The 139,765-nt window shown below is 50.8% G+C and overlaps 5 protein-coding genes across 7 annotated transcripts; 1 reads left to right on the top strand and 4 right to left on the bottom strand.

Annotated features, from left to right (window-relative positions):
- Positions 1 to 1,359: 1,359 nt before the first annotated feature.
- ERAL1 (Era like 12S mitochondrial rRNA chaperone 1) lies at positions 1,360 to 5,585 on the top strand. 2 transcript variants are annotated; one of them, XM_004385358.2, is made up of 10 exons: positions 1,360 to 1,651; positions 2,589 to 2,716; positions 2,829 to 2,906; positions 3,322 to 3,368; positions 3,537 to 3,598; positions 3,748 to 3,860; positions 3,952 to 4,203; positions 4,525 to 4,674; positions 4,796 to 4,876; positions 4,987 to 5,585. In XM_004385358.2, exons 1-10 carry the CDS (start codon positions 1,369 to 1,371, stop codon positions 5,107 to 5,109), a joined length of 1,317 nt encoding a protein of 438 aa, XP_004385415.1. In that variant the 5' UTR covers positions 1,360 to 1,368; the 3' UTR covers positions 5,110 to 5,585. The 2 variants fall into 2 exon arrangements, with proteins under 2 accessions (XP_004385415.1, XP_023595475.1); XM_023739707.1 differs by having other exon boundaries at positions 1,369 to 1,651; positions 2,829 to 2,903.
- A 14,825-nt stretch (positions 5,586 to 20,410) lies between these two features.
- On the bottom strand, positions 20,411 to 37,935 carry FLOT2 (flotillin 2). The gene is made up of 11 exons (XM_004385357.1): positions 37,785 to 37,935; positions 30,975 to 31,056; positions 25,398 to 25,488; positions 24,251 to 24,374; positions 23,685 to 23,803; positions 23,453 to 23,566; positions 23,233 to 23,352; positions 22,929 to 23,143; positions 22,327 to 22,510; positions 21,813 to 21,962; positions 20,411 to 21,701 (listed from the first exon to the last, which is right to left on the bottom strand). The coding sequence occupies exons 1-11, from the start codon at positions 37,831 to 37,833 to the stop codon at positions 21,663 to 21,665; spliced, it is 1,287 nt and encodes a 428-aa protein (XP_004385414.1). The 5' UTR covers positions 37,834 to 37,935; the 3' UTR covers positions 20,411 to 21,662.
- A 638-nt stretch (positions 37,936 to 38,573) lies between these two features.
- Positions 38,574 to 43,079, bottom strand: DHRS13 (dehydrogenase/reductase 13). Its single transcript, XM_004385440.2, has 5 exons — positions 42,953 to 43,079; positions 42,752 to 42,870; positions 41,635 to 41,758; positions 41,169 to 41,480; positions 38,574 to 39,404 (listed from the first exon to the last, which is right to left on the bottom strand). The coding sequence occupies exons 1-5, from the start codon at positions 43,077 to 43,079 to the stop codon at positions 38,953 to 38,955; spliced, it is 1,134 nt and encodes a 377-aa protein (XP_004385497.1). The 3' UTR covers positions 38,574 to 38,952.
- A 1,879-nt stretch (positions 43,080 to 44,958) lies between these two features.
- Positions 44,959 to 84,878, bottom strand: PHF12 (PHD finger protein 12). 2 transcript variants are annotated; one of them, XM_004385356.2, is made up of 15 exons: positions 84,279 to 84,878; positions 83,466 to 83,647; positions 63,914 to 63,986; positions 60,915 to 61,308; positions 59,402 to 59,522; positions 58,060 to 58,192; positions 56,120 to 56,284; positions 53,225 to 53,383; positions 51,871 to 52,666; positions 50,523 to 50,648; positions 49,635 to 49,778; positions 48,623 to 48,721; positions 47,787 to 47,869; positions 47,051 to 47,189; positions 44,959 to 46,734 (listed from the first exon to the last, which is right to left on the bottom strand). In XM_004385356.2, exons 1-15 carry the CDS (start codon positions 84,342 to 84,344, stop codon positions 46,397 to 46,399), a joined length of 3,018 nt encoding a protein of 1,005 aa, XP_004385413.1. In that variant the 5' UTR covers positions 84,345 to 84,878; the 3' UTR covers positions 44,959 to 46,396. The 2 variants fall into 2 exon arrangements, with proteins under 2 accessions (XP_004385413.1, XP_023595395.1); XM_023739627.1 differs by lacking the exon at positions 84,279 to 84,878 and having other exon boundaries at positions 83,466 to 84,079.
- A 6,072-nt stretch (positions 84,879 to 90,950) lies between these two features.
- Positions 90,951 to 137,310, bottom strand: SEZ6 (seizure related 6 homolog). Its single transcript, XM_004385354.1, has 17 exons — positions 137,080 to 137,310; positions 114,479 to 115,147; positions 113,878 to 114,011; positions 103,848 to 104,043; positions 99,834 to 100,019; positions 97,207 to 97,375; positions 96,909 to 97,075; positions 95,918 to 96,112; positions 95,545 to 95,683; positions 95,254 to 95,450; positions 94,414 to 94,608; positions 93,337 to 93,528; positions 93,033 to 93,230; positions 92,712 to 92,750; positions 92,380 to 92,497; positions 92,181 to 92,283; positions 90,951 to 92,003 (listed from the first exon to the last, which is right to left on the bottom strand). Exons 1-17 carry the CDS (start codon positions 137,132 to 137,134, stop codon positions 91,974 to 91,976), a joined length of 2,982 nt encoding a protein of 993 aa, XP_004385411.1. The 5' UTR covers positions 137,135 to 137,310; the 3' UTR covers positions 90,951 to 91,973.
- Between the last annotated feature and the right edge of the window lie 2,455 nt (positions 137,311 to 139,765).

Here is a 139,765-nt window from a genome sequence, read left to right as displayed (position 1 = left end):
TTCTCAGAGCAAAAGCCAAAGCCCCTACACTACCTGACCACATACCTAGCTTACCTCATTTCCTGCACTCTCCTCTTCACTCCGGCCACACTGGCCTCCTTGCTATACCTCAAATACATTCCCAACTCAGAGCTTTTGTACTTGTTTATTCCCTCTGCTTGAAACTTTCTTCCCCCCTAGATATGCACGTGGTTCACTCCTTCGCCTTCTTAAAGTTTTTGTTTAAATGTCTTCTTCTTAATGAGGTCTAGTTGACCACTGTATTTAAATGACAACCACATTTACCCCTACAATACCAATTCCCCTTTACCTTATTTTTTCCATAGAATTTCTAAGATATTTCATTACGTGTACTGCTTAATGTCTGTCACCCTACCCCACCCCCGCCCTCCAGGATGCAAGTTCCATGGCGAAGATTTTTGAACATCTTGTTCACTGATGTATCCCCAGCACCTAGACAAGGCCTGCACATAGTAGATGCGTAATAAATCCCCCATCCCCGTAGGATTTATCTCTGGTTTCAGCAGTTTGATTGGGAGGCTTCAAAGGGTGAGGAGGGCTCAAGGTCACAAATCGATCAAGTTAAATCAAGTTCCTCAAGCCGGTAAGACGGTCTGGGAGATGCTAGGTAGCTGGCAGCTTCTTCTCCCTTTGTAGACCCTCTATTGTTTTCTCCAGAAAGAAATGGTCTCAGAGTGAAGATAGTAGCCGAGGCTTACAGGAAGAGAATAAGGGTCTGCAGCTCATCCGTAACAGTGACTCCTACCTCGGGGTGGTTTGGAGGAGGCCACACACACCCAATCACTCCTCCTCACAGGAGGCTCACAGAAAGCAAGGGTTCAGGCTGCCCGAAGCGGACCGCTAGGCCAAGGCAAAATTGGACTGGGACAGGATCCTGCAAGCCCGAGGCAGGGCAAGACGAGAAAAACCCCTACCTACCCTGGCTAAACATTGCGTACTCTCACGCCCACGCCCACCCCTCCAACACGTGAGGTTCTCCAAGCTCCGTATGGTCAGACACGAGGAGGACGGTTTCTGCCGCTTTGCCTGGTGGGAGACGTAGTCTTTCAGGAGGAAAGACTAGAAGGGCCTTTTTACAAAACTTTGGCAGGAGAACAAGAAAACACAATGTGTATGGGAGTCCAAAACAATCGTCATGCTCAAAAAGACTCTACACTACACATTTTCCCCTTTCCTTAGCCTGTGCGAGTCTCCAGAGCTGTTCGTCCCCGCCCCACCTGCAACATCCCGTGTGTCTCCGCTCTCTGTTTGGGCCGATCTAGCTCCCTCCCGCTCTCTCGCTTTTCCGCCTTTCTGTCCAATCGTAGGTACGCTCCTGGTCGGTTCCCGGCGTGTCTTGCGGCTGTAATGGCTGCCCTCGGCCGGCGCGGCTCTGGGCTAGTTCGCGCGGTGCTAGGGGTCTGGCAGCTGGGACCCGAAGCCTCAAGGGGCTGGGTGTGCCGGCTCCCCTCATTTTTGGGCTATCACCCGAGGTGTGTGTCTTGTATCGCAGGCGCCGCTTTCGCTGGTCCACGTCTGTCTTCGGCCTCTCGCCATTATGGCCCGGGTTCGGCCCTGGACCGCTTCCTCGGACTCGCTCAGCCAGACAGTTTCCTGACTCCTTGCGTCCCCGCGGTGTCCATGCACAGAGGTAAAGAGCACAGATAAGTTTCCCGGGACTGTCAAGTTTTTCGCCTTGAAAGTCCCGCGTCGGGAACCCTGTCAAACTCTAGAAATATCATCCTTGACCCTATTTCCTAGAAAGTGATCTTGAGGACCTGAGAGAGGGGCGAGCTGTGAAGGATGTCACACGAAAGAGATCCTAGGTTCTGAGAGTGGGAGACAGGGAACCGACCCAGTCATAACCAGAGACGCTCACAAAAGAGCATGAAATTAAAAGTCCTCAAGCCAAGAAGAGTTGTGCATCTCAGCCCCTACAAGGGAAAGAAACTTGATCCATGAAATACATGTCGAGCCCTATCTACTTGTCAATACACTGAGTTACACCTGAGAAATAAAGAGAACACTTTTTTCTTAAGTAACATAGACTGTAGAGTCAAGTAGGGAAGCTGGATACATAAACTTGTCTTTACAATGCAATGTGATAAAGGGCTTGCATACATTAAAGACTGAGAAAACTTGCAGAGCTTTCACAGCACCCTTAGGGTGAGATGGTCAGCACTGGAGGAGTTTTTTACTTTATCTAGTCTAACTGTACTTTTGCACAGGTGCATACAGTTACCAAGTCCAGCTACCATCACTGAGTATCTGTTCAGTGCCAGGCATTGACTGAGTGCTTTTACACAATTGTGATGGTCAAAAGATGATTATCTGTAAGTAGGTGTAATTAATATCGTCTCCATTTTACATATGAGAAAACTAAGGGTCTCAGAAAGGTTAGAGAACCTGATAAAGCCACATAATCAAGTGGATGGCAAAACTAAGACTCACACCCAGGGTTTGACTTCAATCTGTTGCACTGGTCTTGTAGCTCTACTCCCTTCATGGGTGGATGGAACCAAGCACCTGACAGGGAATCCAGATTCTACTATCTCTCATTTCCCTTCTCCCTGCCCCTCACCCCCCAGATGAGCAGGATCTCCTCTTGGTCCATTGTCCTGACATGCCTGAGAACCCTCGGGTCCTGCGAGTGGTTCTCCTGGGAGCCCCGAATGCAGGGAAGTCGACACTCTCCAACCAGCTGCTGGGCCGAAAAGTATGCTGCACCCTTGACCCCCTCCCCTTTTTATCTCTCGCTTTTTGCTGCGCCTTCGTGGATGGTCCTAGAGGGGTCTGGGGCCTCACTTGGGACTTCTTTGTTTTGGTAGGTATTCCCTGTCTCCAAGAAGGTGCACACCACTCGCTGCCAAGCTCTGGGAGTCATCACAGAGAAGGAGGCCCAGGTGGTGGGTACCTGCAAAGGAAGTCCAGGAGACAGGCTAGAGGGTGAAGTTAAGAGGGTCTCCCTTACCATTAACCCTGAAGAAAATGATGCTTAGACTCAGTTATCTGAGGGAAGGGGGTCACCTCTTCTTTAGCCTTCGTGCAGTTTTGTCTCCCCACTCTTTCCCCTGGCATCTAGTCAGAAAGGTCTCATTCCTTCTCTACTGCTCACTAATCCTCCATATATTCACAGTCATCATCTTCCTCCTGGATCTCGCCTAGAATTAAAACAAAGGTTGGGGGGCTAAAAATATAAAGTCAGCAATAACTTAGCCAAGAAGGGAGGGCAGGTTCCTGGCATCAGGGGTGACCCCTCTCTCACTCCCTAGTCATAATCTTTCCTCCTGGGATCTAGACATCTCTCTTTCCTGATTTTAGATTCTGCTTGACACACCTGGCCTCATCAGCCCCATTAAACAGAAGAGGTAATAGCTGTGGAAACAGGTGGTGGGAGGGGGAAGCGTGTTGAGGAGGGAGTGGAGAGACTTCAGTGGTGGTGATAGGGGTTAAAAAACCCCTCTCACATACCCATCCCTCATCAGGAATGCCTTTGCCAGGGCACTCTTCCTGACTGATGTATGTCTACTCCTCAGGCACCATTTGGAGCTCTCTTTGCTGGAAGATCCGTGGAAGAGCATGGAATCTGCTGATCTGGGTTAGGCTCAGGATGGGAATCTGAAGCCCTAGCCCCTCATTCCTGGGAGTTTGGGGGCTGGGGATCAGCCAGAACCCATATTGTGGGAGATTTTTTGTGGGGGAGAGTGGTCATATCCTTTTTCTCCTCCCTACCCTGCCAACCTCCAGTTGTGGTTCTTGTGGATGTCTCGGACAAGTGGACTCGAAACCAGCTCAGCCCCCAGGTGCTCCAGTGCTTGACCCAGTACTCCCAGGTCCCTAGCGTCCTTGTCATGAACAAGGTGAGCACCACCCACCTGAGAAAGGTGTTTGCTTTTCTCCAAGGCCCTCGTCCCTCTGACCACACTCCCTCTGCCCATCCCCCATGCCCAGGTAGATTGTCTGAAGCAGAAGTCAGTTCTCCTGAACCTCACAGCAGCCCTCACTGAAGGTGTGGTCAATGGGAAGAAGCTCAAGATGAAGCAGGCCTTCCGGTCACACACCCCCAGCACTCATCGCCCCAGCCCAGAAGCTAAGGGCTCAGACACACAGCCTGTGGGAGGCTCTCAGAGGACTGGCTGGCCCCACTTCCAGGAGATCTTCATGTTATCAGCCTTAAGCCAAGAAGATGTGAAAACTCTAAAGGTCAGTTTGCCTTGGCCGTAGCCTGGTGTTTAGCTTCCACTAGGACCACTGATGGTGCAGTGGTTAAAGTGTTGGACTGCTAACCAAAAGGTCAGTGGTTCAAAACCACCAGCAGCTCTATGGGAAAAGATGTGGCAGTCTGCTTCCATAAAGATTTACAGCCTTGGAAACCCTATGGGGTCATGAGTCGGAGTCCACTTGATGGCAGTGGGTAGCTTCCACTAGGTGAAGATAGGACTCAGATTTCCCCCTGGAAACGAGAGTAAGTAGGAAAGGCCAGGTTGGGACTCAGATGTCTACCTACTCCTCTTGTGCCTACAGCAGTACCTCCTGGCACAGGCCCGGCCAGGGCCCTGGGAGTTCCACAGTGGAGTCCTCACTACCCAGACGCCTGAGGAGATCTGTGCCAACATCATCCGGGAGAAGCTCCTCCAGTACCTGCCCCAGGAGGTGCCCTACAACGTACAGCAGGTACAGCGCAGTGAGAGGGTCTGGGGGTGCTGCACCAGGCACACACCCAGAGCAGGACAGCTGGGTCCCAGAGAGGACGGTTGTGAGCCTGACTGACTAATTTTGATGGTTCCCTGTGCAGAGGACTGAGGTGTGGGAGGAAGGGCCAAGTGGCCAGCTGGTGATCGTACAGAAGCTTCTGGTGTCCAAAGAATCTCATGTGGTAAGTGGGGCTAGGCTCAGAAGAGGGAGCAAGGGTCTGTTAGATGGAGGTTCTTCCCCCATTTCTGGGGAGCCCTGAGTGTGACTGTCCCCCTTTTATCTCACACCCAGGGAATTCTGATTGGTCAGAAGGGGCAACTGATCGCCCAGATCGCACAGGAGGCGGGCCGTGACCTCATGGACATCTTTCTCTGTGACGTTCAGCTCCACCTCTCTGTGAAGCTCCTCAAGTGACCATCCTCTGCTGCCTCTCCCAGGGCATCCCAGCCGAAGCTGCTGGCAGGAGCCACTGACCAGAACTTCCCCCACCCTGGGACCTGTAGGGACTGGTGAGGAGCATGGACATTGACTGCTTGCTGGCTGACCTGGTCTTGCCAAGTCTGCACAGCATCTGCCCAGCTGTGTCTCTTGTTGGAGAAAGGAGCGTGCCTTAGCTCAGTTCCCAGGTGGCTCCTCTGCCTGGGGCTACAGCTTACTTAGGGCTCAGAAGTTGGCCGCTTGGTGGGGCAGTGCCACCCTGTCTCCAGCTGGCACTGAGCCCAGAGTTTCTCCCTGAGCTGCCAGTTAGCAGAGGAAATCTTTCTTCTCTCCTCAGTTCTCCGCCTTAAAGCCAGGTAGGGACTCGTGTTCTGAGTGAGAGAGTGCCTCTCTCCTGAGTCCCAAGTCCTTGATCCCTCCCATTCCAACCCCTCCCCAGTCTTGGATGAGAATAAAGTTAAAAGACAAGCATTCTGGTTCTCACTTTTACTTCTTTAGAACAGGAGCGAGAAAACTTACCCATTCCCTCACCCCCACCCCTATGAGCTGGAGTCTCCCTCCCTCCCTCCCTTCCAGTAGTCTGCTCCAGAGTCCTGAGCTCTCTTCTTGGCACGTTTTCTGGTGCAGCAAGAGAACCGTTACCATTACTAAACTCAGTAATGGTAACGGTTTCCTCGCCATTCCGAAGTGCCCTGGCTGTCGGCAGTCTGTGACAGGCTGAGCGGTGAGCCCCTTGGGCTCGGAGCATCTCCTCTGCCCTCCTCATCAGGCTCCAGAGCTGGGGGTACCCGGACTAGTACATCATCTATACTGTAGTGTCTCATCGCAAACTTACAGTATATGATGATATCCCAGCCAGGGCCCTGCAGGGGGCACTGTGGGCAGTGAGAGCCGGGGCTGGGGGCAGAGCAGAACAGTCAGGGCTGGGCTGGACACACACGGCTCCCTGCTCCCTTCCCACAAACCCCCTGGGCCAGCAGCTTCTTGATTCTGTGGTTAGGGGCAGCCCAAGCAGGTTAGGGGAAGAAGACTGGTCCTAGACAAAACTGGGGCTCAGGAGCAGAGGCCCCTGCGGAGCGGGGTCAGTGGCATCTCTTAGGAGTCAGTGCCAGAACTAAACAAGCCATAGGTCACGTGAGGCAGACGGCTGCCTCTGGTCAGAGCAGCAAGCGGACACACAGACCCAGAGGAGGGGTGCTTACCTGGAGCTGGAATTGCAGGCTGGGTAGGCCTGTGGATGCAGGAGGCCCTCTCCCTGCCTCTCAGCTCAAGCTACTTGTCTTTTAACCCCACCGGCCCCTCCCCTGGGTGGGGTACTTTTCCCGGGTTCCAGAGGGCCCTGCCTCTTTTTTTTTTTTTTTAAGACATTCCATTTTTAAACTTTTCTTTCTTTAAAAAAAAATAGGTTAAAATGGTAAACTTTTTGGTATATATATTTCACTACAGTAAAATTTGTTAAGAAAGGCACAAATCTGTAATATTTATAAAATCAATGAAACTTAGAGTTGTTCAAAGAAGAAAATAAAGAGAACAGTAATCTTCTTGCCCAGAATCTTTGTGGGATTTTCTTTTAATAAACATAGTGTAAATGTTTTGAAAATGCAGAGTCCAGAAAAGCACAAAATGAAAAGTGAAAGCCACCCCACTTCAGTCATTTTCTGTGTAGGTAAAACATTGATCCGTTTCTTGCAATTTCTTTTAAGAAAAAACAAAATTATGTCTCTACCAGCATATAATTTCCAAGATTTTTGATAGATTCTTTTTCATACTTAATCTTGTTTTAAACCCACCTGATCTTGTTTGATAATGTCAGTTATTTTTTATGGGTAATATTCCTAGAAGGCCCTGCTGCTTAACCTTTCTCCTGCTGGACTCCCTGGAAGAAGGGTCACTGGCCCATCTTCCTTTTAGGCCCTTTCTTAGCACTTACATACTCTTGTGTGGATTTTGCTAAGCCTAAAATCCCTTCTTCACTTAGCTCCCTATGAAGCTGTTCATTGCTGTGTTGGGGAGGAGAAAGGACAGCCTCACCTCCATGCTTCAGATCTTACTGCTGGTCAGAGCCCTGGTGGAAGGTTTTGGAGTGGGGTATGTTAGTTGAATCTCTGTGTAATCTGTCTGGACGCAGGCTTATAGGACCCTGCAGCCTAGGTTTCAGTCCCCAGGCCCCTGCCTTGTTTGTGCTGACCCCAGGGAGGCCAAGTCTATGCAGGTGGACAGACCTATAGCCCTTTGCCCACCTCGGCCCTGGCAGGGTCCCTGGGTGGAGAGCAGGAGACTTAAGTGCAGCTGAATCCCAAGCTCTTGTGGGAGCCAGTAAGTGTGGATGGAGACCCATTCTTCAGGGCTCAAGGCACTTTCAAGTGAGAGCCTAGTACTGCTGAGTTCTCTGCCTCTAGGGAAGGGGAGATCCTGGGGTAGAGGCTCCTCAAAGCAGGGCCTCTGCTATTTAGACCCTCATTCTGGAAGATGCATCTGCTTCTCTGCTCCCTCCCCTTCCCCTATCCTAGGCACACTGGTCTGTGTGCTTGGGAAGTAGTTAAACCCTGCCTCTGCAGGGGTAGACAAGGCCAGGACAGAGAGCAGGATGAGAGAGCCTACCTTCTTTCGTTCCTTGGAGGTGCTCTGTTTCCTTCCACCACAGAACTCTCGCACATGCTCTTCCTCTGCTTGGCTTGATCTTCCCTCCTTTCTTGTCCAGTGCACTCCTGTTTCTTCTTCAGGTCTCCAGGTGTCACTTCTGCAGGGAAGCCTTCCACAGCTACTTCCATCCCCCTGTTATGGGCTCATTTCTGTGTGCGATTATTCCCATTAAGCAAGTAATCCTGAGGGCCTGGTCTATTCACTGATTTATCTCTAGAACATGCTATTTAACCAAAAAACCCGCTGCTGTCAAGTCTATTCTGACTCACAGCGACCCTGTAGGACAGAGTAGACCTGCCCCACAGGGTTTCCAAGGCTGTAATCATTAAGGAAGCAGACTGCCACGTCTTTCTCCTGAGGAGCAGCTGGTGGGTTGGAAATGCCGACCCTTCGGTTAGCAGCCAAACGCTGTAACCACTGCACCACCAGGGCACCTGCACATACTGTTTAGCAATGACTAAATAAATGTTTATGTCAAATGACTTCTAGCTGAGCCTAATGTAATGTGAAAGAGGAGAAAGACCTCTTCCTGGGGAACCAGACCCAGTGAGGCTGTGGCAAGTAATTTTCTCTCTCAGGCCCCCTGTTCTCATTTGTAAATAGGAATAATAACAGTACCCAGTTCACAGAGTTGCTGTGAGGGCTAGGTGAGCTCATGCTGGTAAAGCACTTGGCACAGTGCTAGTGCTGGCCCATAGATGTGGTTCCCAGCTCACCCCTCCACACAGGGGTGAAGGCCACAGGCAAGGCTTGAACATCTGAGTGTCTGTGGAAATATTCCTGAAAGCTCAGGCCCATCGAAAGAGCCCAGGTTTAGAGGTGATAGGCCTTAAGTGACAGTCCCAGCTCCACTGCACCCAGCTCTATGACTTTGGACCAAGTGCTCTCAGCCTCAGTTTACTGAAATGTAAAATGAGAGCTATCAATACCTACCTCGTGTGGAGATTATTAGGATTATATTAGCCCTCATAGCAAACACCCAGACCTGAGCCTAGCACATGTAGAGCAAATATCAGGATCCTTCCTCCTTCTTTCCTCTGACTCTCACTCTCTAGCTGTGTGAATGGGGGCAGATCGCCACTTCCCAGAGCTTTGGTGGTAATACAAACCTCATTAAGTTCTAAGAATCAAGCGAGAAATATGGGTGAGAAACCTTTATAAACTAGGTGCTCTAACTGGGTGAGGAACTATCATCATGTCTGCTCCCGCCTCCCTGTGACCCCCTTTCCTGTCCCGTGACCCCTCCTGCCAGGCCATCTCTGCTCAGAGACCCCACAGACAGCTCAGGCTCCTTTACTAGAGTGAGTGGTTTTGTGCACCAGGGACAAACTTCATGCTACTCACTGCCTAGGCTTCTGCTTAGTCCCTGGGGAGAGGGGGCATGGACAGAACCAGGGGTCCTGGAGGTAGAGGAGGGAGACAGCTCAGCTAGCCAGAGACCCTATGCCTGTGGCCCCTGGCTTGGGTGGGGGGTACTGTGATCAGGGTGTGGACTGGAGGAGAGTCTGGGCCTGGGTGGGGTAGTCTGAGGGCCCTGATATGCCAGCATTGGGCTATCAGGGTGGGAACCCAGCACCTTCTGCTTATCAGGATGCTGCAGGAGCCAGAGCAGGACCTGAGCAGGCCACTTCCTGCCCAGGGCTGTCTTCCTAGATGGGCACTCTTCATTCCTCTGCCTCCCTACAGCCCCACAGGGAGTTCTTCTCCTTTTCTGCAAATTCCATAGACAAGAATTCTGCCCCTTGCCTGGCTTGTCTGTGGTTGGGAGGACACAGCCCGGTTCTTCAGCCCAGCCTAGCATTCTATCAGCTTTTCCTTCCGACCAGGAGCGCCATGTCTCTTCTGCAGCCAGTGAGGGCTGGCCTGTGGTCTTTATCCTGCTGAAGTCTAACTCCAGTCCCTGCCACTGCTGCAGCTTTAACCTCCTGACTCTTATTTAGACCTTCTTTGGATGAAGTCCTTAAAGCATATGTTGAGTGATGAAGTTAAGGATGGTCAGGTCTGGAAGGGTCCTTCAAAATCATGGAGTTCAAATCCCACATTTATGTAGGAGAGGAAACTGAGGCCCAGAGAGGAGGAGAGAATTATCCAAAGCCTCAGGGTTCCTTTCGCTTCTCAGCACCAGGAAACCATGACCCTAAAATGAACAGAAGTCCTCAGCAGACACCCACAGACACTCAGACACACAGAACACTCAGGACGCGCACATACACAGACGCACACAGGTAAGGTGCCCACGTATACCTACCCAGACACATAACACAGATAAACAGCATACACATTTAAAAAAAAAGAAAAAAATTCCGCTAGTAAAATTACTCTTATTTTCGTCTAGGTGTTTGCTTTGCAAAGTTTCATGAAGTTGACAGTTTCATACAAAGATAAAAGAAAGCCAAGCGATATAGTCATTCAATGCTTTGTTGCCTCGTGTCTCACTCACTCATGGCACAGTCAGCAGCAAAACTCATCCTGGAACCAAGGACTTTGAGAAGTTCTGGGAGGTTCTTGTTCTTCTGTTTTGCTTTTGTTTCAAGAGACCCAAAGAAAGAGCCTGGTAGGCTCCGGGAGCTTAACAGATGTGAAAAAGGAAATTATTCTAATCCTTATACTTCATGCAATAAATGGGGATGTGGGATTTAGGGGTCAGGGGTGACTGCTGGTGATTGCCCATTTATCCCAGCTTGGTTTCCTATTGATCAGTCTGCGAAGCTTCTCGTAACCCTTCCTGACACTTGTCCCCCTGTGTCCAGGCTTCGGACCAGCTTTGTCTTCCTCATCACATTGTGGAGAATTCATTTGATCCCTTGGTTTCCTCAACTTTTCCGTGGCCCCAGCACCCTTCATGGGCCTTGCCCTGGCAGGTGCTCAGAGAACTCCTCACAATGAACAGATGCCGTCCCCTGGAAACTGCCCGACACGAGCCCAAGTGCTCAAGGTGTTCCCTTACCCTCTACAAGTTTCTCAGCAAATGTGCATGTTGGAAAATGCACGCAGATGCTCCTGGAGCCCTTCCCTGAGGCTTTCCCAATTTCCTTCACTCTCCAAAAGATGACTACACGCCAGTTTTGCAGATAGAGAAACTGAGGTTCAGGGAGGAGGTGCTTGGCCCTGAGTCACACAGAAAATCAGTAAACGAGGCAGGACTACAACGCTGCTCTCTGGACTCCAGACCCTGGGCTCTGTGCACAAGCTTACTATGAATGGGGTTAGTTTTGTGGGGGAGGGCGCTTTTTAAGTTTCATAGGCGATGGAATTAGACCTCAGTTTTGCCACTTACCAGTCATGTGATTCTGATCATACGGCTTACTTCATCTATCTGTGCCTCAGTCTCCTCATCTGTAAAATGTGTAGGAGCCTGGCTCATACACAGCAGGAGTCCATCGAATGCCAGGCTCCTTCCCCTCTGGTTTTGCAGTGGACTCCCCCTCCTCCTTCTCCCCCTTGGGGCATGTACCCATGGTGTTCACTCAGGTGTGCTCTCTCAGACACCTGGGCAGGTGCACATGGTAGGGCACCCCGTGTACATCTGCCCCAGGCCCATATTGGAAGTTTTCCTTCAACACCTCCCGCAGTCTGTTCACTGGCTCCCAGTGTCTGTTTTCTAGGTCAGTGGGGACACCATGTCCAGACTGGGGACCAGGCCCTCTCCAGTCTCCAGGCACAACCCTGATGGTAGCTGTTGGGTGGTAAAGGATCCCCAGGGAGCCTGGGTGTCCCTCCCACTTCAAGTCCTTCCCGCCATCAGCCGAGCCCTTCCCTCCTTCTTCCCTGCCAGGAAGACCTGTCTACCTCACAGCTGCTGGGGAAGAGATAAGCAGCCTGGATTATCAGGCCAGACAAGGCTCCTTGCTGACAGTTCCCACCCACCCCAGAGCCAGAAGTTCCAGGGCCCTTAACCCCCTCTGTTATGGGCCTTCGGGCCTAGGGATGGGGAATGGTAGGGAAGGAGGGTAGGCTGGAGTCATGACCACAAGGAAGTGGGGAACAGCATCATCTGTGCCCTCTTGGAAGTGAGTCTGCCCTCTGGGCCCTCTCCTGCCCCATTCTGGGTCCAAGGCAGCCCACAGTGAGGAGAGGCAGATGGCCCTATCCTACGCACTCCCCTCTCCCCAGGCTGGTCCTAGGCTCTGGGGACAGAGGCCTGGCCTTCCTCACTCCAGGAGTCCATTAGCTTCAGTGCAGCTGTTGATGCATCTCCTCTACCCCACCACACACATCATTGCCCTTTCTCCTCTCCACTATCCTGTGAGCCTCCTTTACAGGCTGACCCTTACAGGCTGACCACGTTTTCCTGGGCCCATCTGGTCCTCTCCTTTGGATAGCCACTGGCCCTGACACTAAGGTCAGCCTGGACCATCCCCTAGTTGGCTCCCATTGCACTACCCAGGCCTCCCTTTCCTGAAGGTCAATAGGAAGTAGTGAGAAGAGCAGGAGCTTCAGAGTCTGAGAGCCTGAGTTCAAATCCTGTTCTGACTTACTGTGTGATTGAGTAAGTCCCTTCATTTCTCTGCTCCTCAATTTCCTCATTTATAAAACAGGGAGCAGTAGCTATTTTCACAAGGTTGACTCAGGGATTAAATGAACTATATATGCATATATACACACACATACATATCTATATGATATGTATAATATAAAATATATGATATAATAACAAAGATATAGGTATAGACGTGGAAAGAAATTCATGTGAGAGGACTTTATAAGCCAACTACCAATCAGATAATAAGGGCTGACATGCTATGTGCTTACAAAGTACTAACCCCATGCTGAGCATATGTTATGTCGTTTAATCCTTACAACAACCCTGACTTCAGACCTCCAAATATTAGAGGGCCCAGGCTCGGTCCTTGGACCTTTTCTCTTTTCTACCCACACTCATTCCTCTGTTGATCTCACACCAGTGACTCCCCAGTTCATGTTTCTAGCCCAAACTTCTCCCTGGAACTCCTAATGTATACCGTGGACCACCTACTCGCCAATTTCTCTAATAGACACCTCAGAGTGAACATGTCCAAAACTGAGATCCTGATCCCCCTCAAACATGCTCCTTCAACTGTTCTTCCCATTTCAGCAAAATGGCAGTTCCATTCTGCCTGTCAGATTGAAAATCTTGGAGGCATTTTTTTTAAATAAAATTTTTACTGATGTTCAACATACATTCAAAAAGTGCATGACTCATAAGTGAATTATCACAAAGTGAGCTCATCCATGTAACCACTACCCATGTCAGGAAACAGAACACTACCAGCACCCCAGGACACCCGTGTCCTGTCTCTGTCACTCTCCTTCTCCTCCTCAAAGGTGACCCTTACTCTGACTTCTATCACTATAGATGAGCTTTGCCTGATTTTTAGACATTATAATATAATATAATTATATAATATAATTTTTGAATATACCATGGACCGCCAAAAGAACAAACAAATCTGTCTTGGAAGAAGTACAAGCAGAACGCTCCTTACAAGGAAGGATGGTGAGATTACGTCTTACATACTTTGGACATGTTGTTAGGAGGGATCAGTCCCTGGAGAAGAACGTCATGCTTGGTAAAGCAGAGGGTCAGCGAAAAACAGGAAGACCCTCAACGAGATGGATTGACACAGGGGCTGCAACAATGGGCTCAAGCACAACAACGATTGTGAGCATGGCGCCAGACCGTGCAGTGTTTCGTTCTGTTGTGCATAGGGTCGCTATGAGTCGGAACCAACTTGATGGCACCTCACAACAACAACATAATGGAATTATACAGTACTGATTATTTTATATCGGGCTTCTTTCACTCAATATTGTTTGAGAGATTCATTCAAGTTTTTGCGTAGCAGTAGTGCGTTCTTTTGCATTACTGCATAGTATTCATGAGTATACTACACTTTATTCATTCTACCATTGATGGACATTTGGGTTTTTTAAGTTTGAGGGCTATGATTAGTAATACTCCTATGAGCATTCTTGGACATGCATGTCTGTGTAGTTCTGTTGGGACAGGAATTCTTGCGTCAAAGGGTATGTGTATTGCTTTAGTCATCTAGTGCTGCCATATAACATGAATACCACAAATGGGTGGATTTAAAAAACAGAAATTCATTTCTCCCAGTGCTGGAGGCCAAGAGTTCAGATCAAGGTCTCGGTTGTGTCGACTCCTTCTATGGACCTCTCTCCTAATTTCTGGTGACTGCCAGCAATCCTTGTCACTTCTTTGCTCGTAGACAATCCTCACATGGCATCTGTCTTCCTCTGTGTCTATTCTGCTCTTTTTAACTGACGTGATTAGGTTTAGGACCCACACTACACTGACATGATCTTATTAACATAGTAAAAAAAAAACTTATTTCCAAACAGGATCACATCCACAAATACAGGGGTCAGGACTTTAGTACATATTTTGGGGGACAAAATTCAATCCATAACATGTAAGTTCAGTTGAGTAGATTCTGCCAAACAGGTTTTCATAGTGGTTGTACCAATATGTATTTCCAACAGCAGTGTATGAGAGTTCCAATTGCTCCACATCCTCACCTACAATACAATTGGTATGGTCGTTCTTTTCCCTTTTAGTCATTCTGGTGGGTGCGTAGGAATATCTCCTTGTGATTTTAATTTGCATTTCCCCGATGATGGTCCAACTTATCCGTTTTCTTCTTTTATAGTTAGAGCCTCCTTTCCTTCTTTCCTCCTTCGCTCCCTCCCTTTCCTTTCTTTCTTCTTTCTTTTCCTTCCTTCCTGTCTTAAGAAATCTTTCCCTACCTCAAGGTCATAAAAACATTCTCCTCTTATCCTATAAGCTTTATAGTTTTTTACATTTAGGTCTATGATCCATCTCAAACTAATTTTGGTATATATAGTGAGGTTGTTGTTAGGTGCCTTTGAGTCAGTTCTGAATCATAGTGACCCTATGTACAACAGAATGAAACACTGCCTGGTCCTGTGCTATCCTCACTATCATTGCTGTGTTTGAGCCCATTATTGCAGCCACTGTCAATCCATCTCATTGAGGGTCTTCCTCTTTTCTGCTGTACTTAACCAAGCATGATGTTCTTCTTCAGGGACTGGTCCTTTCTGATAACATGTCCAAAGTACATGAGACGAAGTCTCACCAACCTAGCTTCTAAGGAGCATTCTTTTTTTTTTTTAATAATTTCTTTTTTTTTTTATTGTTGTGCTTTAAGTGAAAGTTTACAATTCAAGTTAGTCTCTCATACAAAAATTTATACATACATTGTTATGTGACCCTAGTTGCTCTTCTTATACTGTGACAACACACTCCTCCTTTCCACCCTGGATTTCCCGTGTCCATTGAACCAGCTCCTGACCCTCTCTGCCTTCTCATCTCTCCTCTGGACGGGAGCTGCCAATTTAGTCTCATGTATCTACTTGAGCTAAGAAGTACACTCTTCACGAGTATCATTTTATGTCCCATTGTCCAGCCTAATTTTTGTCTGAAGAGTTGGCCTCAGGAATGATTTTAGTTTTGGGCTAACAGAGAGTCTGGGAGCCATGTCTTCTGGGGACCCTCCAGTCTCAATCAAACCATTAAGCGTGGTCTTTTTACTAGAATTTGAATTCTGCACCCTACTCTTCTCCTGCTCTGTCAGGGACTCTCTGTTGTGTTCCCTGTCAGGACGTTCATTGGTGGTAGCCAGGCACCATCTAGATCTTCTGGCCTCCAGCTGGTGAAGTCTCTGGTTTATGTGGTCCTTTCTGTCTCTTGGGCTAATACTTTCCTTGTGTCTTTGGTGTTATTCATTCTCTAAGGGGAATTCTTGTTGTACTTCTTCCAAGACAGATTTGTTTGTTCTGCTGGCAGTCCATGGTCTATTCAAGGTTCTTTGCCAATGCCACAATTCAAAGGCATCAATTCTTCTTCAGTCTTCCTTATTCATTGTCCAGCTTTCACATGCATACCGTGGCTTCCGTCAGGTGCACCTTAGTCCTCAAGGTAACATCTTTGCTTTTTGACACTTTAAAGAGGTCTTTTGCAGCAGATTTGCCCAGTGCAATACATCATTTGATTTCTTGACTGCTGCTTCCATGGTCGTTGATTGTGGATCCAAGTAAAATGAAATTCTCGACAACTTCAATCTTTTCTCCATTTATCATGATGTTGCTTCTTGGTCCAGTTGTGAGGATTTTTGTTTTCTGTTGAGGTGTAATCCATATTGAAAGCTGTAGTCTTTGATGTTCATCAGTAAGTGCTTCTTCTCTTTCTGCAAGCAAGGTTGTGTCATCTTAATATCACAGGTTGTTAATGAGTCTTCCTCCAATTCTGATGCTGAGTTCTTCTTCATATGGTCCAGTTTCTCGGATTATTTGTTCTGCACACAGATTGAATAAGTACAGTGAAAGGATACAACCCCCATGCACATCTTTCCTGACTTTAAACCACAGAATATCCTCTTGTTCTGTTAGAACAACTGCCTCCTGGTCTATGTACAGGTTCCTCATGAGCACAATTAATTATTCTGGAATTCCCATTTTTTCACAAAGTTATCTATAGTTTGTTACAATCTACAGTTGAATGCCTTTGCATTCTTTCCGGTATTCTCTGCTTTCAGCCAAGATCCATCTGATATCAGCAGTGATATCCTCTGTTCCACTTCTCTTCTGAATTCAGCTTGAATTTCTGGCAGTTCCCTGTCCATGTACTGCTGCAACTGTTTTCGAATTATCTTCAGCAAAATTTTACCTGTGTGTGATACTAATGATAGTTTGATAATCTGCATTCTGTTGGATCACCTTTCTTCAGAATGGGCACAAATATAGATCTCTTCCAGTCAGTTGGCCAGGTAGCTGTTTTCCAAATTTCTTGGCGTAGACAAGTGAGTGCTTCCAGTGTTGAATCTGCTTGTTGAAACATTGTTTTTTGCCAATACTTTCAGTGCAGCTTGGACTTCTTCAATACCATTGGTTCTTGATCATTTGCTACCTCCTGAAATGGTTGAACGGTGACCAATTCTGTTTGGCACAGTGACTTTGTGTATGCCTTCAATCTTCTTTTGAGGTAGTGGTTGAGATTTAATTTTTCCCACACATATTCCCAATTTTTCTAGTATCATTTGTCAAAAATTTTTTTTTCTCCCTTGAATTGTCTTAGAGCTGAATGATCTCTTTAAATGCATCAGGTCATGTCACTTCCCTATTCAGTGGTTTCCAATCTCAGAGTAAAGGCCAAAAAAAAAAAATGATCTATTAATTCTGTCTTAGTTATCTAGTGCTGCTATAACAGAAATACCACAAGTGGATGGCTTTAACAAACAGAAATTTATTCTCTCACAGTTTAGGATGCTAGAAGTTCAAATTTAGGGCACCAGCTCTAGGGGAAAGCTTTCTCTCTGTTGGCTCTAAGGTAAGATCCTAGTCTCCTTTCAACATCTGTGGGCTCGGCGTTCCTTGGACATCTCCGTGTGTCTTGGCATCAGTCTTCCCCTGGGTCCAGGAGGTTCTCAGCACAGAGACCCTGGTTGCGAAGGATGCAGTCCTCTCCCGGCTCTTCTTTTTTGGTGGTAAGGGGTCCGTCTTCTCTGCTTGTGTCTCTCTCCTTTTATCTCTTATAAGATAAAATGTGTCTTGGAAGAAGTACAACAGAATGCTCCTTAGAAGGAAGGATGGTGAGATTACGTCTTACATACTTTGGACATGTTGTTAGGAGGGATCAGTCCCTGGAGAAGGACATCATGCTTGGTAAAGTAGAGGGTCAGTGAAACAGAGGAAGACCCTCAACGAGATGGATTGACACAGTGGCTGCAACAACGGGCTCAAGTATAACAATGATTGTGAGCATGGTGCAGGACCGGGCAGTGTTTTGTTCTGTGGTGCATACGGTCTAGGGTCGCAATGAGTCAGAACCGACTTGATGGTACCTAACAACGAGATAAAATGTGACTCAAGCAAGGGTGGTGCATTCCACCCTAATCCTCATTAACATAACTTAATCATGCCTCATTAACGTAACAGACAACTCACTCCCAAATGGCACCATAACCACAGGCATAGAGGCTAGGGGTTACAACACATAATTACATCAGATCACAAAATAGGAGGACGACCACACAATACTAGGAACCATGGCCTAGCTAAGTTGACATGCATTTTTTTGGAGGCACAGTTCAATCCATGACATTCCACCCTTCGACCCCCAAAAATTCATGTCCTTGCCACATGTAAAACACATTCACCCCATCACATCATCCAAAATGTCTTAAATTGTCTCCAAGTCCAAAGTCTCATCTTCTGAATCATCTAAATCCAATATGGGTGAGACTTTAGGCGTTGTGCATCCCGGGGCAAAACACCTCTTCATCTGGGAACCTGGGAAATTTAGACTAAAAGTTATGTTTCCAAAGTACAATGGGGGAATAGGCACAAGGTAGACATTTCCATTACAAATGGGTGAAATTGGAGGGAAAGAAGGGATAACAGGCATCAAGCAAGTCCAAAGCCCAGCAGAACAATTTACATTAGCTCTTAAGGCTTGAAAATAATCCTCTGTTCTCTGAGACCATCTAGGCAATAGCCCTACCCTCCAGACTCTGGTCCTTGGCCATGCTCGCTGGATTCTGGGTGGAGGCCCCTTGGCCCTGGACTTCAGCTCCACTTTCCAGGCCTGCTGGGATGGCAACTCTGCTCCCCTGGCTTTGGAGGCTCCATTCTCCTAGTCCTTCTGAGTGGTGACCCTACTCCCTCAGCCCCAGCAGGCCCAGTTCTTCTGTCCCCTTGGGCATGGCAGCCCCACCCCCTCAGCTTTGGGCTGAGACCCCATTTTAACAGCAGCTCCATACTCCAGGACCAAGTTGTCAAAGATTCAACTCTTTGAAACCTCGGAGGCTGTGGCCCCACCCTTCGATACCCAGCAGGCTGTGGTTCCACCCTTTGAGACTCCAGAAGCTGTAGCCCTACCTTTTTAGACCAAGGCAGCTCTGCTTCCTGTGTGCCGTCCAACATTCTACTGATCTCCAAGCTGCTCCAGGGATGGTTCTTTTCTTTTCTTGGAGGACAACAGATATAGCTCCTTTGGCCTGTTTCCTGCACAGTTCTTCAGTCAGGACAGCTTCTCGGCCGTGCTCATAGCTTCTCCCTGGCCCTCAGCCCCGGTCCCCTTGGCCTCTTGGGCCAGCCTGGCCTCTGTCCTGCTTGGGCAAGTGTTACAAAGCTCTTTTAGCTCTACTGATAAGTGCCCAGAGGCACCACACTCCACCGGTAATCCTGGCCCAAAGGCGCTCAGCTCCTCTCACTCCGTGGGTCGACTCCTGCATCGTTTTGTGCCTGTCTCCTGCTTCTGCTGCCATTGTTTCTCTGCCGCTGCTTCTCACCGTCTGCACTGTCTCTGGTTTTACAGCTCTCCTCACTTCCTTCTGGGCCCTTTGATGTTCATAATTCCACCAACAGTCTCTTCAAGGCAATCTAGACTTTTGCTATTAGGCACCTTAAAACTCTTCCAGCCTCCACCCATTACCTAATTCCAAAATCTCGTCCATAATTTACGTTATCTGTTAGAGCAGCACCCTACTCCCAAAATACAATCTATAAATAGCCCTCGTGGCACAACTGTTAAGCGCTCAGCTGCTAACTGAAAGGGTGGCAGTTTGAATGCACCCAGTGGTTCCTTGGGAGAAAGACCTGGTGATCTGCTTCCATAGATTACAGCCAAGAAAATCCTATGGGGCAGTTCTACTCCATCACATGGGATTGCTATGAGTTGGAATCAACTCAACAGCACACAACAAGGTTCTAGATGATCTGGAAATGGGTTTCCAACCTGACCTCCTCTACTACTACTCTTCCCCTCACTCATTCACTTACTGGCTTCTAGACACACTGACCTCCTTGTTGTTCTTCGATCCTGCCAGATATACCGCAGCTTGGGGCCTTTGGATGGAATGCTCTTCCCTTAGACATCTGCATGGCTCACTCCTTTACTTTCTTCAGTGCCACCTTCTCAATGATGCTTTCCTTGGATGCCCTAAAACTTTAGCACCTCCCCAACCCCCTAAACTTCCTATTCCAGCATCTAAGACAATACCTGGCACACAGCAAGCATGTAAATTTATTAAATGAATATTGGGGCCCAGAAAGATGAAGTGATTTCCCAAGATGATACAGCAGTCTGACTCCAGAGTTCATGCTTAGTCCCAAGATGTCTCTGTAGTTGAGTGCTGCTCAGGATTGGCAGAGGTGCAGTGAACCTAGCCAGGCACGCCTCCACCTTCTGCCTGCAGTGAAGCCAGGTCTTCCACAGCTCAGGTCTGGCCTTGGCACCTTGGCTAGTAACAGTGCACTGGGGTGCTGTGGAAGCCCTGGTGGCGCAGTGGTTAAAGTGCTTGGCTGCTAACTGAAAGATCGGCAGTTTGAACCCACCACCTGCTCCACAGGAAAAAGATGCAGCAGTCTGCTTGGCTGGCTTGGAAACACTATAGGGCGGTCCTACCCTGTCCTTCCTATAGGATCACTATGAGCTGGAATAGACTCAGGGCAACCAGGGCTGTTGTGCGGTATGGCCAATGTGCCAACACCACCCAGTGGCTAGGATGGGGAAGAACAGGCAAAAGGCTGGGTTGAAGCTGATGGGTGTTAAATGTGGGGGACCTGGTCGGTTCTTGGTTCCGTCTCTTCCCTCACAGAAGACACAATGCAGGGGTGGGCATAAAAGATCTTTATTATACCAGATGGGACAGGTGGTGGGGCAGTGCAGCATCCAAGCCCCAGACCAGACATGCAGCATCCACATGCAGGAACAGCTACACAGGCTGGGGCAGAACCAGGAGTGGGGGATTAGGACCAAAGGACACCCACAGCACCCCTGCCAGGACACTTGGGCCTGGGCTCTTCTGTCTCCACCGGAGCAAGGAGAGAGAGGATTGGGCAGCTTCCGCATTGCTGGAACCCTGCCACTTGGCCAGAAAGAAAGATGGCACAGGGGGTATGGGGCCTGGCCAGCCTGCAGCACTCAGTTCTGTACACAGCCTTGTCTGCTGGCAGGGCCCGATAGCCAAGGCAGCACAGCCCTAGCGGGAAAAGTCTACATACTTTCCTGTCCCCACTGGCCTGGCCCCGATCCCAGAAAGGCTTAGCAGAGTTGAGACCAAACTCTCCCCACCTAGCAGGGACATGCCCATGAAGGGGACTTGACTTCCCGGAGCACAAGCAGGGGCCTCCTAAGGCAGCAGTAAACTGAGGGAGCTGCTACAGACAGGAGGCCTTCCCTCTGTGCCCCTGGTGTGGGGGAGACAGGGCTGGAGTATGAGATCAGGCCTGGGGCTGGGGGAGGGGGAGAGAAGGGCAGTGGCCCTGGGTCCTGAGGCCACGGCTACCCAGGCCCAGAGGGAGGGGCAGCAGCAGCTAAGGCCAGGGCTTCCTTGGGGCAGGGCGTAGGGCTGGGAAGACCAGGCCAGGGGTGGGAAGGGTGGCCGTCCTACCCAGAACCCCTGCACCCATGCAGAGCTCTGGGCAAGGGCATAGGGAGGACGGACAGATGCACGGAGAACTTCAAGGCACCAGGATTCTGAGGAGCAGCAGGGCCGCACCCCACAGACAGACAGTGAATATAATAAACATCTTCAGCTTAAACTACGTGATGTATGTAGGGAGTGGGAGGGAAAAGAGAGGGAGACAGACAGAAGAAGAGACACACAGGGACGTGAGGGTGAAAGAGACCATCAGATGAACGTGGCAGTGAAAGTGAATATATGGGGCCGTGGAAAGGCAGAGGGAGACAGACAGAGACAGGAGGGAAGAAGGGAAGACAGCCAGAGATGGCCTGAACACGCAGCACTTCTGGTCCCTACAAAATAAGGCACCAGAGCCAGTAACGTTCCCGTTGTCCCTGTGGTATTACACCAGGTGCTGGAGGAAGGGGCAGGTGGCTGCTGAAGGGTGTGGGCCTGCGAGCCTCACACCTGTGCACCAGTGGCCTTCTGGATCAGGGGTATCTGCAAGGATGGGAGATCCCAGTGAGGTCATAGCTCTGGGGCCCAGGACTGCTCCACCTGGGCTAGTCCCATGGGCTGCCCAGGCCACCCCCTATCCGGCTGGGTACACACCTTAGATAGGTCCACACCTGTGAGGGCGTGCACACAGGCAGGCAGCTCGGCCAGCAGTCGGTTCACTTCTGATGCTACCTTGCTGTTGTCCCCACTGAGGACCACAATCTCATCGACTTTGGTCAGTGGGGAGGCGATTTTGGCAGCAATCTAGGAGGTGGGTGGGAAGAGAGCTTGGTTAGTGCTCTGACTCCATCTGTCAAACATCTGCTTTCTCCCTGCCTCTCTACCTCACCAGACCCCAAAGCAGCCTGGACTGGCCCTTATTTGCAAGCCAGGGCAATCAGACAGGCCCAGTGGGCCAGGGATGAGCCTATGCCTGTTGTATTGTTCCTGCTCCCGGCTGCGTATTTTCCTCGTTTAACCCTTCCAGTCAGCCTGATGCTGTGTGTTACTGACAAGTCTGAGAAGTTCTGGCACTTGCCCAGCTAGTCAAGCTAGGGGACTCGAATCCAGGCCTGACAGCCTCCATTGGTCAGGCCACTTGAGTCCCAGCCCGGTGTGGGAGCCTCACCTGGGGCAGGGCCTCCAGCACCAAGGCCATCTTGGCTGCGTCCCCGTATTTCCGGTAGGCTTCAGCTTTGAGTTTCATCCGCTCAGCCTCTCCCTTGCCCATCGCCTCAATGACTGCAGCCTCCGCCTCCCCGATTTTGCGGATCTTCTCAGCCTCTGCCTGCGCCAAAAGGACCTGCTTCACCCTGAGGGAGCCCGAGTGGGTGGGCGCAGTGAGTGTATCAGGATCTCTAGGCCTGCCTGGGAGCCGGTAAGCCCTTAAGCCCTCTGCTCTGGCAGGTGTTGGGGGTGGGGGACACTGAAAAGGGGACCTTCTGGCTCTGGCCAGAAAGAGGCCACCAGCTACCAGGTGCAGGTGGCAGAGAGCACCAACCAGGGTGCCCTGTGCCAAGCACTACGCCAAGCACTCAAATCTCTTGTATCTAGTTGAGTCTTACACAATTCTATGGGGAAGGTGGCATTGTCCCTACTTCACGGTGAGTAAACAGACTCGGGGGAGAAGTGACTTCTAAGCTGTGGTCGGGAGAGTGGAGGGAGTACCGTCGGCAGAAGAGGCTGTAGGGCCCTGCCTGACCCCTGACCCTGACATGGGGAGGCACTCACTTTTCACCCTCGGCGATCTGCTGTATGCGGTGGGCCTCAGCCTCAGCCGGACGGTGCACAGTGGCAATGAGCTCCTTGTCTGTGCGCAGGATCTCCTGTGCCTCCACCGCGATCTGCTTCTTGCGCTGCACAACCTCGATCTCGATTTCTTCCTGCCGGATCTTCTGCTGCTCACGTGCCCCTTGCAGCTCGTAGGCCAGCTGGGCCTCGGCCGTCTATGGAAGGTGTGTGGTTGGCACGTCAGAGGCTGGACACCAAGTCTTGGGCCCTGAGCCCCACCCCAGGATGCCCCATGGCCTCTCACCTTGATATTGACCTCTTCACTGAAGGCGGACTTTTGCAGCTCAAAGGCTCGCTTGGAGTCGGCGATCTTGGTGTCTGCCATGAACTTCACATCTAGCATCTCCTTCTTGCACTCGGCTTCCTGGCAGGTGGAGGAGCAGGTGCTGAGCGTCCCTGAGGGGATATGGTCCCACTGGCCCTGAACTCCCTGTCCCTGGGGGTGGGAAGAAAATCCCACATACCCTGATGCCCGCGTCCCGCTCAGCCTCAGCCACGCCAATGTCGGCATCTCTCTGCACCACGGCAGTCTGCGTCTTGCCCAGGGAGCTCAGATAGTCCACTTTGTCATACACGTCCTGGGGAGGGAGGGTGAGTCATCTCCGGGAACAGCCACAGGCACAAAGGTGCCCTTCCCGCCAAGTGTCCATCTCCCAGACAGACGCTAGGGGACGTGGCTCTCCCATCACGCCGCACCTTGATGGTGAAGCTGAGGATCTCGATGCCCATACGGCCGACGTCAGGGGCTGCCACCTCCCGCACCAGCTTGGCGAACTGGTCTCGGTCCTGATAAATCTGCTCCACAGTCAGGGTCCCTGGGGGCAGAGGGATCATGGGCTGGCTCCTCAGGGGCCTAGCCAGCAGGGAGGGAAGGAGGCATGCACGGAGAGGTGTAGGTGTGCAGACCCAGACAGGCCTTCCTGGGGTTTCTTGCTAACAGTGTTTCACACTCAGCCTCCTTCTGCAGAGTCCAGGCTGGATGAGGGAAAAGCATCCCAAACAGCTCCAGGTTCCTGAGCAGACTGGCATGTCCCCTCCCCCCACTGCCCTCACCTTCACTCAGTCGCCTGAAGTTCTGAAGTGACGCACTTGAGGGAATATGTCTCAGCTTTGCAGCTCGAAATCTTGGTAGGACTGAAAGGCCCTGCCCCGCCCCGCCCAGCATCCTCCCCACCCCAATCCTGGGTTGGCTCAGAGAGTAAGGGGCCCTGTGGGGCTCCTGGGAGGCAGTCGTGGGGCCCCTGGGCGGGGCAGGGCCTCACCAAGGATGGAGCGCAGGTGCCCCTCCAGGGTCTGCAGGACGACGTTCTTGATGTCCTGCACATTCTTGCCCAGGAACTGCTCGCAGGCCACGGCCAAGAGCTCCTTCTCCGTCATGATCTTCACCTGCCGGTGGTCAAACAAGCACCTGAGCCAGGCTGGTGGGAGGAACATGGAGGTCCCAGACCCAGAGGTGTGGGCGTGGTAACTGTGCCCGGGCCTTTTTCAGACCTGAAGGCCCCAGGGGTTGGGGACAGGAGTTGCTCTGAGCCCCCGGGGGGAGGCAGCAGCTTAAGGAATTCTCCAGCTACGGAGACACTTCACCCTCACTGGCAGTCCCAGGCCCACATGTGGCCTCTCTCCCGGGTACCTGGGGCTTGTCCCCCACCCCTCTAGCCCACTGTTTCCCCACTAACCAACCCCTCCCCAGCAGGCACCCGAGGATGCCCCACATGTGGGAGACCCTCAGGCTTGACAGGCAGGGACTGTGAAAAGGAGAATGAACAACAAGGGCACAGACAGACAGACTGGGAAAGAGTCTAGACAGGGCAGCGGACAGGCCGGAGGGAATGCCACCGAGGGTGTGTGTTCTCCCGCCTTTCCTTCCTCAGGTTCTCACCCAATGGCCCCCCTCACTGGAGGCCAGGAGCATGTTAACCCTCCTTTCCCTGTGAAGTCGAGAGGTGGAGTAGGACAGGGCAGGAGGCCCCTCACCCCTGCATCCAAGCGGGGACTATAACGCAGGCTCCGACTCCCAGAGTCCAGAGCGTCCTCTGCTTCACGTTGTCTCTCCCCTGGGCCCCACCCTGCCACCCCCCTGCCCAGGGGACAGGGAAGGCCTGGATTCTAGGGCTTGGCATTGCTGACACCTGCAAAGAATGTGGGGAAGGGTTAGTAAGACAGGAGCCCTCAGCACTGGTTCCGTCCCTCGCGGGCCCGCTGAGGAGAGAAGAGGTGTCTGTTAGTCCTGCTGGGTGGCCAAGGGGGCCGCGTGAGCATGTTCCAGTGGTGACGACCCTCTCTTGGGTCACGGGGCAGGGTGCTGGAGGGAGACTGCCCCTGGCTGCTGTCCTCTCCTCCTCCCCCCAAATCCCAGCACGGGGATGAGGCAGCTCAACGGACATGCGAGGGGCTGCTGAGTTACTATACCTGGGCGACACCCGTCACAGTTAAAGCTACCCCCTCGGCCGTCTCTACGTCCTCGCAGCGGGGCTGCAACGTCATAATCTCTAGGGAAATCCTGCCAAGAAACGCAAAACAGGGGCATAGGTCTGGGGGCCCGGGGCCTGGGGGTGTGAGGAACGAGTTCGGCACCTCACTGCTCCAGCTGGGAAGGGCCAAGGGTCCTGTTGAGGATGAGGTTGGGGAGGATTTCCCAAGGGGTTTCAGCACCAGATTAGTCTGGGAGTGTGTCAGAAGGCAGTGGGTGGGAGGGCAGGGTGGGTGCAGGTGGCCCCAGGGAAGGAGTGTGAGTGTGCTACCCATGTGCACACACTACCTTTGCTCAAATCAGCCTGGCCTGAATGGTGGGGAAGATGAAGTGGACAAGAGGTGGCTGGGGGTGGTCTGAAGGCTGGTGGGGTAGGGAAGAGCCCTGGTGTGCTGTGTGTGCATGTCCTGAGGGAGCAGATGGTGTTGGTACTCCAGGCCCTGCCGTGTAGGCTGGCCATGGGCGCCATGTGAACACCCCCAGGGGACCGTCACCCCTTCTCTGGATGCTGCAGGTGACTGCCTAGAAAGCTCTTCCTGGTAGCTTGGCATCCTGGCAGGGGATAGGAGTATGCCCACTGCTGGGCCGAGGGGGAAGTGGTCCTGCACCTGCCCCTGCCAGGGAAGCCCTGCCAGGGAAGCCCTGCCAGGTCCCTCCACTGGGCAACAGGCTCTGACTTGAAGCCCGCCCTCTGGTGTTGGGCCCAGGCAGAACATGTGGGGGACACAGGCTGGGGACACCTGAGAGTATCCTGGCCAAGAAGCGCGAACCCTCAGATGCCCAGACAACTGACTCCTCCAGGGTCCACAGTCACCCAGCCTGACAAGGACCAGGACATCTACAGATGTCTTGAGTAGTATAGTGGGCTTGGAGGGGGGTGGGGCTGCTTCACGTGGGGTGTCGAGGGGGGCTTGGGTGGTGCCCATTCCACACAAGATGCTCTGGAGCTTCTCCTCAGGCTGTGCCCTGAAACTTGCCCTCCCACAGCTCCAGGGGCTGATTAGATTTAGGGGATGGTCCCCTTCCTGATTAGAGATGGCAGGATGGGTGGGGAAGGAAGTGGTTGGGGAAGATTTTTGCCTGAGAAGTCTGAGGGGCTCTTTAGTGCAGAAGGAGGGGGCAGAGGGAGATGACGGCTAGTTCTCTTCCACTGGGATGCAGACTCTAAGGGGACAGGGATGTTTTCACGTTCACGGCTGCACCCCCAGTGCCTGGAACTGAGAAGGTGCTCAGTAAAGAGCTGGCGAATGAAGCAATGAAGATGGGAACCTGCACATCAGAGAGAAGTCACTTGGAGTTACTTAATACCCTGGCCCAAGAATGGCTTTCACCAGCCATGCTGGATGGGATTGAAGAGCAAGTCACTAGCTTCACTTGCTTTTCAAAGTGAGATGGTATTAATAATAAAGCTTGGGTATCTCTAGCACTTCTTTTCCAAAAATCCCAAATCCCTCATCATTTTATTTGCCTTTTCAATACCCTTACAAGGCAGAAAGAGGGCATGATTCTCCCCATTTCAGGGATGAGAAAACTGAGGCCCAGTCACAAACCTTTCCCCTCAAGCCTGTCATGGAGATTATACTCAGAAGCTGAGGAGGAGCCCAGGGGCTGGATGAACACAGTTCTCTGTGGGTCCCATCTCCTGGTCTTGCAGAGAGGACTGGGGCCTGACACTGGGCCTGGAAAAGGGACTAGCAAGGGGTTCATGGTGCCTGTGCCGAGAAGGATCAGAACCTCAGCAGGGTGGGTAGAACTGAGCCCGCCCCACCTGGACAGTCAGCTCTGTCGCATAAGAGCTTTGTCTTCTTATCTGTTCTGCTTCAACTCCCTCCCAAGTGAGGCATTCAGGGAGACCCACTGGTGGACTTGGCAGAGCTTCCATAATCCCTTGCTCTTTCCCCACGTGCAGCCCCAGTGGACGAGTGCGAGGGGTCTGAGTCTACAGGGATCCATCCTGGCTGTGGTCGCCTTTGCACCCAGAGCAGCAGAGGGGAGGGGCAGAGGAGAGGGAGGTGCCTGATCAGGAGGAAGTCTGTCCAGGTCCTGCCTGCCAGGCCCCAATGGGGCAGGAAGAAAACGTTAGACACAGAGGAGGAAGCAGGTGGGTTATTACCTGTGCAACCCCTGTTACGAATAGCGGGACCCCCTCCGACGTCTCAATATTCTCACAGCGACACAGGATGGTCATAACCTCCAGAGACAGTCTGAGGAGCAGCCAGGGGGTAGGGAGAGGTAGGGACAGGAAGAGGTAGGAAGGGACACAGCAAACACACACAGTGGTTACCAGACAAGCACCAATGCCTGATGCCTGGGGGCAGGCGCAGGTGCTCTCTCCATGCTTCAATCCCCCACTGCCAGCTTAGCCTAGGGCTGTGGGAGGGCAGAGGCACCCTCTCGCGGGCCTGAGGTCTCTGGGCCTCTTCTCTAGCCTAATGCCCTTCTAATGCAGAGCTGCTGGGCTCAGGGAGAGCCCTGCTGAGGCCCTGGCCCACAGCCTGAGCTCGGGAGGCCTGTCTGCAGGGTACCGGGGTTCCCCACCTCACTTTCCCAGGAGATTCCTGGCACAATCTCAGGGACGTGGCCTTGGGGTAACCCTCCACACACAGGCAAGCCTGCATTTCTAGACATTGGGAGGGGGAAAGGCCACTCTGGGGATTAACGAGTCACAGAAAATACTGAATCCTGCTCAGAGCACAAACACTTGAGGTCTGTGCTACACAGCACGGAGAAGGCAATTTAGGGCCAGAAAACGGCTCAGAGAAAATATTGAATGTGTTAATTTGGGGAGTCAAGGAAGTTAGGGGGAGAAAGTTTGCCACTGCCAGAATATTCACAGGGACAACTGAGAGGTGAGGGAGTAATGCACTTTGAAATCTCCAAAGTTAGGTCTAGGCAGAGAAGGCTATCCCGGCAAAGAGAACAAGGTGCCTGGAAGTGACCTGACTCACACTGGCTGGGCCTTCCTAGGACAGTGTGCGTGCATGTGTGCAGGGTGATGGTCCAGGCAGAGGCCAGGCTGTGAACGGCATGGAAGGTTTCCTTAAACAAGATAAAGGGAGGACAAAGCCTGAGGCTGAAGGGGCAGAAGCAGGCGGGTTGGTGGGGCAGAGGAGGTGGGGAGCAGTAGGCAACATGGAACCCCTACCTGCACTCTGGGAGGGGTCCCTCTCACAGTGCCAGCCTTGGGGGCTCTGGCCATGCAGACATGCAAAGGTTGCCTTCATTCGAGCCCCTAACACTAGCACCCCTGGGCCTAAGAGGACTCATGACCCACCTTAGACAGAAACCCATCAAGTTCTCTTCTGGGAAAGGAAGTGGAAGGGAAGTGGTAGAGAGGCAGGGAGGGAAGGGAGGAGGGGAGGAAGACAGGAGGCTGCAGCTCAGATGCCAGAGGTGGAGGAGTAGCTCAGGTAGGGGAGACAGTACTGTCCACATCAGGGCCTCGTGACAGTACAGGATGAGCAGCAAAGTGCAGTAGGAGGGACACTTCATGGAGTCTGGAGGAAGAATGGCTGACATCGGGGGTGGGTGACATATAGGCTGGCTGCAACCTCAAAAGTTTGAGTGTCCAGGCTGGGCTAGAAGCCTCTACACTGGCCTGAGAGGCTCCTGCCAGCCTGGAGATATGAAGGCTCCAGGTTGGGGACCACGGTCCAGATGTCCCCCAAGCAGGCTAGGGTGGCGGAAGGGGATGCCCCCCCAGAAAAGAGTCCAAGAGGGGGAAGGGCTGCAGGCTCAGACCACCCAGTGAGGGGGACCAGAAGGAAGATGCTGACCTTGGGTGTGAGATCGTTTCCTAGGACAAGGTACAAGGCCCTCCCCCTTCACTTCCAAACCCACTGTCAGAGAGGCCTGGAGGGCCCTCCCTCCTGTCCCGGGCTCTGCTCCCCAGAGCATGAAGAGGGTGAGCGAGGGAGATCGAGAACATGGAGAAAGGCCTGAAGGGCGTTGGCACAGGCAGTGGATGCCCATGCTGCACAGGTCTCTGGGCAAGCTGCACACTCTCTGGGCCCAGCTGTAAGTCGAGGTGCTTAGTGGGGGTGTGTGGACAAGATACTCTGTTGTTCTGGGACTGCCTGGGGGGTGGGGTAGGGTGGCAGTGTCTCCCCACAGGCTACTGGCCCACTGAGGAGTGCTCAGTTCCTCATGAGTGGATGCTGTGGCCAATATTGATTTCTCTGAGACACTTTTGGCCTTGGAACAGAAGAGTCCCTCAGGATCCCTCAACTTAGGCAGGGGAGAGTGTGGGGAGAGATGGGAGAGTGGAGGGTGTTACTGGGAAGTCAGTGAAATTAAAAAGGTGTGACATGCTTCCCAATCCCTCCAACCCAGCAGATGCCCCTAGCCTCCGGGGGCCCTAGGCACTAGCAGCTTGGTAAAGACGTGGGGCTTTTCTCTGATGACTGGAATCTCCATCGCTTCCCCTTTGGGATGAGCGCCCCCCCCCCAGCAACATGCCCACACATTCACAGCTTGCTGCCCTTGTTGCCTGAGTCCTGGCCTGGATGGATCTGGGTCCCTCAGATGCCCCATACTCAGGTGGCAAGGGGAGCTAGCAGGGAGAGTATGATGGTGGCCCTCTGGGGAGCTGAAATCTCCCCTCCTCTAGTCTTTCCAGACTGATTCAGGAGGTCCAGGGCCGATTCAACAGCAGCTAACAACAACATAAAAAACCAAAAACATTAAACCCGTTGCTGTTGAGTCGATTCCGACTCATCGCAATCCTACAGGACAGAGCAGACGTGCCCCCTAGGGTTTCCAAGGGGCGGCTGGTGGATTTGAACCGCTGATCTTTTGGTTAGCAGCCTGAGCTTTTAACCACTGCACCAGCAGGGCTCCAATAACGTTGTTGTTGTAGTGAGGTGCTGTCGAGTCGCTTCTGACTCATAGTGACCCTACAGAACAGAGCAGAACTGGCCCATAGGGTTTCCAAGGAGCAGATGGTGGATTTGAACCGCTGATCTTTTGGTTAGCAGCCAAGCTCTTAACCACTATGCCACCAGGGAGGCAGCGATCCCTTAGATCCCTGCCCCTTGTCCCTAAATTGGACTTGTTACAGAGCCACTTCAGACTGTACATCCATTCTCTGCCACCTATCTCTGCCTGCTCTCTGCCCATGGAACCTGCCTGAATGGTCCTAGGGTCTGCACAGCAAATCCTATCCAAACTGGGTGTAAAATTAAGGGTTCTTGACTAACTTTGAGCTAGAATCAGGAAATTGGGATTCTGCCTAGGTATGGCCCTGAATTCCCTGGGACAAAAGTGATGCCAGCCTCCAGTGGGAAAGAGCACCCATTAAGGGGGTGGCACCCACGGACAGACCTTCCTGATGCAGCCCTCCTGCATCCCTGTGCAGCTTATTTCACCTGCTTGTTAGGAGGCCCCCACCCCCCAGAACGGAACGTGACAAATGGCAGATGCTCTAGCTGACCCATGGGGTGCAGTGGGGGAACGCTGGGAAGCCCTTTCTCCCCTGCTCAGCAGGATGACAGGTTCCCAAGCCTCCAGGCCCTTACCTCTGTGTGTCGGAGATACACCACCAGGCCCAGGCCCAGCCGCCGAACACGTACTGTTTATAGTCAGAACCGCAACAGCCCCCTGGGGAGTAAAGCAAATCACTGCTGTCAGTCAGCTCTTGGGCCTGTCCACCCTCCATCCCTCTGACAGCAACTTTGGTCCTTTATTCTGCTCTGAGACTTGACAACTCCCACTGCTGGGTGCCAGGGGCTGAGGTATACATCAATGGGAGACACAGTCTCCCTGCCCTTAAGGAGCCTTAGATCTAGTTTAGGACACAGGAAATTTGCATAAAGAGGAACTAATATCTAACGAGTGGTTCAGAATATTAGTGTTTCCAGGAAACAGAACAGGTCAGCAGTCAGGAAAAACTTTCATTTTCCATTCAAAAACCACCAGTTGCCAATGGCTTGACTGCAACTCATGGCAACCCCATGTGTGTCAACATAGAACTCTGCTCCATAGAGATATTGGATGGCTGGTTTTTTGGAAGTAGACAACCAGGCCTTTCTTCTGAGGCACCTATGAGTGGACTTGAACTTCCAACCTTTCAGTTAGCAGCTGGGTGCATTAACGGCTTGCACCACCCAGGGACTCCAGTTTTCATTCAACCATCCCTTAATTCATTCAACAAACAAGTAGAGTATTTTTATACGTTAAGGATATAGAGATGAAAATATACTTCCTGTCTTGGAGGAGGTGAGCCTAAGAGGTGAGACCTTTTCCTGAGATGACTGTAATACCACGTGGTTTGCCTGCCATCAGGGTGTACGCAGACAGAGAGGGAAAGCAGAGGGTGGACCAGCCCAGGGAGGCTGGTGGCAGGAGGGGGGTCTCCCAGCAAAGGCAGGGCATCTCAGGGAGGCTGGGTCTCTATCCCTGGGGCTTTTAGAGGTTCTTTGTTCCTCTTAAGGAGCCCTGGTGGTGTAGTGGTTAAAGGGCTAGGCTGCTAACTGAAAGGTCAGCGATTCAAACCCACTAGCTGCTCCGTGGGAGAAAGATGTGGCAGTCTACTTCTGTAAAGATGACAGCCTTGCAAACCCAATGGGGAAGTTTTACCCTGTCCTTTAGGGTCACTATGAGTTGGAATTCACTGGATGGCAATGTGTCTGGGTTTTTCTTTTTTTTTTGGGTTGTTCCTCTTGTGGGAGGGGGTAGAGAAAGAAAGGCTTCAAAACAAAAACCAACTGGTGGTACCAACAGGAGAAGTGAAGGGAAAGTGAGAAGATCTAAACTGGGAACTTAGTAGCAACTAAGTAAAATGTCTAATTCAGCATGACCCGATCCATGTGAACTAGTTTGGCATAGTCTGTATGTAGAAACGAGACACATCAATTCCTGAAATTCTTGTACTGGACCCTCCCGCCAATGCCTAAATTAGTCATCAAGCTAAAAAAAAAAAAAAAATTTAGTAAAAGCTGAGATACAATTAACTTGCAGTGCAAAGAAATGTACAGGAAACACATGAATTGAAGGAAATGTGATTTGGGAAAAAGACAATGGGTGTCATTGTTTCCATGTTCACAAACTTGGGCTTTCGTAAAAGCCTCAGGTGTGTGCCTCCCAAGATCAAAGGTATAGGTTTTATACAGCCAAGGACGCACAGCAGAGGACACGGTGGGGTGGAGGGGCAGAGGGCAAATCAGGGTGTGTCCTGCCTGTCAGGCTGAGGAGCTGTGGCCTTACTCCGTGTAAGTGATGGGGGCAGGGGGGCACAGGGAATTAAGGTGGGGAGCAACAAAGCTAGATTTGCTTTTTAAAAAAACCACTTTGCACAAGGAGGAAGATCCTGGAAGTCAGGGTGACTGGGTAGAAGCCTCTTGCAGTAACTCAGGCAAGACCTGGTGGTTGATGTAGAGGGGGAGGAAAGAGAGAGTGGGGGTAACTTCTACAGCAGTACTGTTCAAGAGAACTTTCTGCGATGTTGGAAATGTTCTATATCTGTGCTCAGCAATACAGCTGCCCTAGCCACATGTGGCTACTGAGCACTTGAAAAGCAGCTGGTATGACTGAGGGACGGAATTTTTAATTTAAATTCATTTAAATAGCCACATGTGGCTGCTGTTGTTGTGTGCCACTGAGTCGATTCCAACTCATAGCGACCCTACAGGACAGAGTAGAAATGCCTCATAGGGTTTCTTAGGCTGCAGTCTTTACGGGAACAGATTGCCAGGTCTTTTCTTCCACAGAGCCGAAGGTGGGTTCCAACTGCTGACTTTACTGTTAGCAGCTGAGCACTTAACCATTGTGTCACCAGGGCTCCTTCAGTGGCTACTATATTGGACAGTGCAGCTCTAGAGCCCTGGTTTGGGTGGGCGGTAAGGCCAACAACCAGAGACAACGGAGGGAAAAGTGAGCGGGGCCAAGTTTTGGATGGGGGGAGTGAAGGAACAAAGATACCCTAGTGGGGAGGACTTGTAAGGCTGGAGAGCTGAGACTGCTCATGCTCCCCAGCCAGTCACTCGGTTTCCTAGGCCTGCTGTGCACAGGGTGGAGGGAGCCCACAGTGTTGGTAGGGATGGGAAGAGGAAGTCTTAGGTCTCTGTCTGTTTCTCTGGGGTAGAAATACCTGTCCACAGGGCTGCTGCTCGACGTAAGCCACTGCAGGCTTGTCTGCCCTGGGAAGTAGGGTAGGGAGGCCTCTGAGGACAAGCAGTCAATCTGAAACCCAACCATCATGGGATCAAGTGAAACTGAAGGAGGGACAAAAATCACAGCTTGTCCCTCTTCCACCTCTTCTGGCCTGCCAGGGGCGGGGCACGGCTGCCTCCAGCCTGTTCCAGGGGGCTTTGTGAAGGAGGTTGTAGTGGTGGGGTGGAATGGAGGGGGCTGAAGGGGTGTCTTCCCTTTACCTTTAACTTATTCTTTGACATTGGGAGCAGGCTGCCATAGCTTAAGCTGGACCTTGGCCAAGGAAGACATGGCCAGGTTCCCAGGGATAGCAACAGGAAGCTGGGAATGCCAGGCTGCCCCATCCCTAGCAGTCTCCTCCTTGGGAAGGCATCCTCCCAGCTTCCCAGGTATTCTCAGCCTGAGCACCGTTCCCAAAAGAGGACACTCTAGGTGCCTCTTCTTGAGCTCCCTAGCTCTCACTCATCTTGAGACCCGCAAGTTCTTCCTAGTTTTATCTCACTTCTAACCCAATGTGCATTTGCTTGCTCTGGCCTTAAACTGAAGGACCACAACATACCCCAAGACAACCCTACAAAATAATCTCAGCCCCTCCCCAGACACAGCCTGACCTCTGCCCTCCCAGCAACACTCCCTTCCCTTCCTCCCTCTCCTCCACCTTATTCTTCCCTGAGGAGTGCAAACAGTTTGCACCTAAATATTGGTGGTTTGAATTCAACCAGCAGTACTGAGAAAGAAAAGACCTGGCGATCCATTAAGATTACAGCCAAGTCACATAATCCAGAGACTTCATCAGCCTGAGACCAGAAGAACTAGACGGTGCCCGGCTACCACCAATGACCGCCCTGACAGGGAATGCAATAGAGAGTCCTGGATGGAGCAGGAGAAAGGTGGGGTGCAGAACTCAAATTCTAGTAAGAAGACCAGACTTAATGGTCTGAGTGAGACTGGAGGAACCCCAGGAAGCACGGCCCCTGGATTCTCTATCAGCCCAGAACTAAAACAAGTTCCGAGGCCAACTCTTCAGACAGGGATTGGAATGGACTGTGGGACATAAAGTGATACTCATGAGGAGTGTGCCACTTAGCTCAGGTAGATACAAGAGACTAAACGGGCAGCTTCTGTTCAGAGGTGAGATGGGAAGGAGAGAGGTTTAGGAGCTGGTTGAATGGACATGGGAAATCGGGTGGAAAGGAGGAGTGTGCTGTCACAGTATGGGGAGAGCAATTAGAGTCACATAACAATGTATGTATCAATTTTTGTATGGGAAAAAATTAAAAAAAAAGATTACAGTCAAGTCAAATGTATAGCGACTGAAGTTTGCTAGCGGTTACCAGCGGTGGGAAGGAGGAAGGGGAAGGGGAGCCGTTGTTTAAGAAGCAGTGTGGGTAGTTGTTGTACAACATGATTATGTCACTGATATCACTAAAGTGTACACCTGAAAAGTGCTGAACTGGAAAATGTGGTATTATATGTGTTTTTACAACAATAAAAAAAAAAAAGATTACAACCAAGAAACTCTATGGAGAAGTTCTACCCTGTAACACGTGGGGTTACCTTGAGTCGGAATCCACTCGATGGCAACCACCAACAGCCAAGAACACCATAAACTATAACGGGGTTTTAGTCCTTAGGTAGTGCAAACGTTGTTAATGCACTTGGCTGCTAACTGAAAGGTTCAAGTCCACCCAGAGGTGCCTTGGAAGAAAGGCCTGGTGATCTACTTCTGAAAAGTCAGAAATTGAAAACCCTGTAAAGCACAGTTCTACTCTGACACACATGGGATTGACATGAGTTGGAGCTGACGTGATGGCAACTGGTTTTAGTCTTTTTTGAGCCACAAACCCCTTTAGTAGTCTGGCAATGCCTAAGGACCCCCCTCTCAGGATGTTTCTAAATACACTTAAAAAAATACATAAGAAACAAATTATATTGAAAGTTACCAAAATACGAAAACAACCAAATGTGTGATATAGTAACATCAGTGCTTTTTTATTAACACGTTAAATTATAAAATCTATTGGTTGATCTAATAACTAGCTTAATTTCAAAGTAGTGATGACCTTTCAAGGTACCTGCAACAATTTCAATGTGGTAGGAAAATTTCTGCTGATACTATTATGATTTGTTTACGTTCGTAATTACAAAGTTTCTGTTAAGGTTAGTGAAAATAAAAACATAATTTTTTTCCCATCCAAACTCACAGACCTCTAAATTCTATCTATAAACCCCAGGTAAAGAATCTCTTACCTATTGTAGGCATGAAAGAAAAGTGTAGTATTTAGATTACCCTCCTAAATTCCGGTAAGTAGAAATAGAGAAAAAGGTGTTCTGTTACAGAATGAAGGAGGGAGGTTAGATAACAAGAACTTCCAGACTTTCCAGGTAGAAAAGATGACCATGAGATGTATCCACATCCTCCTTGTGAAACAGGGGCTGACTGAGGTGCCTCACTTAGCTGCAGGCCCAAGTAACAAGGCTGGCAGGCAGGGCAGGACTGGAGTAGCTTCTCTGCTCTCCTGGGAGTCCACTCGCAAGAGGGAGCTGCATCTCAACCAAATCATCTCAAATTCCAAGGTACCATTATGCTAGGTATTATCCCTCCCTCTCCTCTTCTGCCCTTCCATGACTCCATCACCCTCAAAGCTTAGCCAGGGCCTCTTCTCCCCACCCCCTAAACAGCTGCAAAGCTAGCACTGCATTGGCCTGTGACCTGAGCACCAGGTTCTAGCTGTCTGTCTTAGGGGCTCCACTCACCCCTCAGTCTCAGGACATTCCACAGAGACAGAACTGGAGCTTCTATCCCCTCAGCCCAGAGTCTGGACTTTTAGAAAGAAACTCCACAAGAAAAACAAAGTGTGTTTCTTTGGCTTTCTAAAGGCCTTCTCTAGGGTTGGAGGCTGGGAGACAGGCCCAGATCTTAGAAGAGCAAGTTTGGCCCTGGTGTACTCTCTCCTGACCTCCAGGCTGTCTCTGGTCTTCAGGGGAGTGGAGTATCTTTCTCCCCAACAGGAGTGGGGTCCTGATCAGGGAGGGTGGGGATTTCCTGTTCCAGTGTGAGATTAATTTTGAGATCCAAAGTGGGCCAGAGGTCATGCTTTGGGGTGAAAGTTCCCAGTGGATTCTCATACCTCCCCAAGGGTGGGCAGTTACAAGCCCTGGCCTAGCCCCCTCTTCTACCCACTTCAGTCGCTCAGCCCTGACAACTCTTCACACAGACTGAAAACCGGTATTGATGGCGGGAAGTAAGACGTGAGGGATTCCTGCAGCTACAGGCCTACAAGCTGTCAGGCAACACAGCCCCCTCCCCAGCACCTATGAGCCAGGGGCTGCACAAACTAGTGACTTGAAGGCTTCGGCTACTCCCGAGGCACCCCAAATATACAATCTAAATAGCAGCCTTAAGGTAAGTCTCCCCTTACCCCACCCCCCTAATACTGCAGCCCCCAAGCCGCACCTATATAGAAATTGCGGAATCTTGCAGCGTTTCCAGAGCAGCACGGCCCAGGGCCCGGTTTCCCAACCTGTAGAGGCCGCAAGCGCGTTCCCAAGGCGGGCAATACCAGTAAATCCCCGGCAAGCCCCAGCCTGCTCGGAATTAACGGGGACTGTGCCCCAAGAAACGATCCACGTCTCAGGACCCCTCCTCGATACAGGCACCTGCCTGCAGAGCTGCTGGACCCACCCGAGTCCCGGGCGCTGGAATCCAGCCAAACCGCTATGTTCCCGGAACCACTGGTTCCTCCCTCCACCGATTCAATTCGGGACCCCCAGGCCCACGGTGGAGCAGAGGGGACGCCCTGCTTAGGGAGGAGGCGGAGAAAGGATAGGCTAAACACAGAAAAACACGCAGTGGCAGGGGTAGACCCTGGTGGGTGCCCGAGGGAGCGGAGCATGCGAAGTGTGACATGAAGGTCTCTTCCGGGAAGGGGGCCTCCCAGGTGCGGCCCAGGCCAGCGCCCTGTGGAGCGCAGACCCAAGACCTGCCAGCCCAACCTCGCCCCCCAAGCCCCGGCACTGCCCTCCATCCTCTGAGCCCCTCTCCTGGTCCAGCCCTTCATCCTCGTTCCCTCCCCAGCCCTGCACCCACCCGGAAACCCCTCCTCAGCCACCTTCCCATGCACAGTCCCCACCCCAAGACCCCGCTCCAGCACCCACCTCCCTCGCTTCCTCCTCACCTGAAACCACCAGCGCCTCGTTGGGCCCTACCGTGTGACAATTGCCCATGGCGCCGGCGGGACGCAGGGCCCTTGGGAACCGCAGAGAGCTGGACAACAGCAACCGGCCGCGCCCAGCCTATCCCGCCACCCCCAGCGGCCGCCCGTGCCCCTTCGGGGTCGCAGCCCCGCCGGAAGTGTGGCGGCGGAAGGCGGGGCCGGCAAGTTGAGTGCGGAAGGAACGCGCGAGCCCGGGCAGCGGACAGTTTTTATTACAGGGAGTCCAGATTGCGGCGCCCAGTTGTCAGGCACTCGGGGGAGGCGTCCCGCTACCTTAACGGGACACCTCGGTGATAAGTGCCCCGCCCTAACTTGCCTCCCAGCACTGACCTAACAGCCTCAGCCTTGGATCCAGAGTGCCTGGGGTTCAAATCCCAGCTCCTGCTCTAACTAGCTCTGAGACCTTGGGCGAGTCCCTTAGCCCTGGAGCCTAATCTTCTGTCTGTAAAATAGGAGTAATTATAACTACGTAGCTGGATGGTTGCAAAGGGCCCAGTTCGTAATTCTCAACGTTGGCAGTGCATCTAATCACAGCTTTCCGGTCGCTATGAGTCAGAATCGACTCGACGGCAACCGGGTTTGGTTTGGTTTTTTAATCCAGAGGTAAGGAGCCCTGGTGGTGCGGTGGTTAAGTGTCCGGCTACTAACCAAAAGGTTGGTAGTTCAAACCCACCAGCAGCTCCACAGGAGAAAGATGTGGCAGTCTGCTTCTGAGCCTTGGAAGCCCTATTGGGCAGTTTTACTCTGTCCCACGGGGTCACTATGGACTTGGAATTGACTCAACAGCAAAGGGTTTTTTTCTTGTTGTTTTATGGAATCCGGAGCTGGTCAGAATCACTGACGGTGGAGTCGGGAAATCTGAAATTCGAATTCCCGAGAAGCACAGTGTCTGGCATATTATCCCCACCCCCAATCTGGGGTTACTGTTACCCTGTGGGGGGATGGGGGAAATAATAACTAGTCATTTCCTTCCACCAGGAAAAGTGCTATCCAGGGCGTACCTTGAGGCCCCAGAAAGTAACCACAGAGGTAAAACTTGGCAACCTCCTCAGTGCCCAGGGCATGGCCTGGCGCACAGCTGGGGCCTTCAAGGGCCATGAAGTGGGGTAGAAAGCACTTGGCCTGGGGGTTAGCAGGTTGGGGTTTCAGGCTCAGCTTTAATCTGACTTCGGCATGTGACCTTAGACAAGTCTGGTGAGCTCTGAGGGCTGGGGTAGAGTTCGGAAACTGTGGGCTCCTCAGGGTGGGGGGTGCTCAGAGAAGAAGGGGACCCTGCGTCCTCAGGCTGGGAATCTTCACCCGGTTCAGCTTCCTCCCCAGGCCCTAGCCTTGCCAGCCTCTTGCTGGCCTCCCACAGCCGGTGGGCTGCCCTGTCGTCTCGGGCAGCTGGGGGCACCTCCTCCACACGGCAGTTGGCAAAGTATCTCCCACTGAGAGGTTCAATGCCTTCCTGTAGAGCACAGTACAGAGGTGTCTGGGCACCCCCTCTTGGCGTCCGCAGCACCAGCCAGGCCAGTGGGCGCAGAAGTGGGCACAGCCATCCCGGAACATGGCGCAGGAACAGCTCTGAGTTCACAGGCCCTGGGAGCAAGAAGGAAGGAAGGAGTAGGGAGGAAGGTAGATGGGGGCCCAGGGTAAGGGCAGTGGGAACAGGGCCAGAGGGGGAGTGGAGGACAGAGCCGGGTTCCAGAGAAGCCAAGATAGTATTTATCAGGCATTCACGAAGTGACTTCACTCATTCCTACAGGAAGCCTTCCCCTCCATCCAAACTACTTATACATCCCCACCTCCCAGATTTTGCTCATGCCATGTCCCTGCCTGAAACAATTCTGTCTCTCTATCTTTATCTTCTAGCTCAAGCCCTACTCCTTTGTTTAACCAGCAAACATTTATTAAGCACCTATGGTATACTAGCCACTGTTTTGAACACTAAGGATATAGCATGTAACAAAGGCTTAATAAAGGTTAGTTGTGATTATTATTATCGTAATGATTATAATTATTAATGAGCCTTAGGCAATGACTACCTAAAATGCAGTATGGTAATATGGGTAGGGCAGTTCTTGTTATACCTCTGTAATCTGTTCCCTGAAGGCAGGTGGGTCTTATTCACCAGTTTTTTACTCAGTAAAAGCCAGTGTTTACAAGGTATCCTAGATGAGCCAACCCATCTCTTTGACCTCATCTCTTTCCATTCTCCCCCTCTCACTCTGTTTCAGCCACACCAGCCTCCCTGATCCTCCTCAAGCACCCCAGGCAGTTCTGCCTCAGGGCATTTGCACTTGCTGTTTGCTCTGTTCAGAACACTTTTCTCTCCAGAGAGCCACCTGGCTCACTCCCTCATCTCCTTCAGACCTCTGCTTAAATGTTACCTTTTCAGATATGTCTTCCTTGACTGCTATAGATAAAATAGCACTCCCTACCCACTCCCAGAGCCCTGGTGGCACAGTGGTTAAGAGCTCAGCTGCTCACCGAAAGGTAGGTAGTTTGAATGCACCAGCTGCTCCTTGGAAGCCCCATGGGGCAGTTCTACTCTGCGGTATAGGGTCGCTATGAGTCAGAATCAACTCAACGGCAACGGGTTTGGTTTGGTTTTGGTTTGACCCATCCCTGGCATTCCATATGCCCCTTATCCTGTTTTATCTTTCCCCATATCATTTCATCACCACCTGTCATTGTACATATTTATTTATTCATTTATTCGTTGTCTGTCTCCTCCTCCACACTGGGATGTAAACTCTCTGAGGGTAGGGTCTTTGTTTTGTTCACTGTTGTGTCCCTAGCACTGAGACTAATGATGGCAGGTACCTAGTAAGTGCTCAGTAAATGCTGCTGCTGCTGCTTTTTTTTTTTAATTGTGCTTTAAATGAAGGTTTACAGTTCAAGTTAGTTTCTCGTATAAAATTTATACACACACTGCTATGTGACCTTAGTTGCTCTCCTATACTGTGACAGCACACTCCTTTCCACCTCCAATTTCCCATGTCCATTCAACCAGCTGCTGTCCCTTTCTGCCTAGTAAATGCTTCTTGAATGAATTAATGATTGTTAGCTATCATCATTAGTGTTAGTTCAGTCAGTATGGATAGCTCTTTGGGGGCGAGGTCCTGGGTCTTATTCATTGCCATACCCCACCCAGTGGTCAGCATCCAAGCTTCTGGTGTGAGAGGAAGAACCCAGAGTAGGAGAGCCTGGTTCCAAGATTAGCAGAGGGACAAGCCCCTCCTTGTGACTTGCTTCCTTCCTGTTCTGAGATTCTGTGGCTCAGTGAGAGGCTGGGGGAGCACGGAGTGGGGCAAGGATGGGAGAGGGGGCATCAGAAGCAACTGAGGGGCTAGGCCTCACCTGGGTGGGCTGCGTAGCAGGTGATGCCAGTGCCTTCAAGCTGGGTGGCGAGCTCCCGGACAAACAATATGTTGGCCAGCTTACTGTCAGCATATGCCCGCAGCTCCTGCTGCCAGCCCACCACCGGGTGGTTCAGGCGGGTGAAGTCGAGGCACCCGCGCCGATGGGCAGCTGAGGAGACCACCACCACGCGGCTGGGGGCGCATGTTTTCAGCCGGGACAGCAGCAGCTGTGTCAGCAGGAAGGGGCCGATGTGGTTCACCCGCAGCAGTAGGTTAAAGGGCTCACGGGTCCGGCCACAGGAACTGATCCCTGGAGTAGCGGCTAGGCATGAGCAATTGCTCTGGAGGGGGCCCTGCAGGCCTCAGTGTTCCTATCTGTGAGATGGGAGTAGGGGGCTTCCTTCTCACATGAACTCTGGCCCCTGGCCACCCACTGCCCCCTTGCAGGGCTTGCTGCCCCTCACCGGCATTGTGGATGAGAACGTCCAGCCGTGGCTCAGAGCTCAGGAAGGCAGTGGCAAAGGCTCGCACGGAGGCCAGACTGGCCAAGTCCAAGGTCATGAAGATGACCTCATTGTTCCCACTTTCCTGTAGAGTGGCAAGGGCGGGGTTTGTCACTGGACACCTCCTTCCTCTTCCCTCTCCCCAGGCACAAAATTCTGAGAGTCCATCTCCTCATATTATAAAATTTGCCCCTATGCATTAGAGTGCAGTGGATAAGTGTGTGGACTCTGGATGCAAATCTCGACTTTGTCTCTTACGTGACCTTGGGCAAGATACTTAATCTCCCTGGTCTCAGTTCTCTCACAGTAAAATGGGAATAATGATAGTATCTGTCTTAGAGAGCTGTTGTGAGGGTTAAATGAGTTAATATATGTAAAGTACTCAGAACATTGTCTGGCACACAACGCTGTGTAGGTACTTATTATTATCACCCCCTTTGCCCATTATCGCCCACCCTGAAATCTGCAACAGACTTCTCAGTGTTCTCCTCTTATCCATTCTTGCCCCTTCCAGTCCAGGCACCGCAAAGCCACCAAAGGGTTCATTTCAAAAGGCTATTCTGACTTAGTTCAGATCCTGATGAGGCCCCTTCACTGGAACCCCGCTACTCATCCTATGAAATCCAAGCTCCTCAGTAAGATCTATAAGGGCCTCCAGAGACTGGCCCTGGCTCATAGCCTTCAACCCCTTCATCTGCCCCACTTCCCCAGCTTTGTGCCCCAGCCTTGCTAAACCTTTTTACAATTTCTCAGATCAGACCTGCTGTTTTGCTTCAGAGCCTTTACTTATGCTGTTCCCTCCCCTGCTGTTCTTCATTAACTCCTACCGATTCTTAAATATCTTAGAACAGCAATCATGTCCTTCAGGAAGCCCTCCCGGCCCTCACTTGGGTCTGGTGTTCCTTCCTTGTGTGACCACAGCACCGCGTGCACCCCTGTTCTGCGCTTAATGAACCAAGCCGCACTCTCCTCTCACAAACTAGGTCCCCCCCGGAGCCGCTTTTCTCACTCCTCTGTGTCCCGACGTGTCCCTGTGGGTGCTTGGCTCACCGTCCCACCCACCCCCGCCCTCATTTACCTGGCGGAGGTCGAAGGCTGCTGCCTCACCGCGCTCCCGGCTGCGGCAGGCCAGCACCACGCGCGCTCCCCGGCGCGCCAGCTCCAGCGCGGTCATCTTCCCGATGCCACTGTTGGCGCCTGCGGATGGCGGGCGGGAACCGAATTAAGTCGGGCGGGCTTCCCCCGCAGCCTGGCCGCCCACCAGCCCGCCCGCCCTCACCAGTGACCACAGCCGTGCGGCCCCGCAGGCTGGCGATGCCGCGGCACAGCGGGGCCTTCACCAGGTTGTAGTAGACAAGTACGTAGGCGCCCAGAAGCAACCCCGCGCCCAGTAGCAGCGCCTCCATGCTGGTCTGCCTCCGTGCTCCCGCCCAGACTCCGCGCCGCCCTGGATCGCCGCCCGGAGGCCGCCGATTCACCCCTCTCGGGCTTTGAAAGGAGCCTGGCGCGCCCCGGCCTCCGACAGGCCGAGGCGTGAGGGAAGGCAGAGCAGGGATGTGTGCGCGCGTGTGCGTGTGGCCCTGCGAGCGCCCCCTAGGCGTGCATCTGAGTCCCTTGGTGTGTGCCCGGGTGAACTCCTAGGTGTGTACCTATATCCGCATCGTCTGCGTCTGCGTGAATGACTTCTAGGCGTGTATGTGTCCATGTACCCTGTGATCACGCTTCAAGTTGTGTGCATGCCTTTCAATCCTCTGTTTGTGTGAACACCTTGTAGGTGCCCATGTGCTCGTGAGCCCTGGGAGTGCCCTGTGTGTGTGCCAGTGTGAGCACCTACTAGGTGTGTGTGCACATGTGGGCCAAGCCCCCTCCAGGTGTGTGCATGTTTTGTAGTGTCAATGTGTGTGTTTGAATGAACATCTCAGTATGTGTGTATCTCTCCTCTGCACGTGTGCCTGTGAGCATGCTCTCTGGCTGAGGGCTTACAGATGGTTCCTGTGTGGAGGAGCTAATCAGGGTGTGTGAATCGTGAGTGTGAGTATGTAGCAGAGTCCTTGCTTTCTGGATTCGCGTGTGTACATGAATGCTCTTGTGTCTCTGAGAGAGTAAGTCCAATCTTGGGCCCCTTTCCCTCAGTAAACAAATCCTCAATTGCTTATCCTCACATCCAGCCCTCCACTTCTAAGATTATTCCCTGTTGTACCCACGGAGGCCGGAGAGATGAAGCAGTGTGTTCAAGGTGGCATCATCAGTTAACGAGTGTTAGGATTCACTCATTCATTTCCTGTCTCCATCTCCCTGCCTCCGCAGCCTCCCTCCTGTTTTTGAAGGCAAGCAAGGAGAGAGTAAAATCTGTTACCTGTCCTTCAGGAGGAAGGTTCTCACAGGTGGTAGAAATAGGTAAGGAAGCGCCATCCCTCAATGGAAGAAGTAACTATGATGGTGAGGCACAGGCAAGTAAGGGCATTCCCGGGCAGGTGACTTGCCAAGAGGAAGGGAAGCAAGGACCTTGTCAAAGAAACGTAGTACAACTTAGCATGTGTTGTTCGGTACTTACAATGAGTTCAGTAGTGTGGTTAGCCTTGGAAATACCAAGTGGAACAACATGCATGCAAGTTTCTGCCTTTGGGAAGTTCAAGAGGCCCTTCTGGGCAGAGGGAACAGTGTGTGGAGACAAAGCTAGATGGGTAAGTGGAAGCCAGGAACAGACTTCAGATTCCAGGGGGTTTCCTATTTAGCTGCACTGTGGATTCAGGGCTCAGTTGTAGATGCTATAGGATGAGCTGCATTTTCCATCCCCAAGGCAAAATCCTGATACACCAACATGTACTACCTACTCCCAACAGTCCTAGGATAGACATGGTGCTCTTTATCTAAGGAGTAGAGGAGATTGTTCTCAGGAAAAAAAATACCCTGGAGAAAGTTTACATAAGGTCTGGGAGAAGGAAGGGATGAAGTTTGATGTGAAAGGGTCCCTGGAGCCTTAGGATAAGGTTGTGCATAGACTCACCTCCTGATGAAGAACTGGTTGTAGAGAAGTTGTGATTATAAATCACACAAACTAGAGGTGGCATGGCTCAGTCTAGAGACTGGATTTCCCACTTTTTTTCATCATGTTTCCAAGATGTTTGAATCACCAAATTGCTCAGCACTAGAGACTTAAGCTCCAAGAGGCAGCCCTGCTGTCTGCTGTTGTCCCCAAGACCTAGCACAGGCCTGGGAAAGAGGAGGGACTCAAGTTATACTTGAATAAATGAAATGCTCAATGCCCAGCTAAGGCTTGTGGGGTGAGGTGGGGGGAAAGTACAACCAGGTGTTTAGACCTCTCCCAGAATAGGAGATAAATATGATTAGCAAACACTTGGAATCAAAGGCAGCCCCGACTCCTTAGGCTAATGCCTCCAGTCCAGAAGGCAGAGGTCTTGTACTAGCTTCACTTTGTCTTGGTTTTGGAGCCAGCAGGTACAGGGACTCCTGTCCCACAGTTCAGGAACCTACACACTCTTGGATTCTTGCAGAATCTGATCCTGCCAAATGACCAAGCCCTCTAAACTCTCATGTCACCCATAAAGCCATACTATAGCCCCCACCCTAGCAAGTGCACCCTACCCTTCCATTTTTCCCCACCCACCTTAGGCTCCTTTCCTCCAATACCTACCCTCTCCTGATTTCCCCCGGGGACTGAGCATCTGGGAATGAGACCTGTTTCAAAGGCTCCCTCACCTGTGTGACCAGGATCCAAGGGAGGGTCCCCTTTAGGGGTGATGACAGGTAGGACAGACAGGCAGAAAACATAATTTGAAGTATTTTTGTTTTTTATATACAGAATACAGGAAAGTTTCTGTAAAGTCTAAAACATTACAATTACTATGTACATTGGTACTAGTTGTCGGGGTGGAAGGAGAGAAGGGAGCCAGGGATGGGAGGAAGAGAAGTGGCAAGAGAACAAAAAAAGGAGACAAAACAGGTTTACGACAAAAACGTTTTTGCTACAATAGACAATTTGAAGAAAACGCTCTACCACATGTAGTACTGTACACAGTTTTTAAAAACATTGAAAAAATGTCATCACTAGATGTATTTACACAAAATCCAAATACACTTTTCCTTATTTGAAATAAAATAGATGGACAGCCAGAAAAAGAATTCATTTCTCATTTGTCCATAATACACAGTAGCTACCTGTAGTGCAACCGCTGCAGAAGGGAAAATAACCTGGAGGGTGGGAGCCATGGAAGGAGGGTGGGTAGCGATCTTTATATTAAATAAAACAATGATATTGTATAGATTTTGCTGTATGAAAACTGTATTTTTTTCTTTTAATATAAAACTATTGTCACTGCCACAAAATAGAACAAGTTTCTGATTATTTTACAATGGCAGGCGAGGGAGAGGGAGCAGGAGGTGGGTGGGGAACGGTTTTTGTGTTGGAGGAAGTGTCCAGACCATCGGCCTCCCCTCCCTGCCCTCGCTGCTCCTCAGCTCAGGTCTGCCGCTTTCCCATGAAATGTTGAGTACAAATATATGTGCAAATGCCCCCTAGAACTTGAGAAAAGAAAAAGGATTTTTAAAAAAGTCAAAAGGTTTTCTTCATTTCATGCAAAGATTGTAGTTGAAGGGTTCCTGGTGGAGTATAAAAAAAAACCCGGGCTTGGTTTGTGTACATTTTTGCATTGCAGGAGTCTTGGGTGGGTGGGACAGGTAGGTGGCGGGGTAGCCGCCAGCCCTAGGGAATGGAGTTAGAGCGCAGCACAGGACCCTGGTGGGGCTTGAGGGAAAGCTTCTCAGCCAAGACCCCATCCTGCAGCAGGCCGGCATCACCTTTGGGCTGTTTGGTCGCAAACTCAGTGATGCTGAAGACGAACTGCAGGCACCCCAGCTTGATGTAGCTGCCATGGTGCAGCAAGGCCGTGCCCTCCCAGCCGGCCCCACTGCCCCCAATCAAGCTCGAGCTGCTGGCTTTGCAGTTGCAGGGTTTCCGGTGTGGCCCCTGGGCCTGGGAGCTCATCATGGCTGTCTCCTCACTTGGCGGCTCTTCATTCTGTTTCTGGTGCCGGTGGCGCCCTGGAAAGAGGGGGACGGTCACATGAGACGAAGCGTGAGCAGCCAACCCATCTGGGCTGTTTGCCACGCTGGTCCCACACCTCCCCCATTCTAACTGCTGCATGACTGGGGTGAGGAATGCTCAGAAAGGGCTCGCGGAGGCAAGAGTCCCAAAGTAGGTGTGTATACATTATGTGGGTGCATTGGACAACAGGAGTGAGACGGCAAGGCAAGAGCCAAGGGCCAGCAGGTCATCTGCAGCAAGCCAGAGCCATCCTGACTGGGCCTTCCTTAGAGAATGTGTCAAAAAGTGGCCGGGCACTCTGCTCCAACTTACTGATGACACTTTGCACTTTGGCAACAATACTGCTTGGGGGGGTTGGCGGGGTCTTCTCAGAGAAGTCACATGAATACAGCACATTGTCCACCGTTGTCCCGTGCTCACTGTAGTTTAACAGCTCATAATGTTTGGTATTCTGAGGAGGAGGAGGGAAGATAAGATGTGTGGTCTGCTGCCTGGGGCTAAGGGGAGAGAGGACATATAGAGAAGGCTGTGCTGCTCTACCAAGGGAACTCTCTTCCCAATCACGGCCCCCCCACCCCCTTCAGGATGGGGCTCAAGACTCACCTCCTCTAGGAAGCCTTCCTTCCTAGCACCCCACACCCCCTCACTCCCACCACTCCTTTACTGTCTCCTCATCACTGGCTCCTGTTGATGGGATGTCACTGGCACATGATAATGCAGACCTGAGGCTCACAAGAAACTCACAGGGACACAACCTGAGGGCTTGGCTTCTTTCTATGCTGGTCCCCTTCCCTGTCTTAGGGTTGGTTCCCCCTGCTCTGCCTCTGACCAACCTCAGGGAAAACGGTAGCCCTGCTCCTGGGGAGCAGGTGGGCCATTGTAGGATGCCCTTTCACACCAAGACTCTTCTCCAGGAACGATAGGGAGGGAAGAAAAGGAGGGGACCCTCAACCCCCTTTCCTCACTCCAGTGCGCTGAACAAAGACCCAGTGACTGGGAGAGGCCTCAGGTTGGGAGAACTCCCTCCCACCCCATCCCCACCCCTCACCTCATCGTAGAATATGCAGGCATGTTTCCCGGACACGTAGTTACAGTGACCATAGTTTGTAAGGCACACGTCCATATCAGCTCCTGCAAGGTGGCAGGAGTAGAGGAAAAGGCAGAGAACAGATTGTAAGGTGTATGTGTGGGGGAGGTGATGGGGAGGGAGTCAGCTTCTGTGCAGATGCAAGTAGAGACCTCCAGGGGCAGGTAGCCCAGGGCCCTCTCCTTGTATTTTTGAACAAAAACTGATGTTGCTTCCAATCTACTGCTAAAGAACAGCTCTTCCTGCCAGCAGATCTGCTTTACAACACGTGGCTGTTGCCCAAAGGGAGCTATGAGTTACTGAAGAGGACGGGATGTCTCCACGAGAGTACAACATGGGAGCACAGGGCCTGTAAATCATATTACCTGAAAGAATGGGAAATTTCTAGGCTAAGGGCTTAGACCGTTAATTTGTCTGTCCCTCTGCACCAGATACAAGGTTAACTGAAGGTTGGGCAGGTATGAGCCCCATCACTTTTTCAAAGACCTCCAGGGACAAAGCCTTTGCCCTTTGCCCTCTCTTGGGTTATTTCCTTGCAGTGTTTAAAACGCCTCACTGAGCAGCAGTCAGAGCTTTCATCCCTCCTGATGCCACAGTGGGCACAAACAAAGCCCAAGGGCTTAAGTCAGGGAAGACAAGCTTCTGTCTCCTTTCTTAGTCCTTCTTGTCTAGACATCCACTAAACCATTCAGCTCGGAGAGGGCTTCCCTCTCCCCTTTCTAACCTCTGGGGGTAGGGATGTCGATTTTTAGGGATGAACAGATTCAGCGCCTCTCCCAGCTTCCTGGCTGGCTCACCTGTCCCGATGTAGAGGGTTCGATAGCACATGTTCACAGCTCCTCCCAACCCTAAGAGAGGGTAGAACACAGCTCGGGCCTGTATCTCCTTTCTTTGCACTATAAGCCAAACACAGGGATAGGATCATTTAGAAACTCAGAAACTGTGGCCCAAACATAAACCAAAAGAACCTGGATCTTCCCAATCCTTCTCTTTGGCTCATGGCCTAGGGAAAATAATCCCACTCATCTTTCCAAATTCACCTCTGACACTAGGAACTGGCTGCTTCAGGGTAAGGCATCCTCTCCCCATGCCACAGCATCTCCAAAATGGGGTGAGGCGGGCCATCTCTGAGGACTGTCACAGAATTCAAGGGCAGGCAATGACAGTCCTTTAAGCTCCTAGGCTGCCAGTTGACTTAGCAGAGATATACCAGCTGATACATAAGGAGGCTGTGGAAAAACAGGACTCATGGACAGAATTTCTCAAACTTCAATGTGCATATGAATCGTCTAGAGATCTTCTGAGGTGGGGCCTGAGCTCTACATTTCTAACAAGCTCTCAGATGATGCTGACGCTGCTAGTCTGGAGACCACAGTTTTAAGTAGCAAGGCTCTTCATGGCTAATGCACAGAGAGATAGCTTTAGGAAGAATTTCCAGGAGGCTAGCTCACTGTTATTCTGTTTCACACCCTGAACTTGAAAAGGTCCCTTTTCGGAAACCCTTCTAACTCTAGTATCTGAAAGTAACTGAGTAGAAAGAAAGCATACCACAAATACTAAATGTACTGGTAGCTGCTTTCTGTGTCTCACAGTGCACTCCTGTGGAAGCAAATTACAGCAGACTTCCCTAGGTCTGTCTCAAAGCTGTGGTTGCCATCTCTCTGAGAAGAGAAACCACGGTGCTTTACTAAGCCTATTAAAACACACATGGAGGCTTGAGATTTTGGAAGCTGAGATTCTGCATGGAGGGGAGATCACACACACAGAGGGGAGATCTGAAGGTGGGGTTGCAGGTGTATGCATGCGCACCTTCTGTGTGGTGCCCTCCGGAAGCCAGCGGATGTGTCCCGACACTGCCCGGTGAAGCTTGGAGCCGGGAGGGGAAAAGCTGATGTATTCTCTGCAAGGCCAGAAACTTGATCAGCTTCTCGTCCAGCATATTTATCTCGATTTCTATTAACCAAAGAGAAAGATTAAAAAGCAGCTGAGGAGGAAATGGAATGTGGAAGTAGCAGAGGGTCAGAGAGCAAATAGTTGAGCATTCCTAAAACCCAGCCAAGAGATTTTTGCTCAAACAGCATAAAATACAAAATGGTACAGGGATCTGGAGCTAGGCACCTCACTAGCCAATCTGCAGTGAGAGATGGGTCCCAAAGAGCTGGTGTAGATACCTCCTGCAGCTGAGTAGCCTGATCTTAGGTAAAGTGGTCCGAAAAAGGCAGAGCAAAACAAACCACTTGCCTGTCTGTGGGGAAAGCCTGGGTGTCTGATATTGAGGCTTTGAGTTCCTTCCCACCCTCTACTCCCAGAGATCAGGATCTGCCCCCATCCTCCTCGACTTTGGGCATTTCCCGCAGATGGGGGGGGTCCCTACTTTGGGAGCAAGGATCCTTCTAGTTTTATTCTGCATGTCCAGGTGATCTGCCTAAAGTGATTTCAGTCTCTTCTCACTGGTTCACCTTGGCTCTGCTCCCCCTTTATCTTAGATTATGTGTTTGTGTATAAAGCAGGGATTGGAGAAGGGGCTTTCTTTTCTACCCCATCCCTCTAACCAAAGAGACACACCCCTCATGCCCATCTCCCTAGCCTTCTGAGATCAGGCACCCATTCTCTCCCTTTTTGAAATGAGCCGAATGCTGCACAGGGCAGCGCTTTCACCCCAACAGCTGGTTGAACAGCAGCAGCTCACTCACTCACCTCCATTGACATCCATAAATGCTCGAAGTGAGTTGGTGAGGTCCACCATGGCAGTAGAGTTGGCTGGGAAAGAGGGTACGGTTAAAGCGCTTCCTATGGATAACGTGCCGGGGCTGACCTTGCCATCTGGGGACGGAGCAGGAAGACTGTTACTTACGTCACCTGAGGGAAACCTACCGGTCCAATCCCCCACTGCTGAGACAGGTCTGGTTTCGGACCCAAGGTGATGTTCCCTTCTTGATTCTCAACCCATAGGGTCTGGAACTCCTAGAGCTAAAAACGTGTGGTGAGGAAGGGCAGATGGAACGACAACACACCCGGGCACGCAGGAGTCTCCAGCGCACCAAAAACCAGTGACATCTACTGCTCTGGGTAAGTGGTAGGGTAGCTGCATTCTCTGGGCCATGACCACCTCCCTGCTGCCTCTACTCTTAAAGAAGTAGTACCTGCCCCTGCAGCTCCTACCTACTGAGGGGTGACTCACAGGGTACAAAATCTCCAGGCTGGTACTCAAGGATGATCAGAGAGAGAAAAACAGCCTGAGAGTAGGGGCCATCCTGGGACCAGGGGCCCCCATGCAGAGAAGGCACAGTCACCTGGTTACCGAGACTCCCAGCTGACTAGGAGGCCGGCTTCAGTTCGGACGGGAGAGACCACGGGGGGTTCCAGCAGCATCTGAAACCTGGTTCAGATGCTGGGGTCAGCAACCTCGAGGTCCTGAGTGCTTACTGGGGACAACTGATAGAGCAAGTCCACAGTAGGCCAAGTAGAGACTTAAGAGACTTCCCTTTGGCATGTCACTTGAGGGCAAGCTTCTGGGCAGACCAACCTAGGCAGTGTTGCTTTCTACTCCCTGTTTCCCTGACATGGAAGTTCCTCAAATGAGCTGGCTCTGAGGATCTGGATCAGGCATGGATCTAGTCTGGACGTGTGGACCGTGAAACACTTAGGCCATCACCCAGAACCTCAGGCTGATCACAGTTGTTCCAGAGAGCAGACTGCCTTTCTCTAAGGTGATGGAACAAAACCGGCAAAAAACTATGTTTGGAAGGTGTGAGGTGGAGTTCAGGAGACCCAGGCTGTAGTTCCAAACCTTCAACAAACTTGCTAGGCCACCTTAAGGAAATCACTTAACCTTTCAGGGCTTCAGCAGTCCCACCTATAAAATGGGGACAAGTTAACATGTGCTTCTCCTTCTATCACAGAACTGGGGGGAAAACAAAACAGTACAGAGATCAAAGTTCTCTCAAGTAGTCACAGGGATATACATGTTTTTTGAATCTTAAGTGTTATTTACTAGGAAGAGCATAAAATTATTCCAAACCACCCAAGGATGAGCTGCACTCACCTGATGATGGCGCTGGTGAGCAGAATCGTTGGTTGGCCCCTGTGGCTAAGATACCGTCTCCTGTTGCTTGGGGGGGAGTGAGCACCCGGGTGGCATTTGGGGGTGAGCCCAGTGGCCTTGAATCTGTCAACGGAGGTCCTATCTGTGATTGGACAGTCTTTCTTTGCAAAGTGCTGGTGTTCTCGATGCTGGTACAAGAGCTGGGAATCGAAGGGGGCAGGCTTGGGACAGGAACCAAACTCCTCTGGGGGCAAGAGCTGGGGCCAGTGGCATTCTCTGTCTTCACAATGATGCCGACAGTGTGGTTCTGAAGCCCCCCAGCCGCTGGTGGCGTGAGGGGCCGGGGCCAGCCCTGCCGGTGTGAGAGGCCTGGTAGAGGGGTGTTGGTGCCTGGAAGTCGCCGGGGGTCTGTGGAGTCAGTGGGGCTGCTGTAGAGGTGTGGGCCATTGACTTTCACCTCTGTGTTCACTGGCCCGTTGGCAGTCCCACAGGAGGCTTTCTTGGATTTTTCCGCACAAGAACTGCAGCTGATGTCCTCTAGGGCTGGGGGCTGATAGGGTGGAGAGCAGCTCAGGGAATTCTGGGTGTTAATCCCTGAGGGGCACGACAGGGGGTGGTGGGAAGGTGTAGGTGCCTTGTCAGCTGTTTGCAGGGAGGTGGTAATTGAGCTGTCAGTCACAATAACAGGCTTAATATCAGCCTTCTCTGTCTGTTCAGAGTCCCAATGCGAAGGCATCTGCTTAGCAGATAAATGTTTCAATATGCTGCACTGGAGCGCAACAACACTACAGAGCCACTGCAATGGAAGAAGAGGAAAGTGAGAGGCCTGGGAGACACTGGTCTTTCCTGCCACAGCTACAGCAGAGTTGACAAGCACTATTTCCAAAGTCCCACTGAGAATGCCCAAACAGCATATGTTAAGACTCCTGAAATAGGATTCCATTTCCATTCCCAAGCAAGACTTGTTGTTACACTCAGGAGGCAATACCCTGGTCAGCAGAGCCTGGAATTCTCATTCTGGCTCTGCCCCTAAGTGCCTACTGTGTGTCCAGCACTATCACCGAACCTCTATGGGTCTACTGATCTCATTCTACAAGACAGATCTGCCCATCTCCCAGTACATTGGGGGACTGGTGGAGAAAGCAGGGTAGCTGCCTCTGTGGTCTTTCTTACTTGCCTTCAGGACCCGAGTCAGAAGTTCTCTCTGAAATACTCAGCTCTTGGGTGCTAGGGGTTGGGGTGAGTAGAGTTGTGGAAGATGAGGATGGGAATGACACTGAAGCTACTTTCAGTCACAGCTATGGTGAGATGGAAGGAGCACTGGATCTGGAATCCCAGCTCTGCCTTCACTCACCTCTTGCTGCTCTGCCTGGGTGGCTAAGTGCTCAGAGTTCAAAAGGTGTGTCTGTGATTCCTCAGGGATCCCATTGCAGATCAGCTCCCCATCCCGAATGGCCGCGGATGCAATGAGAGGGGGTGGAAACTGGTACTGAGATTTTATAGCATCGGGAACCTGTTCAGGGTAGATAAAAGAAAGGAGAGGGATATAGTGCCAACATGTCACGGTGATTCTGCCCTGGCCAAGCTGTTCCATCTGAGGTGCTGATGCCCAGGATCATCTACTCTGGGGCACAACAAGGAGGCTAGGGTGCTGCAACTGCTTGGTGCCCTATCTCTTCGATTCTGACACAGCACACACTGGCCTGAGAAGGCACAGAGATGGGACAGCAGGCAGGGCCCCACTTTTCTTCATCAAGGTCTCAGGCCTGCAGAATCCACAAACTACTGTGTGCTGGCTTCTGCTTTTGACTTGAATAAGTACCATGGAAGACTGACACTGGACAGGGCTTCAGAGTGGTATTCTAGGCTCCTACTGCTCAGTGCCAAGTTTGGGAGGTTGGTGAGCAATACCTGAGAGGTAAGAAGTTAAATAAGGTCACATTCACAGTCAAAATGCCCAGTTTAATGCCTGGCTCATGATAAGCATTCAGTCAATATTAGTCTTCTTTATCCATTTATTCATGACTCACGAAACAACTGAAGAAGACCTCTTTGTTGCACAAAGACAGAAGACACACTCTGAATCACACCATGTTAAGAATGGAAGAGCCACATAAGCAAGAGTCACTCATACATTCAACCACCATTTATTCAGCACCTCCTGAGTCTGGGTAGTGTGCCAAGTCCTAGTGATCCAGAGGTGAATAAAATTTAAGCCCTGTCCTCGAAGAGCTCACAGTCTAGTGGGGAGATAAATACACAAACATTACAATACAATGCAACGGGTCCTAGAATAGAGGCATGTCCAAGGTGCTATAAAAAACAGAGAGGAATGTGCTCATTTCTGTCTGGGGATGGGAAGAAGCTTGGGATTAGCAAAGATTTTACAGAGAAGGCAATATTTGAGCTGAGACTTGGAAGCTGGAAAGGACCTTCCAGGTAGACAAAGGGAAATAAGCGGAAGGCATCTCTGGTAGGAGAGTAACATGTAAGGTACAGAGTGTGAAAGTACTTGGTGGATTTGGAAAACATTTGGAGAATCAACAGATTTTATGACCAAGTCCTCATGGAAGATAGGGGAAGAGCTGCTGAAAATGGTTCCCAGAATTTTGGCTTGAGGGACTGAGTAGAGATCACTGCATTAACTGAAATAGGAAATACAGGAGGAAGAACAGATTTGGAGGGGCAGAAGACTTTTGGATGGGCAGGTTGAGACTGAGGTATCCGTGGGATAGGCAGGCAGATACGAATCTGGATATGAGGCAAAAGGCAAAGAATATGGAATTGAGAGTCATCACTATAACAGTATTAGCTGGTGCCATGGGCCCGTCTGAGCTCACTCAGGAATGGGAGGGGGAGGAACAAGCAGTGGGCTGGACTAAGGCTGTCCCTTGGGGAAGAGTAATGGGGTATGTGGAAGAGGAGTCTCTGGCGCAGATGTGAAGTTCTCAGCAGCTTTTGCCTCTATTGCTATGCATCAAAGATAAAAGCCAACGTTCTGGGAGAGAGCTGGAGCAGTTCTCTGTCACTGTGCTCTGGTGCTACAGTCCTCATTTCACTCTCAAATTATCCAAGTACAAAAGGCTTTTCAGGCAACTCATGCGCTTGAATTTCCCTTAAAAATAGGGAACCATTAAAAAAAGAGGGCACCATAAAATCAAAGGGTTTTATCAAGGTGCCCTGGCCTGTTCACTTCAGCAGCCAGGATCTCTTCCAAATCTACACAATGAATTCCACAGCCTGGATTAATTTTAGATCTGTTTAACTGAGGTATAAGATATGACACCTCTAATATCCCCTACATCCAAACTAAAATACCTTAATTTTGGAAAACTTGTGCTTCCACATAAGTATAAATATTTATGCAGTTAAGAGTTTGTTATACAATTTTCAACAGATAACATCTTGCTATCGCTGACACTCACTGGAAGTGACAGGAGTGGTGTGAATGATTTTAAAGTGTGACTGCCATCAAGTGGCCATATTTGAGAATTGCTGGTTTCCACTGACACATGAGTATCTGAGGGGGTTGTTTCAAAAGAGAAAAATTAATTTCTTTGCAAATTTATATATGGGTATATAGTGTTGGACTCTGTAGGTTACCAGAATGAGGAGATTGAATAGCTTAGGAGAAACATCCTCATCTTCACCACCACCAGTGGTTTTCAAGGAAGGAAATCTTTGCGGACACTCTAGACACTGTAAAGTCCATTCAATATTAGGTATTATTATGACAATGCCATAATTTGGGTCATCGGTGATATACTAACAGCAGCCTGAAAAAACAGATTTAACTCTCTCTTGGACATTTTCCTATCAAATTCCTCAGCTGGGAATAGCTCCTCACTTTCCACATGGCTCTTTCTGTTTAATCACTCCTACCTTCACCTGATCAGAGAGCTCTGGGACAGGGGCCATCTACAGGGACAACAGACAAGACGAGTGCGAGGCAAGGGGACAGTAACAGCAGAGCACACCTGGGTTCAGTGGGCTGGGCCAAAGGGTGCTATCCTCAGGAGATCTAGAGACTTGCAGAGTCTAAAGGCCAATTTGGGGTTTGGCCCTCATAATCCTGACCACTATCTCAAGTATTAAAACATACAGTCACATCCATTATTACTTCCTGAGAAACCACAGACAAATCTCAGAGGCATCAGGTTGCATCTGTAAACTTAGGACAATGATCCTCTGCTTATCCTATGAAGGCACTCAGAGAGCACCATCCTGCCTGCACCACGTTGTGACTCACCTTCAAACTTCTTCTTTTGACCGACTGGAGCACCCGGCGATTAGGAGGGTGTTTCTTGTGGATTCGGTTCAGGAAGTCCACTTTGACGACGTGCTGTGAAATGGTGTCCTGGAAACGGTCGAACACCTGGCACCGATTGCTCAGTGTCATATTCTTCTGGTTCAGCTAGGGACAAAGCAGACACACTCCTGCAGTGAGGTTCAAAGTGCCCATCCCCCCACCACTAACCCCATCTTCTAGGTTTGAAAAAGAGAGGCCCTTAGTCAAATGGGTTCTTTCAGTCAGGGAGGGCTATAACGTTCTCTGTCAGAGGGCAAGGGAAAATGGATGAGACTCTTCCTCAGCCCTGTCCAAATCCAGTGGGGAAAAGCTGGTATAGTCCCATCCCCTAGAGAGGTTTGAGGGGACAGGAGGTAAGAGACTAAGCTAAGAAGTGCCCTTCCAAATCTAGCCCTTGACAGTCTTCTGCTCCAGGTCAGAACAAAAAAGGTAACCAAAAGCAGTACAGGTTTCAGAGGAAACGCAGGCCTTGGCCCTCAAGAGACCCAGCCTCCCTCTCTAGCATGGGACTCTCTCCTACAGCAAGTAGGACTGTCTCCTATATAAGAAGGAGACTGGCTGACAGCAGAGTCAGCACCAGAATCCTGTGTGCCCTGTCCTATTTCTACTCTATGGTACCAGTGAACATTAGTGAGCCCATCTGGATATTATTATTTTCCTCCTTAGGTAGGGAAAACCTTGGGTTGTTCTTAGAGGCCAAGGGGAAGGAAGAGCTCCTGCAGTAGCATACAGAAGGCATATAGAAATTATGCCACTTTTCTCCTCTACATTTGGTCTCCTACTTTAATTCAGAAGAAAAGACCTGTTGTAGCAGCTTCCCAATTAGTAAATTAGGGTAACACCTAAGCTGTAAAAAAAAAATCACCAAATTTAATGATTTCTCATCTGCTGGAGAGCTGGTCTTTAAGATTCATATTTGGGTAGACTGCTCATGTCTTGTTTTCTCTTTCAGCAGGAGGCAAAACAAGATAGTCTGATACTGAGCTTCAGAGAGAAAATTTCTCCTAGCTAAACCTTTCTGAGCAGCATTAGCTGAAATAAGAACTCAAAGCAACTTTTCTATGACACATGTGCAAGACTATAACTGAAGTTCCTTCGCCTTGGGGGCTGGGGTTGGGAGCACACTGCCATGTTTAAGGCCAGTAGTCATTCTATAGTTATTGCCATGGAACATGTAATACATCATAGACAGCAACCTGTTCCACTGGAAAGGCTGCTCCTGTGAGGGAGCTCCTCTGCCTGAAGCCTCTTCCAGTCAACCTTGTGAATGACTATTCTAATTGTCTGTAAGGAGAGGTCCTAAACCTCTTTTGGAGGTGGCAAACTACAGCTCTGTTCTAGCCCCAGGAAGCAGTCTGGAAAATGTACACAGAGTCCTGGAGATAAAGTAATAAGATCCTTGCATCATTCATTCATTCAACAACTTACTTATTAAATACCCATTATGTGTCATCAGCACAAGGTCGTTATAAAGAATTAAAGCAAGAGAAGGGGAAGAGCCTCATCTGGTGCCTGGGACACATCAGGTATTCAATAAATGACTGACTGCCTAGAATACTGTTATCCATGTTAATTCTTCAAATCTCAGAAGTTACCAGGCAGTAACAGCCAGAGCTAATTCCTGAGATATAAGAATAAATATTTTAGAATTTTCTTAGTTTGTTCCTTCTAAAAATAAGAGGGAGGAAAACATGGAAACAAATAGTGCACAGCTGAGGTATGTCAAAATAATTGGAAATGAGTAGGATGGTCCGCAGAAACCAGCATCTGAGAGGTTATAGTGAACTCTGGCACAAAGCTGACCTTAATTTGCTTCCTACTGAATCAGTCCATGCCCCAGCTGTGCCTGTGGAGGACTGAATGGACACCGCTGTACCTACCACCACATGTTCGATGTGATTCGGACACATCCATCTGCCCAGAGGCATGGCAGTGAGCGGCGGCTCGAGGCAGTCCATGTGGAACAAGAGGGGGCAATAGTCACACTGGATGAGAGGGGCCACGCGGCAACTCCTGCAAAGAAGAGATGTAGGCCATTTCTGTGGCAAGATGGGAGAATTCAAACCAACTCTGAACTGTGAGACAGCCTCCCCTCATTAATCCTAATCTCCTCCACCAGTGATTCAGTTACATTCATGATCAGCAAGATGACTAAGTTGGGGGCTACCACCAGGCTCTCCATTATTCTCTCTCCTAAGAGGAATGTGTCTTGTTGCGAACTGAATGTTTATTTAGAGTATAGCTCAAGTGGTTGTCAGAGTAGAAATGATCAACGCTCAGTACCCACAGGGGGAAGACAGCCAACTCTGTTCTGATCTTCCTACAACTAAAAACAGAGCAACTACCTCATTTAAAAAAGTCACTAGCAACCTTTCTAGAGTCTTAACCACAGCAAGAAAACACTTCTTTCCTGCATGCAGCATTTGGCAAAACTGGCAATCTGCCAGGGAGCGGTGTGTTGGGAAAATGATTCTGTAATGTGTTCATGTAAGTATGGTTCACGGGAAAGGACTTGAGCAAATGCCAATAACGATTTGTAACCATGGCACTCCTTGGGTCCTGAGATGAACTGGATGCCACAGTCTGGGCCTGGCTCAGGGTTCTGCTGTGCTACCATCTAGTTCCCTATAGTTTTAGCTATTTTCTATAGCTATTTTCTCCTGCTATCCTGCCCTGATCATAATGCAGTCCTTCTACCACACCCAAGCCAGCCAAGTCCAGCTTCAGTAATTGAAGCAGCTGATTCCTGTCACTGAGGAGATCCAATCTGAAGGAAACCAGTGTCCCAGGGAAGGTACAACTGGGTAGCCTAGAGGCTTTTGGAAGTCATCCAGTTCTATGCACACCAGCTACCACAGATACTTGTACTACTTTTAAACTCATTTTTAGTGATTTAAACACTCTGCTTTTTCCAGGGACTTGTTTCCCGCTGGCCAGAGTTCTTCCTGCTAGCTAAATATCTCATGCTTCAGTTTAAGCCCAACTCCTCTCATTCTAGCCTCTAAAACACAGTAAACTAGTTTCTATGCACTGAGATTCTTCATAGAATGTGTTATCAAGACTTTCAAAGCTCTGGTCAATTAGTCAGTCTCTGTGTCCTCACACCATCAGAATACGGGTTATCAACATTTAACACATACAGTTTAGAAGAGGTGAAGGAAGAAAGAAAAACCATCATTTGCTGAATAAGAGGGAAAACCCCTAGGTATGAAAAAAAAATACCTGTTACACGTGAAGCAGACTTTGACCGGTAAGGGAACGAGACCATTGTGATCTAACTCGTGCTGTGTCTTCTTAACGTTTTTCCCTGTGGTCTCCTCCTTTCTTCTCCTCTTGCTAGAACCTAGAAAAGACAATGGTCGTACTAAATTTATTCCTCGCTTCAGAGTTCCTAGCCTGGGATATAAAAACAGCAATAAATGAAAGAACAGGTCTTAGCAAAAGCATGTGCCATGGACTGGTCATGGACCTCTTTTTGAGGGCCCTTAGTCTGGTTTTAAGTGAGAAAGAAGAATGAGGAGGGAGGATGAGACATAAGTCAGAATTACATGACCAGAAAAGTCATCTGCTCTGTGACAGAAATACACTTTGATGTTTTGTAAATGTAAAGTAGTCAGAAGAATAGCTTAAACACTGGCAACATTAAAAAAAGAAAAAAAAAAAAGCCCAAGTCAAATGGTCAATGAAGAACTATTTTGGGGAGAAGGCTGTGGAGAAGACTACAGTTTCACCATATTTTTATAGAAATCAGAAAAGCTTTGATTCTGTATGTATCCTACTGACCAGTAGGCTTCTTAAGCCTTACAATTTATCTTTCTCTGGGAGAAGAAAATAAGATTAGTTTCATGGTGTTAAGTGAAGCTATGACTTATTAAGAAAAGGAGGGCACTTTGATACTATATTAAAACTATAAATTCACGTATCTTTTGACCCAGCAATTCTACTGTTATGAATTTATGTGACAGATATACTGGTACACGTGCACAATGATGTATTTACAAAGTTATTCACTGAAGAACTGTCTGTAGTAACAAAATATTGGGAACAACCTAAATATCCATTAATAGGAAACTGATTAAATGATGATAAATCTGTATAATGGACTATTATGCAATTATTTAAAAAATTGAGGAAATTCTATATTAATATGGAAAGATCTCTAGAGCATAAGTGAAAAAGGCAGTATAGCAAGTAGTATGCTATTTTTAATTGATATCACTAAACTGTACACCTGAAAAATGTTGAATCAGCAAATATTGTGTTATGTATATTTTTACCATTAAAAAAAGTAAAATTGCAACAACAACAAAATAAGTATGCTATTTTTGTTTAAATAAAAGGGGACACACAAGCATGTGTCTGTATTTACTTACATATGCACAAAGAAATTCTACAAGTATACACAAGAACTAAATAGCCGTTATCTGTGAGGGGCAGGAGGTAGAAACTAGACAGATGGCAAACAGAGGTGAGAGGGAAACTTTTCATTGTTAAGTCTTTTCATGTGTTTTCATTTTTAAAATGAGTACTGGAAAGGGGTGGGAAATGAGTTTAGAAGTCAGAAAATGGAAAACGGAACAGGCACTGTAATAGCTAAAACCTTCAAAAATCTCTCCAGGCAGAACCAAGAGCAGGAAGTTGAGACAGTGACCCTGCAGGCAGCACTGCCTTTTAGCTGGACAATAATCCTTTGGGGAGGCTGGAGTAGGGGAGGAGATGCGATGGTTTGGCTAACCTGGTAGTGCAGTGGTACAAGTCAGTTCATTGGGCAACTGAAATTGGGTGGGGTTCCGCTCCATGGCAGCAGCGATCAGCAGCTCAAAAGGCCGCCTCAGCTGGGGCTGCACATAGTCCGGCTCTGCTGCCACTGGCTCCTCGTCCACGTCAATGATGTCCTCGTCGACGTCGTTCTGCTCAGAGGTGGGGGTCTCTGTGCTGGCGTTGGATGTGGGTGTGCCAGGTCGGCTGGCCCTCCTCTCCAGGATCCGGGCGTGGGCAATGGCCTTGAGTTCAGTTTTGCTAGCGGATCTGTCCAACAAGTCAGTGTCACTGCTGGGGGATGTAGTCCGTTTGCCAGATTTGTCCACCAGTCCATTGACATGGCCCAGCTCCTTTTTCTGCTCTCGTTTCTGTGCAAATGAACAGGTGGGCCCATCATACAAATACCACAAAACAGAAAGAGATGGATGCTACAAAGTCCTGCTAGACCACTAACCAAAACTATGAAAAATCCTAACATATCACAGAATCATCCACCTAGGGAATGGAACACTGGTCTGTTAAAGTTTACAAAACTATAGCTGAATAATGTTTGCAGGAGGGAAATCACCAAAAAACATGGAAAGTTAGAAACAACTATACAAATTATACACCATTTACTCTAACTCATCATATGACACACAACACCTTAATGCAAAGTACAGAGGGCTAAAAAGTTAACACAATGAGCATAAACTTATTCAACAATACACACAGGCCTGCACCTGTAGTTTGTCTTGGATCATCCTGACCTTCTGAATGGTTCTTAAACCTTTGTTCAAAGTAAAGAAAGCCTGCAAAAGCAAAGGTAAAAGAAAACAGCCAGGTAGAGCTCACTGTACTGGGAGGTTGGGTGCTGGCAAGGAATGTAGCTATGCTACAAAGTGGAGGGGTGGTGCGTGGAGGAGGGAACTCCAGCAATCATGATGTCCAAGAATGGTGGCTCTCCATGTTTCAAGTTTAACTAGAACTCTAAAAATGACACCTCTTAGAACAGGCAGGTGAGGAAATGAAAGAAGACTAAATGTACTGGATAGGATTAGATAACTGATAAAATGTATTTTCCTCCAGGACTCCAAATAGAATGGTTAAATGAGGGTTTAACACTGGTCTCCAGTCAGGAGACCTGGGATCTTGTCCCAGTTCTGTCACAGATTCCCTTTGACCTTGGATGACTCAGGCTGGTAGGTAGCAATTTCTCCATCTGTAAAGTGAGACTAGTAAAACCTTTTCTCTCCTCCTCTCAGGGATACGGTGGGAATGATAAAGAGGGTCACATATATGAAGGGATGGCTCTGAGTTGGGGAACTTCTACTGTCCACTAGGGATTATGGTAGGACCTGAACATCAGAGGTTGATGAGGCGCAGGGAATGTATCATTTCAATCTACTTCAGGAACTACTGGAGGCCAGAGGGCAGGCAGTGGTGGTGGTAGTGGAAAAGGGAGATTTGGCATTGGTAGGCAAAAAGGCCCATGTGAGAGCAGGTCAGAGTGGCATCTCAGGAGACGTACACTGTTAGAGAAAGGCATACTATAATTCCCAGCAAGCACCTCTGCTTCTAGAAACTGATGAAGAGGTCATAGAGCTTTGGAGTGAGGCAGAACTTGGCTCAAATATTGGCTCTGTCAATTCTTTCAAGTCCTTGGGAAAGTTAATTCTACATTTCTGAGCCTCAGTTTCTTCATTTTTAAAATGGAGATATGACTACCTGTACCCCAGACAGCTATATGGATTAAATGATAACATAAGCAAAATGACTGGCATAAAATGGGCACTAAAATAATGTTAGTTCCTTTTCTACATCCCTTTGTCCTGGCTTCATCTCTTTCCCTTCAGCTCTTCCCAACCCTTTTAGGTCCAGCTTCTTTGAGTGGCAAGTTTCTGAAAGGTCTCCTGGCTGGCAGGTACCTGTAACTGGCCATGCTGTAATCTAATTGAGCACGCACAGGAAAGGATCATTGGAAGATGGTCAGGCTGGAGGACAGCCTGGTTTGTGGATTTTCGGAGAAACTGAACTGCAGCTGTGGTTAGGTGGTTGGCTTGGCTTTGGCTTGCTTTTTAACAGGAACCCTGAGCAAATACTTGAAAAATAATGTCTGCCTAACATTTACTTTCTTCTTAAACGCTGAAGACTGTTACACACACAAACCACAATCTCTGAATCATCTCCTCATCCTGTTTCTGCAACAAAGGAAGTCGTCATTCATTGTGACATCATGCACAGGGGGCAGAAAAACAGAGGTGATGTCACAACAAAGGAAAGTTGCTCGGGGTGCACTTAGGGTGGAAGAAGTGTGTGTGTGTGTGTGTGTGTGTGTGTGTGTGTGTGTGTGTGTGTGTGTGGTTTATAATTCACAGACAAATCCTAATCTACAGTCTATAATTTGAGGGTTCGGTCTCTCAATCCGGGTGGAAACACACCTACTTCCTTTTTTGATTAAGAGAGAATTCAGCTTTTACACCCCACAAAAACTCTCAAAGTAGAAAATAATGAGCCACATTCTCAAAGCCAGGACTGAATTATTAAGACTAAGGGAAGGGGAGCTAAAGAGAGATTAGGCAACCTGAGGTACAAGTGGGTTTAAAGTCCTCCCAACCCCATATACCTGGCCAAGCCTCTGGATACCAGTGACTTATTTGCCTTGGGGTAAGGGAAATTCTTTTTTTTTAATCAAGCTAGAGAAGCAGCCTTCTTTTTCTTCAGCCCACTATCAAGAGATCAACAGAAGATCAGACTCCTCCTGTCACTAGTGACTGATCATGTCTCAGTAATTGAGATGCCTTTTCTGCTCACTTCACAGCCCATGTTTAGATTTTTAGGCCCTACTGGATTCCAAACAGTCACCATGGGGAGAGTAGGAGTGATTCCAGGGGTGGAAGAGCAAGAAGAAGGGACAAAAATGCCCTCGGGGCCAGGCCGTCTTAGCTCTAGATCTAGCATTCTGACCAAGGTCTTCAAAAGTAGCATTATTACCTTTCGGCGAACAGTGCACCGGTGACACATCCACTCCCCAGGAGGCAACATCTCTTCACTCAGTGGAGGGTTACTGTGGGGGAAAAGACAAGGGCGAGACTAAGTAACTAACCTTTTGATGCAGCAGGAAGAAACACAGCTAGGTCTGGCATAAAGCTGCACGTTCCTAAGCCCCTATCTGGCCAGTCCTGCAGCACAGCTAGGGTTCTGTTATCCTTCAAACTGCTCACTCTGCACAATTTACAATAACCGAAGGAGTGAGCATCCCTTCCCATGCCTTAGAAGCAGCAGCCAAATCCAAAGCTCTTAACACTGGGCTTACGGGAAAAGGTATTAAGAACTAGTGTGAAGCCCTGAGTTTTAGGGACATTCCCCAACTCTGCAGCATGCTAACAAAATTACTGACAGGTCCTCCACATTCCGTTTCAAAATCTGTTTAAGTCCAAGCTTCCATCTGCTGTTCAAAGGCCTGTGTAATATGGTTCCATTCCATCTTCTCGGGCCCGCTTAGTATAGCTCTCCCCATAGTCAAACTGATGACTTGCTATTTCTTCCTCTAGAACACCCTTCCTCTAGAAAGTTATGTGCATCATAACCCCCTTTATCCTTTAAGGCCTGCCTCAATCAGCTTATGGTGGATTAAAGATGGCTACACATTCTTTGTTACTCTTCCCATCCAGAGGTAGTACATTTCTCTCCTCTTGATGTGGGCTTGCTCTGTGACTTGCTTTGACCAATAGAATGCAGCGGAGGTGACAATGTTGTAACTTCCAAGGCTGGGTCTTAAGAGATCTGCAGATTCCACTTTTATGTGCTTGGAATGTTCATCTCAAAGCCCTGCCATGATGCTATGAAGAGGCCACACGGAGGAGACCTGACGTGCTCCAGTCAATAGCTTCAGATGAATTCCAAGCCCACAGCCAGCACCAACTACTACTATGTGAGGGAGCCATTTTGGACAGTTCAGCTCAGTTGAACCTCCAAACGAGTGCAGTCTCATTCAGTAACACATGGAACAGAAAGACCAACCGGCTGAGCCCAGTCAGCTCTCAGAATTATGAGAGAAAATAACTGGTTTCTGTTTTAAGCACTGAGTTTTGGGGTAGTTTGTTATGCAGCAATAGATAACCAGAACACAGATCCTCCATGAGGTCTTTCCAGATTACTCATATACCTTGGAACTCTTGCTGCATGGTGTAGTTCCCTTTCGGCACTTCTCATGCTTTGCCTTAAATGACAATTCTTTATTAGAGAGACCAAGACAAGGGCTGAATCTTTTTTCCTCTTTGTATCTCCATAACAAAAACGGTCGTGAACACAGTAGTGACTCAGTAAATCAATACTGAATCAAAATTAGTGCTGCGTAGGGCTGGGTCTTACTTATCTTCCAGGTCAGTGATTTCCATTAAGGTTATACCAAGAGCTGCAATGAGACTTTTTAAATCCTTGGGAGGGTCATTTTTAATGCCTATAACGCAGCAGCTCTCAAAGTGTGGTCCCTGGACCAGCAGCATCAGTATCATCTGGGAACTTATTAGAAATATACATTCCAAGATCTCACTCTAGACCATGAAACTCTCAGAAACTTTAGGAGATAGGCTCAGCAATCTCTGTTTAGCAAGCTCTCAAGTTAAGTCTGCTGAACACCAAAGTTTGAAAACCAATGCTATACAGTATAAGGCTACATTTATGCTTAAGAAATTCCTACTCTTCGTTCTTGGAAGTCACCTGTTTGGAATGGCAAGGAGGAAACTTTCCCTCAAACAATGTGAGAAATATGCAAAAAATACTTGAGGGTTGTATAGACAAGTTAAGAGCTTGGCTGCTAACCAAAAGGTCGGCAGTTCGAATCTACCAGCTGCTACTTGGAAACCTTAGGGGGCAGTTCTATTCCATCCTACAGGGTTGCTACAAGTCTGAATTGACTTGATGGCCAACAGGTTTTTGGTACAGACAAGGACTCTTTAAATGCCAGGGCCTTGATGCTAGGCTGCTTTACTCTCTATCTAAAACAGCACTTGACTTGGCAAATTTTCCTGGCTCCTGCTTTGCTGTGCTTCTCTGGAGCCCTCAGCATACATGTCAGGATGTCTACCAACCCCTCACACACAGCTCACTGCTTCCTTTCCTCCTTGTTTCCTTGGTGGAATCTCAGGAGGATACTTACCAGGAAGCAGAAAACTGGAGGCATACTGGCCCACTGGGACAGGTCTCCAGGCCCTGGAGGATCACAGGTAAATATCATCTATGAAATCTTCCCTAGCTCTCACCAATGTATTTATGCAACAGGCCACAGTGAAACTAATGAAATGCACGCATGTAATTTGCAAAGGCCTACAGACTCTGTTAGGCTTCAACAGCTGTCATATTAAAATTAACCCCGAAGGCTGTCACTTCTGATACTCTTTTTCATCAATTCTTTTCATCTGCCCACTGGCTTTGTACCAACATATCCTACACCAAACACATAAAGCAGAGAAGGGTGAGGCAAAGTGGTATGGGCTTAGATCCTTCACCAAGATATGAATGGCTTCCTGGCCACACTTCATGTTTCCATCAATCTATTCTTAACCCTGCTGGCAGGATGATTAATCTAAAATGCAGTTCTCATCCTTACACTCTCCTAACTAAAAGCCTTTCAATGTGCCCCATCCCTTACAGGATAAAGTTTAAGTTCCTCAGTACTGCAGTTAAGACCCCTATGACCGGAACCCTGCCTCTTTCTTTAGCTCCATTGGTCTGGAGGCTCCCTACACAGTCCATGTAGTGTCACCTCCATCTTTGCTCATTCCAGAGCCTCTACTCAAAACCATGTGAGCTGGGCCTTCCCCTACTCTTTCACCTGGTGAACTCCTAACTTTTTAAGACGTAAGTTGGGTATCATCTTCAGGAAGCCCTCTCTGACAGCCCGATTCCCCCTAGCACTTCTGTGCCACACTGCACTGAAAGTGTATTATGTGTCTGAATCCCCTTCTCTATGCCTTATTTACCTTTGTACTTCCACACCCTGTTAACGCTTGGCATATAAAACTCTGGGCAGGCACTTGTTTTGGTGGTTAAATCACTCATGAAATGACTTGCGTTTTCTAAGTAAGAAAACGAGAATCCATCGGCATCAAGTTCCACACTTGTAAGCCTCCAATATACTGAACTGCCCCCCTACTTCCCCATTTTTATTTTGTTTAAACAATTTGATCTTTAATCTCTTTTCTCTTTCTTGATACACGAATAAAATGCTTAAAAGTTGTATTGAGACTCTCAAAAGTAGCTTCTTGTTGGTTTCTAAAGGACTCACTTTTAGAGATGTCAACTTCACGAACGTACATTTATTTCTCAGATTTCTAGATTATGGCCACAGGCTCTTCTTGTTAGGTCTGTCAAAGTGTGGGATGGGGACTATCAGCTTAAGGTATAGTCCAGGTAAGTCAGAGTGTGACTTTCAGGATGAATATAGAACACTTAAAAGAGTGAGGCCATCACTTGTTTACTTGTCAAGAGTTGCTGCTTTTTCAGAGACAGAATATGCATCATGAAATAACAATTTGAAAGTGTAGTGTCTTGAGAGATGGCTGCGATATCTAAGATGGGATGGATGGGGAAGGAAGGTCTAAGTTTCTAGAAAATGATCACCACAAACATAGCTGGAACACAGAAATCACTCTTCAAAAAGCTTTCTCATGATCATGTTTCCTCTCTGCTCAAAGCAATTCCTTTCAACCTATTTAGAAGGCAGCTTTTCAACTCAAGTTTCTAGGGGAAAAAGATTCATGAAACAACTCCAGGACAGGCAGACTTTCATTGGGGTAAGCTCAGGAACCAATTCCAAAAGAGGCTGTTTTGCAAACAGACTCCTTTTGCTCCATATCAGAAACACTGCTGAAGGGAAAGGATTCCAGGGAGAAAGGAGATTCTGCAGCCTCAGGGTACTCATGTACTCAGAGTCTGAGGACGTCCCCACCTCAGCCTCCCATCTCAAAGCTTCTTCCCCATAAGAATGGTGTTCCCATAAACTCAATGTGTAACTCAAATTATTATACACATGCAAGAGTCTTTAAATCATGATGCGTCCATCAAGAAAAACAAGGTTCTGCCCCAGCTCTGTCTCAATCCAATGTATCAATGAAGACAGGGTGCTGGAGGCCAACCTTTACAAAAGAAAATCATTAAATGTTAAAAGTCTAGGTTAACACTGAAATATCTCTATCAGAGTTTCAGCTGCTCAGCAGTGAAAACCAGGAAAATGCTATAATCAGCCAGTATTGCTTGTAAAGACATCAATATACTCTCTAATCACTAACGCTTAGAAATGGCAGAGTGATAACCCCATCTTACATCTAGATAGTGTATTACAGTTCACTAAGTGTTTTAACAGATGCTCTTATTTGATCTTTACTACCATACTATGAGGTAATTAATTTTTATCCCCATCATACAGGTGAGGAAACTGACTTTTCTAAAGCCACGAAGCCAGTAAGTAGCAGAATTAGAACCCAAATCTAAGTCTTCTGGCTCTTTTAAATCTTGAGCCCAAGTCATGAAGCTGTTTCTTAAAAACCTTTAACAGTCCTCTTATTTCTGGGGAACACAGACGAGCATCCACCAGGGTAGCTTCCTTAAATCTCAAGGCCAAGTATTTTCTTCTACATCAATCAGTTATTGAGTTCCCACTGCTTATTAACTAATACACGAGGATGGACACAAAGCAAACAAGTTATGATCTACCCCATCAAGAAATGTAGCCTTGGGGAGACAGGACCAAAGTTATTCATCCACTCAAACATTTACTGGACACTTATTTTATCCTAGACAATGTGCTAAGTCCTGGGATTCCAGACATGGTCCCTGCTCTCAGGGATCATAAGCTAGAGACAACGTGAGGAGGACACCTACATTGAAACCACATGTAATGAACTACAAACTGATTCTTGCTATACAGACCCATATAACACTCAATTGCTTATGGATGCTAGAATCAACAAAGAGCCCCAACAGTTCGGTCATTTGGTACAATGGCTTTTTCCCTACTCTGCCCACAATTCAGAGCTATTCAGCAAGTGCTATTTAGCTAGTGATCCTTTGAAGATGGTGAAGTTCAGAAAGCAGCTATAGTTTCACAAGCAGGTATACTTCCGAATTTTGAAAAGCTAGCTGATGAAAGGAAGGTTCTGGGAATGGGGGTATTTTTCCTGGGAATGAATATTTAGGTTAATCAAGAGTTCAACAGTGTTTGAACCTTTAGGTTCCTTCTGAGAACTGCCCAAGTCCTAAGAAAGAAGGTGAGCCCTGGAATCACTGTCTTCTGTACCCGAGGTGGCTTGCCTTGGAAAACCAGTAGCTCTTCAGCAAGCAAGCGAAGGAGCTCTATTTTATTTTCTGGCTTCAAAAGAATATAGTTTGTAATGCTATGAGACAGGCACTCTTCTCCACAGGCAGAGAAGAGTATACTCTGTGAAGATGGAGCTCTTGCAAAACATATTCCAATCTTCACTGCTGTGGGTAAGTTTCCTTCCAGCACATTTCTTAAAAAGCTCTGGCCTGCCAATTCCTGGTCAGAAGTGACTGCTCACTGCTTTCTGACTCACTATTTATTTCAACTACTACCTGATCTTAAAGACATTTTGTTAGCTATAAAATAATTCATAACAGCAAAGCTTTTGAATCTTTGAGATTGTACAATTAAAACATGTGCTTCTCAGAGGTCACAGTAGGCTCTCTGTGAGGCCTGAGAGGGTCTACGACCCACCCAACCCCAGTTCTGCCAAATTTGTGATTTTCATTGATAGCAGTGGGACTTAAACACTGTTTTATTAGGGCCTACAAACTTTTAACAGTAGCATCTATTCACAAACCAATTTGAAAGCTGGTCAAGGACATTAATTTTTCAAAATGAAAACTTTCTAAAGCTAATCTCTGCAGCGTGACTCCAGTATCTAGACTCCCTTAAACAAATCTAAAATGACCCACCTCTACTGTTGATGAGAGTGTCTAAATCAGTATATTTCTGAAATCATCCCTGAGAAAACCACAAACACACCCCTCAGCTAACTGTAACGTCTGCACTGACAACTCTCCATGTCGAAGATTCAAAGCCCAGAGCCAGATGACCCCAACTTACAGCCAAAGGATAGAGCCCAGTTTTAATTTAGAATCCCTCTTTCATTCACTAATGAGGCTGCCGCTCACCACTGCAGGTGGAAGATGTTGGTAGTTGTCATGGTTCTTGGCTCTTTAATTAAGGGGATCTATTTCAAGTCACACACCCATGTGGCTGATCTGAGTCTAACCTTGCTCATCTCCTTCGCCTATTAATACATGTGAACCTGCACGATATTAACATTTACTTCAGATTTAGTCGCCACCAGTGGGACCTGTTGCTCCATAGCTCTGCGTTAATTATCCATCCAGCGAAAGCAGTTTTTCAATATGGAACTGGAAGGGAGAAGGGGGAGGGGAACAAGAGAACAAAAGGAGGAGGGGAGTGGCGAGGGGAGAGAGGGAGACAGGAAAGCAGAAAGACTGCCTTTTATTTCAGAGACCTTTTTGTGTGTGTTACAACCTGCAGATAAAAATGGTGTTGGGCTCTGGACATTTTTTTCTTTTAATATATGAGGTTACTGGTATGTGGGTTGCAACTGCCCATCCAGCTAAGCAGCAATGACATTTTAAAACCTAAGCCTGAGAAACAAGAAAATCTTACTTAACCAAATTAAAAGCTTTGGTGTACATCTTAGGACAAAAGGAATGAAGTGATGAAAAATATTCAAGAATGGACACACTCCATTTTCTCTTCCTGGACTGACAAAATATTCTATTTAATACAGACTTAACAAAAACACAATATGCCACAATATGCACATAATATGCCAACAGCCTTTCACTAAAAGAGGTCAGTCACATGAACTGGTAGGGTTCCTCCTGTCAGAACCCATCATTCTCCAGGAAGCAGGTGCTCTCTAGCCATATATGGCATAATTTCATGTGAAATAAAATATCAGTTAGACTAGGAAAGATCTGACTGCCTCCCCCACCCCGTTGTCTACATGTTCTCCCCTCCTTTTCTGGTGGAGGGAGGAGGTGTTCAGCAATCAAACAATAGCACTGAGCGGTTTTGATTTTTAATTTCACAGTTCATGGGTCTCATCCATCCATCTGAGGTCCACTACCAGATAAAAATCCTGCAATTATACTTAACGGCATTGCGTAAGGCCGACTGCAGAAGACAATACATGCTCAGTGCAGGCCTACTCTCCTTCGGACTGGCCCTACTGCCCTCGGCCAGTTTAGGAAATGTGTTGGTTCCAGAGCTTCAAACTGGTTTGTTCCGGATTTGCATTTCCACCCCAGATATACTGAATCAGAACCTACAGTTCAACAAGATCCCTAGATGATTTTTATGCATAATAAATTTTGAGAACCACTGCTCTACTAGTGGTTCTTAGAATTAGTCCCTAACCAGCAGCATTAGCATCGCCTGGAAACTTGTTAGAAATAAATTCTCAGCATGGGTTTGAAACGGTTAGAAACCCTGGTTGGTACTAGTCACAAAGGGGAGTGAAGGTGATGGCTGAAAGGGCCACAATCACTCCTCGGCCTCCCAGCACCATCTTGATTTATCAAGGGATCTATAAGAAAACAAGCCTTTTATAAATGAAAACCAGCTTATGTCCTAAAAAAGCTAAGAGGTGATGGGTAAAGTTTAATGTAAAAAAATTTTTTTAATTTAAATTAAAAGTTGTATTAGTATATCCAAATTTAATGGTGTATGTTTTGGGGAAAAAAATTTAATGAAATTTAAATGTCAGCAGAAACAAAGATTCCTCTGGACTTGTGTGGCATCATCAGCTTTTTAACTTCAAGCATGGCCGACCTTTCAAAGGCAGGGAAGATGGCCATACTGAAGGATGAAAGTTCCTGGGGTCCCTGAACCTCTCCCTTTTTCATCCAAGCTACTGACTCAAATACAGTTAAAGCCACAAGGTACACAAAAAGTATAAGGACTGCTGGGTTTTTTTAGACATAGCCTCAGTGGCAATGTTAACAAGGAAATCAACGAAGCGCCAGGCCATTACAAATGCCCCATTGAGTAACTTAGCTAGTTGCATCACTTCCACAGGCACACAATCCTTCCAAACTGGCTGCCAGTGCCCCCTAGTTTTATTGCCTTCTATGTAGAGCTGGCTTGTGGCATCCTCCCAGAGAAGGACACCTGGAGAAGAGCGTTACAAATTAATGCAGGGAAGAAGGAGGGAGGGAGGGTAGAGCACGAACAATTATACCAGGTGTTTGCCTCTGCTAACTTCTCTACCAGCTGAGTCTTGGTGCCACAAGGCCTGATCTATCACTGGCCTGGTTTGGCTATTCTTGCAATCCCGGCTTCTCTACGATGGAAAACAAGCTGGTTGCACATATTTTTAAAAGGGGTTTCATTCATTCACCTCATAAGAGATGTTGGAACCCAGGTGCTTTGGAAAAGAGTCAACATTCTGGCCTCAACGGTCACTTTCCAACACTCCTAGGGAACATTCCATTGGAAGGAAGACCCAATAATTACAACTGTGCATTCCAGAAGAGTCTCAGAGGTATGGAAAACTGGATGCTATTGTACGGCCAAACTTCAGTGGATTATCAAGAGAAAAGAAATAGCCAGGCCACATTCTTGCAGACACAGCTCAGGGAATCTTGGCCAGTGTATAGCTATTGGACCTAAAATTTTATAAAGGCTCAGGAGACTAGAAACACTAACATTAATGTCTTCATTTGAAACCAAATAAATCTAGAGAGCAAGTTTCTACTTAAGACCCAGCTGTTTCTCCCTGAGGCATGTTTCATTTACCCTCCCCCATACGGTCTTATAAAAAAGGAAGGGAGGGGGAGAATAATCATTATTTGGACCAAAACTGCATAGGGCTCTTTCTAGCCTTCTTTTACCATTACCCTCCCCCTTCCCTCAGTTCTACTCATAAACCTCAAAGCTTCCCGCCCTACATGACTAAAGTAATCTCCTGGGCACACTGTCAAACTGTGCTGTCGTGGTTTGATGCCACAGCTAAGTGCTGACTTGGGCTTCCGAAGCCTTCCAGCTATACCCTCACTGACCTATTTAGGAGCTGAACATATTTCTCAGAGATAGCCAGGATTTTTCCCTTTGGCCCACTTTTCTCTCAGACGGTCCCTAACCAAAAAATGATCACCCTAAAGGCTTGAATGTGTGCGCACAAATGGTAAGATCTGAGGAAAGCCCTCTAAGAAATGCAGAAAGCATACAAGCCTTGGACAAGAGTCCTTTGCCATACTTAAATAAACTGCAGATGCTTTTCTTAACGCACAGCTTACTTCAGCACCAACCAACATACCATAGCCTGCAGTCAGATACGTCTGATATTACAGAATTAGGCATTTCCTTTGGTATGATAGTTTGCTAAGTTAGAATGGCTAAGTGTCTTCCATGCCAGCAAAACCATGAGGACCCCAAAGGAGGGATAAAGGAGAACAAAAATGAAAAAGCAAAACAATGTTTACCAATAGGTCAAAATTAGTGACAGAATTCTCTCTGCTTTTAAGATGCTCTTTCAAAAACTGGCAAGATCAAGGAAAGTTAAATATAGCCAACCTACGTACAGAAATATGAAAAGTTATAGGTTTAGACACACTTAAGGATTTAATAAGATTAATGGAGTATAATTTTCATAATGTATCCTGACCAATAATTGATGATTGTTGATTGAAAGTTCACTGGAGAGTTTCCCTCTAATTTTTCCAAAGCTTTGTTAAAACCAAGAATCAGCAGAACTCTATCTGATGGGTTCCGTGAATATGGGAATTAAAAAGCTCCCAGCTCATCACAGGAGAGCAGGGCTAGTGGGGCTAAGAGTAAGAGTAGCTCTGCACTGCCCACTTCTGTAATGCACAGACTTGTCTAAATTCACGCTCACCGAAGTTCTGTGCATTTCATCGGTTTCTCTGCTCGGTTCTCTGCATAAACGCAGGCACAAGAAAAATAATATTCAACATCCCTCGGAGGTCACTGCTGAGTATAAGCCTGTAAATGTGCTTGTGCTGCCACAAACAGGGCTCCACTTGGACGCAAACTTGCCAGTAATTATGAGGTTTCCCCCAGGACTTCAAACCGGTTTGGTCCGGTTCAAACCCCTTCTGAGAACTTGCATTTCCACCCCAGAGATACTGAATCATAACCTACAGTTTAACAAGATTCCCAGGTGATTCTTAAGTATAAGAAGTTTTGAGAACGACCGCTCTATTCGTGGACCTCAGAATTAGTCCCTAATCAGCAGCATTAGCATCGCCTGGGAACTTGTTAGAAATACAAATTCTCAGCAGTGCTTCGAAGCCCTGGTTTCCCCACTCCTGCTTAGCCTGGAGGTAATGTGATGTCTCTGGACTATGGTTAAATTCAAACCCCATAGAAAACCCTCTCTTGCTCACTTAAGCTTATTTAAAAAAAAAAAAAAAAAAAGCCTCATGCTGAGCCCAGATCAGTGAGAAAGACTGATGCTAGGTTCAGGCATGGAGTTTCTCCCCACTCTACTGTTAACTCTATTTATCTCTTCTTCTTTCAACACTGGACACCATCTCCTGGGAGATATCCTGTACAATTTGTCAGAAAACAGGGGAAGGGCAAAAACTGAATACCAAAGCTACTGATACACAGGAAAGCAAAAGTAATCAGGGGGGAAGTAATGGTCACCATGTATTTCTACTAACAAGGGTAACATCCACTGGAAATAACCCAGACATCACTTTAGTTCCCCAACCAGTATTTAACTTGCATGTCTCTCATTTGTAATACCACTAGGTATTACACAGCAGTGAGCAGAGGAAATCGGTCAGTCTCTGGCTTTCAAGTAGCGTAGTGAGCATTTAGAACAACGAGAGCAAAAGGGAAAGAAGAAGCTGCTCTTTGGATGTGCCAGACAAGTTTTCATTATTTAGAAAAATTCACCAATGTGCAAGGTGTACTTGGAATTTACTTATTTTGAGTTCAACAACAGCTCTACATATTTAATCAAGTCTCTTCTTGCAGATGGGACAAATCAATGATTTCCTCTTTCATCAGTGTTCATTGTACCCCTCAGCTTTTGCCTCTCAGACAAATGCACTAAAACCTCATCTTTACTCTTATTTGCTAAAACCTAGATTTAGAAATCACTTTAGGATTAAAGGATGAGGATTTTGATATCTAGAAATGGCAGGCAGAAAAAGGAATCACCTTCTCATTCTTAACTGCTTGCAAGTCATGGGAAAAGCAGTCAGCTAGTGACCTGTGCATGCGTACTGGGCATGGTGACAAAACTGCAATACCAAAGTGCCTTTCTGAAATTTGGTCTAGGACTTGCACTGAATACAATGTCCTCCTCTTTCAGGAAACTGGCAGGGGGACAGACGTACTCCTGTCCTGTCTCTAGGGAGGCTAGCATTATGCAGAGGTGCTCTTATAAGTGTCACTCATTGAATAGCAATGCAGCTGGCCATGTTGTATTCCCTGGGGCCTCTAAATCAAAGCAACAGTGCAGTGGAGGTGGGAAAACAAACGTATTTTTTCCTGCTCTGGTGATTTACAACTCTTGCCTTAAAACAAGAATGCATTTCCAGGAGCATGTGCTGCATTGACATAGAAAGTGCCTTCGCATCCCCAACCAGAAACTTCTATCAAGGTGGCCTGCTTAAATTAACCACATATCCAAGGAACTGCTGTGTATGTGTTGAGATGGGACAAGAAACTTTAGACATGGATTTCAACACGCTCACCGATAACCGAAGATAAATAATATTCAGCTTCATCTATTTTCAACTGCCTGTCACTTATAGGAGAAAGGTGCACCCATTTCTGTTAAGAAGCGGGACATTTGCATTTTAGGTAGCAAAAATCCTCTTGGGACCATCAAAGCCTGTTTCTTTTAATGAGTTATATAAAACCTTCAGGCAAATATTCTCTGCACTCTATTACCCTATTTACTGCTATCTAAACTTTCATAAAGACACATACAAACAGGTAAGTTCACTACAGTGTACAAACAACTTTTTCTTTTTGTTAACCTGGGTTCAAAAGACAGCTTATTAATTGATCTGGAGTTATTTCCGCCCCCAGGCTGAGGCAATTAAAAACTTCCTTCTTAAGAACTAGATGGTGCCTGGCTACCACCAATGACCGCCCTGATAGGGAACACAACAGACTGTCCTGGATGGAGCAGGAGAAAGGTGGGGTGCAGAACTCAAATTCTAGTAAGAAGACCAGATCTGATGGTCTGACTGAGACTGGAGGAACCCCAGAAAGCATGGCCCCTGGATTCTCTATCAGCCCAGAACTAAAACAATTTCCGAGGTCAACTCTTCAGACAGGGATTGGACTAGACTGTGGGACATAAAGTGATACTTGTGAGGAGTGTGCCTCTTAGCTCAAGTAGATACAAGAGACTAAACAGGCAGCTTCTGTCCGGAGGTGAGATGGGAAGGCAGAGAGGGTTTGGCAGTGGTTGAATGGACATGGGGAATCAGGGATGGAAAGGGGGAGTGTGCTGTAACAGTACGGGGAGGGCAATTAGAGCCACATAACAATGTATGTATAAATTTTTGTATGGGGGAAAAAAAAATCTACAGACCCTGCCTGGTGGCATAATTTTTACTCCCACCAAAAAAAAACCAGAAAACAAAACTTCCTTCTTAAACTAGAAGCCTCCAAGTATGAGAGGTGCCCCCACACAGACATTTTCTACTGTGGCTGGTGGGTGCCAGGTAGGCATACTGCCTTAAAGGCAAGTGGTTGATTTTTTTTCCTAATTCCTCTAGGGTAACTTCCAGCCTTAGACTTCTTTGCCAGGAAGGGTCACCTAGAAAAGTTGAAAACAGCAAAAAAAGAAAGGGGAAGTGAAAAGATAACCCACAAATGGTATATCTGATAAGGTGGACTTGTATCTAGAATATATAAAGAACTCTTACAGCTCAATTAAAAACAAACAAACAAATAATCCAATTAAAAACAAAGGCTGTGAACAGGTATTTCTCCAAAAAAAAAAGAAAAAAAATTATACAAATGGCCAATAAGCACGTGAAAAGATACTTAACTTCACTAGCCATGAGGGAAATGCAAATCTCAACCACAATGAGATACCACTTCACACCCACTAGACATAAAGACAGATAATAATAATTGTTAGAGATGTGGAAAAATATGACCCTCATACAATACTGGTAGGAATATCAAATGGTGCAGACACCCTGGAAAACAGTCTGGCAGTTCCTCAAAAGGTTAAACATTGAGTTACCATGTGATCTAGCAATTCCACTCCTAGGTATATTACTCGCCCCCCCAAATTAAAACATATGCCCACACAAAAAATTGTACACACATGTTCATAGCAGCAGTATTCACTATAGCAAAAAGTGGAAACAACTCACTGTCCATTAACTGATGAATGGATAAACAAAATGCAGTATATCCTTACAGTGGAGTATTACTATGCTATAATAAAAAGGAATTAAGTACTGAATCATGTTAAAACATGGATGAACCTTGAAAACATTATGCTATGTGAAAAAAGCCAATCACAAAAGACCAGGTATTGTATGGTTCCATTTATATGAAATGTCCGAAATAGGCAAATCCATAGACAAAAAGTTGAGCCTTGGTGGCACAGTGGTTAAAAGCTTGGCTGCTAATCAAAAGGTTGGCAGTTCGAATCCACCAGTGGCTCCTTGGAAATCCTATGGGGGCAGTTCTACTCTGTCCTATAGGGTCGCTATGAGCTGGAATCGACTCAACGGCAGTGGGGTTGGTTTTTGCAGGGCTAAGGCTGTGGGCGTGGGGGGAGCAATGGGCAACGATTACTAAAAGGTACAGGGTTTCTTTTTTTGTATTTTTTTAAAACTGTGGTAAAATATGTAACATAAAATTTACCATTTTAATCATGTTTTTTCACTGTACAAATCAGTGGAGTTAAGTACATCCACAATGTTGTATAACCATCACTATTACCTATTTCCAGATCTTTTTGGGGTGATGAAATGTTCTTAAATTGATGGTGGTAATGGCTGCAAAACTCTGCGAATATATTAAACACCACTGACTTGTACACTTAAAATGCATGAATTGTATGATATATGAATTTTATCTCAATAACGCTATATAACAACGTCAAAAAGATCAGGGGAAAAAAACACAGGTGGTAACATTGAGCCTTTCTGATTAATTTTACATATTACTTGTACTTTCACTGAGAAGTTAATAAAATCACTGTGTTCCATTCAACAAACAGTAGTGACAACTTGAATTCCTTGTCAGTTCAAATTAGACAATTTATTGGACCTTCCTCTGATGTGAATTTAAAAAATTCTCTTGGAGACATACTTGACCAGGAATTTAAAACAGATCAACATGAATCCTGTCTCCAGATTCAAATGAAGGCAGGACCTAAATATGTCTCTGACACTCTTATGTCTGTAAGAAATACACAAGTCATTTACTAAGACCAAAAGGAATAACAAAAAAAAAAAAGGCCTAATATATTAGCAGAACTTATTCCTAAAGTACTCTGAGAGCCTTAAGGAACAGCAGGAGATTGATGAGACTTTATCTGCATCCTACCTTTCACTGAGTACGGTAATTAATTGGTTTTTTTGGACCGGCCCAATATGAAAATTTTCTTCCCATAGTACACTATGTACCTCTCTGCTTTAAGTTGCACAATAACTGCCATCTTTCAAGTGTATTATCTCCTTTTCTACTTTTAGTATTTCTGATGCTTCCAAGCCATTTGGATCACAAACATTTTACACATAAACAACTCAAACCATATATCATTCTTATAATTTTAAACAATGAGTGTTCTATATCTTTGAACTAAAGCACTCATATCTCACAAGAATTAGTCCCTCAGCCTCACATTAAGTTTAAGAAGCAAGCATCTGAACTTGAGTTAAAGCTGAAGGTTATGGGACCCTCTATGTTTGGGTAGATCATTTAAAACAATACTACACGCCCAGATTCCAATGAAACAAAGCAAATGCAAAACTAAGTAAATAAAATAAACATAAAAATCACAAGCCAAACTATGTTTGTTTATTGTTGAATCATTTTACTGTTGAGAGGGTGAAGTGAGGGGAAGGAGTTCAGATGTCACCTCCAGCGCATCAGTGCCAGGCTGCCAAGCACTTACGATGTCAGAAACAAGGTAATGAGGTAATGTCAGAATAAATGTTTTTCTAAAATAAATGTATTTTAATTCATTACATGCTTGATATCATTCTAACGACACCAAGCAGCTAAACACCACCACCACAACAACAAAATCACATCCTCAAAAGTTCATGACAGCAAAGATTTTCTGCAAGGCAGTTTTCTACTCTATGCGTGAAACCTTTCTTGTTATGACTCACTGAAAATTAAATATGCAAAACTCCAAGCTGAGCTTAGTTTTGTCTGTGCACAGAGACTTTTTTACTCTCATTCTTCGAAAACCTCATTTTGGATCTTGCTGCCAACACCAGAGAGAGGAAAGCTGGCCAACAATTCCAAATATAACACGCGGAGGCAAATGTTACAGAAATCTGTCTGACGGGAAACGACCATGCTGAGGTCTGCTGAGGTAGATGCACTACTCAGTCAGACTGTTTTGGTCCCTCAGTCTGTTTGGAGCAAAATGCCATGAGAAAGCAATCAGAGGAAACTATCCTGTTTCCAGTCAGCCTCATTACTGATGCCCTGTGGTACTAACTTTATCAGGAGAACTATCCCACCCATTTCAAAGAGAAAGATGGGTCAGCCAGCAGCAACTAAAGCTCCATCAGTCATTCTAATTTCTTACCCATTTTTAGGGACCGGTCCACAGAGAACAGTATTTCCAGAAAGTTCAGTATTTGGCATGACAATTACGATGGAGGTCACATTCACCAGGGAACACTTAAAAACATCTCTTTCCAATTCCCCAGGGGCAGGTTTAATAATCCCTACTACCACTCTGAATAACTGATAAGCCAGTTAAACTTGGATAAAATGATTACACTATCACTTAAACAAATACAAAAACATCAGCTCAAGTTGAATTCTTCAGTAAGGCCATGGTACTGAGCACCAAAAAAAACCAAACCCGTTGCCATCAAGTTGATTCTGACTCATAGCAACCCTACAGGACAGAGTAAAACTGCCTCATACAGTTTCCAAGGAGCACCTGGTGGATTTGAACTGCCCACCTTTTGGTTAGAAAAGGTAACTCTTAACCACTAAGCCACTAGGGTTTCCGGTACTGAGCACAGGACAATTTGTTTCCTCACACAGACAGAAGATCATCACAGAAAACCCAGGAATAGGGGTACCAGTCTAATTGGGAAGAGATGACTGTTCCTCATATAGGGTGTTTGCCTCTGAGAAAAGACAGGACAAATAAAACAACTTATTTGACCAGTCATTTCCTCCAACAGTTTATCTTAGAAAGATACCCTCTGGTTTATGGCTATGTCATTTAGCCCAGGAGGTAAAGTTTGCCTAGAATCACTTCTGGAACATTTTATCAGATCCTGTTCACTGTGAAGCAGGCTGGCAAAGTACACTAGAGCGTAAAAGAGGACCTGTCTCACAGAACTTTGAAGGGAGACCCACAGCAACTATGACCTACAGCGTTTGCAAAACTCCACCGTCACTCTTGCACATTCTGGGAAACAAGGGAAATTATCATTACTATCCTTGTCTAAACAATTCAGTCTTAGCCAGTTAAAATGGGGAAGTAAGAGAAAATACAACCATACCTCCTAACCTCACTTCCATATGGCACGAGTAAACAATAACTGGGGACAAATTAACGCAAACACAACGAGGAATCAAACTTTTCTGAAACATTATTTTGATTGCTTGACTTAACTATTCTAGTTGAGTTAGTTAATGAAGTACGTCACTCATGTTGGAAAGAGTATGGGGTAAGCCTGTGGGATAAGCCTTACTTCTGGAACGAAACTCATCTAGGGAATTCCTATTTGAAAGACGGCTTCCTGTCTTCACACCAATACTTAGCATGTTTTGTGATTTGTATAATAATTCTGATAAATCAATGGTACATCCAGTTCTGGCATCTTCAAAAGGGAAATTGGTGATGTGAAACAAGCCCTACCTCATTTAATAGGACTCTCAAATCTCTGTTTATCAGTTTCCATTCATGTTCTCAAAAAAAAAAAAAAAAAAGTTGTATTCAATGAAATGCACAGTCTGGGCAAGAATCTCACCAGCAGCTAAAAAGGAAACTTAATTGTTACAACTTGACAAGACTTACACTCATCTAATTAAAAGATTCAGAGGTTACCTTCTAAAGTTTAAAAAACCCAGTCTCAGGCAAAACCAACAGCACGCTTTTTCCATGCCCGACGTTTCTAATAAACAATTTCAGCTTTATTAAACAAATGAGACTGAAGTTAATAATATAAATCCATTGCCGTCAAGGTGATTTCAACCATAGTAACCCTCTAGGGCAGAGTAGAACTGCCCCATAGGGTTTCCAAGACTGTAAATCAATATAGAAGCAGACTGCCACATCTTTCTCCCATGGAGCAGCTGGTTGAACAACCACACGGCCAAGTGCTTTACCACTGCACCACCAGTGCTCTTTAAAGATAATATAAGGCTTATCAAACTCTCAGACTTAACATGGGAGTCACCAATCTTGATTAACACCAACTTCATTTTATGGGTAAAACATTAACCCACAGTTTAAATGCAGAAATCTACAACTCAGTCTTTTTATATACATCAAACAAGCACAATAAAAAATGTACCAACTAGGAATAACTGGTAAGCAACACAACACATCCAGGTACAAATCTCTCCTGTGCTCAACAACACAGAAAACTTGATCAAAGATATTTTCTCCAGGTAGATTACACCTTATAAGAAATAAAGCCAAAAAACCACAGACCCTTCTTGCTGGTATTAGTCACTTCGTAATAAAAATTTTAAAGCCAGCAACAAAGCTTCCTCCAGGATAATCATTTTTGTCTCTGCAACATTACAAACTAAGATGGGATGCATTCCTGGGCAAAGGTATCCTGGCAATGGTAATGGGACACTTCCTACATAACTTCTGACCACAGGCTTAATTTGCCCAGTATCAGTCATCTATCTGCCTAATAAGTGTTTCAAAACTTGCAATTAGTACAAATACACAGTAGGCCCTATTCCAGAAACCAAGAGATGAAATGTGAATAGAACTGTGGAGAGAGCTTGAGGAAAACATTTTTTTAAACAGAGGGCTAAAAAAGGCCCCTGGTTAAGGAAAAACAAAACCGGTGGGAAGAGAACTGTCCCCTCTCCTTCCCGCTCTGTCCAGCCCTTCTCCTCTCACAAACGCCTGCCTCAACTGTTGCTGAACACAACACCCAGCAGAACAAGAAGCAATCAATGTTCTCTATGCTGATGTGGGATCTTTTTTTCTTTTCTTTTGGGGGTGGAGTGTGTGTATGTGTGATTTCTCCCGGCAGAAGGTGAAGTTTAAACTCTTTCTTGCCAGACTGTTCTGGGCTGAGCTGCTGAGGATCAAGCAGCGGGTGATCAACCCAGGTCCCTCCCTCTCTCTTCGGTGTCTCCCCTCCCCTCCCGTTCAGTAAAGGAAAAAAAAAAGGGTACTGATTTCCAGCTCTCCGCGCCTTAAAAATGCCCTCCCGGCTCCACCGCACACAATCCTGCCCCAGCAGCAAAGAATTCTGCGGCGAAGGGCTCGCGGATCCAGAGCGGAGAAGTGAAATCCGCGCCCAAGGGCAATTTTAATTGTCTAACCGGCCCGATTTCCTAAGAGGCAGCAGCACGGGGAGGGGAGGGAGGCGGGAGGCAGCTCTGAGAGGCAACAGGGGGCAAGCGGAGGCAGAGAAAGGGAACGAAAGCGGCGAGATCCCTTGCCCCGGCCCCCGAGGGGCTACTACAGAAAGGGCTCCGGGACTACCACCACCGCTCCCCGGGAGACGTTTCCAAATCATATATGCGGCCAAAATGGCGCTGAGAATAAAAATATAATTTAAAGGCAGGTCGCCATATTGTAAACAGAGAGACAGTGAAGAGGCGGGCGCGAGAGACACCCTCCATGATTTCCTCTACAGCCGCAAGCGCCTGGTCGCCCGGGTCTGGACCAAGGAAGCTGGGGTGGCCCACGGGTTCCGCGCCCCCACCCCGAGGAGAGCCCGGCCGGGCAGGAGCCAGAGGGCGGCGGGCGCGCGGGCAGGCGAGCGGCACAGGCTGGGCCCGGAGCTCCTCCCCTTCCTCCCCCGCCACCGCCGGCCGTGCTCGCCCGGCTCGGTCCTGGCTCCCAGCGACTTCCAATCCCAGATGGGGCTCTCCTCACTCCTCCCAACCCCCACCTCCGGTCCGGACCCACTGCCGCTCCTCCCCCCAAAAAGGCCAGATCCGAGGAGACACCTGGGGGCGGGGAGGCGCTCGCACCAGCGGCTGCAGAAAGTCAGCTAGCGGCTGCAAGCGCCCGTTATTTCGGCAGGCAGGGCCAGGCGGGTGAAGGAATGTGAGGAGGAGGGTCTGCCAAGGCGCTCCAGACGGGTCCCCAGACCTTACCAGCACTGGAGGTGGAAGGCGGCCGGGCAGTGGTCGCAGCACAGGAGATCCCCACCTTCCTTGCAGCTATCGCAGCTGTCGTGGTTGGTGGCCCTGCCGCTTCTCCGGGGCTCCTTCTCAGGCTTCCGACTCCGCTTTTCCGCCTCGTCCGTCTTGGGGGGAGCCAGCAGAGCTTGGATTTGCTGCACATACATACAAAAGGCGTGTGTGCACACTCGGAGCTCCCGGGCGGTTCGTCGCCCCCTCAACGCGGCTTCACCGTCACCCACCCCTCTCCCCCCTTTTGTCCTTCTTCCTCCCATCCAGGCTGCTCCCAGAACCTCTCGGGCCCCGGAACCGGGGGATCCCACCCTAACCGCGTTCCTGCAGCACGAGAACAGCTTCTTCCAAATGTGGAGGATCAGGATAGGGGGATGGGGAGAGGATGCGCGGTTCCCTTCTCGCCACTTCCTTGTATGGACAGCGGGGGACTCCAAAGCCCGGCTCGGGAGAGGCCCGAAGCCGGGTACCCGGACGTGCAGGGGGAAGCACAAAGGGACCGACAAAAAGGGGGTGGGGAGGCCCGCCGGTGCAACGAGATGGAGTGGGCTGGCGCGTCGGGAGAGCGAATCGAGGGCGTCGGGTAGGTGAAACTGCGGCAACGTCCTCCGAGGCTGAGCCAAGCCCCCCAAATTGCAAAGATGGGAGGGGGAGGGTGGGTAAGGAGGACCCCCCCCCCGGCGGCCCTCAGGCGCTACGAGCTCAGGGCCGGCTTTGTGGGGCGGAGGTTCCCTCTCGACGCTGAGGTAAGGGGATGAGGAGGGCCACTCTTACCTCCATCAGCCCCCCCGACGTGTCCAAGTCGTACACGATCGTCTTGGTCTCCATTTTCTCCCACATTCATCCACCTCCCGGGCTGGGCGCTCTCTGCTCCGGCCCCCCCAGCCCCAGAGGGAGGGGGGAAGCGGGGGGAGGGGGCGCTCCTGACCCCGGCCCCTCTTCTTTTTTCTCAACACGGGTCCCGACTTCCTCGCCCGGGCTCCCCCCCACCCCCCGGCCCCCAGTCCCCGGGACGGCAGCGTCCTCCCCACGGGCCGTGAGGGGGGAGCGGCCCCTCAGCCCCGGCCCGGTGGCTGGCTGCACGGTGGGTCCCGGCTCCGGGGGTCAGGCCTCGGCGGGGCCTAGTCCCACAGGCTAAAGCCGGCGCTGGCGACTGCTGGTCCGGCCGGGAAGGCTGGCGGGCGCTGCCATCCCGGGGTTGGGGGTATCGGAGGGGGGGGTGAGAGGTTAGGTGAGGTTGTGGTACGTGAGGTGACTGGGGGGAGGGTGATGGGGGGTGGTCCCCGGGCTCCGCCTCTCGCCGCCGCCGCCGTCTGCGTCCCGGCTGCCGCGCACTTGGCGCAAACTTACCGCGAGCGCCCGCAAAGCCACCCGCGCAGGCGCCCCGGGATCGCCGCTCGCCGCGCGCAACCGCAGTGACAGCCGGCGGCCGGGCTCCCGCGCAGCCGCCGTAAGGGGTACCCCCCAGCGCGCAGCCGCGCTGGCATTCGTCTCGCGCCCCGAAGCCCCGCCTTTCTGCCCTGCGCCAGCGCATTGAGATAAAAGGGCGGGACGTCAGGTCTCGCGCAGGCGCCTAGGAGAGCTTGCAAGGGTCACAGCGCAGCCGCAGGAACCTGTGGACGCTTCATCCATTGGTGTTTGTGTATAGACCAAGAATACTCTGCTCCCGCGCAGGCGTGTTGGGGGTGCCTCGCCTCCGGCCCCACAACAACGCAGCCGCCTCGCGCGCAGGCGTATTGTCAGCTACTGGCCCTCACAAAAATGCTTCTCTTTTCGCCATTTTGGTAATGGGATGTAGACCATGGTGCCCTTGGTCTTCAGGCATGAGCAGGAAGAAGCAAGAGTAGCATTCATTGGAGTTGGTAGGCTGTCAGTAACAGCAGTATTTCTACGGATGTTTTATTGGACTGTTTGGTTTCAGCGTCAGGTGTGGCTGGACCAGGCCGCCATATTGGTAAAGAGAAAAGAAAAGGCCATTTCAACGAAAACGCTTTTGGTAGCGGGTTGGATGGCTGCGGTTCCCAGTTCCCTCCCGCTCCCGATTTAATTTTAGCCCAAGCATCCCTGCCTTGCGTGGTGATGGCACCACGGAGAGTTCTGCCTGCCCGTTACTACCCTCTCTTGAATACTATCTCTGCGAACTGCTCTTCAAGACGAAGCCAAGAGCGGAGTTCCTAATGCCGGCAACGCCCAGCCACCTGCCTAAAGCGAACTTCTATTCCCAGTTTGCAATGCGCCAGTGGTCCAAAGGGCGACGGGAACGCGTTGCAACCTGGAAGCAAGAATCGCGATAGGTCTGATGGATTGTGGGAGTTGTAGTTCCTTGTGCGTGTGTTGCACGCTATGACAGGATGGACTCAGGAAAGATCTGTTTGCCTGCCAGGAAGGGATACTTATGAAAGCTGGAGTACTGCATGCTGGCATTTGTAGTCTGAGGTCCTCACCTCGAATTCTGGGCGGGACTTCGCGCTTCACTCTTGGGCGCCTGCCGCTGGCCTTGGCATCGCTGGCAGAGATTGCCAGTTGTCTCAGCCTGACTGTGGATGAAGAAGTGGAGAAGGAAATCACGTCATTGTGCCTGACGCTAGGGGTTTAGTTGGCGTTGTTGCCAGGTAGCTGTGCCCTACCCATCTTTGATGTTGAGGCACACTTAGCACCCTTAGAATCGTAAAGTGAGAAAGGGTTTAAGAGACCATCTGAATTAACACCTTCATTTCCACATGTCCAGAGAGGAGCAGTGATTTGCCTAGGTCACTGTCTTAGTCATCTAGTGCTGCTATAACAGAAATACCACAAGTGGATGGCTTTAACAAAGAGAAGTTTATTTCCTCACAGTAAAGTAGGCTAAAAGTCCAAATTCAGGGTGTCAGCTCCAGGGTAAGGCTTTTTCTCTGTCCACCTTCTCATCAATCTTCCCCCGGACTAGGAGCTTCTGTGCACAGGGACCCCAGGTCCAAAGGATGCGCTCTGCTCCTGGCACTGCTTTCTTGGTGGTATGAGGTATGCTGGCTTCCCTTTCCTTTTTATCTCCTGAGTGATAAAAGGTAGTGCAGGCCACACCCCAGGAAAACTCCCTTTAGATTGGATCAGGGGTGTGACCTTAGTAAGGGTGTTACAATCCCACCCTAATCCTCTTTAACATAAAATTATAATCACAAAATGGAGGACAACCACACAATACTAGGAATCATGGCCTAACCAAGTTGACACATATTTTGGGGGGACACAATTCAATCTATGACATTTCACCCTTTGGCTCCCCCAAATTTCTAGGGGTTCAGTGCTGTGGGGCATGTAGAGTTATTCCTTCTAAAGTAAAGGGTAAGTTATTGCGTTTGACTCCTCCCACAACTAAAAATAAGGCACAATGCCTAGTGAGCCTCTTTGGATTTTGGAGGCAACATATTCCTCATTTGGGTGTGCTACTTGGGCCTATTTATCAAGTGACTTAAAAAGCTGCTAGTTTTGAGTGTGGCCCAGAACAAGAGAAGGCTCTGCAACAGGTTCATGCTGCTGTGCAAGCTCCTCTGCCACTTTGGCCATGTGATCCGGCTGATCCAATAGTGCTTGAAGTGTCAGTCGTGGATCGAGATGCTGTTTGGAATCTTTGGCAGGCCCCTATTGGTGAATCACAGCCCAGACCCTTAGGATTTTGGAGCAAAGCCCTGCCATGATCTGCAGATAACTACTCTCCTTTTGAGAAACAGCTTTTGGCTTGTTACTAGGCCTTAGTAGAGACTGAATGCTTAACCATGGGACACCAAGTCACCATGCAGACTGAACTGCCCGTCATGAACTGGGTGTTGTCTGACCCATAGAGTCATAAAGTTGGACGTGCAGAGCAGCGCTCCATCATTAAATGAAAGTGGTATATATGAGATCAGGCCAGAGCAGGACCTGATGGCACAAGTAAGTTGTATGAGGAAGTGGCCCAAATGCCCATGGTCTCCATTCCTGTCACATTACCTTCCATCTCCCAGTCTGTACCTATGGCCTCATGGGGAGTTCCTGATGATCAGTTGACTGAAGAAGAGAAAACTCATGCCGGGTTTACAGATGGCTCTGCAAGATATGCAGGCACCACTCGAAAGTGGTCAGCAGCAGCACTACAGCCCCTTTCTGGGACCTCCCTGAAGGACAGTGGTGAAGGGAAATCCTCTCGATGAGCAGAACTTCCAGCAGTGCACCTGGTTGTTCACTTTGCTTGGAAGGAGAAATGGCCAGATGTGCAACTGTATACTGATTCATGGGCTGTGGACAATGGTTTGGCTTTTTGGTCAGGGACACGGAAGGAACATGATTGGAAAATTGGAGACAAGGATTTATGGGGAAAAGGTATGTGGATAGACCTCTCTGAATGGGCCAAAAAAAGTGAAGATATTTGTGTCTCATGTGAATGCTCACCAAAGGGTGACCTCAGCAGAGGATGATTTTGATGATTTTGAGGGTGACCTCAAAATCAAGTGGATAGAATGATGCATTCTGTGGAAACCAGTCATCCTCTTTCCCCAGATACTCCGGTCATTGCTCAATGGGCTCATGAACAAAGTGGCCATGGTGGCAGGGATGGAGGTTGTGCATGGGCCCAGCAACATGGACTTCCACTCACCAAGGCCAACTTGGCTACAACCACTGCTGAGTGCCCAGTCTGCCAGCAGCAGAGACCAACACTGAGTCCCTGATATGGCACCATCCCTCGAGGTGATCAGCCAGCAACCTGGTGGCAAAGTTGATTACGTTGGATCACTTCCATCAAGGAAAGGGCGGTGTTTTGACCTTACTGGAATAGACACTTACTCTGGATATGGAGTTGGCTTCCCTGCATGCAATGCTTCTGCCAAAACTACCATCCTTGGACTTCCAGAATGCCTTATCCACCGTCATGGTGTCCCACACAGCATTGCCTCAGATCAAGGGACTCACTTCACAGCAAATGAAGTGTGGCAGTGGGCCCATGCTTATGGAATTCACTGTTCTTACCATGTTCTCCATCATCCTGAAGCAGCTGGCTTGATAGAACGATGGAATGGCCTCCTAAAGACACAATTATGGTGCCAGCTAGGTGGTAATACCTTGCAGGGTTGGGGTAATGTTCTCCAGGAGGCTGTATATGCTCTAAACCAGCGTCCAGTATATGGTGCTGTTTCTCCCATAGCCAGGATTCATGGGTCCAGAAATCAAGGGGTGGAAATGGGAGTGGCACCACTCACTATTACCGCTAGTAACCTACTTGCAAGATTTTTGCTTCCTGTCCCTGCAACCTTATGCTCTGCAAGTCTAGAGGTCTTAGTTCCAGAGGGAGGAATGCTCCCACCTGGAGACACATCACTGGTTCCATTGCACTGGAAGCTAAGAATGCCACCTGGCCACTTTGGGCTCCTTATACCTCTGGATCCTGCGGCTGCCTCCTGTTCATCTGATCTTCTGGTTCTTGGGACTTGAGCTATCAGCTTATCTGTCGATCTTGGGATTCGTCAATCTTCACAGCCTGTGAGCAGGAGCCCTGCTCTCTGACCTGCTGATCTTGGGTTCGCCAGTCCCTGCAGCTGTATGAATCGAGAGAAGCCTCTGTCTTGATCCACAGACTTGGGACATTACAGCTTCTACAATCACGTGAGACATTTCCTTGTTATAAATCTGTCTCTGTATATATTTATATGCTTTACTGGTTTTGTTTCTCTAGAGATCCCAGCCTAGGATAGTCACATAGTGAATTTATGGCAGACCTAGGAATGAAACAGATTTCTTGGTTTCTAGGCCAGGACACTGTTCACGACACCATGCTAACTGTCTCTGAGGAGTTGTTGCTGTTCCTTCTTTTGGGACAGTAATGAGAATGTGTTAGATAGGATGGGGCTGTCAGTATATGCAGTCTTAGGCTTCTGTTTTTCTGACTTTTCTGATGATCCTTTTGGTACCTTGAAGGGTGATAAGTTTGTAGGGGGGTGTCATGTAAATTGCTGTCTGCTCTCTACCAGCTTCAGCTTACAAGAGACATCTATGTCCGTGGTTCAGAGATGTGGCCCTCATAGAAGGGAGGGCCGAGCTAGATTGCTTGTATGAGAGTGGTCAGACCCCCTCTCTCTTGGGGCTGTATTTCATGTGACAGGCCCTCTTAAATTGGGACCTTATGTGCTCTCTCTCATTGGCTTCCTTCCTATTTCCCAATGCCCAGCTGTGCTGCTGTGTCAGCCTGAACGCATCATGGGGCAGATAGCCATTGGCACGTGCCAAATGAGCAAGGCTTTGCTTTGATCAACACCAAGAGTTGCAGGTGAAAACAGGAAGAGGCGGTGGGCTAAGGAGAGAAATAAGACTTAGCTCTGTTGACAAGTGCCAGGGAACTACTCACTACATACACCTTCCTCTTGAAACTTGGAGAATGAGATCGGCCCAGCGGTGCCAGGAGTTGGTGCCACCTTGGAGAGCTCCAGCCCTGGCTGTTCAAGGTAGATTGAGATCTAGCAGGTGGGCTACAAATGCCTTGAGAAGTGACCTCTTGTGGCTATCCTGGACACTGCACTCTGCATGGACTGGACCTCTGCATCCTTCAGGGTGGCCTGTGCTAGAGCTGGGGGTGGGATGAGGGTGAGGGTGAGGGTGGGGAGACAGTCATGAGTAAGAAAGACCTCCCTGTTGCTGCTATTATTTATTTCAGGGATTTTGTCTTCTGGCTTCTGAGTTCCCATAACTCCCTGTTGCCTGTCCCTTTCTCTTACTCTGGAAAGCAGCCATGCAGGGCACACCTCTAAGCATGGATGTGCATGCTGGGGGGCCAAGGCTGGGCAAATATTCCTATCTTAGGAGGTGCTGGGACCACAGGGAAGGGGCATAGGAGCTGGGAGGGACCAAACCTAACAAACTTAAGCAGATCCTGCCCAGCTACTTCTTCTTGGAGCCCATGGGTAGGGCTTCTGCCTAACTTAGGAGCCAAGCATGGCCTCTGTCCTGACAGTCTGCATGCCAGACCAGGGCCTCATGCTCAGGGGTTCAGTCTCTGGTTCCTTTTCCAATTCTTCAGGCCTTGCTTGCTGGGAAAGAAGGGAAAGGAGAGATGCATCAGGCTTCCTGGGCCTTGTCAGCAGTCTAGTAGGGGGACTTGGGAATGTGTCAGCCTGTAGTTCTGGACCCAGCATAGAGGAGGAAATGGCACATCAGGCTGGATGAGCAGTTGGGTTCCTGGGCTCCCACGTCCCTGTGGCACCAGTCATTGGGGCGTCTCATTTCCTCTGCCATCTGTTGCACTGAACTTTTGGGGACTGTGGTCCCTAGCCCAGCAGCACCTGCAGGTGACTGTTTGTTTGTTTGTTTGTTTTTAATAAAATCTGGGGATGATTGATTGGTGGATCCAGCATGCCTTCTGGTTTCAAAGTCCACATCCTATTTATCTCCCACCTCCCTTCCCTCCAAGAAAGCACTGTCCACCTGGCCATTGCTTAGTTTTTTCAAAAACACCATTTTAATAAGGAAACAACAGAAATAAAAGATCATTCTCTGACTGGATCCCAGACCCCTATAATACATTACATGTACAAAGTGGCCTGCAGCCAGCTCCTGGGCCTCTATCTGGGCTTCTCTGACCCTCTGTTCCACGCCAAATTCCTGGGTCCTCTGCTCCTCTCCAGAATATGCCCGCCCAGTCCCCCTTTCCCAAAACACAGCGGCCAAGAGGGCAGCCTGCAAGTGGCTGGGGTTGCAGGAGGGACAAATGGGAAAGAGAATGTTTGAAACAGCCAAATTTGACATCAGGGGAAGACCTCACTCTCCTTGGGGTGTAGGGCTGCCAGGGGAGCAGTGTGGTGTCCTGCTTTGGTGTGGAGCATGAGTGCCCAGGGAAGCCCAGCCTGAGCTTGGAGTAGGGTCCCTGAACCCCTTAAACCCCTTAGAATTATCGCCTTTACTGGGAAGGCACAGGAGGCAGTTGTGTCCATTCCTGGGGCCTAGAGAAGAATAGAGACCTCCCCGAGGGGTTGGTATGGGCATGCCAGGACTACCCTGAGGCCACCCTGGAGACAACAGTTTTGGCCACTGGTGCTGGCCCTGTGAGGAGTGCCTGAGCTCAGTTTCCACCACCATCCTGTTAACCTGCCACAGGGCCCTGCATGCCAGGGCTGGGTGGTGGTCATGTGCAGAGAGGTGTTCAAGCTCTGCCTGGGAATTCTAGGCTGGAGGGCCAAGGCTGGGAGGGTCAGGAGAATGCTGGTCCTTGATTCATGTGCTCCAGCTGTGTTCTGCCCATCAGCAGATGCCCCCTGGCTTGGACCCAAGGAAGGGCCCTACGTGGGCAGTGGTGCCAAGGAAATAGGCCCTGGTGGGCATTGCAGGTGGGGAAGGGCAGAGCTTCTGGAGGGATTGGTGGCATCTCTCCCCAGGTGGTATATACACGAAGTGGAGGGACAGCAGAAAGCCAAGAGCCATGTTGATGGGCCGTGATGGAGGGCTGAGCCGGCTTCCTCAGGCTGCCTTCACCTAGATGGAGACTTCATATTCTCTAGTCTCCTACAAAGGAAAGAAACTGCTGGGAGTTGGAAACTTGTATAAAGTTTGCTAGGCCTTAATCCATCTTCCCAAGGAAAAGGGAGAGTCACAGGGCTCGGCAGTACCTTCAGGGTACCTGCCCAAGGGTACAGAGAATCGGGTCCTGGGTAGGGTGCCAAGGCTGGCCTGGGTACTTACTCCAGTCTCATAAGTTGGATTGTCAAATGCTGACTCCACGGTGATGCGGTCATAGGGGCGGGGGCGGGTCTGGGGCAGCTGCAGGGGGCTTTTCCCTTGGAGCCTGTGGGGACAGATCAGCCTGTAGGTCAGGAATACTGGGCACAGCTGGGGCCAGTAGCCCCTGGGTATGCAGGGCAGGCAGGGAAGCCAGACTCACCTGAAGAAATAGAAGTACACACCTCCCACCAACAGCACCATCGCCACTAGCGGCAAGAAGATGGCAGCTGCAATGTGGGCAGCATCCAGGGTGCTGGAGGCAGCAGGTGCCTTGGCAACTGAAAGTACAGAAGGTGGGATTGGGGCAGAGCGCATATCCCCTTACCCCTTCCCAGGGGCATCTGGCCACCGGCTCCCTCTAGCTGGCTAAGAGCAGGGAAGGGATTTTTGCCCTGCTAGTCCCAGATTTCTCTCTTTCTCTGCCCTTCCTGGGAGCTATGAGAACCAGGGGCGGGGAGACCACTTCCCTGGCACTCAAGAGTGGGAGCTCACCATCCAGGCTGCGGCCGCTGTAGAACCCATCCAGAGAGGCTGGAACAAGAGGGGAGGGCCAAGGACAGTGCATGAGCCCAATGGGCCAAACCACTAAGGCAAGGAATGGGGGTAGTGGGCTGATCATGGGAAAGGTTTGTCCAAGGAGAGCCCAACCCAGCATTGTCCTGGTGATGCCAAGTCAGAAGGATCTGCCAGAGACTGGGGAGAGACCAAGGGTAACATGAAGGGGGCATGGGCAGGGGTTTCTGAACATTGGGCATCTTTGCTAGAGCAGCCCTATGGGCCAGTCAGGGGTTCTGGGGGTGGCAGGGCACTCACCAGCCCTACAGGTGGGTGGAAGGTCACTCCAGTGCGAGGGGTGCCCGGGCACACACTTGATGCTGGCCTGGCCCTTCAGCACATAGCCAGGGGCACATGAGAAGTGGATGGTGGCCCCTGCTGGGTGTAGTTGCTTTTCAGGACTGCGGGCACCATTCTCGGGGGCACTGAGGCCGTGGCATGGCTTGAACTGTTCCACTGCAAAGCAGGCAGAGCCTAGTGAGGGTGCCAGGCCTCCAGTCTCCAAGGACTGCATCCTCTATCCGCTACCAGAGGCTTCCCCTCCTACCCATCTGACACTTACAGAGACATTTGGGGGCCCGGTCACTCCACTTGGGGCTGCCGGCCTGGCGGTCATGGCAGGTGAGGATGGCACTACCCGTCAACACAAAACCCTGGTCACAGATATACTGCACAGTGGCCCCGACAGGAAACTTGGGGCTGGATATGAGGCGTCGGCTGTGCTCCACGTCCCCTGGGTCATGGCAGGAAGTCACTATGGGGGGTGATGGAGGAAAATAAGCCCCAGGAGAACTCATCAAAAATCAGTTCACCCTGGCTTTCTTCCAGGCCTGCCAACATCTTCATACCATATAGCTCCACTCCCTATTTATCAGTCCCTACCATTGTGCTGATATGTCCCCTTATTTGTTCCCTTCCTATCCATCAGAGTTAACAAACACTGATTGCCATCTGTCAGGAATAAAGCATTTGGAGTTCTTGGCTGATAATCCTATGAAACGGTATCATCCCCATTTTACAGATGAGGAAACTAAGGCTATGAAAGACGAAGGAACTTCAAGGATACCAGTAATAACAGCTGGAGTCTCTTCAGAATCTGGGAGAAAGGCTTGAAGGTAGTGTTGGGCAGGGAAGCATGCAGACAGTGGCATCACTAGGAGGGTGCAGGGGTTGTGGACTGTACCAGGTGACACTGTCAGAGAGGTGGCACAAAAATGACTGTCTATAAAATTTTTGTGCAGTGTTTTAGCAGAAATTTATTATTTTTTATAAAAATATCCCTGTAGTTATAACAACAAAAACATTTTTCGTAAGCCCAGCTTACATGTATCAATATACCTACAAGGCTAAAACTCTATGCTAATTTACTTTTTGAACCTTCTAATGCCCTCTGGTCAGAGCTGTCATTATTACCCAATTCCAATGATGCTATGAATCACGTGGTTTCATCTGCACATGCTACAAGCGCACACTGTTGTTTTTGTTGCTGCTGGTGCTCTTATGGTTGCTGATCTGTCAAATTTTCTGGTGTTTTAGCTACAATATTGTGGTAATTAGCATGGGGGGGTGACACCATGAGCTACCACACTGGGTAACACCAACTTTAGTGACGCCATGCATGCGGAACAGGTACACTCACCCCGCTGGCAGGAGGGCAGGTCCTCACTCCAGGTTAGGTCCCACTGACACATGAGGACACTGGATCCCACCACTTGGTAGCCGGGGTAGCACTGGTAAGTGACCACGGTGCCGTGCACCAGCTCAGGCTGTGATGGGCTCTTCCAGCCATTGGGGATCTCAGGCAGCTCCGGACAGGTGTCGTTGCGGGGTACCTCTGGAGGCACAGGGGCAGCAAGGTGCCGGCCCTCAGCTAGCACCAAGGTGACTCTGTGCTTGTCCACCTCACTCAGGGTAATCAGGCTCTTGCCAGTTTATCCTGGGCTCTGTGAGTCGGAATCGACTCGACAGCAACAGGTTAATGGGTTTTAGCCTAGCCTGGCATGCTCAGTGATACATTGCTCCCTGCTCAAGGGCCACTCCTTGCCTGTCCCTGACATCCTTCAGTCTCCTAGATTCCAGGATTTTCATCTATACTTTGCCCTTCCTTCCAAAAGCACTGTGGCCAGTTCCTCAGTCCAGAGAGATGGGGCCAGGTAAGATGGGGGAAACTGTCACTTCTATTAAAGATTGTCAGAAACCCCTAGAAACCTGTTTTTGTTATGAAGTTCTTCCTGCTGTCTAACTTAAGTCCCCTCTGCTGCAACAGAAGGCTCCTTTTCTCTTATAAGGCCCTCAGGGAAGATGGAGAGCAGGGCCAGCTTCCTTTAGGTGATACCTGTAGCATTTCAAGCATTCCCTTGTCAGGTGGGAGCACTCAGGCTCTTTGTCGCTCTGGTCTCTCTGACTGTCTATGGTGTGGGGTCTGCTCTCAGGTACCCCTCCTCCCCCAGGCAGTAGAGTGGGGCAGGGGCAAGCTCACCAAAGAAGTGGATGACAAAGCCCTGCTGGTAGCTCAGCACTGAGGCCCCAGGGTCCGACTGAAATTGGATAGTGACGTCAGCCATGGAAGTAAAGAGCTTGAAGTGGCCACGGGGCCCTGAGTACTGGCCCAGGACCCGGGCTGTCAGGTCATCGCCGTCATAGAAGGTAAGCACATCACCAGGGCCGACACGCAGCCTGTGGAGGAGGACTGTCAGTGCAGGTCAGGCCAAGGGGCCTCAGGAAAGGCTGGGCAGGAGGGCTGGCTTGGCCTGGCCCTGTGGGCACTCACACTCGGACGTCCAGCATGATGCGCTTGTCCTCCTCCACATGCACACCCCAGATGCAGTCCTGCCCACGGCCGTAGGGCTCTGGCCAGTTGGGGGAGAGCACCACGCCAGCTGAGTCTGTGATCTCTCCGCTGCACACGGCTGGAAGGCAGGGGAGGCCCGGGAGGCGCGTCCCCTCCGCGTTCCCCCCAGTGCCATGTCCTGGGGTTGCTACCTGCCCACAGGAGTGCTTGCCCATTGCTGGGAGCCCGCCCCCTCTGTTTGAAGCTTGAATCACACGTCACAGTGCTCCTGTGCTCCCAGGCTATGTGGCTGGCTCCCTGGTGCCCACCCTGCTCCCTGCTCCCACAGGCCCATCCACTGGTGCCTACTGACCTCGGCAGGCTGGTTCTGTCTCATTCCACTGGGGGTCATGGGGGTCAACACATTCAATGATGATGGACCCCTGCTCCAGGGTGTAGCCAGGGTCACAGCTGAACTCCACAGTGGTACCCACAGGGTAGGAGGGTGCACTGCTGCTGAAGTTTCCATATTTGACGAAAGGCTCATAGCAGTGGCCCTGCTGGAAAGCTGTAAACCATAGGGTGCAGCCCAGCTCAGCCTCAACTGGGGCAGACAAAGTGGGCAGGCATCCTCCTGCTCCCCAGGGCCTTTCTCTTCCTGAGTACTGATGGGCAAATTTATGTCCTGGCTTGGAGCAAGGGACAGAGCCAGCCCAGGACACCTATCCTGATTGTGCTCAGGAAGCTATCTTAGTCACCGTTGTATTGCCAGTCAGTGCCTAGTTTGGTGCTTAGTACACAGTTCAGTCAGTCCAGTCCAGTTGCCATCGACTCGATTCCGACTCATGGTGACCCCATGTGTGTTAGAGTAGAACTGTGTTCCGTAGGGTTTCCAATGGCTGATTTTTCTGAAGTAGATCACCAGGCCTTTCTTCCAAGGCACCTCTGGGTAGACTTCAACTGCCAACTTTTTGATTAGCAGCTGAGCGCTTAACCATTTGTGCCACCCAAGGACACCTAGTACACAGTAGGTGCACAATAAATGCTTCTTTAAACAAATAAATGAGCACGTGCATGCATAAGTGGTTCTAGAACATCTTGCAGAAATTTTCCTTCCCTAAGAGTTGGGGCCTTCTCTGCTCTTCCAACTCTGGAGAGTTCATTTTCTTGGACCAGAGGGGAGGGGCAGGGAGAAGGGACCTAAGTGCCAGGTGGGCAGGGGTAGAGTTGCAAGGGGTGATGGAATGGAGGCAGAGAGGAAGAAGGTGTGAGAGAAGAGACCCTTGGCTCGGAATCCCCTGTCTTCTTATCCCTCCAGTCCCCTCCAGCCCCCTACGCCCCCTGGGCAGGCCCAGCAGGCTCACCCTCATAGCGCAGGGCCATGCCTGCAGCTGCCCCACTGCTGTCAGTACTGAGCTCCACAAAGAAATGTCTGCCAGAGCTGAGCAGGCCCTCAATGGGCAGGTATTCCACCTCGTAGGAATCGTACACAGGCGGGGCCTCCACGTTGTCTCCATTGTGGATGATGAGCCTGGGCCAGGAGAGTGGCAGCTGGGTGACTGGTCCCTGACCCAGGTAGGCTGTGGCCCCAGGCCTGGGTACCACCCCTCCAGCAGGGTATTACCAGGCAGGCACTCCCATCCCACTGGCACAGCCCCTCACCTGTCGTCATCCTCTGCCAGGGAAACCTTCTCAAAGTGCAGGTGCAGCCGCTGGCCCTCAGGAGCCTCAAGCAGCCAGTGGCAGGTGAGGTTGTTGCTGTAGTTGCCCGGGAAGCCCGGAGAGACAATGCGGCCAGTGGTGGCATTGCGAATCACCCCACCGCAGGCAGCTGCGAGACAGGGACCAGGATACTAGGCCAGGACCCTGACTGGATCTGAGGTAACCTGCCTGCTCTGGGCCCTAAAAGACCCTCCCTTTCCATCCCAGCTCTGTGCCCTCTGCATGGGGCAGCAGGGAGGTTTGCCTCCCTGCTATCCATGCCTTCATGGTCTCAAAGGTCAGTCCTTTATCCCTGGGTCCCTGAAGCTCCAGGAAGCCTGGGCTCACACCAGAACCCTACCTCTGAACATTTCACACCTCTAGGACTATTCATGTGCAACTCTCTTGACTGTAGGTGGATCTGCCACTGCCTGGCTGTGTGGCCCTGGGTAAGTCACTTCCCCTTTCTGCTGACTCCTACAGGAAGCCTTTCATGATCTCCCCAGGCAGGCTTTATTAAAGCCTCTTACCTTTGATGCCAACCTTCTTGGGTACATCTTCTATCTCCAGTCATGCCATTTTTCTAAAACCAGTTATTTGCTTGGGTATGCCCCTTAACTAGGACCTCCTGGGGCAGGGGCCAGGTCTTTTTAGGTCAAACAGAGTTGGTGTTGGTGTTTGTTGAATAAAATGTGCGAGTGAATATAAAAAGGGGGACAGGGCTAGATCAGGGATAACAAACACCTGGTATGCGTGCCATCCACCCCTAAATCTGGTGCCCTTAGCAGACATTGCTGTGCCAGCTGGTGGCTTGAAACACTTTGTGAAATAGTTCTCCAGGTATCACTACCACTGTCATCCCTGGGCTGACCTCTGGTGCCACAACTGTCTTCTCTTTCTCTTCTGAGCAGCTCGCCTGTCCCCATCAGTGAGGCTTGCTGGGTGACTTAGCCATAAACTCCTGCCATTAAGTGGTCAGAGAAGGGCCTCAGGCAGGAGGAGTGTGGCTGGTTATAGGCTGCCCTTTCCTCTCCTGGACACAAAGCCCGGGGCCCTTCCAGCTTTCAGAGTCCAGGCTGCCATGACTGATACGCGGTACCTTTGCCTTTAAATGATCAAGGCGACAGAATATTTTAACCCAATAAAGTTCTCGGGGGAAAAGGGGTAAGTTTCTTCTCTGCAGAGACAGCAGAGCCACCTTTCTGCTTGGTCTCAGAATGGAACTGCCCTTCAAATTTGATCATGCTCCATCCTTTGCTTAAAATCTCTCAGTGGCTCCCTATTACCCTTAGGACAGAGTCCAAACTCAAAATGACATTCAAGGCCCATTATGAAGGCAACTTCTCCACTCAGCTTCAGCCTCCTCTCCCCACAGCCCCTTTCCTTCGGGCACAGCTCACTCTGTCCTCACTATGTCAGGCTGTTTCATGCCTCCACACCTTTGCATGTGCTGTTCCAGGAATCCACCCCACTTCCTCTAGCTAACATTCCTTTAACCTTCCTTGCCCCCCTCTCACTCTGGATCAGCTCTTCCTCCCTTGGGTCCCCCCACCCCACATTTGCCCCATCACAGCACTTTCTGCACGGCACTGTCCTCACTGAGCTTCTTGCCAGTCTTCCCGTTAGATGGGGAGCTTCTGGAGAGCAGAGACCACATCTGTCTTATTCATCTCTGGTTGTGCCTGGCACCCAGGAAGGGGTTATACAATGAAATAAGGTTCAAAAGCCCAAGTGCCTCTCATATCCCAAACCAAGCACTTCATCTTCCTTTCTCCAACAAACCCCTTCCACTGACAGAACCCCAAACCTCCTGATGATCCAGGACCAGAACCTGGGAGTCCCCTTTTCCTCTGCAGTGTCTCTGGACCCTCTGCCCTGCTCTCCGTTCCCAAGGTCGCTGTCGAAGGGCAGACCCTCTTGCTAGGCAGAGCCTCCAGACTCTGCTTCCAGCCTCCAGACAACCACCTGGCTGGCTCTCCTGAGAGGCAGTTCTGAGCTTTTCTCTTCTCTTCTCAAAAACCTTCAACAGCTCCCCAGTATCTTGGCCTGATGGTCAAGACCCTCCCCTGCCCCCTCCACATGCCTCAGGCTCAGCCAAACCTGTCTGTCTTCAGTGTCCCTAACCCCCCACCCCTGCTCTCCTTCCCACCTCTGTGCCACTGCCCATGTTGTCCCCTCCACTGAAATGGCAAACCTTCAGTGTCACTTCTCCCAGGAGGCCTGCTAAATACCAACTAAGAGTGATTGCTTCCCCTCCTCCCAGGGTACTTTGTGTCTCCTCTATGGCACTTTTTACTTCCTGCTCTGGAAGTTGGCCACCTATGTGCTTTCTTCTTCCCCTGTTTCCTGAAACTGTGGGTTCTTTGAAGTCCCTGTTTAATTCAGCTCTGTATACCTGTGTGCCTCCTTTTAGTAGGTACTTAATAAATGCATGTTGGATGAATGTCATCGAATGTGGCCATTTTCTGGCTCCTTATGGAGAGTGAGGTTCAGGGACAGTGCCAGCCAGCAGCAGAGAGCAGGGATGAGTTCCCCCGGACTCACACTTCCCTGCTCAGCATTGAGTCCTTTCCTCTGGGGCCACTCACCAATGCAGACAGGCTCCTGGGAATCCCACAAGGGCTGGGTGGCATTCAGACAGGTAAGGAGCCTGGCGCCCTTCAGCTGATAGCCACTGGCACAGTGGAAGCGGGCGCTGCCTCCTGGGTGGAGGCTGTTGACAGTTACGTCTCCATAAGCTGGACGTCGGGGAAAGTGGCAGGTGAGAAGATAGGCTGTGGAGAGAGAGAAGGTGTTATGGGAAGGGGGCGCTGAGCCATAGTCAGGGGAAAAAGGGCCAGCCCCAGCCTCCATTGCCAAGAAGTGTCATGTGGGGCCAGAGGAAGCATGAGGAATTGCAGAAAAGACTCCAGTCCCCTCCCCTAAAGGTGCCTGCCCATGATATTTCCGGCAGTCTGGGCTGGTTAGTGGAGCAAGCACAGAGCTGGAAGATAGGAGGCTTGGGTTCTGGTCCAAGCTTTGTGACACTTTGAGCAGGTTACTTAACCTTTTTGTGTCTGTTTCTTCATCTGTGAAATGAGGCTCAGAATGCCAGCCCATCTACAGGGTTATTGTGAGAATAAAATAGGGATTATATTTTATTTAGCTTGGTATCTCTGGAACTCAGCTGATAGTATATCTTCAAGATATGTTTATTGAATGACTTATAAATGGGAAAGCACCTGGAAAAGTGAAAAGCCTATGTAAAGTGTTGATATTTTTCTTACAGAGGATAAATATGCATTGCAGCAGGAAAGATTGAAGGCAGGCAGCAAAAGCTTCTTTTTTATTCATGGAGAAATACTAAAATGTTTGATGGAAACAGCGGTGGATTTTTAAAAACAGAAGGGAGCTAGGGTGGGTGCAGCGCATGCCTTCTTTGAAATTGGGGGAAGAACAAGTTCCCTGGGAAACCTGGTAGCTTTTGGAATTGTCATACTAAGTATGGCCAAGTGGTGGCAGCAGATCCTACCAAACAACCTGGCAAATCCCAACCTGGGACCAAGAGAGTCAGGGCTTGGGTCTGAGAGGTTGGGGAGAAGGCTTGGAGGGAGGCAAGGAGAAAGGCTGAGAGAAGGGTTAGGCTAAAGATCCAGAAAACCACTGGGGGGTGATAGGAGGGATGGGGACTGAGACAAATTACCCTTATTGGTGGTACCAGGTGGATGGGAAGAGAGGTCCCGGCAGGTGCTACCCTAGCCTCTATGTTCTTTTGTGTGGCTAGAAAAAAGGGTCACCTCTGGGCAGACCAGGGTCCAGACACTTGAGTTTTGTGGCTTTCAGTTTTGTGACTTTCACCTCTCCTGGCCTTAGTTACTATGTCTGTGAAATGGGGAAATGATTCCCTGTCTCATAGAGTTCTTCAGTGAGTGACTAATGAAAGGCTAATCCTGATTGGCAGATGGTGCTTAGGAGGTAGGCTCTGGGGTCAGACTGCCTGGGTTTGCTGTGCAACCTTGGGCAAGTTACTTAATGCCTCTGTGCTTTCGTTTCCTTGTTTACCCACTCATTTAATCAGTACTGCATTCAGTGCTGTGGAGGTGAGGTGAAAGGACATATATGGAGTGCCTGACACTGAACAAATACCTAGCACACTAGCCTGCTGTTATTGTATGTAATCTTGATTAATAATAGCACCTCACATCTACATGCACCTTCCGGCTTCTGAAATGCCTTCACTCTCTTCTTATTTGAAGTCTACAATATGTTTGGAAGAAAGGAAGGCAAGGTAGAGGTTTTAACCCAATTTCAGATGAGGAAAGCTAAGGTTCAGAGAGAGATTGAGAAATTTTTCCTCATCACACAGCATGTAAGTGGTAAAGCAGGCACTTGAAGCTCCTGGCTCTAAAGCCCATTTGTTTTCCCTCCCCTACACCTGCTTCTACAGGTGACGGTGGAAACCTGGCCTCAGGAGTCAGAGTAGCCTGAGAGTTAACAGGCACAGGGCTTTGACATAAGAATCACCTATGTGTAACTTCTGGGGAACTTGTTAGAAATGCAAATTCTCAGCAGGAGGTCAAACTGGGACAGATCACCCTGGGTGGTTGTTCAGGACAGCCACTCACAATGGCCTGGGGTGGGATCTGGGCCCAGGATGGGATAAGGAAGAGGATGTGGGACACTGAACTCAGAATGGAAGGGAGTGCGAGGCTACACGGGGCGGGGTAGGGTGGGGGAGTGTGGGGATCTAGGCAAGGACCAGATGTCACACTCACACTTGTACTTACATCTTCCCCTCGAGTTCTCATCACATCTTTGGCAAGGCAGGACACCTATTTCACAGATGAAGAAATTGGGCCAGGATGGGGTGAGAGGCAGGAGGCTAGGGCAGATAAGAAGCCCCCAATCTCCATAGTGGGTGAAGTGCCACTTCCCAGGGTGAGCTTCTTCTTGTTGCCATGACGACTGTTCCCGGGGAGCCTGCACCACTGCAATCTGTCGAGTTATTTTCTCACTGGCGTCTGTTTCTGGGGCCAAGTTCAGTGCCAGGAAGGCTCAGGATGGAGGAGGAGGATGCCTGACAGAGCCCTCTATCTCCCCACCCTGCCTGAGCCTGTGGGAGGGGAGTTGGAACTTAGCCCTGCAGATGAGGCCCTTGTAGGGGCCCATCCTTGTGACCTCCAACAGCAACCAGCCTGGGCACCTCTGGCAGGGGTGTAGATACAAGGCCTCTCCACTCCTCTGACTCCCTCTTTCTCTGCCCACGGAGATGCATGTGGGCACATGCTCCTCCTATTCTCCAGGATCAGGGCTAATTACAGCCTATAATTAGGGGAATTACACTCATTAAGGAAAGAGCTGATCATTGACAAAAACTGGGCCGAGGAGGGAGGGCTTCTGGCAGCTGAGAAGCAGGTAGGACTGGGCCGGCTCTCCCAGGCCCTCCTTGGGGTCAGCTCCCCCTTGCCCACCCGGCCTCCAACTCACTGCCTGTCAGCCACCTTGGTCTGGCCCAACAGAGAGGAGGTCCAGGGTTTTGTGCAAAGGAATTTGCAGCAAGAGAGAAGGTTACCATGGCGTGAAATTATGCCCGCCACTAGGGAGGATTGATGAGCTGTTAGGGAGGCCGGCCAGGACGCCTAGATGCTCACCCTTGCCTCAGCTGGCCCCTGGCTTCTGCCCAGCCCCTGCCCACCACCAGGCTCCCTGCTGCCAGCGTGCCAGGACTGCTACTCCCAGCTTGGGTGGGGAGGTCAGGAGAGGGTGACTGCTCCTTAGGTTGTGGTTCCAAGCATTCAGGATTCCCAGAGGAGTGCCCACCCTCCTTCTAGCTATGGCCCCCCACAGGGCTGCAGAAGTGGTCCATGACAACGCAAGACAATCCTGTAATTGTTCACACCAATTATTTCCCCATTAGCGCCTCCCAAATCTGAGTTGGGTTAACCTGTAGCAGCTGTGCAGAAGGTGCAAAGGCTCAAGATGACTCTGTCTGGGGCGGGGGTGGGGGAGGGGGAGTGCTAAGGGAAGAGCAGCAGAGTCTCCCCCTTCCTTCCTGCACCCCCCCCCAACAGCTGTTTACTAGTTTCCTTGACAGAGCCTGTGCTAAGCACTTGACTCGCACCGTTTTGTTTAATCCTCACCACGACTTTGTGGGGTAGGTGTTGTGGTGTTTACAGCAGAGGAAAAGGAGGATCAGAGAGGTCAGAAACCAGTGGGAAGGATATTCAAACACAGATCTGACCTTCTCCTGAGTCTGTAATTTTCTCAGAACATCATGCTACTGTGTTGCTCCCCTGCTTCCTGAGGTGTTCTAAGCAGAGCTGACAGGTGTGGGCCAAGTCCAGGGTGGATGAGGCAGTTCGGGAAGGCCAAGATGGCAGCTAAGGTCCTCCTAAGGCGTTGTCAAACCCCTTTGACCTTGACCGCCTTGCATTTACAGGGAGGGCTTCTATCGTTATTGCCTGTTTAAGTGTCTACCCACCTCCAGTTGTATGGAGCTTCCCTGGGCACCTTGTTGTATGTTACTAGCCCCTCTATGTTTTTCCCCAGGGTGTAATAGGATCAGAGACCTCCAGGAGGGCAACCAGGCTAGGCTAGCTCCTGCCTTGGCTGCCCAGACCTACCTTGGTAGTGGAAATGAAAGGTGCCAGGCCCGGCAGGTGGTGGGAGGCTCTGGAACCTCAGGGCCACTTGATGTGTGGGGCTGCGGATGACTTGGCCCCGCAGCAGGAAAGACTCGTTGGCCAGGGGCAGCGGGTCTGGCCCCCCTAGGCCCTCCACAGTCACGGTCTCCCCCTCTAGGAGGCTGATGTTCTGGACCTGCCGGTGGAGTAGAGAGAGCAAAGCAGAGCAGTCAGGCTTCTTCCTGCCACCTGAGCCTTGCTGCCCTCAGGCTCCTTCAACCCCTGGGCATGGCCAACCCTGCTGCTTCCCCATCCCTTGGTCGCCAGAGCCCCCAGGTCCTGAGTTAGGCACTGCTGTACAGGAGGGGCTCAGCTTACCTTCCCACAACTCCGTGAGATGGGATCTGAGGCTCAGAGACACTATGTAAATTACTCAAGGTCACACAGATTGTTAGCAGAACTGGGATTTGTAAGCAGGTCTGTCTCCAAAGCCTTTTCTACTACCCCAGCTGCTTCCTGTCCCTTCCCCTCCCTGGCTCAGTTTTCTTATCTGTGAAGTGGGGATGGGGTAGGCGTATTGAACTAGATGGTGTCTGAGGGTCTAGCCAGCAATGTGAGGTCTTAAGCATTGGACTTAGGTGCCCAGCTGCCCTTGGACATCCCCTGCTGGATGCCTCACCCAGTTTGAAGGGACATCAAACATCCATCCTGCTTCATACTGACTGAACCACCTTCTCCAATCAGTAGCTCCCCTTGGCGCTCCATCTAAGGGAATAACTTCACCATCCACCAAGTGCTCACGTCAGAAACTGGCATCTTGCCTCCTCCCTCACACGCCATATCCAATCAGTCATTCAGTCCTGTCAGTTGGACCTCAGATCACCCCCACTATCACTTCCCCAGGTCCCCAATAGTGTTGCTCACCTAGATCACCTCAGCACCCTCCTGACAGCCTCCCTATCTGTAGGGCTCCTCCGCCAACATCAATATCCCGTGAGCTGCAGTCCCAAACCTGTTGCTGATCATGTTACTTCCTCTTTTAAATCCTCCAGTGGCTCCCCATTTAGCCCATGGAACCTATTGGATCTAGTCCAAACTCCTTCCTGGGCCCCGAAGGCCCTGCCCAACCTGGCCCCTGCCAACTGCTAAGCCTTATGCCACGCCCCTCCACATGCCAGCCACACTGCTGTTCTCTCTCTTCTATGGACCTCTTTCTCAGTGCCCCTCCCTCTGGCTGTCACAGATCTGCTACCACCCAAGTCCTCAGGCCCTCAACCCCTGGAGCATCCTTCTGGTCTCTATGTCTCCATTCAGTCAAACGAATCAAAGGATTGGACAGCAACAGACTGCCTGGATGGGAAGTGGCAGTGTAGCCTGGTGGAAGGAGCACTGGATTGGAGCCCAGAGATCTAGAACCTCATCCTAACCATGTGATCTTGGACAAGTATACTAACTATCTGAGCCTCCATTTCCTCATCTTATAAAATGGCCTAGGATATGTCCTTGCTACTTAAAATGTGGCTCCTGGGCCAGCAACATCAGCATCACCTGGGAGCTTATTAGAAATGCAGAATCTCATTCCCCACCTCACATGTACTGAACTGTAATCTGAATTTAAACAAGATCCTTGACCAATTCAGCAACACTGATCCTACATGGTCTCCAAGGTCCCTACAAGACAGGACCTTCATGGGTTAACTACTGGGGTTGGTTAAGTGGCATCCAGTGAGTCACCAAATGCTTCCTAATCTTACCTTTCAAATGTCTTTCCAATAGGCTCCCCCCTTCATCCCTTTGTCTTTGTCTTGGCTCTGATGGCCCCCTACCCATTGTGTCTCACATGGAGAGTAGCTTCCTCTAACCATCCCTGTCTCACTCCTCCCATCCCCGACTCATCTCCCAGGCCCTAGCTGTCTCAGGTCAGATCATGTCTCTCTCCCACCAAAACCTGCTGGTGACTTCAGACTTCCTAGAGGACAAGGTCCAAACCTCCCAGTTGGCCCCACTGGCTTTGCCAGCCTCATTTACCTGTACTGCGGCCAAAGGCCACCTCCCACTCCCACCCCTCTGGGACCTCTGGGCATTTGCATAGGTGAGACCCTGCACAAGGAATGCCTTCCTCTCTCCCTCTCCCGGGGAAGCTGGTCATCCCTTTGGATCTCAGGGCCACCATCCTCTGCCTCCCAGGTCAGTCCAGGCAGTCCCTCTGCTTCAGGCTCTCCCCACCTGTCTTCCACCCATTTCTCTATGAAAGCCCGGGGTGGCATTCTGGGTCATGATGCCCTCTTCCCTGGCCAGTCTCAATAAAGATGTGTGGAGAGAGTGAATGAATGGGCCACTCATTCCTCAGCGGTGTCCTGTGAGCTGAGAAGCACTGAGGATGCTGAGCCTCAGGTCCTGGGAAACAGCCTTCTGCCAGGCTCCAGGCCCCAGGTCCCCAGACTGGGGTGCTGAGAGCGGCTATGCTATGGGGACTTCAGTGGGGGCAGCTGGGCAGGGAGAGGTCCCCACTCCTGCCTGGGAGGAAGGACCTAGTAGGTTTTCAGGGGGTGAAGAGAAGGCTTAAGGCTGGGTGCTGGGGGCAGAAGTGCCTCCTCTTCATGAGGAGCCCCCGCCTGGGCACGTTTGGGTGGAGGCTGCCTGACCATCTGCCGGGAACATTCCTCAGGGAGTTCCTGCTGCAGGCGGAGGCTGGATGAGGTTTTTTCAAACTTGGAGATTCTGTGATTCCAGAGTTGGGAAAACAAGACTCATACACGTGGAATCTGTAATTATCGAGAGATGCCAGGCAGCATCTAATTCGGCCTTAAGTGGCACTGAATGTGTGTGGCAAGAATCCTCAAAGGGGGAGCTGGAGGGACTGGAGGCTCAGCGAAAGCTCATGGAGCAGGTGGGGCCTGACAGCACTTTGAAGGGGGGGCTGTGACAAGTGGGGAGGGAGGACATTCGCTGCAGGGAAATTAAGAAGGCAAAGTCAGAGAAGTAGAAATTCACTTAGTATGTATTTTCTTCCTAGCTCTCCATATATACCCTCTTGACCTCTAGCTTCCAACTCTGACCCTTTTGCTTTGTGGGGTCAGAGGGCAGCAGCAATAACAATTGCCGCTCACAGAGCACCTGCAATGTGTCAAGCCTTGTACTAGGTGTTTTATGCCAGTTGTTTCACCCTTACCCCAATTCTATAAAGAGCCCTGGTGGCACAACGGTTAAGCGCTCAGCTGCTATCTGAAGGATTGGCAGTTTGAACCCATCTGGTGGCTCCGTGGGAGAAAATACCTGGCAATCTGCTCCCATAAAGAATACAACCTAGAAAACCCTATGGGGCAGTTCTATTCTGTCACATGGGGTTGCTATGAGTCGAAACTGACTCTACAGGCACCAAACAGCAACCACCGCACAATTCTATAAGGTAGGTGGTAAAATCCCCATAAATAAACAGAGGCTCAGAGAGGCTAAGGAACTTGCCAAAGGCCACACTGGTGTTAAGTAGCAGAGTCTTGCCTTATAGGAGGCAAAGACAACTCCCTCCTCCTCCCAACTTCACGGGGTGTCACCTGCAGAAGCAGATTTCTAGACGTCTTTATCCCCAGGCCCCCAGGTTTAGCAAGGAGGTAGATCTTAGCCAAGCCTAGCTTTTTCCAAGAAGTTGAGATTTGTGTTCTCACCAGCTATCCTTCCCCCAGAAGCCTGGAAAACTGGGGAAACTGGGAGCTGAGGCTTCTGGCAGCCTCTGGTCTGGGGAAGGCATGGCCCCCTCAAGTCTGGTGGGGAAGGTTGGGATGAAAGTGTGGGATGGAGTGGGCTATTTGCTTGGGGCTCCCACCTAGAAGGCACCTGTTCTCAGCCAGAGGCTGTCTGGGCAGCTCTGGTCCCTTGGGTTTCAAGCACCCACTTGTGGGCTTGCCACGGTGGCTGGAATGTAATTTGTCACTTGTTTGAGGGTCAGACCTGACAGGCCAGATAGGGCCGGGTGTTGGACAAGGGGGGTGATGAAGTCTTGATGCAATTTGCAGGCGTGTGATGATCTTGGGAGACAGATTGAAATGTCAGCTCTGCTCATGAAGGCCATCTTCCCACAACCCTTGCCAATGACAAGAGGGGCCTGGGGGAGGGGAGCGGGCAGGGGGAAAACAGAAGTAGAGGGAGCTGAGGACAAATCCCACAGGGCTCTGGGCTGTCTAACACTGCAGCCAACCATGAGGTCACTTCAAAGAAGGAAATAGAGCCAGCTAGAGGGTGGCTCCCTCATGGGTGGGAGGTGGGGAGGATTCAGGTTGCCCTCTCCCAACCCCTAGATATCAGCTTTGACTGACCTGTCCATCCCCATGGAAACTGCTAGTCAGGTCCGCAGCTACATACCCTAATGGTGTGACCCATACGTGGGAAGGTGCCACAATTTTTTGTATACATTTGCTCAAGTACAACCCTGTGAATGATCTCAAGGATGACTATGGTGTGAGACCCCCCTCCCAGTCTCTGAACCCCACCCCTCAGAAATACTGGCCACAGCCCCTCCTCCACGCTAGACTTTCTTGGTCACCCCCCACCCGCCCCACCTGTGTGGGCTCTGACACAGGCCCACCTGCATGCACACAGCCCCTCACACCAATAGAATAATCACAATTTTCTCTACAAGGCCCTTATAGTTTTCAAAGCTCTTTCACACCCACTATCCTCTCAGGTCTCACAAAACCCCAATAAGGAGGTAGGACAGCTGTGTCTAGCTCCACTTTATAGATGAGGGAAACCTGTAGTCAGAGAAGTTGAGAGATCCCCCTTGGGTCACACACTAAGTCCAACTCCTGATTCCTGGTCCAGTGCCCTGTCTTCATGCACAGTGCCCCGGCCCCTCCCCAGGACTAGGAGGACTCCAGATGGTTGTCCTATGGGCCTGGGTCAGGCAGGGCAAGGCTGACGAAGGGGAGGTGGGGTGGAGTCCAGACAGGGACCTGTCCCTGCCCAGCACTCCCTCTCTGGACTTGACCCATGCCCCATCCATGCCAACCTCATGGGCTAGGGGAGGAACAGGGGCTCTTCAGTTCTGGGATCAAGTCCCAGCTCCATCACTGACTAACTGAGGTTGCTTAGGCAAGTCACATGACCATTCTGAGCCCAGTTTTGTCTGTTAAATGGGGAATTCATGCCTACCTCACAGGGCTGTAAGGGCTAAGTTAGATCCTGTCTGTAAGCGGCTCAGCACAGGTACCCAGAAGGTACCTTTCTTGGGGAGACATGGGCCCCACCCTGATCAGCTGTTGGCATTTGCCCTGGTGGCAGCTGGCTGTGGGCTCATCTCACCCTCAGGTCTGCCAGGCCTGTCTGGGAGGCACTGAAACCAGGAACCACCCTCCTCCTGGCCCAGGTTCAGCAGCTGCCAGGAAGCAAGAAGCAGGGCCAAGGGCTTGAGCACTGCTGCTCCATCTGGCCCATGAAGGAGCTTCTTGGACCCAGAAAAGGAGCTGCGCACACAGGGACTGGCTAGGACAGGCCTTCTGCATCATCTGGTTCAATCTCTTCCTTTTACAAAGAGGGAAACTGAGGCCCAGAGAAGGCAGGGCTCAGCCTAGTCCTCCAGAAGTGGACAGCAGAGTGAGAACTGGCACCTCTGTCCTACATGGGAGTCTCTGTGCCCTTGTGTGAGGCAGGGTCTGTTTTAGGGATGGGGTAGAGTGAGAGGCCTAAATCCATGGGGCCAGACCTACCTTCCACCCCAGTGGTCCCCTTAGATGGCTCTTCTGGGAACCATCAAAGAGGCTTAGGCTGGGGACACAGCCTCCTCTGGGGAGGTTGCCCAAAAATCCCACCCCATCAACTCCCTACCCCACTCCTGGTGCCCACCTTGGGCCTGGTCCTGACCTGACTGAAAGGGGCAGAGTTCTGGCTACCAAGCCAGCAGCCAACTGGCATGGGAAAACCATGTGCCAAAGGGGCCTTCTGGGGCACTTTGGCAGGGATTGTGGGCAGCTGTGCCCAGGCTCCAGATGGTACGGAGAGCAGCCAAACCAAGGTGGGGGCTGGCAGTGGGAGTGCTCTTGGCATGCCAGGCACAGCAAGAGGCAGTCACCAGGCCCAGAAAGGCCTGGAGCTCTCAGGGGGATACTGGCTGCTGAGGAAGGGGTGGAATCCATATGGGCCATGGGCTCCTGCCAGCCATCCTCAAGGGGAGACTCTGGACCTCTCAGAACAGAGCCTAGGCCAGTGCCCGACCCTGGCTGCAGCAGGCGAGGCTCCTCTGATCTTGGAGGGCCTGCGGTGGCCTCCTGCCTGTGGGCTGATCAGAGGTCACAAGCAGCTGCAGAGACAAAAAGGGAGGTGGGAGGTGGAGGATGAAGTAGGCTATGAGGGGCTGTGCTCCAAGCCATGGAGAGTTAGGCTTTGAGGGATTCTGGCACCTCTGAGGCTGCAAACAGGAAACTGAGAGTGTCTTGCCCAGCCTGGAGTCTCTGGATTTTGCAAACAGTTAACACACGCAGCTGCTAACTGAAAGGTTGGAGGTTTGAGTCTACCCAGAGGTAACTCAGAAAAAAATGCCTGGTGATATACTTCTGAAAAACCAGCCTTTGAAAACCTATGGGGCACAATTCTACTCTGACACACATGGGGTCACCATGAATAGGAATCACCTCAAAGGCAATGGCAACAACTGCCCAGCCCCAGACTCCAGCAAGGGCTGCAGTCACATGGCAGGAGCTACCACGGCATCAAGCTGACCTACTCAGCGTTGTGATTTGCAGTCCTTAAGATGCTCCTTTCCTCCCATGGTTCTTCCCATCCCCCTTACCTGTACTCCATCCCCTCCCCACTCCCACCTACTCTGAGCTGTCTCTGTGACTTCATGGAGGGGTGAGTGGGAGCTTTTCTAGGATATGGAGACACCATAGGCGGTCCCCTCTCCCCAAGCCTGGAAGACAACAGGCGGATTTCTAGGCCCTCCAGCCCCTCACCTGTCGTCCCTGCCCAATGCCCAGTGTGGCCTGGCTCAACTGCCAGCCTTGGGCAGGAGGGCACTGCTCTCGGGCCTGGCCTCTGGTAGGAGTCCTTAAGCCCACCCCTGCTCCTACGCAATAAAGTCACGTTTACAAAACAGCCATGGCAGCCTTCAAGGGCCGGGCCTGCCAACCTGCTGCTTCTCAGCCCAGGTTTGGCTGCAGGCTTCTCATCCTCAAGTGTCAGATCAGGGATCCTCACTGCCAGGAAGCCTTCCGTGACTTCTAGGCTGGTGAGGCGTGCCTGCCCCTGAATCTCCACAGCCCCACAGCTTCCCACGCTGTCCCCAACAGCACTGAGCATTCTATGGTCATTGTTTATGATTTCTGTCTCCCCGATAACTGTGAAGGTCTGTGTCCCCAGCGCCCAGCACAGGGCCAGGCACACAGCAAATGCTGAATTCATGTTGGTGGAACAAATTTGTTTCTCAAAAAACCCGAGTGAATGATTAACTGAGTGACCTTGGGCGATTCCTTTTCCTTGCCTAGGCCCTGGTGTTTCAACTATTCAGTGGGTATAGATCTGCAGTGTCAGTACTTCTTCAGGTCCCAGTGGCCTGTGTGAGTGGCCAGGAGGCCTGGGAGGGAGTAGGGGTTGCCAGAATCAGCCCTGGAAGCAGAAAAGCCTAAGTCCTGCTTCAGCCCTGATTCTGTCTCCTTATCCCCACTGCTGGTGCTGACCCAGCGCTGGCCACCCTGGCCCCTGCCCCCACATGGCCTCTAACACTATGTCAGGCTATCAGGGCCAACAGGGCCCTTGGGGATCCAGGATACCGAGATCGAGGGTGGGGCCAGCCTCTGCCTGCCACAATTCCTGACAACAATCCCGGGCTGTGGCAGGTCTTTGTCTCAAGGTTGCCTGGTAACGGCTTTTGCATTCTGATGAAAAACTGTGGCAGCACCAGACAACAGACACAGGGCTTGTATGAGGGGATGGGCATGCAGGGTGGGGCCTGGGTCAGGTCAGGACAGGGCAGGCTGAGCCAGCATCTTGCTCCACTGTGGCAGGTACTAGGCCTGTCCCCAGCCTGGCCCAGTGGGCTTGAGTGGAAGTGGGAGGCTTGAGGGGCAGGCAGCCCAGACCTGCAGGGGGGCACTCAGCCTGGCATCTGCCCTTCCCACCCCATTCCCCACACCTGCAGCTGACTGTCTTCCACCCGGTGAGCCACAGCCGGTGTCACCTCTCATTAGGTGATGATTTTACATTAATTACCTTAATTAAGCGGCGCTGAGTGCTAATGGCTTGGGGGTGGTGGTGGTGGCTGTTTCTAATTACCTTCCCAGTTAGTCCAGAGTTAGGGGCACAGGGCTTGGCAGAGCAGGAGCAAACAATTGCAGAAAGAAGGGGAAGGGCCCGCCAGGGGGTGGGAGAGGGCCTGAAGTAGGCCCCCCTTAAGATGGTCCCCCCTCCCACACAGGGCCTGGCTCAGAGAACTCTCCATCTGCCAGGCCTGATGGTTTCAGAGGGGAGGCCTGGAGGCACTGCCCCACGTCAGGGATGGATAGCTTCAGGGCAAAATCCAGGGGCTGGGGGAGTTGGGATGGGTGAGATGCATACTGGGAGGTGGGGACCCGGCAGTGCCGCCCTGCTCCCTCGACTCCTCCTGTCCCCTCCTTGTGGCTCCTCAGTAGCCTGCCTGATTCCCTCGCCTGGTCTGAAGGCCTCTCTCCTCCCCACCCCTGTTCAGTCTCCAAGATCCAGGTCAGATGTCACCTCATTCATTCATTCATTCCTTCGTCCATTCATTCGATCAGCACGGGAGTACCCATCTGGGCCCTGTACTCCAAGGTACTCTCAAGGAACTCACAGTCTAGCTGGGGAAGTAGAAAGCTAGGAACAGACTGATAAAAGGCAGTGTGATAAGAGCTAGGATGGTCATGGTCCAGGTTTGGGGATCAGGAGAGAGTTCCAGAAAATATGATGCCAGGGTTGAATCCTAAGGAAGGGGATGGTGGAATGACTGTTCCAGGCAGGGGAAAAAGCATGTGCAGTTGGGGCTCACGGTCAAAGAAGGCTTGGCTGTTCAGTGCAGAGGCAGAGTAGGGAACAAGGGAGGAAGTGGCTGGAGGTGAGCCAGGTAGTGTGGCTGGAGGTGAGCCAGGTAGTGTGGGTGGGGTCCACAGGGAGCAGCCTTGATTCAGGGGCCTTGGGGAGGCTTAGGGGGCAGGATCAATTTCCCTTGAGAAAAATTACTCCATTGTGACCCTGCTCCAGGTTTCTGGTTGGTTGGTGTCAGTCTCTGAGGATGGGGTGGTGAGCAGGTTTGGGAAGATGAGGAGGAAGACTTGGGTTTGGGGTATGTTGAGATTGAGGAGCTTGTGGGACATCATGAGTTCCTGCAGGCTCAGGCCTTGGGATTGAGAACGAGTCAGAGCTAGATTTAGGGGTGTGAGGGTCACCAGCAGAGAGATGCCACCATGGGAGGAATGAGATTGCCCAGGGAGCCTGGGGCTTGGGGCAGGAGGCCAGGGCCACTTGTTTCATAGTCACTGCTGCCTGTAGGTCTGACTCCCCCACCAGACTGTCCCCTCTCTGGTGGGGTAGCTGTGTCTATCGACGCCACTGCCGCATCCTGGGAGCCAACACAGGGCCTAGCCCAGAGGAGCTGCTCAGGGAGTATTTGCTGAATGAATGAATGAGCGAATGGCTCTGCGGCCCTCAAGCCCAACCAGGCAGCCCTGCATTCTCTCCACTCAACCACAGAGATTCAGACAAGAGTCTACATTCATCCAAGGCTAGAGCCCCCTCCTCTCCCTTTCCTGAAGCCCCAGTCAGATCCCTGGGGGAAGGGGCGGGTATACCCTGCCCCTTCCACAGCCCCTCCCAGCCTAGGACATTGCTGAGGCGAAGCAGTAGCCCTGTCCACACCCTGGTGGATGGGACAGAATCTGACCTTACTTCAGGCTTATCTCCCAACCCTGGCCCTAGGCCCCCTTCCAACTGATGTTTGTGAACATTTTCCCCTTCCCCCACAGCCAGCACCTTGCTGGGAAAAGAGCTTTGCCCCTCCCAGCTTTGCCCCTCCCAGATCCAGGCCACTTACCTTGATTTCTACGCCATAGCCAGGATAGACTGAGATGTAGTAGAAACAGTCCAGGCTGACATCAGCGGATGAATTGGAAGCTGTGGGGGAGTCCAGGGAGCCCTCTGGGCCTGAGAAATTCTGGCTACAATGGCCTGGGAGGCAGGAGGAGACACAAGGGTAAGCTCAGCTCTAGTAAAGTGGGTTCAGGTAAGGCTGGACTCTGTGTGTGTGTGTGTGTGTGTGTGTGTGTGTGTATGAAGCCCATCTGTTATGATACCTATTCTCCTGTTGTAAGAAGGGACCACCTTTTATTGAACATCTACTATGTGCAAACTTATCTCAATTCTCACAATAGTTCAATGAGCTAGGTAGGTCTTATCACCATTTTATAGATGAGGTTCAGAGAAGTTAAAGAAAATTCCTTGGATCTTGCTGTAGTTGGAAGAATCAGGATTTGAACCTGGTCTATCTGGCTCTAATCCATTGCCTCCTGCAGGCTGGCCCTTGGTGCCAAATGGCAGGGCAAGCTGCATAGTGTCAGAGACAGAGGAACTTAGGAGTCCCATAGCTCCCCACCTCCATGCCCATTTTGTGATCTGCAAGCCAGCAGGCAGCTGACCTGGTGGCTGGACTGTGGTGATAGTGGTGGTGATGATGGTGGTAGTGGTGGTGGTCTCCTCATCGTCCCCTGAAGCTGTAGAGGTCACAGTGGTCCCCTCGAGCCTGAGCCCTGTGGTCTGGGACATGACCTCTGGAGCCCATGGCCTGCCCATGTCACCTGGACCTTCTTGGGTTGGAGTCCATGCCTTGCCAGGGGGCATACTACCGGGCCTCTCCCCTGGGCCTGGGGTGGGCACTGCCATGCTGGGCCCTGGAGGTAGAGGAGCTGTGATGAGAAGTGCAGGGGACCCTGACTCCAGGCTCCAGGGGCCCTCCCTGGACTGGGGCTGAGTGGGTGCTGCGGCTGTGGCCGGAGTAGGGCTGGTGAAAATGGGGCGGCTGTCCTGGTTGACCAGGCGAGGGAGGGGACTCGGGGTGATGGGTGTAGGTGGGTCAGGTTGGAAGGGCAGTGCTGGCTTCAGCGCCTCTTCTTCCCTCTCCAGCCCCTCTTGGAGGAATTCCTCTAGCAGCGGGTGGTGGTTGAGCAGCTTCAGGGTAGGGGCTGTTGTGACGAAGTGGATGCCTCCGTCTGGCTGCTCAGGTGTGGGGACTGCTGTCAGCTCCCCATCTGTCTCCTCGATGCCTGGGGCCTGCCCTTCGCCCATGGTTGGGGCCTTTGAGGAGAGTCCTGAAATAATAACGAATGATCACAGGGTTTCCCCCTGCCCCACATGGAGCAGCAACATACCCAGCCCAGGCAGTGGGACATCCATCTCTCTTTTGACAGAGAACCTTGGGGAGTGTGTTCACTGTTGAGAATCATGGAGCTATAGAATCTTAAACTGGAAGTGAGATGATATCGCATACTTCAAGGATGGCACACAAGCTATCCTTCCCCCTCCAGCACCAGAGGCAGACGTTGCTAATCCATCATTGCACTATTTCCTCCTATCCTGATTCGGATTTCAGAATCCTTCCCAACACAGGCAGCCATGCCTGAAACCTCAGACTGACATGACAAATATTTGCCATCATTAATGTAGCTTAAGGGCCTATCTTACTGATGAGGAAACAGGCCAGAGAAAGGAAGTGATTTGCTCAAAGTCACACGGCCAGTCAGTTGAGGAACTGAGATGAGAACCTTAGCAAGAGTGCTGCCCCCACTACAGTGCCTCTTATGCTTGAGATTATAGGACATTCAAGTTCATTTTCTGTTCTCAGTGAATCTGTTGGTCATTAGCCTCAGTAAAATGCTTCATATAGTTGAAGTTTCAATTTAGATTCCCTCATGGGTGCATGACTTCTTTGTTAGGGTCCCATTATGTCCCATTTCTCTCATGTCTCCTAAGATAATAATTTATTCAGTCCCTCTCCCTTTTTTATGGTTTTTCTAGAGCAGCACTGTGAGTAGAGTGGGAAGAGCCAAGCTCTGGAGTCAGGCAGATGTGGCTTTAAAGCCCAGGTCCATCACTTTGGAACTGTGCAACCTCAGGTAAATAAACTAAACTCTCTGAACCTCAGCTTTCTCATCTGTAAAATGGGTGTTTTTTAGGCTTAACTGAGATAATATTCGTTCCCTTCCCCATTTGCTGTGTCTCCCTGAATTCCCTTTATCTTTTGGACACTAGCCGGGGTCCATCTAAGGCAGTGTCTAAAGCAAGGATAACAGATAGACATAAGGCATGCTATAACCCCCTCTATCTGTGGCAGACATTGCTAATCAATTTTGGTTCTTTCTTGCTGAAGCCACACGGGATTTCAGAATCCTTCTCAACACAGCTATCCGGGCAGCTACTACCAATAGATAGGCTATAAAAGATGAAACTTGTTTGCTATCTCTGGTCTGAGGTACAGATTGCTCTGCTATTGATTATGTTGACTTATTCAACTATGTAGCTCGAGAGATGATGCATATTCTACCTGTGGCCCACTGGGTTCCCCAGATCCTTAACTGCCAGGAAAAGATCAGTGGATGTGGACTCCAGACTCAGCTCACACAGAATATTGCCACATTTGAGAAAGACTGGAGGATATTCCTGATCCTTACAGCCCTCAAAATGGCTGCAAGAGGACTTGAATGGAATCACAGCCTGGGGGAGACTAACAGAGTTTGCAAGGAGAAGGTCAGTTCCTCTGCAAGTCTGGTGGTGGGGCTGTCATTCCATGGGCTCACACCCACCCCATGGATTGGCAGGCGTGAGGAAGGAGCAGATGGCCTACATTCTGTTCAGGAGACCGTGGCAGCTCTGATGTGTCAGACAAATGGAAGGAGGGAGGAAATTAAGGTGGGAGGTGAAGGTTGGAGGGTTCTCCATTCCTCTGGGTCAGAATGGCCTGAGAGCCCCAAAGCCCTGAGAAGCTAGAACCCCTGTCTCTTGAGATGCCCGCTGAAGCAGCCCATCTGTGCCCTGGCATTCGACACTGGGCACTGGCAACACAGCATCCAGTTAGATGCCTGGCCAGGCTCATACCCCCCCCGCCCCCCCGCCCAGAGCAGATGGTCCACCAGTGCCCTGTGTCTTCCATTTGAGTCAGAGATAGAGGATCCAGGCAGTGCCTGTGACATGCCAGGACAGGGCTCTTCTCTTTGCCCACCACCTAGATGTCACAGGTCTTTGCCAGCTAAACAGAGACTCATCTTAATGTGGCCCAAGGAGGAGGAACCTTTCTTACCACATACACTGGAACCCCCTGGAGCTGTGCATTGCTCCTGTGTCCCCTTTCAGGATTGCCCATGGCTCCCAGGGCAGGCACCTGTAGGACTTCACCTGGAGAGCGTACAGAGGTCCTCTGTCTTGGGAAATGACCACAGCGGGCACAGCCCCTCCCTTGACTGCCAGGTGGGTGCTGGGCAATTGAGCGAAGCTAATGGGCACCTCCTGTCACTGTCGATTGCACTGATTTTGTTATCTGAGGGGTCTGAGCACTTGGTTAAATGGGATTAAGAAAGCATATCAAACGAGCAAATTGATTCCACAATCAGCTGCCACTTGGTCCCAGCGGGTGCCACCCACTGTCAGAGAGGGTAAAATAATCTCTGGGAGACAAGCCATTTCTGAGCAGAGGGCATCTCCAGACACCCTGGTGGAGGTGCCTGGGGTTGTGGCCAGGAGCTCACATGCTTCTCTCTACCTGGGGTGATTGAATTCAGGAGACAGGGGCTGGACAAGGGTGGGCTACGTGCCACCGTACCCCCTTGGGTCCTCCTGTCCCCACCTGTCTTCCCCACAACCTCAAGCTGAGAGTGTGATGCAGGAGACAGTGGAAGGTGGTGTTGGGAGCCCAGATGCCCAGTCTCATCAGGCACCTACTGTGTGCCAGACATTGAGTCCAGCCTTTCATGTATCTTGTAGTATTTAATCCACACTGCAACTCTGTGAGATGGAAACTTTATTCCCACTTTACAGACAAAGAAACAAGCCCTGAAGCCGAGAGGGGTGCGGTGAGGTGATTTGCCCAAGGTCCCACTGTGGGGAGCTGAGATTTGAACCTACACATCTGTCTGGCTGCAAAGCTCTAAGTCTCTTTCCCCAGCACCAGGCTGCCTCTTGGGTGGAAGAGAATAGAGCTACCCAGCAGAGATCACTGTGGGCAGTCAAGGAAACTAAGGCCCAGGATAAGGAGTCGACTTGTCCAAGGTCTAATGTAGATTAGAGGTGGAGCTGGGCCCATAGCCCAGGGGCTGGGCTACCAGGCTCTGGCCTCTGGGAACTGGGTTAAGCCTGAGCCTAGCTGCGCCCCCTGGAAGCCTCTGGCTGGGACCCAGGGGGTGCCCACCCCGTGCCTGAGGCACATCTGAGTCTGGGACTCAAACCAGAGACCCAGCTCCACAGCCCCACAGGATTAGGGCATAGATCATATGGGCCTGAGTTCAAGTGTGACCTCTGCCACTGCAAAGTCATGTGAGCCTGACCAAGTTCCTTCTCAGAGCCCTTGCCTCCTCAGCTGTAAAGTGGGCACTGTGGGGGGGTTTTGTGAGGATCTGAATGCTCTAAATAGCAGCGCCTAGAGGGTGAGGCTGGGCGGCCTCCTGCCAGGACCCCACTGAGGCAGGCCTCTAGGGTGGGAAGGGGCTGGCCCGGGGGTGAAGTTTTTCTTCTCTGGGGGACCACGTACCCTGTTGGGTGGTGGTATGTGTGACCTCAAGCACGTCAGCTCACCTCTCTGGGCCTCAGCGCCCTCACCCTTGAAATGGGGATAATATCGTACCACTCATGCAAAGGGCAGCCGCCTTCATGTCCCTGCATGTCACCAAGGGGAGTGGGCAGAGCCATGGTCACAGCAAGACAGCCCCCCGGGACCCCAACCTGGTGCCAGAACACAGGAACATACCCTCAGGCTGCTCCTCGGTCCCCCCTCCCACAGGGCTGGGGGCTGCCTCCTCCAAGTCGCCTAGTCTGGGGAAACACCGTACTCCCTCCCTCCACCACCACCCTCTCACAGAGGAGGCCCTGGAGCTTCCTGGCAGCCCCCAGCCCTGACACGCCCCGCTGCTGCCTGGGCCCTCCCCCCGGATTAGCTCTTAAGCTATGCAAATAAACATCGGAGGGAGCTCTGTTTAAAGTATTTAGACGAAATGAGAAAAGGCTTTCATCGGCACTAATGAGCCATTCAGGATGCCTCCCCGGGGGATTTGCTCCCGCTCTTGCCTCCCGGCCCTCGCCGCCCCCCATGGCCCCTTTCAGGGATTTGAGGCTCTCTCCACCCTAGCCCTGGCCTGGGCTGCCCTGGGAGGGCCACCTTGTTTGTCTGCCTCCTCTCAGCCTCTTGGGGCCCAGCTGGGTGAAGGTAGCCATGAGGGCTGTGTCCCCAACCCCGCTAGGCCTGGATAGAGATGGGTCCAGCCTCTGTCTGGAGGAAGCCTTAACAACTGGGGCCTCTTCTTCACAGCAGCCAGTTAGGTAGGTGTTATCATCCCTGTCTTAAAAAAGGGGAAACTGAGGCTCAGTGAGGCCCAGGAGGTGGCGCAGGGTCATAGTGCTGGTGGGGCTGGAGTTGGAATTGGTCTGTGTGAAGGCAGAGGCTGAGGACAAAATGTCAGGGGTTGTTAGGCAGTGCCCCTGTCTGGGAGAACCACTGTATCAGGCCATGATTAGACTCTGGATACCACCTGAGTGTCACCTGGCCTGCCACCTGAGTGCTGTAGTTTCTGCAGGTATTTCTGCACCAGACAGCCAGAAAACCTCAGGTTCTAATCCTGAATCTGGGCCCCACTAGCTGGCGACCTGGGCAAGGGACTGGCCCACTTGAGCTACCCCTAGTTCCTCATCCGTGGATTGGGTCCATCCTGGGTTTGGTGGGGGCTCAGTGAGAGACTGGTATGTGCCCCCATCTGCTAGCCCCACCCCATCTTCTGCGAGGGCAGGAGGAGCTACCTGCCCCTCTGGCAACCCCTGCGGAGGCACCGGGCATTCCCCACCCAGGGCCCTCGCAGCTGGCCTCTCAGAGCCTGGCAAGGGGCTGGTGGGAAGGAGGGGGGCCCCAAAATTCTGGGGTACAATCAGGTTTGATTCCCACCTCTCACCATGGTAGTACTAGCTTTTAGCTTGTGAGGGGAGAATAGCAGGTAGGGATGGGGGACCCTGAGGGGTATAGTGAGCAGGGAGCCCACCGCTCTGGGTTCCAGAGGTTAAGCTGGCCTAGCACTGGGAGAATGAGAATTTAATGGGACCAATTTATTATCCCATAAAAATTAATGAGTTTATTCTGGAGGTTCCCTGGCCCTTTCCAAGTTTTAATAGGGGATTAGTGAGGGCTTGGCCCTTGCAGACCTCCATTATCCTAGAGCTCCAAGGGAGGGGAGGGGGGCCCTGGGAGTGAGAGCCCCTGGGCCCCCCAGGAGGCAGAACCTGGTCTCCACAGCGACAGTTCCACTGGGACCAGCCCTTTTCCGTGTTCTGTGGGACCCCAGCTAGAGGGGTAGAGCCTCTGAGGCCTGAGGCAGTTCTAGAGGCTTCTGATTCTATGCATTACTGAAATAATTACCCTCACAGTGTCTGAGCATACGAAGTAGGTTTGCTGCTGCTTGGCTCCTTGTATTAACAGGGAAAGCAACATAACCCCCATACACAGATGGGGAAACTGAGGCCCAGAACTGGGAGGTGGCTTTTCCAAGGTCATCCAGAAGATATGGCAGAACCAGAAGGAACCCTCAGTCTCCTGCCTCCTGTGGCCTGGAGCCATGCAGCTGGGGATGGAAAGGGCTGCCATTCACTTTCCCAGTGCTTACTGTGTGCTGAATGTGACAATATGTCATCTCTCATCCTCCCCTCAGTCCAGGGAGGTTTGGGTCATTATCCCCAGAGATAAAGACACTGAGGCCTAGAATAGTTGAGTGACTTGTCCAAGATCACACAGCTCGTGAGTGGCAGTGCATGGACTAGAACTCCGAGCTGAGTAGCTCCACAGCTCAGCTCTGTCTACTGCGCCCACTGCCCCTCCGTTGAAGCTACTCATCTCTGGCCACCACTTTCCTAGGGACTCAAGCTGGGAGCCCTGCAGCTTGGGGCGATGGGAAAGGAGATCCTGATGGGGTCCTGGAGGGGCAGTTGTAGGGGAAGGCACATAGATATATATATCCAAAAGGACCTTCTTATTGCCAGACAGGTGCCGTCCTCTCCCGCCTCTGCTCACATGGTTCCTTCTCCCGAAGTGCCTTCTCCCTCCTTTGTCTCTTCAAATCCTCCCCATCCTTTGAGGCCCAGCTCCTCTACTCTCCTCTAGGGAGCCATCGTGCCTGGCCCAGTGGGCGACAATAGCTTCTTCCTCTGATCTGGGGCATTTCCTGGCGGGCCCTCAGCACATGCATGTTGAGTCTCCAATACAAAGCCTGTGGGCAGCAATCCAGCATTAGGCATCTCTCTTCCCACATCTCTGCACACAAATATTGACCCCTGGTGCTAGACCGTGAAGGGTGGGCTCAGGCACACAGTCTCCAAGTCAGCAGTCTTCCTGCCTATAAACTTGGAAGACTCCCTGCTCCCCAAAGCCCCTGGCCCTCGGCCAACAGGGGTGGGCAGAGGTGGGCAGGGGTGGGTCCTGCAGGGAGAAGATGGGCAGCCAGTCCTTGGCAGTGCCCCAGCACAGCCCCAACTGGCAATTGATGGAGGGAGTCTGCTGACACAAGCTGGTGGGTTCCCCAGCCCAGCTCCTCTATCTTCCCTGCCCACTGACCATCCCTCACCACACCCTCTCACTACCCTCTTCTTCCTGATCGGCCCCTGGCAGCCCAGTCAAATCTGGACTGCAGACCTCAGTGGGGTCACCTCTTCTTGGCCACGCTCCAGCCTCCAAATCTGAGCCCTTGTGAGCATCTCATTCCTCCCTCATTTACCCAGGAGGAAACTGAGTCTGCAGGAGGAAAGGATTTTCCCAGGATCACACTGCAAACCTGGGGCAGGACTGGGACTCAGCATTGTTAGTGGCGCAAAGGGCATCTGGCCCTACTGCTTTTAACAGTGAGCCCTCCAATGCCTCTATCTGTCTACCACCTGTGGGGGTACCTCCAGGGACACTGAACTTACTGCCAACTGAGCTGCCACTGTAGGTATCTTGCCTGCCGTCTCAGGGTGGGGGTGGAGGGTAACTTGAGCTTTGGCGTATCCAGCATTGGGGTCTTCTTGCCAGATGGAGGGGGAGTTTGAGTGGAGAAGTTGGACCACTCCATCCTGCTCCTGCTCCTAGCATGCTGGGTCCCTCTGCGCAAGTCCATTCCCCAACCTGAGCCTCCATTTGCCCAATGAAGAAGATATTTAAACTCCTACATTCCAGGAACCTGTGAGCCAGGAAGAACTCTGTGAATGAGAATATAGAACTCTACCATCTGGCACCATTCTAAGTGATTTATCTGAATTAACTCACACATTCCCCACAATAGGTCCCTGGATGGCGCAAATGGTTTGCACTGGGCTACTAACTGAAAGATTGGCAGTTCAAATCCACCCAGCAGCGCTGGGGAAGAAAGTCCTGGTGATCTACTTCCAGAAAGTTTTTTAAAAAAAGGTTACAGCCATCGAAAACCCTATGGAATGCAGTTCTACCCTGACACATATGGGGCTGCCAGGGGTTGGAATCAACTCGAAGGCAATGAGTTTGGTTTTTTGGTTTACTCCCCACAATAACCTATGAGGCAGGAATTTTTATCATCTTGTTTGATAGATGAGGAAACTGGATGCAGTGAAATGCAGTTACCCAAGGTCACCAGCTTGAACATGTCAGAACTAAGATTCAAACTCAGGGTGTCTAGCTCTGGAGGGGTGCTGTCCAATATAACTTTTTATGATGATGGAAATGTTTTATATCCACCTGTCCAATACAGCAGCTAATAGCCGCACATGGCTATTGAGCACTTGGAGTGGCTAGTGAGACTGAGAAAATTAATTTTTAGTTTTATGTTAATTAATTTAAACTTAAATAGCCACATGTGGTTAGTGATACCATAATGAACACTACAGCTCCAGAGCCTGATCTCTCGAACTTCCCTTTTAAGAGGGGGAAGAAGGAGCCCTGGTGGCGCAGTGGTTAAGCACTCAGTTGCTAACCAAAAGGTTGGCGGTTTGAACTCATCAGCTGCTCTGCAGGAGAAAGATGTGACAGTCTGCTTCTGTAAAGATTATAGCCATGGAAATTCTACTCTGTCCTATAGGATCGCTATGAGTTGGAATCAACTTGACAGCAATGGGTTTTTTTTAAGGAGGGAAGAGGAGTCCCTGAATGGTGCCAACAGTTAACACACTTGGCTGCCAACAAAAAGGTTGGAAGTTTGAATATACTCAGAGGAAAAAAGCCTGGAGATCTACTTCTGAAAAATCAGTCACTGAAAACCCTATGGAGCACAGTTCTATTCTGACACATGTGGGATCGCCATGAGTTGGAGTTGGCGGCAACTGGTTTAAGGAGGGAAGAGCCTAGGCTGGTGGTTCCTGGAAAACAGGGTGGCAGTGTCTGCTCCCCTTCTTTGAGGCCTGGGAAAACTGGGGTTTCCACTCTCTCCACTAGGAACCCTGGTGGCACAGTAGTTAAAGCACTCGGCTGCTAACCAAAAGGTTGGCAGTTCGAACCCCCCAGCTGCTCCTTGGGAGAAAGATGTGGCGATCTGCTTCTGTAAAGATTTGTAGCCTTGGAAACCCTATGGGGGCAGTTCTACTCTGGGGTTTGGGTTGGACTAAGAGGACAGGAGGCCCTGGGACTTGTTCAGGTTTTCCACAAAGGCTTCAGGAAAGCTGCGCCTATCAGCCACTCCTCAGTGAGGGTTAGTTAGGGTTTTCTTCCCAAACTTGGCCCAGCACGGGTGTTTTGAGGGGTGGCAGTTGGATGGACACTTTTGGGAGCATGGGCAGAGCCAGCTCAGGAGGACTTTAGATGGGTAGAGGACAGCCACAGGCACTTGGCCTCATGTGATTTGGCCCAGGGTGGGGCCAGGGTATATGAATGTTCCACAGGAACACCTGGCTATGCCCTGTTGACTTGCCCCTGCCACACTGTCCAGTCAGGAGCACAGAGTGCAGGCTGGCCACTGCCTCAGGGCTCTGGTAGTAGCCTCAGAGCAGCTGCCTGGCCTTGGGGGCAGGGAGGGCACTCACATTTACTGAACACCCCCTATTGAGCCAGGCATGCACCTTGCAGAGGGCTGGCCTCCTCCCACAGTGGCCACTCTCAGTGCTAGGAATCACTGTTCTACACTTTACAGATGAAGAAACTGAGGCTGAGAGGCCAAGTAAATCGTCCTAGTTCATGCAGAAGGCAAGTGGCAAATAAGGAGCTTGAACTGGACCTGTCCGTTCCACAGCCCGGGCTCAAAATTTCTCTGCCATATTGGGTTGCTGCTTTGTGTGAGCATGTGTGGGTATATGTGCGTGCATGTGCGGGGAGTATGTGTGTTTGCGTGTGTGTGTGCATCTGTGTGTGTGCATGTGTGTGTGGGTATGTGTACATACATGTATGGGGAGTATATGTGTTTGCATGTGTGTGCGTGCGTGTGTGTGTGGGGGTATGTGTACATGCATGTGTGGGGAGTATGTGTGTTTGTGTGTGTGTGTGTGTGCATGCGTGTTTGTGGGTATGTGTATATGCGCGTGCACATGCGCGCATGTGTGTGTGCAGGTCTAGACACATGCACGAGCCATAAGTCTTCACCGTTTATCCTTGCCCATGGATGCCACCCACCCCCAGAACCTGGCTTCACACAGGCCTCAAGTCCAGAAAAGCCCAAGCTCCCAAAGGAAGGGATGTGCTTCTCCCTGAGCTGAATGTTGTTTCCCTTCTTTTTCACTTTGCCCCTTTCTTAGACCTAGCGTGACTATTTCCAGGGGCATCTGGGATATGGCTGGCCAGGGCTCTCTTCTTCCCACTGATCCCCTCCCCTGAGGCTGTGACCAGGGGCCCGGGGTAGAGGGAGCTCCCGGCTAACAGCCACGTTCTCCGCTTTCCAATTTAAAATCTAATATGGTCTCGCCAACTGCAGAGCTGGGGGCTGTAGAGGTGATTAATGAGGCCTCTGCTACAGCCTCACCTACTGCGCTCTGCACCTTCTCCTACGGCCTTGTGTTCCCCCTCCTGCCTGCCTGCTGGCCTTGAGGACCTGGGGGTCCTGGTCCTGCCTTCCCACCATTCCTGGGCAGGACAGGTGGGCTGGGGAGCCTGGAGTAGGGTTTGGGGGAGAAGAATGGACTAGCTTTGGAGGTAGGGGCAGTAGAATTGACCTCAGCCCCTGGGGTAATCTGGTGAGGGCAGGCAGAGCAGTGGGCATCCCCTTTGGCATCACCCCACACCAATCTGGTAACTTATCAGTCTACTGTACGCCTACCCTGATTATGCCAACTCCAGTAGTGTGGTTGGGACAGGGGTCTAGGTAGGGGCGGAGGTGCGATGCTAGACTTCCTTCCCTCAATGGAGGGAATTCTGTCCATCTGCTACCCTCAGGCCCCACAGTCCCTCCTCCTGCCTGCTATGTTAGGCAGGAGGTGGAGGAGAAAGGGAGTAGCTATCTGCTGGTCCCAAGGTGGAAGTGTGGAGTGGGTGGCCAGAGGGACGAGGTCGAGCTGGGTGTTCAGGTCAGCCCTCCCCCCAGTGCCAGCTGCTTCTACCACCATGTTCTCAGCAGCAGAGACCATAAGTCCCTGAATGGAAAACCTTGGAGATGTCAGCCTGAACTGCATTCTCCCTGGAGCCAGCACCAGGGCCAGTCCAGCCCAGCCCAGTGGTGGAATCAGAGGACTGGGCTTGATCTAGGGAGGAATAACCACCCTCCCCATCCTCTGCTCCCCAGCCTGGCTTCAGACACTCTCCAAGGACAGCCAGTGAGCCCAGCAAGACAGAGCCATAGGTGCCAGGGCCCAGGAACAGGTACTTTCCTGGGCCCCAGACCAGAATCACTGGGCTGCTGCCCCCTCCTGGTTCCTATCCCAAGGTTCAAAAGCCAACACCACTGAGGCTGCTCCCAGGGCCTGTGTCTACCTCTGAGATGAACTACCAGCCCAGGGACCACAAGATTCTGTGGCCTTTGGTCAGGTGAAGGGGCTTGTTCTAGGTGCCAGGGACAAAGTCACCTTCCTGCCTTTGTGACTTTTGCCCTGTGGCTGCCTCTGTCAGCTGTGTCTGGGAAGAAATGGATTAGGGCAGCTGGGCTGGGGGTGGAGGGGTCCTGAGCCCAGACCCCTGGGCTGCCCTGACCCTTAATGCTGAGATAAGCTCTGACCACCTCCTCCCCTGGAGGTCATCAGGGTGTCTATTGGTGAAAACTGAGAAGCTTTTGAGGCCTTGTCAGAGCCTTGACTCTAGCGTAGTAGAGCTTAGCCACTTACAAGCTGTGTGACCTTAGGTTTGTCCTGCCCTCTCTGGGTCTGTTTGGTTTTCCATACGATACTCAGCTCTTGGATCTTTAGAAAGTCTTTGAGTGGGCAGGGCAGCGATATGGCCTCTCTGTTATTGATGCCCAATGCCTGGGGGGCAGGGGCAAAGGTGGGGGGAGGCTGGCAGGATGAGGGCACAGGCAGGCACTAGATCCCAGGCTCCTCATCTCCATCTGTTGGCCAATATTTTCTGAGCATTGAAAGGCAGGGCTGTGTGTGTGTTTGTGTGTAAGTGTATAAGTATGTGTGTGTGTGTGTGTGTGTGTGTGTGTGTGTGTGTGTGTGTACTTGGTGGGGGTGACGGGTGGAGGTGTGAGGAGAAGAGAGAAATATATTTCTAAGCACCTACTGTGTGACAGGCTCTGTGCGGGGCCTTCACTTACACCATCTGATTCATCCTTCCAATCCCACAGATAAAGACAGAGGCTCAGAGAGGTGATGTGACCTATGGGAGGTGACCTAGCTGGACCCAGGAGACAGACCTGGAGCTGTCTCTGCCCTGCCAAGCCTAGGAGACAGACATGAGGACAGACACAGAAACAATAGAGCTCTGAAAACAAGGGCAGCCTGAGCCCAGCAGGCAGGTGCTCCCTCTGAGGGGCCTGGGCTGTCTCCCTCCTTGGTCCCTCTGTTCAGGCCCCTCACACTGTCTGCCTGCATTGCCAGTTCCCAGGGCAGCTGGGGCAGTGGTGGAGTGGGACCTAGGGTCCCCAAGGGCTCTAATGGTGGCCTTTTGGCCAAGCTGAGCCTCGGGAGGGGCCTGAAATCTTTCCAGGAGGTACAAGGGCAAATGCAGAGGTCCTTGGGTGGGCAACCTCATCCAGGTGTGCCTTCCTCCTCCCTTTCCTGACACTTTGAGCCCCTCCTTGTCCCTTTCAGCTTCTAGGAGGGGAGTGGGAAAGACCCAGGAGCTTCAGCCTTACTTTCAAATAGCGTGGGGAGGAGTCCCTGGAGCCTTGGGTGCTGCCAGATGCTGGGGGCTTGGTGAGGGACAGTGGAGAGAGGGCAGTCAGGGACCTTCTCCCAGGCCCAGGCAAGTGGCATGGAGCCTAAACTGCCCTGCACCTGGGCCCTGTACCTGTGGGCTAGCCCAGGCTCTTCTTGCCTCTGTGGTCTTGTGGGGCTGAGGGGAAGCAGCTTCTCCTGCCCAGCACCCCAACCTGTGAGGCTCCCCAGTCTTGGCCTGTCCCCTCCACTTCTCTGGCAAGCTTGAGTGGGGGAGGGGAGGGGTGCAGAGCTGCTAAAAATAGCAGCAGCAGCTCCAGGTAGAGTCTCCTTGAGGGGTCAGTGGAGCCCAAGATTGGGGAGGAAGACAGTGGAGAGGCTTTGGGGAGGGGGAGAGACCAGCCTGAGCTGGGACCTGCTGAGCCTACCACTAGGGCCACAGCCTCTAGCATGCAGAGACAGAGGCGTCCAAGGACAGAAGGGCAGAGATCTGTAGGGACATATGGACAAAGATACCCAGGGATAGGTAGACAAGCTAGACAGAGGTGCACACAGACATGGCTACCTGTTTATTTGGGCTTCCTTCCCCCGCAGACCCCCAGGAACACCAGACAGACCCAGCTGTTCAGCCCCCAAGCCCTCAGGTCTCTCCCCTGCCCCAGCGTTGCCTTGACCTCCAGGGACTACCAAAGGCTAGGTGTGTGGACACCTTGAATTGAAGAGGGCTAAGGCCTGCCCCTTCTACGCTGCTTTGCTTGAGGCCCAGGACAGGGGAGGACCAGGGGGCACCAGAGGCAGGATCAGGAATGCAGGCGCAGCAGGGACCAGATTCAGGGCACCACCCAGGCGACTGGGGCCTCAGTAGCACTTCCGCCCGCCCCCCACCAACCTGAGCAACAGGCCTCTTCTGAGCTGGGGCTGGAAGTAGAGAGGGAGGCAGGAAGGAGCTGGCAGGACCAGTAGGGCAGGAGGATGGCCTTGCCTGGAGATGGCAGAACTGAGTGTGTTGTGGGGGAGGGGAAAGGAGTCTGGCTGAGGAACCACATGAACATGTCTCTTGTGTATGTCACATTTGGTCCTATCTTCTCACCTACGTTCTTTGTCCTCAAAAGAAGGTGACCCCATCTCTCCTATTTCCTCTAACCAGCTAGAAAATAGGGCTTCATGGCAGGAGGGGGCCTGCCAGTTGCCCGGACCTGATGGTTCGGGCCATCAGCACATGTATGGGCTGGATGTAAATGATCTAAGACAATGCCCCTAGTATCAAGGGAGGTGGCTGTGAAGCACCCTGAACCTCAATCTTTGACCCTCTGCACTGCTAATCTCATCTTCCTGGGCCAGCTGGTATCCCCTACTTCTCTTCTGCCACAACAGCCCAGCCCTGGGCTCCTCCAGCTTCTGACGGAGCCCCTCAGTGACTATGTGACCAATCAACCCCTCTGAGTGCTGGGCAGCTCTGGCTATCAAGGACCCTCTCCTTACATGGGAATTCTGGTTTCTTCCCAGCCACCACCCGCTCTGATTTCCTTTTTATTCTGATGTTGTTCCATGAAAGAGGTGTGACAGGCACCATGAATTCCTGAAGAAACTGAGGCACAGGTAGGTGACTCGATTTGCTCAAGGTCACCCAGCCAACAAGAGCCCTGGGGTCCTGGCTCCCTGACCAGCACTCCTCTGGTCCAGTTCTTCCTTTGGGGCTGCCTCCTCCTCCCTGAGAACAAGTTGATTCCCCCACACAGCCTGATACATCCCCTCGAAGGCTCTGGGACTCCCTAGGCACCTGCTGGCTGGTGGGACCCGGGCCAGACACTCAGCAGGTGGCTGCTTGGGGGACAAAGGAGCTGGTACTCAGCTGCTGGCCTTGGAGGGAGGGAGAAGCTATGGATGTGTGTGTGTGTGTGTGTGTGTGTGTGTGTATGTGTGTGTAGGGATCTGTCGGGAGGGGGAGGGGCAAGGTCTGCTTCTGTGCCTTTAACAAGGACCCAGCCTGCAAAGGGGGATAAAACAGCATGCAAATGAACATCTGGGGTGGGGGGCTCAGTGGTTCAGGCCCTTTTTACAGGGCCCTGCCTTCTGCCCTCCCAGCCCAAGGACCAGCTGGAGGGAGGGTCCTGAGCATGGAGAGGGGAGCCTGTGGGGAGGAGAGGAATGAGGGACCGAGGGGAGAGGCTGGGGTTGATGCCAGGGTGTCAGGGGTCCTGCTGGGCCACTGGAGACTGCACTGGGGACCCACTGCTTGGGTTCTGCATCACGTGAGAGTTGGTGACAGGAGCAGCCCTGCACCTGTTCTGCCAGGTTGGGGGTTAGGGGGAAATCCAGAACCAGGAGAGAGGAGAGAGTTGTGATGGAGGGCACCCAGCATGGCACCCCAAAGACTTGTTGGGCCCTGAAAGACTCAAAAGGTAAACTCTTTTGCTTCAGATGGGAAACCGAGGCCCAGAGCAGTCCTTGGCCAGAGTGTTGGATCATATAGGTGCTATTTGGGATCTCATTTGTATCTCATTTAATTAAAATCAGAGGGTACTTTGTCTACTTGGGAAGGCAGTCACAGCTGAGCTTATTAAGAAGGCAGCTTCACCTCCAAACTGAGTTCCGTAAGGGCAGAGATTATGTTGTATTCCTGCCTAGCAAAACATCTGCCAGGTTGGGATGTCGAATGGAGAATGGATGGGTAGATGAAGGATGGACAGGCTAAGTTCCTTATGGGTGATAGAGAGCACCACTGGTGTTTGGACAGAGAGTGCCCTCTAGGCTGAGTGATCAGGAAAGGAGGGGGTGGGAGAACTGAAATAAGTAGAAGGACCTAGGATGGCCTTCCAGGTAAGGAAAAATGGCTGAGCAGAAATGTAGAGGTTGGATGAAACAAGGCATGCATATGGTCTAGGATTCACCCTAGCATCCTCACCTGGTCTCCCCATTGTCCCTCTTGCCATGCCCACTCAGTCCCTGCTCATCTCCTGGCAGAGCCCCTTGTTCCTGCTGGGCCCAGCCAGGACCTCCCACTCCCGCCCTTCCTGCCAGCCTGGCTGCAAGCAAGCTGCAGACTCTGCAGCCGGAGACCCGGATTGTTGTCGGATTGTTGTCTGTCGGAGAAGCGGCAGGTTTGTTTGCTCTGGAGCCCGCTGAGAAATCTCAACAATCAATGGCCAGCAACACTCTGCTGGTGGCTGCGGCATCGATCCTCCCCTCCTAGGGCTGCACCAGCAGGTAGGCAGGTGGAGGGAAGCCCACTCCTGCCCAGGAGCTGGGCTGCAGGCAAGCCTGAGCCTTCCCACCTGGGGGCTGAGCCCTGGTGGGCGCTGAGGAGGTCGAGTGGGGCAGCCCAGGATGCCAGGACAGGAGTGACTGGCCCTCTTATTCACCAAGGCTTCCAGAGGGTGGGAGAGTGGGAGTCACCCAAAGTTACCAACATCTGGGCTAAGACTCCAGCAAGGACAGTTCACCTGATTCCCAGCCACTAAGCACTGAGCAAGATCAAATGTCCCTAGCATTTGATTGAGGATAGACATCAGGGAGATAAGCAACTCTCATCGCTGGAAATGTGTGCTAGAGGAAAGTTAGGGCCATTTCTGTCTTGAGATTGGCTGACAACATGGGCTTGAACTTGGCGTATAAAATGCAGATAATAGCTTCTATCTCATAGAGGTGATATGAGGACTACACGAGCTAATGTATATAAAGAACTTAGTACAGTGTCTGGTACATAGTTAAAAAAAAAAAACAAACCAAACTCGTTACCATTGAGTTGATTCCGACTTGTAGCGACCTATAGGACAGAGAAGAACTGCCCCGTAGGATTTCCAAGGAGCAGCTGGTAGATTCGAACTGCTGATCTTTTGGTTAGCAGCCGAGCTCTTTAACCACTTTGCCACGAGGGCTCCGGTACATATTTGGTACCTAATAAATATTTGCCATTATTGTTGCTATTATAATTATTACTTGGATAGTGATACTGTCCTGTGTTCCCATCTTCCTGTACTGAAGCTCTGCCCCAGGCTGGGGGAGGAATTTGGAGTAGGCTTTCTACTTACTGACTGTGAAAGCCACAGTGAGTGACTCAATCTCTCTGAAACTCAGTTTCCCCATATGTAAAGTGGGGATAATTAGTCTCTTGTTCTGAGCATTAAATAGAAAAGGCATATGAAAGTCTTGTCATGTGAAGCCCCTGGGTGTCCTAGGCCAGGCATCACACTTCAGTATATATTTCTGGAATGAATGAATGAATGATCAATGAATGAATGGTGGTAGATGGATGTACCTCAGAGTTTGCTCTTTTAGGACCTGTGAAAAGTTTGTGGACCTGAACTGTCTTGGTCCTGAATGACTCCCAGGTCACCACCTCTCCATTCAAGGGCATATCATGCTCAGAATTGCTCCCAAGGCTCCATGTTGTTCCTTCCCAGCTGGACCAGGGCTAGTCTGAAGGTGAGAAGAGGGGGCTATGAAACCAGATGAAATGGGGTTACCCACCCCCCTTTACCTCAGTCCTTAAGTTCATACACGACATCTCAGCCAGCAGAGGTGTCAGGTGGGTGCTTAGGGTGGGTGCTGTAAGAAGGAGTCAGGAAGCCTGGGCTCTGAGTTGAACTCTGCCACTATCTTCCTGTGCAACTGTCATGAATTTATTCAATGTGTATTTAATGTCCACATGTGCTAGGCTCCGTGCCACTGGGACACAAGCAGTGGTGGCACTGCGGGGTGGCTGAGGAGAAGCTTTAGTCACCTCAGAACGGCTATCGGCAACCCACCCCCAAGCCAGCTCAGGCTGACGGCATGACAGCTTAATTTGTGGAAGGAAAAAACTAAGTAAAGGCTATAATTTACAGTTGGGATAATTGGCCAACTGTTAGGAAGGGGGGACAATCCTAACATACACTCTGTAAAAATAGCGTGCTTGCTACAAAAACGCAGCTTCAAGATGCAGTCCTAGCTGCCATGAGCCTACCTCCCTATTCCAACCAGCCAGCTAAACTTTAACTTCTCCCAAATAGGAAGTCTGGAGCTGCCCCAAGATATAGGGGGTAAGCAAGACAGACTTGGTGCCCTCCTTTCTGAGTTCAGCCTTGTTGCTGGGGAGGAGCATCAAGTAACCAGGTGCTGATGACCAACAAGATGGGTACCCTGATGGGGCAAGTCAGGATGGTGGAGTACAGAAAAGTCCCCTGATCCAGGTCAGGAGAGGCTTCCCCTGGGAAGCCACACAGTAAGTGCCCCATAAATACGTGCTGAAGAACTGCATGAATTGGCAACTAAGCAGAGACCTGAAGCATGAGATGGAGAGAGCCAGGCTGGCCCAGGACAGGGAAGAATTTCAGGCAGAGGGAATGGCAAATGCCCCGAGGCTGTTGAGAACGTGGTTGGTTTGGGGAACTGAAGCTGAAGCTCAATCGGCCTGCCTGGGTGAGTCGGCTTCCTGAACCTGCTGCTTTCCTGCTGGAATTGCAGATTCCGGCCTAGAAGGGGCCTTGGAGACCTCCTAGTGCCTTCTTCCCACCTCTCAGCTGCTGACCAGGGCTGGCAGCATTGGCTCCCCTAGGAGCCTCTTGAGCATAGAACCTGGCTCCCTCTCCCTGAGGGCAGGCCAGTAAGCTGGGGATCCAGATATCTGCCTCACTGACAAGCTCTGTAAGTCCCTGATATGCTCCCAGGCTTGGGAACCATGGGCTTGGTGTAGCCTTACATGGAATGCTCCAGAATATACAGGACCAGAGAGGGCAAGAGCTTGCCTGAGACCACATGCGGGAGCCTGGGCTTCCAACTGTTTGGGCTGAGAGGTTCCTTCGCTAGAGCAACCCCTGCCTGTAGGCCCTTTCCTACGCCCTCTTTTCTTGCTTGGGGGGTGGGAGTGGGGTACAAGACCTGCCTAATAGCTCTGCGCAGGCAAGGGAACAGCATTTCTGAGCTGAACCAGGAGGCTGGGGCCTGGTGGGACTGCTGTTATTGTTGTTAGGTGTCCTCGAGTCAATTTCAACCCATAGTGACCTCATGTGACAGAGCAGAATTGCTCCACAGGGTTTTCTTGGCTATAATCTTTACTAGTGCAGATCACCAGGTCTTTTTCCTTCGGAGCTGCTGGGTGGTTTCGAATCATCAACCTTTTGGTTAGAAGCTGAGTGCTTAACTGTTGTGCAACCAGGGCTCCTCTAGTGGGACTAAAAAATAAAAATAAAAAAACAAACTCGCCGTTGTGTCAATTCTGACTCATAGCGACCCTATAGAACAGAGTAGAACTGCCCCATAGAGTTTCTAAGGAGCAGCTGGTGGATTTGAACTTCTGACCTTTTGGTTAGCAGGTGAACTCTTAACCACTGCATCACCAGGGCTCCCTAGTGGGACTAGGAGGGGCTTAAGGAAACAGGCTTTCTCATTTGCCCCCCACCATTCAGGCAGCCATGGGAGGGGATGGCAGGGGAGAAGGAGGAAGCTTAGTTTCCAATTAAGCCCAGTCTCTTCTGTGTCTCCTCGCCTCCCTTTTAACACCCCAAGGCGTCCCCAAGGCATTTTAAGCTACCACCCTGCTGAGGAGGCCGGGACTGCTGCCAGGGCCTGCCAAGCATAATGGGCTTAGGCCTGTGAGGGGCCATAGCCAACCTAGCCTTTCCCTCCTTCCTATTGCAGATTCTCAGTCCTCCAGTCTCCTCAGAAGCACAGGGGAGCATCCTGTCCACTACATCAACCTCTGGGGCTCTGAGTGGAATCCAGACTGTCTTCCATGGGACTTTTCCCCAGCTCCCACTTCCTAATCCAAAGTGCCAGGCTGAGGGACAGGGAGCAGGGTCTGGTGTCAGCTTTAGCTGTGGCCCCCAGACTCAGGAATGAGTGGTCAGGACCCTGCACTGACTAAAGTCTGCAGGAAACAGTAATTACCATTTTAGGTTAAGGCAGCCTGGGTTTGTTAACCCCTGCAGCACTTAGGATCCTGGAGGCCAAGCCCTCTTCCCCCTTCTCTCCTTCTTCCTCCAGGCCTCCCCTCCCAGATACCATTCCCCAGTTCCTGGAAGAGTGAGCAAACCCCACTTGCTGTCCCCTCTTCCCCCTTCCCACCATACACTCAAATGGAGCTCAGAGAGTGGGAGCAACGTGTCTGAGGTCACACAGCCAAGGAGGCAGCCTCCGCTCCTGGAGACCTAAGCCCACCCTAGTCCCTGCTTCTTCCGCCTTCACAATCTTCCCAGGCCACATTCACACATGCAGAGTTTAATTAACTTTATTGATTTTCAGAAATTAGGAGAATGACTAAAGGTAATTGCTCATTAAAAATCATTAAACTGATACAGCAGGCACTGGCACTGTGGCCGCCCCTCCTGCCCTGCTTTCTTCACCCCCCCAGTGGCAGGGCCTGCCTAGGAGGGGCCCTCAGGTTTGGGGGATGCCAGGTGGCGCACGGTGCCCGTTGCACCAGAGGCTGATGAGCTCAGGTGATTGCAGGGCACATAGGGGACAGCCAGCAGGGTCAGGCCAGGCCCAACGCCATCTCGCCCTCACCCTGCAGCCTCTGGCTTCCCAGCCTCTTGTGGCTTTAGGACCTCACCCGGCTGCATTCTATTGTCTGCATCTTTCGTTCTGTGGCCTGCTCCTCCCTACCACGGCCTGCATGTGAGCAGAGCCCCAAGGACCGTGTCGTGAGGCCTCAAGACTGCAGGACGCACACCCGGCCTCAGAGGCCCACAGTCCAAGGCCTTTGCTCCTCAAAGCTTGCCTTCTTGAGGCTGAAGCCTCCAGGAACTAGGAGATGCTGAGTGTCCCTCTAAGCCACGCTGGGGAGGGCACGCCCTAGCCAGTCCCAGCAGGCCTGGCTCCAAGGTCCCAGCCCTCTCACCTGTCCTGGTCCTGACCTGGCCCTGTGGGGCCTCTTCCTCTCCCTTGGGGAGTGGACAATCCTTGAGATTGTCCCCAGCAGGTGTGCCTCTACCCCACAAACCCTTGGGCAGGTGTTTCCACTGGCACTGGAGAAGTTCAAGTCCCAGTGCATCAGGGAGGGACACTGGCCAGGGACACACAGACTTGGGGCCACAGAATGGACAGATTATTTTCAACACCCACACCTCCAGGAGGGCTCCTGCACTCTCAAACTCAAGGCCACAGCAGCCTTCATCCTGGAGACCGGCAGTCTCATTCCAGCTTTGCAGGGAGCTCTCTCCCAGTGGCTGCACCACGCACTAGTGGCCTCACACACCGGTCACACCCGCTCACTGCTGAGCCCTCACCCAACATCCAGACCTCTGAAGTGCAGACACACTCAGATCACTATTCCACACACACAAGACCTTGATCTTACTCACACTCAGACCCACACACCCACACAGGGGGCGTCAGACTACACCCAGCAAAACACACACAGGGCCAAGGGAGCTGTCCAGCCCAACGCGAAATACCCTTGGACAGCTGAGCAGAGAAGGCCGGCTTCTCCCTCTGCACCCCCTTTGACGGGGCTTTGCGGAATCTTACCGCCCCCCTCCCCAACAGAAACACACAATGTTCCCTGCGATGTCTGAGGACCCGGTGTGTGCAGCCAGGGAGCGGGGTGAGGACACTGGGCAGTATGGGGATAGAGCCAGAGGCCCAGAGAGGGGCTTTCGTGTGACTGGGGGCACAGATCGAAACTGCCATCCAGGGGCCCAGCCTCGCCCCGGTCCGATGCGGCCTGGAAGGATCCAGCAAGGTTAGAAATTCCCACCTTTTCCTCCCTCCACATCAGGTGCTAGGAACCATACGGCAAGGTTCGGCGGGTCCCAACTCCAAGCGCAGCCCGGGCGACCCCACCAACCAACCGGAAGCGGCGAGAGAATACCCGTGCATCAGTAGCTTTGATGAGAGCTTAGATGAGTGGGGACGGCAGGTCCGGAGGGGACTTGGAAACCTTCCTTCTCCTACCCTCTCTCCAACACCCCCTTGCTGCCCACTCCATGGCAAAGCTTCCCTCCACTGGGGATGATGAAATTGGGGCCAGGCTTTGAGCGGTGTTCTGGGGGCCGCAGAATGCGGGGGTGGTCCCCTCACGACGAGTATGCGACCGTGGGATGGGCAGGGGCCGGTAAGGCCGGTAGAACCGCAGGCCTGGACGGAGGCAGAGCTGGGGTATATGTCCGGATCGGTGGGAGGGTGGGTTCACCGAAAGGGCTTCATGGAGGACAGAATCCCCGTTCTGGACCTCGGTAGCTGCAGCCCAGAGAAGAACGAGGAGCCAGATGGGGCCCCGGGCTCCCAGACTTTCTCCCTAGAATTGTGCTCTAAGCTCCAACCCCGGTGTGGCAGCGCCAAGGCGGAGGAACGTGAGCGACGTTCCAAAGCCAGGTCCGGCGGCCAACCCGCTCAGTCCCTCCGCAGTGAGGACGCGAGACGTCCCTGAACAGGCGTCAAAGTCGAGCGAAGTTTGGCAGGCGGCAGGGGAGGCGGGCCGGCGGGCCACCAGCCTGACCGTCCCACTCACCGCCCTGCGCCCCCTCCCCCCTCACGCGCCCCTGCGTCCCCGACGCCTGGAGTGTGGCGAGGTAGCGCGCGGGTGAGCGCGTGAGTGTGTGTGCGGGGCGGGGGTGGCGTGATGAATTGCAGCAGAGAAATCCCATTAGATCTGGGGAGATGATTAAAGGCGAGGTCTCGGCAGGGCGCGAATGGCGGGAGCCGCGGAAGCTTCCCGCCCGCGGAGCCCGGGCCCCGCCCGGCTTGGCCGGCGCCGGGGTCAGCGCAGCCCGCGGGGCGCGGGGCGCGGTGCTTAGGCGGCTGGACGCCCGGACCTGGGCGCCAGGACCGTCCCCCACCCCTAGCACACTCCTCCTGGGACCCCGCCCCCGCCCCAGTCCTGCCGCCGGACGCCGGCGTCCCTTACCTTGAGCCAGGAGTGCCAGTAGCGAGGGCAGGAGCAGCAGGGCTGCCGGGCGCATGGTACCGGCTGCGGACGCGCCCGAGCCGGGGCCGCGGCGGGAGGGCTGGGGACTCGGCGGGGCGTGGGCGCGGGGGCAGAGCCGGGTCCGGCCGGGGAGAGGCAGCGGGGCCACCGCCGCCGCCAGAGCCTGACAGAATCAGCACCACGGCCAGCGCCTGGCGTCGGCGCCCGGGAGAGCCGCGAGGGGCTGGGGGCGGGGGCGCGGGAGGAGCGGTTTACCGTAAAGTCTCAAGCAAAGGCGCAGAATACCCAGCGGCAAGAGCACAGACTCCCGCGCCGCTGCCAGCTCAGGGGAGGGACTGCCCTACTAATGTGGGCACAGGGCCCCTGCCCCTCGGCGCTGCCCACCTCCAGCCAAGCTCGCCACCCTCTTCCCCATTAGCAGCCTTCCCAAAGATGTGGGGTCCTAACGCGATTCTCCGTGAAGGGAAAAGAGCCCAGCAACCCCCTCCCCACCTCTTCCCACCCCGTCCTGGTACCTGAGGGCTAAAAGGGTGACCTGGGAAGACGTCTGCCTGCGAGTGAAGCAGCTGGTGAGGCCTGTGTGCCCTTGTGGCAGCTCTGTCCTGGGCCGATAATGAAGACGGCTTTTGAATGTACAAAGGACAATAAATTATTACTTTGTGCTCAGTAAATGCCAGGGCTCCAGGCAGCTGCATCAGCAGCAAACTGTGCTCACAGAAAAGCTTAATTATCCTGATATTATAGTTAAAAGCCAGTGGTAAAAGCCAGTGGCACTCGTGTCCTGGGTAGACACTCTTCATTTGGCAAGAGGCAACCTGGGCCAAGCTGTGGGCAGTAGAAGGTGGTATCCTGGGTCCCCATGCAGCTCTGGATCTCCAGGACTCTGACTTGGCCCCTCTGAAGGATCAGAGAAGGCACAGTGCTAGCCAGTCAGCACAGACACTTATTGCCAGTCCCTGACCAGGTTCCTGTAGCTGAGTGAGAAAACAAGACAGGCACTGGGGAGGGGATAGCTCTAAGGCTATTTTAGACAGACTTCAAGAAGGTCCTAGGGTGTAGCCAGGGAGGCGCTACCACTCACTGGTATGGAAAAACAAGCTTCCAAGGATCTGCTTGGGCTGAGGAGTCCAGTGAGCTACAGGGCAACAAAGGGGGTGGGGGGGTACAGGCACAGCAGCGCTATTCTTGAGCCTGATGGTTTAGACCCAGAGGTTATGGCTCTACGGACATGACGGGACATGATCCTGTGGCTGATGCTATTGTTCTCTGTAGAGGAAGATGAGAGTTGAGTTCCCTGTGGTCCCAGAGAGAAGGGTAACTTTGTGTTTAGTTCTTTTCACATGAACTTGGCTCCTCCTCAAAGCCTCCAGAGTCCAGTCATTGTCCAATGCTGTCCCTGACCCCAGCCTGGAAGCAGGTGGCAAGACTTCTGCTATAAGTCTCATTCCTCAGAGAGTCTTATGGTCCTTACAACCCCCGCAGTCTTCAGCTTTGCTCATTGGATTCTCTCCATATCCTCTTTCTGTGGGCTCTAGGGAGCCCCCTTGACCGCTGTAAAGAATCCCAGGCAGCAGGCAGGTGGCGTGTGGAATTAGCTGAGGGAGAAGCTAGGAGAGGATTTCTGGACAGTCATTTCGAGAAGCTGAGAAAAAAAGAGGGCAGTAGCAGAAGGATGGCGGGGGGGGGGGGTGGTGATGAGAGGATCAGAAGTGAGAAGAGAAAGCCAAGAAAGAAGGTACATAGGGGAATGGCTAACAAATGAGGAGAAAAGGAACAGAGGCGGAAGGTTTGTGGCTGAAGGAAGCTTGGGGACATATTGGCAAATGTCATGACATTCCCTCTTTCCCCCTTGAGGATATTCCTGAGCACTCGCTGACAACTGGGAAGCTTGAGCAGAGGAAGGTGAGTCATGACCCAGGGGTGAACCTTATGTGCCAGGATGATTCACGGGGGTTTGGAAGCTGGTGGCAGGCTTGTTTGACTCTCTTGGCAGCTGGGCTCCTTGACAAGCTGGGCACCACCCACAGGAAAGAGGCTGAGATAAGCCACCCAGGGATATGCCACATTCCACTCCTTGCTGCCTGAACCAAGCATTCACAAGGGTGTCCAATGGAGACTACAAGTCCCAGAATGCAGCACTCTGCCCTGAGCTCAGAGGATGGGTTTATACTGCCTGATGGGAGTAGTAATGCACCTGGGTTGCCCCTCTCTCCTGAAGATGGTCAACATGGCCTCTATGCAATGGGTTCCCAGTTAGGTTGAGGCACAGCCTTGGTCAAACTGGGAAGCAGTGGAGTTTCTGTCAAGCATCTTTACCTTCCCCTGTCTCATGCCCTCCAAGGGGCCCATTCTGCCCAGACCTCAATAACATCCATGAATTTTAGATGATGAGATGCCCTTGGGGACATTCAGCTCTATAGACAGGGCTTGCAGGCTTATAGTGTATACAAGTCTTAGTCACATTTGAAAGGACAGCCTGAGGGGACTTGCAAGGCTCCCCTCACTGGGCTTACTTCTCCCATTCTCTATCTCCTGCCTGGCTCTTTGCCCCCAGACGACCCTGGGTTTCCCCTGTCTATGTAATTGTTTAATTATCTGTCTTTTCTACTGGATTGTCAATCCTGTGAAGCCACAGACCTTGTCAGTCTCGCCCACCCCCGGTGCC

Source organism: Trichechus manatus, unplaced genomic scaffold, assembly GCF_000243295.1.
Source record: "Trichechus manatus latirostris isolate Lorelei unplaced genomic scaffold, TriManLat1.0 scaffold00138, whole genome shotgun sequence".
NCBI lineage: Eukaryota > Metazoa > Chordata > Mammalia > Sirenia > Trichechidae > Trichechus > Trichechus manatus.
This window is presented reverse-complemented; position numbering and strand designations above follow the sequence as displayed.

Bases quoted from the DNA above. Each gene is read 5' to 3' on its own strand.
- PHF12 (XM_023739627.1), bottom strand. From the start codon at position 83,767: ATGGGAGGAAGAAGGACAAAAGGGGGGAGAGGGGTGGGTGACGGTGAA. The intron at 56,285-58,059 runs GTAGGTACAGCG...CTTTGTCCCTAG, and splicing joins ATCACATCGAACATGTGGTG to CTGAACCAGAAGAATATGAC. The intron at 53,384-56,119 runs GTGAGTCACAAC...TACCCTGAACAG, and splicing joins TCAAAAGAAGAAGTTTGAAG to GTTCCCGATGCTATAAAATC.
- FLOT2 (XM_004385357.1), bottom strand. From the start codon at position 37,833: ATGGGCAATTGTCACACGGTAGGGCCCAACGAGGCGCTGGTGGTTTCA. The intron at 31,057-37,784 runs GTGAGGAGGAAG...TTTACTCCCCAG, and splicing joins CGAGGCGCTGGTGGTTTCAG to GGGGCTGTTGCGGTTCTGAC. The intron at 24,375-25,397 runs GTATAGTAACTC...GACCACCGGCAG, and splicing joins CTGTGACGGGTGTCGCCCAG to GTGAAGATCATGACGGAGAA.
- ERAL1 (XM_004385358.2), top strand. From the start codon at position 1,369: ATGGCTGCCCTCGGCCGGCGCGGCTCTGGGCTAGTTCGCGCGGTGCTA. The intron at 4,204-4,524 runs GTCAGTTTGCCT...TTGTGCCTACAG, and splicing joins AAGATGTGAAAACTCTAAAG to CAGTACCTCCTGGCACAGGC. The intron at 4,877-4,986 runs GTAAGTGGGGCT...TCTCACACCCAG, and splicing joins TGTCCAAAGAATCTCATGTG to GGAATTCTGATTGGTCAGAA.
- SEZ6 (XM_004385354.1), bottom strand. From the start codon at position 137,134: ATGCGCCCGGCAGCCCTGCTGCTCCTGCCCTCGCTACTGGCACTCCTG. The intron at 115,148-137,079 runs GTAAGGGACGCC...TTATTATTTCAG, and splicing joins ACTGGCACTCCTGGCTCAAG to GACTCTCCTCAAAGGCCCCA. The intron at 97,076-97,206 runs GTGAGGGGCTGT...CTCCTGGCCCAG, and splicing joins CTGGCAGAGGATGACGACAG to GCTCATCATCCACAATGGAG.
- DHRS13 (XM_004385440.2), bottom strand. From the start codon at position 43,079: ATGGAGGCGCTGCTACTGGGCGCGGGGTTGCTTCTGGGCGCCTACGTA. The intron at 42,871-42,952 runs GTGAGGGCGGGC...CGCCATCCGCAG, and splicing joins CCGCACGGCTGTGGTCACTG to GCGCCAACAGTGGCATCGGG. The intron at 41,481-41,634 runs GTGAGGGGCAGC...CCGCTACTCCAG, and splicing joins CGTTCTCATCCACAATGCCG to GGATCAGTTCCTGTGGCCGG.